This window comes from Cydia pomonella, chromosome 7, assembly GCF_033807575.1.
Source record: "Cydia pomonella isolate Wapato2018A chromosome 7, ilCydPomo1, whole genome shotgun sequence".
In the NCBI taxonomy this organism is placed as follows: Eukaryota; Metazoa; Arthropoda; class Insecta; order Lepidoptera; family Tortricidae; genus Cydia; species Cydia pomonella.
Window position 1 is genome coordinate 21,572,513 of NC_084709.1, and position 144,179 is coordinate 21,716,691.

Consider the following 144,179-nt stretch of genomic DNA (forward strand, 5'->3'; position numbering starts at 1 on the left):
AAATCACCATGCTACGTGCAGTCGGTCTTGTCATCATTTTACTATGGAATTTGACAATAACACTGACGTATTCAGGCCGCTGCAGTAATGTCGGAGCAGTAGTGCAGCTGCGGTCGGAAATACGTTAAAATTACCATATTACGTGCAGTCGGTACCGTCATTGATTTTACTATGGAAATTGACAATAACACCGACACGATCAGGCCGCTGCAGTAATGTCGGAGCAGTAGTGCAGCTGCGGTCAGAAATGGACTGTCACCTTAAGGGGGTAAGTATAGATAAATTATTTAAAATGTACTCTCCCGGCTATAGATCGTGTTATTCACGAAGACGCATGGCTTGACTCGTATTGTCATGTTATTAAAGGTTAGATTTGACAAATCTGCACGTCATCGTGGATGACACGAACTAGTTAAAAGGTCACCTCAGGCAAACTCCATCAAGCGGTGAGGGCTACGGCAGATCGGGACCGTTGGAGATAAATGATAGGAGCTGCTAGACCGAGTTGTCACGATCCTCTGAAATGAGGAACCGACGATGAAGAAGATTAAGGGGCTCCCTGTGGTTTTCATCGATTTTGACAAGTTTTGAGTCGTTACTCCTTCATTTGCACTACAGATAGAATTATAAGACAAACGGCTATCGGATTTTTAATCTCTTATGTCCATTCTGGTCTGCCGGAATTTGAAAGAAATTAATACTTATTTTTTAAACGCTTTTTTTTAACATTGTCTAAAAACACACTTATTTCGTTACTCGATTGCTGTGAAGGATCTTACATATATGAAATCTATAGGTACCTATATAATTGGGCTCGTCTTTGATGTCTGTAAAAACTGGTCAGAGATTTTAATTTTTAACTAGTTAACACAAAAGTTATGGCCGGAAAACCAGGTTTTTGGCCTAAAATTGTTCAATTTTGATGCCAATTAAGATCGAAGGTTATTGGGGCCAGCCGCTTAAAATTTTGAACAGTTGAATGTTATGATAATAAATAAGGTACCTCCTATTCGGTAAGGTAAATTTTTCAATGATGTCCTAAAAAAAATATTGAAATATCGCTTTTACGATATACCTTCTTATTACCTTACTTTAATCACGGAAGATATGTTCAAGCGAAACTTGGTATCTTAACAAATAAGATTCAGCTAGGGACAGATTATCCACGGCGATAAACGCTACTATCATCTACTATAAAGGCTACCGTATTTGGGGAGAGGGTTTTATTTTTCCAAAGGCAACACTAGTCGGGAAAAGGGGTTTATATTTCAAAAGCATTCCCTTTCTATTACACAAAGTGAATTTGTCCAACCAGTCCGTATTCAGGTATCTAATGTAACCGAGTCGCTTTAGCAAATGTCCCGTGACGGGAGTCCGCATTCGGCGGCTATTATGGAGGGATTAATGACGTCATCATGTCTGCTGGGATAGTTTTATTATAGCTTTTAAAACGTATCTGGCAAACTAATTTAAACTATTGTAATAATTATCATTGAGGTCGTACTGTTTCTGTAACTCTCGCAAGGACAATTTGCTATAAAAAAATTCGTCGGTAGATAAGTTAGTCGTAATTAAATAAATTCAAAACCCTGGTATTAGGTCATGCAAACCAACGTTGGCCCTAGTGCTAAGCTTTGGTGTACGCACATTCCGATTTCAAAATGACTTATTGCGTACGGGTCAGAAAACAAGTTTTTTTAGTGACAGACTCCTCAGACTATAGTACCTCATATCTAATCTTTTTCTTACATTATACGCTTAACGACCATCATTTTGACACCGTAGGTAGGGACAGACAAAATGAAAATTCTAGACAATTTAAGTATGTTAAAACATAGTGGCAAATCTGACCAAGTACTCCTACCCCTTTTGTTGGATAACGAATAAAACCAGACTTACTGGAATATTTTGTGTACAAGTAACAGTAGTACAAGCACATTCTTTGACAAATTCTTCACCTGTAACCTCCGAAGACAGGCAAAGAATAAAGGTACGAAAATTTATATTTTATTGTTTTCCGCACAAACTCAGCAAGTTTACGGCGGCGGTACGGAGTCGTTTCGCGACGTACATAGAATAAATTCCAACGTCTGTAACACAGGGAAACAAACGACAGCAACAGAAACTCAAAAGGCGCGAAGTCGTTGCGAAGTGAAGTGAAGTGAAAAATGATGTGCATTCTCCAGAATGGAAGGCTTTTCTGAATCAAGTTATTGGGAAAATTAAATCAAATTCATATTTGTGGGACAAATATTGTTAACCATTGACACGTAAATGGGGCTGTTATATTAATGAGGGTAGGTGTGTTTTTGCCTTTGTCTGTAGGTTTGATCGGTCCTACACGGTCAAATATATTTTATTAATGACGACGCAAAAAGAGGGGTGTTGTAAGTTTGACGCCAATATCTGTATGTTTGTCTGTCTGTTTGTGGCATCGTAGTTCTCCAACAGATTGACAGATTTCTATGACTAACATGCGAGATTTGTCAAAATGGTGTGCAATTTACATTTCATGTCGAACGAAAAGGAATCTCGACTGATATTAGAATACAGGTCAAATCGAATTGCTTTTTTTTCAGAGATGTTCGAAATTTGAATGTCATTACCAAATCGATTTTGATGTGGTAATGAACCAATTAAAACATTTTCACATATAAGAAATTTGTTGTAACAAAACAATTTATCTTAATGTAATTATTTACGGATTTTGAAGGCATAAAATTTAATGTGATATAACATCGTGTAAGAGGGAAAACATGATAGAATAGTATTGTCACACAATGTTATATAATATTTTATAACATCCTTTATGGAAGTACCATATATACAGAAAAAATCCATAATAATGTATTAATACATGGTATTATATTGTTAATACATTAGTGTATTAGGTATTGTTTTATTACTTATATAAGTAGTATGTAGTATGTGTGTTTGTGTTTAATGTGGTTTAATAGACTCCATTTTTAGCTCTTTGCGCTTCCTGTTGACTTTTGTATGAGTTCTGCATTTCCTGCTACCTAGCGGTTATCTGGAAGAGATCGCTTTTTAGCGATAAGACCGCCTGTCCTTTAAAATTTATTTGTAGTTTTACATGTATGTGAAATGTATAATTGTTGGTGCAATGAAGAATGTTTACTTACTTACTTACTTATTTACTTTAGCTTGGCACCGCCGACTAGAGCAAATATAAATAAAACTTTTTAACAAAAAATAAAACTGACTTCAAATATTACCAAAAGCGCCATACATGTACCTATAACATTTGAAGAGTTCCCTCGATTTCTCCAAGATCCCATCATCAGACCCCGACTTGGTGCCAACGGGACCATCTCGGGGTTATACCGGGTTTCGATAAAAAAAAATTTGATAATCGGTTCACGATTCTCGGAGATATCGAGTAACATACATACAAAAAAAATCCTCCTTTTTTGAAGTCGGTTAAAAAGGGCCAATATTTTTATTTTATTATTTTTGTTGGGTTCTTTCTGTCTCATCAAATCGCGCCAGAGTCAGCATTCGGGTTAACATTGTGTTGGCTACTGTTTTGTTACCAAGTTTATGTTTGTGTGTTTTAAGAACTGTCTTGTTATCAACTTCAAACATATCCATCGTCATCTTCGCGTTGTCCCGGCATACATTTTCGCTATTGCTCATGGGAGTCTCGGGTCCACTTGGCAACTAATCCCATGAAGGCGTAGGCACTAGTTTTTACGAATGCGACTGTCAGCTGACCCAGAGGGTAAACTAGGCCTTGTTGGGATTAGTCCGTTTTCCTCACGATGTTTTCCTTCAGCGAAAAGCGACTAGTCAATATCAAATAATATTTCATACATAATAAGTTTCTAGAAACTCATTGATACTAGTCGGCGTTTGGATCCGCGACCTCCGGATTGAAAGTCGCAGCCTCTTACCGCTAGGTCACCAGCTCTAATAAAATGGATAATATTTACTTATTATTTTTATGAAGTTGGTTTCCTTTTTAGGGTATTTTATGATTTTTTAGTACCTAATAGAAATACCAGGTTGATAATCTACGCACCTTGTGAGCAGTAAATTGGACGTACGCAGGTGTTCACTCGTATCGGATATCATTTCCGTGTTACAACAACGCTAAGAACTATTTTTATGACAGTTAAACAAATATATAATAAATACCAACTTTGCCATTCAGTTTCCATAAAGCACTTAGCCATACCCCCGAGTGAACGGAGTTAAAAAAAAAACCAAGTATAATAATAAAACTTTTATTATTCTGACTAGTCGATTCGTTTCACGGAAATCCGACTAAAATCGGAAGTCAAAAGTCAGTCCCGTTTACTCGCAGATTCTAATAGTTTTGTGTCCTCTACATTTTATTAAACTTCCAGGAATTTCGCATTTAAACTCTTTTATTTTAAACTTCAACACAATCCAGTCCCGTGCTACAGAAACTCATTTTTGAAGCCGTTTCAGTCACATTGGTATGTTCCTCAGATTGCACTAACGTCCAACTCCAGAACAATACCAGCTTCTACTCTCAAAAGGTCCCAAGAGGTTATAATTTTCAAGCGATTTAAGCCCTAATATGAAGGAAATACAATAGATATAACTGTTGTAGTGAGCCGAAGCTATCAAACTTTATAACTTTATCTAATACAGTGCTACATGCAAACGTCGGCGAAGTTCGTGCAGTGAGCAGAGGGAACTTGGCACAACGGATGGTGTGCAGAATACATTTGGAGACCTTACGTATAAATTGTCTTCCTTTATGGAACTAGAGAATACAGCTCAGCGAATAGTCAAAAATAATATTTCAGACCATTACTTTTCCTAAGTGTAGTTTGAAAGATGTGTGGAAAACAGTTGAAGCCCGACCAGAAATATATGATCATTGTCAAGAGGGCGCTGTTATTCTCATATAGGTATAGGGTGACAGTTCAGTTTAGTATGAACATTTTAGTTCCAATGAAATTCCGCAATATGGCGCGTGATCATAATTATATTACTGGTCAGGCTTTACATAATCATTTATCTATAATATAACAATAGTTTTGTTTTATCTCCACTATTTGATATAAAAACACATCGAAAACAACTTAAAATTACAAATAATGTTAATACAGATACAAAAACAAAACTACACACTGTTTTAACAAAAAAAACGGGCAAGTGCGAGTCGGACTCGCCCACCGACGGTTCCGTACTATTTAGTATTTGTTTTTACAGTGGCAACAAAAATACATCATCTGTGAAAATTTCAACTAGCTATCACGGTTCATGAGATACAGCCGGGTGACAGACGGATAGACAGACAGACAGACGTACGGACAGCAGTTTTAGTAATACCCATTTTACCCTTTGGGTACGGAACCGTAAAAAGGCCTCACTGGCAAGGTTTCGAAGATGCTGGCTGCATCACCCCGCTGACTGCGAGACTGATGCGTTAAGCGAGCTAACTGCTAGCTCTCCGGTTCCCAGTTGCATCCCTGAGTGTTTTTGAAAGGTCTCCGAAAAGACTCAAACCGCCAGGGCCCCATGGACCCAGGGTCTCACGTCTCTCGACGAACGGAAAAACACTGTATTCGGCACCGAGACCACATTTACCTTTGCATTTTCGCCCGCTTCCACCCCAGCTGCCGCCCTCACAGAAATTCGGTGGATTTGTGATGGATCCAGCGTATATAATATATTCGCGTTATCATTTTAATTGTCTTTTTATGATTGACACAGTAATTTTATACTTTTTTTATATAATATTGTAAGTTCAATTTAATTCTGATCATTAGTATAATTCTTGTCAAACTTGGCACAATTACTATCAATAGGGGAATGAAAATAGTTAAATTTATATAATAACATATCATATAAGACGTTTCAACACCAGTGAAAATATAGGTTAATTTTACAATAATTACACATGAAGTTTCTACTCTCACCGAAATAGTCACCAAAGGAATTCTCACTTACTCAAAATACGAAACTTGAAACATTTAGCCTTTCAAGATGCTCACGTTACTTTGCCAAGTGTAATTAATGCTAAATAATAATAAATTAGCTTATGTAAGTATTATTTACCGCGGCGTTGCGTGATCTCCGGAATGACGATATGAATTGGATCATAGTGACGTTTTTGTTTTGCACTTTTGACACTGATATATCCGATCCATATCGTATTTAGACCTAACATTTGACGTATCTTAAAGTTCGAATCGGGCCGTATGATGAATGTTTAAAGAGCATTCCAGTTAAGATATTAAATACTATACTCTTTATAAATGAAATTGTGATGGTGTTATGTATAGACAATGTGTAGCTATGAAAAAGCAGTCTGTCAAAGCGAACCTGGACCAGTGTGTTTGGATCCCTAAAATGTGAGTTATATTAGTGTCGACGAGAAAAACTAGGACAACTAGCCTGCAATTACAGTGTAAAGTGTGTGATTTGAGTGGAAAACGCATCTATGTAGGAATCACTGTGCAAAATGGGCATAAAGTTTGGGGAGTTTGATGTGGCACATGGCTGCTGGAAAAATTACATAGGGCGGCTTACTTTCTGTCTGGAAGCAGGTGAGATTGAAGATGACAGTAAAAAGAAAGCTAATGTATTAGCTATGTGTGGTCCCGACTTGTATGATTTGATTATATCACTGATAGCACCAACTCAAATAAGGTTACTTTTACAACAATTGTTAGTAAGTTGAACAATCATTTCCACCCAAAGCCAAATGAAATTATTCAGTCTTATAAATTTCATACCAAATCTCAAGACGAGGGGGAAAAGATTAGGGATTTCATAGCACAATTGAGAGTTTCCTCAAGCGAGCATTGACTGTAACTTTAAAGATTTGGATCGACCATTGCGGAATCGCTTAGTGTGCGGTATAAGGGACAAAGAAGTACAGAAAAAATAGTTACAACAGAGTACATTGATATTTGATCAAGCTTGTGAGATTGCTTTGTCTCATGAGGCGGCAGGAATTGGTTCAAGTATTATTGTTCCGGCTTCTTCTAGTGAAATTTCTGGTGATTTAGAATTACCAATAGAAATAAATAAATTGACTAACAAGAGGAATGAAAGGCAGACAAACGATGTCGTGTGTGCGTTGTGGTAGACCTCCTAGAGGCCCCTGCAGGTTTAGATGGTCCAAATGTCATGACTGTGGCAAGACGGGCCATATTGAGGCGGTTTGTGGCTTGAAGTTAAATGAGAACAATAGCCAAAGTCAGATTTCAATGGATTATATGAAGAAATTGCAGTTAATAATATGAGGCAAGATAGTGCGGTACCAGCATATATGATGGAATTAAAGCTGAATGGAGTTAGGATAGATATGGAAGTAGACACTGGGTGTTTGTGCTTTCAGTCTCATAAGTGAGCAGACCGCTAATATAGCAGGCTCACTCCCAGTATTTGATGACGTTGGGATTTTTTTAAAGACATGGACAGAGAGCAAACTATGTATAATGGGTAAAGTAACAGTTTTGGTTCAGAATAAGGGTATAAAGAAAAACTTATCCATAGTTGTGGCTAAAGGCAACGGGCCAAGCTTGATTGGTCGGAATTGGTTCCGGGATCTAGGGATACACGTCGAAGAAGTATATAGTTTAGAGGTTGACAGTGATGAATTGTCCACAACATTGAAAGAGATCCATAAACGATGTGCAGGAGTATTTCAGGAAGGATTAGGAAAATATACGGGGCCTGTAGTGTGTATTAGACCAAAAGAAGGGGCAAAGCCAGTATTTTTTAAGAGCAGACTAGTGCCGTTCGCAATGAAAGGCCGAATTTACGAAAGCGTTTTAGAGGCGACGTCACATTCCGAATGGGCTACACCTATAGTTCCAGTACTTAAACAAGATGGCAAGGTATGTTTGTGTGGGGATTATAGGGTGACAGTGAATGCCGTGACGGATAAGACACTTACCCCTTACCTACCTTCAGTGAAACTTTTGCGGAGTTACAAGGGGGAGTTTTATTTACGAAGATAGATTTGGAACGGGCCCCCAGGTTATGGTTGATGAGGAGACGGCGAATTTGCTAACTATGAATACCGCTAAGGGGTTATATAAAATGAAGAGACTTCCTTTTGGGGTAAAGGCTTGTCCTGGAATATTTCAACGCTATTGGCTGGAATCCCTGGGGTTGCCGTTCTGTTAGACGATATTGTGGTGTCTGGCAATGGAGTGCAAGAACACAATAGAAGGCTCGAGGCAGTGCTTCAGAAGTTACAGGAAGCTGGATTGCGAATGAATAAAAATAAATGTAAATTTGCTGCCAGAAGTGTGCAATTTTTAGGTTTTATTATTGACGAATTTGGTATTCATCCTTGCGAGGAGAAGATTCGTGAGATTGAAAAGACACCAGCATCCCGTAACGTGAAGGAACTTCAAGCATTCTTGGGGCTGATTAATTTTTATGATAGATTTCTGACCCATTGTACAGATTACTAGATAAAGACGCGAAATGGAAATGGGGGAAATCACATCAAAATTCATTCGAAAAGCTAAGGAAAATGCTTTCCAGTAAAGATACTCTTGAGAATTACGACGTAAAAAAAAAACTTATTTTATCTTGTGACACGTCACAGTACGGACTGGGTGCAGTTTTAGAACACGAGATGACTGATGGAAGTATCAAACCCGTAATATTTGCTTCGAGAACAATGAACATATATTATGAGCGTAATTGTGCACAAATAGACAAGGAAGCTGCTACTATATTAGGCTTAATTTCATCAGTTTATAAGTGGTCGAAGAGTGATCATGAAGACTTGTTGGGGATATTTGATTCAAAGAGACCTATACCCAACATTATTTCACCTAGGATGTTAAGGTGGGCACTACTTTTGAACTCTTACGACTATGAGGTACAATATGTTGAGGGTAAAAAAATTGGAAATGCAGAAGGGCGCAGTCGATGGCCTGGTCCAGCAGGTACACTAACGCCGGAAGATGATTTTTAGGAGTTCTACTAATAGAAGAGACACCCATTGAATTGGTCTTTTCTGCCATAGAAGTGGCTAACTTGACAAAACGATTAGGAATTATTAAGCCTTGAAGTGGGGTTAGCAAAAACGCGAAAGTAGTCAAGTGCCACCGCGAATTTGCACAAAAGCAGGCAAGCGGCGGGGCTTCGATGGGTGGTCAGCGCAGATTAAGAACATTTTACAAAATTATCGTTTTTAACTTACCTATTTATGTATGAAAGTATATCTTAAATTATCAAAGTAAGACTTTTAAGCGTATATGATTAGAAATAACCTTACATGTACCGTAAACCGTAACAGACGATTACAGTTCACGGTTCAATTTATAATGGTTAATTGTCAATTGCATTAACGTTTCGGCCAACACTGAGGGTAACTATACTTAAAAGCGTCCAATTTCACCTCTAAACACGGCAAGACTTTCATTAACCACTTGGTGGCCGACAGTTTACTAGTATTCGCATCGACTCGTGAGCGATGGGCTGCCAGTTTACTGCTTTTCGATCCGACCACTCACGGGTCGAGCGCCACTTGAAGATTTAAGAGAGATATACACTTTGCCCAAAGAAGGTATTAACAAAAAACGAACAAGACGAATACAGAACGAGTGACGAAAACAGAATTATACGAAATAAGAAATCAACTAAAAATTTTTGAGACGAGTGATGCTGATAACCAAACATAACGATAAAGATAATTGACATGGTTTATCTTAATAGCTAACGAAATTATAATGACAAAAAAATAGGACTACAAACAAACATTTTAGTTTACGTAACCTAGTTACCGGTTGATATGCAAGATAGACGGTTGTTTATGTACTGTGTGATTGTGTGTTACAAAGTTAGGTCAAGGAGAAAATTTTCTGACAATAACAAGTAACTGTTGATAAATGTGCTCAATTTTTACAAGCTTGTATTTAGTTTCATCCGTCCCGTTGTATGTCGGTCTGTGATCTAATCTTGCAAGTTAAATTTGACCAACTTCCCAGTTTCCGATGAAGCTGAAAGTTTGCATACATATATAAATCGGGTGACAATGCAATATTATGGTACCATCGAGCTGATCTGATGACGGAGACAGGAGGTGGTCATAGGAACTATGTGATAAAACAACGTAACCTTATTGTGTTTGGGGTTTTTAAATTTGGCTCGATGAGTATTAGTAGCCTGTGGCAAGAAAAGTACAGTCGGCGATAAAAGCTTGTACCAAAAATTAAATTATTGCCAACAACTTATTTAAACAATTCTTGTTATGTTTATGTTACTATATTTTAGATTTTTTAGATTTTTAATTTTATTAACAGGTGTAGTTTTGAGTATAATATATGAGATGCTTATCAAAATCAGTTATTCAAATATAAATACATAAAAATAAAATAAAACTCATTTATTGTGACACAATATATATTATGTTTATCTACTAATCTTGATGAGCATATTATTTTGATAAAATGTCAATTGTTTTCAATCACTGCCAAATTTGAAAATTATGGGCCGAATTTAAGACAAGTGCAGTCTTAAGTATAGCCAATTAAGTATAAAACTTTAAAAAATAATTTGAATTGTATGATAATAACCTTTAAGTGCCTGCCTAAGCATAGTTGATCAAATGTTCTTTTTGTTTGTTGGGTATCTCACGGTAAATTAGGTAAATCGGGACTTATATGTTGAAGTTGGTAAGTACTTAGTTTTTTCGGTTCGGCGGTTACGACAATATTACATACATAAAAAAATGTAATAATAGGATATGGGATTTTGATCCGAGTTCAAATTATGTTACCTATTGAAAAACCGGTCATGTGCGAGTCCGTTTAACTGGCGCACCGAGGGTTCCGTACAAACTTTCAATTCTTTATTATGTGAAGCAATTTCATCCTGTTTTGTTTTATTTGAAAACAGGTTTTGTTATTTAATCGTTTCAAGTCTAATAAATATCCGCAAAGAAGTAAACAGCAAATAAATAATGTTATATAAAAAATATATGGGGGGTAAGGGGAAGTGGATGGTATTTTTTTCACATTTTAAACATTCTGACATTCATTTCTAGTATTTCTACCTATGTGCACCTAAGTGGCGTCGCTGCAGAGTATGCTCCCCAGCGGCGCCACTTTCAATGCCCATTATTTCGCTCCCTAGCACAGGTACAGCAATAAACATTCTAGGTACGTGATGTACGTTTTAGGTACATCATTTCATCATATAATTCATTAATTTTCATTATGGTGGCGCCGCTGCAGAGTAGCACACAAAATTTCTGAGAAAATGTAGGCACCTACTGAAAGCAAAACCTGTCACGCTAACGAATGAAGTAGCCTTCGAGATCTCTTGTGCATTCGCGCTCCAAGAAAATAATACGTCACGCACCAAATCATAAATTATTGTCACTCAAGCAAGCCCCGGGGCAGTCGCATACCTAAGTGCTTCGTCTAACCCCAAATTTGAATATATGCAGCAATAGTGAGGCGGGTCCTCCCATGGGCGCCGCGATCTTGCAGAACTTGCCTCATAAATCCACGCCTTACATCATGCTCGTTTGCATAATACAAGACTTAGTCGGCTTTGTTCGTCGAGTTTGATAGGGCAACATGCGTTAGCTACTTGATGTTACTTTGGCGTGCAGAGGAAAGTGTAATAGTTTTCTAAGAGGAAATTTTAGAATTTTGCTATGTTCAACTTGAGAGATGAGTTTTTGAACTCAGTTTATAAGTTGTAGACTTATGCTATGTACTGGGAACAATAGCTACTTATGATGGGAAAGGAAAATCCGGCAAGTTTCATGATTTCCTTCTTTACAACAAACCTTAAGCCAATAAGCCGTGCCATTGCCACTTAAGCGTGTAACCAAAAAAGTACTTCAGAGGTTATAATGAATGTGTGGGAAGGTATATTGGATTATTTCGGAGCATTCCATGAAATTGTCTACCGATTTCCCGTACAAATGCAAATTTTCTGAAGATTTGCAGGTATAAATAAATGATAAATACTTAAAATGATTTTTTTTTTTAGTTTTGTGAAAAAAGCCGCTTCAAACAAAAACGACCTAATATTTGACGTATCTGAAAGTTTGAATCGGGACGTTATTATACTTGTCATAAGTGACCATAGCTAAAACAAATGATGGTTGTCATGTGTTTTGCGGCGGCTTGTCGCATTCCGAAATTACATTCTAAAACAGTATAACTGCATGGAAGTTACTAAACTACCCATACCTCAAATAATCTTAATTTTTATGAATATGCACGCTATTTTTGTGCATAAGGGTAACAAATAAAGATTATAATTCTGACACATACCAATCCACTTAATACACTCTGGTTTGGAAACTTGGCAATGTCACGAGGACCCTCGTCATCCCGCAATTCTAAGATATGACTTAAAAGCATTGGGAAATTTAGTAACATCTGCCATGGAGCCAAACAATCGTTTTGATACGGGAAACAATCCCAACAGACTAAAGGATTATTGTCTTTTGCTGATTTAAGTGCTTAACCACTAATTAATCTCAGTATGCATCACCATCACTTACTTACGTTCTACTGTGGCGCAGCGACCTGAAGTGGATCTTGACTTCCGATAACAAAGTCTACCATGTTTCTCTGGCCTAAGCCGTTTCTGTCGACGGCGATGACTTCGCTAGGGACCTTTCGCACTCTCCAGCGGTATCTAGAGCGTCTATTTAGGACTCCAAAGTACGCTGTCCAGACTGCACGATCTTCACCCATCCGGAATACGTGTCCAAGTAGACACGTAGTCCGGACCACTGTCACTACACCTTATAAAACAAAATCCCCCGCCGCGTCTGCCTTAAATTAAAATACCAATAATGACCCAACTCTCATCTCTGTTGGTTTTAGGACCATGTTTCAAAGTTGATAGTCGAAAATCGAATGAAAAAAATAGGCTTAAATACTATGTTTTACTACCCATCCAGCAGCAGCAGTAAAGTTACAATCTAAATGGAACCTTAATAGCCTATTTTTAGTCGCTGTAACATTTTTGTTTTTTCACCATTTTTAGACTAAAAATAAATCCACTTATGTTACACTAAAATGTACTAGCAACTCTGTGAAAACGTTCTCTGGTGGGTCACAAATCAGTTTGTTCGATTGAAAGAGAGAAGAAAGAAACAAAATACATTTAATTAACGCCACAAACATCGTACATAAAAAAAGAAGGCTTGCTTGAAGACATAAATAAAAACTTTTGGACGCTAAAATAGGATCCCGACTCAGCATAATGCCGCGGCAATCCGTGGAGCTGGTTTTCTGTGGGGACCTGATTGATTGTACACCTATTATTTTTGAAACGCCATCAGTGTTTATTTTGATCTCATAGAGAAACTCCAAGTGTAGCTGCCTCCACTGCCCACGCCAGATACTAACATGCCAATTCGAACGTACTTTGGAATCAGACTAACACTTGGATCATAATATTTATTTATCGTGACTCTCGCTCGCGGCAATATATGTACGGATACGTATGAAGAAATGCACGATAGCTAAATGTCATTAGTTAATGTCATATTGATATTAGTAGACGTTCGAATTGGCCTTTCTCATAACCAATAACCATTAAGTACTGATATTAATAAACCCGCCGATGCTTCATTTGCCGACAACAAAGGAGGAAATGACTGGAGGGAGATTTCAAAGGCTTCCTTTACGAATCATTTCGTTAATAGGGATGATATTTAATGAGATTTCGTTTGATTGATTAGAAATGTAGGTTGAAATAATTCTGGAAATGAGTATTTATGTATTTTATTATTAACGCGCGCCGCGCGCCACATCGTTCGAGTAGAAGTCATCAAATGCCGTCTAAGTGTGCCTGCATTGAATATATCGAAAACTGGTTATATGTATACTACTAATATTACTAGTATTCTACAACACTTAGACTCTAAGAATGTTGTAGATTACTAGTAATATTAGTATTATATAAGCACTTATCGATATAGTCAAGGTAGGCGCACTTAAACGGCATGGCGCACTTTTCCTACCTCACCTTACTTCGGGACTGAATTAAAATAAATTCTTTCATAGCGAAAATACAACATTTGAAAAACATGATTATGGGTAATTCAGGTTAAATTTCAAGACTATGTTAGCTTCGTAGCCGGTGTATAAATGAATCTGTTTTTAGGGTTTCGTAGTCACCTAGACACCCTTATAGTTTCGCCATGTCCATCTGTCCGTCCGTCCGTGGCTTTGTGTAGTTGTAAGTGCTAGAAAGCTGCATTTGGCAGGGATACGTGAATCATGCATGGCGATAGAATGGTAAATACAGTAGATTTTTTTTGGATACGTCCATTACTAAATATTGCTTTAATACAATGGTTGTTAGGTATCCTTGGATAGGTATTTTAAAATGAATAAGGGTCTCTAAAAATATTTTTGATAAATGTTAATATTTTTAAATAAAACGGCTCCGAAAGAAAAATAAAATGTGTCCCCCTTATACCTTTAGAACTATATCTTTAAATAAAAATCGTAAAATAAAAACTCAATAATAACTTTCATTGAAAACTATCGCGAACATGATCAATCGGTCTAGCCGTTTTCGAGTTATTGCAAAAAATCTTCTCATCTTAGTAAAAAGACGTACAATATGCTTGTAATATATATGATACTTAATAAATAGTAACTACGAAATCTTCCACTGAGTATGGTCCTACAATGCTCTTGACTGATTTTTTTTTTGACATTTAGATTTATGAATAAAATTGACTAGGTATTCATTTCAAAATAATGCACGAATAAAAACTGTTCTTTTTCGGTTAATGCTCAATGCCTTTAGGTATTTCAGTCAACATACCGTTTTATTACAATCAAATAAGGTGCATAAATCTGGACATAATTCAATGGCATAATAATAATAATTTAATGGCATAGTTCCGCCAAAAAGTTATCTGGCGTAGTGACTGGCTTACCGCATTATATATAAAACCGCCGCTTGCAAAATGTATGCCCCCACGCAAAGCGACTCATTTCTATTTCGTTTTCTCTTTTTATTCCGATTCTGCCGTTATATCTATTTTTGTAATTTGCCATTGAACCCCAACAACCAAAAATGTGCTCTCTCTCATTCGTTTAAGGTTTAAATTAATTTAACCGAAGCCGAATATTGAAGCATTGTCTTTTGGGACATATATTTCAATAACTCGACTGTGGTATTGCGTATAAATCGTTCTTTCAGACATTTGACAATAATTCACTGGGATAATTTTGCATCCGTATACAAATTATCCAACTTTATTAACGCAGTGGAAATTTTATTCAATGAAATATGAATCTCGGTGCTGATAATTACTTTTGTTAATATGTTTTACTACGCCGAACAGTATTATGTTTTCGAGGGCATAATTATTGCACATTGCTTTTAATTATTAACACGATTATTATCGGTATTGGCTATATAATTTGACTTCATTTTGCAAATAATATAAATAATGAATCCATAAGTACCTTAAGAGGAAAGAATAGGTTTGCGATGGGTGTGTCATGAAACGTATACGCACTTTTGGTATAATTTTACTTTAAAAACCTTCATAGCGTATAATAACGTTAAGTATAATGGACGAATTGTCGAGAAAACGTTTTCTAATAACTAAATCTTAACAATTTTGATGTCGATCTCTTTAATATAATATATCACAGGTTTATAGGTTTCGCTTGAAAACAAAATTGTTATGCAAATTTTGAAGAAAAAATGAAACTTCAGTGTCTCAATAACATACTAAAATTAATGAAAAATGGAAAATATTTAGAAGTGGAAAAACGTTTTCTCTTTTTGTATGTCGTGGTATACTTCCCTCTTAAGGTGCAGTAGGTTCCGAGAGTGGAGTTTTTGGAAAGTCGTGCTTTTTTAAATCACAATATGGCTGCCAAATGGCAATCTTTATTGGCGGTTGCATATGTATATGCTGGCATACTCTAAATGTATCATGACACATACGTGTCAGTTCTTAAGGCTCGTCCAGACTGGATGATCTAATTGTACTCCGGTAACATACAGCCAAAGATAAGGTTAATTAAGAACTAGGTAACATAAGTAAGAGAAAAGTATGTCTAATGTGTAATCTAATAATGAAAGAATACACAAAAAAGTTTGTCATAGGGTGTGCGCGCGCGTGTGTGTGTGTGTGTGTGTGTGTGTGTGTGCGTGTGCGTGTGCGTGCGTGCGTGTGCGTGTGCGTGTGCGTGTGCGTGTGCGTGTGCGTGTGCGTGTGCGTGTGCGTGTGTGTGTGTTTGTAATATCATAAATGTCGCCAAAATTGTCATGTCACTCATGTCACGGGCTTTCATAAAAACAAATCAAGCTTGTCCAGTAACATAAGCTAATTCTTAATTATTCTGAAATCAGAGAGAACATTTATTTACCGAGTGGGTCACGGTCGGTGAATAATAAATGGCTGTGGCACACGTAAAATGTCACTTTTCAACCCGAAATAGGACTATTTTAATAAATGACGCGTCGAGCTGCGAAGAATAGACCTACATCACGTCGACAATTTGGTTTTTAATAGGAAAGAGGCCGATAATTCTCCATACAGACGTAGTCCCCATTTTCCTCTCTGGATATTGACATATTTTTTTGCATATTAACCATAGCTATGCCCCTACGTTTAACGTTTTTCGATTTTTATATTATTATAAAAATTGGGAGCGTAAAAACAAATTTCATACGAAATTTTAAATGCTTAAATAATAATTAATAAAATATAAAAAAGTCAAACGTAGGATAGCTGTGGTTGATATACAATAAATCATGTCAAAATCCTCCTCCTCCTCCTCCTCCTCCTCCATTTTCGTCTTAATACAAGCTTTTATCTCCGACTGTAATTTTCCTTTAAAAGTCATGAAGATGATTGTTACAAACAAAAACTCAATTAGTTTGCATCGTTTAATACAAGCTTTTATTTATCTATGTGTTATTTTGTTAATGGCAAATCTTGGAAGCTAAATTTGACCTACTTCCCGATTTAGCTGAAAAATGTTCATACATGTGTAAGTCGGGTGACAAGGCAATATTATAGTATAAGGAACACACATTGAATTGCACCAAATAAAAAGAGAGTATAGTCGTGGAACGTATCGTCGGGTACGGATGACTTTTATTACAAGTGCGGAAAATAGGAAATTCGCAACGAGTGGCGACAAATTAAAACACGATCGAAGAGAGTGTTTTAAATCGAAACGATTTGCGAATTACCCATTTGCACGTGTATCGTAATAGTACAGTCAAGGTATTAAATACCGACACGGACAAAGTGCCAAAAATATTTTCACACTACTGTAATGTGGCAATAAGGTCGTGTTTACATATTTTTGGCACTTTGTCCTTGTCGATATTTAATATCTTGACTGTACAACGTTTAACAGGACAATAGTTCTTTAAACTTCCCGACAAACAGTCGGGTTTATTTTTATGAATTTAGTATATTAATCTGACATAGCCGTCTTCTCGTCAGCTCTAATCATCCATGAACCAAAGGACTGTCACGGCTACACATGGGGCGACAGCTAAATCAATCAATCTCTCCATCCGACTAATAGACTATTAACGTTAATCGGTTTCGCAATCGATTGACGAATCTTAAATATATCGAGGTTTGGCATGCATGTCGGCTTAGATATTTTATTAATAACATAAATAAACAATAAATAAAAATAAATATTTGAGGACAATCTTACACAGATTCACACCAACAAATACCCTTGCCGGGATACAACCCCTGGAGCATCGGCTTCATAAGCAGGGTCACTACCCACTAGGCCAGACCGGTCGTCAGTAACCATAAACCATAATAAATACCTGATTCAAAATTTTAAACTAGTAACCCTACTCGCAGTGTTGGCCGAAACGTTAATGCAATTAAAAAGTATTGGCCATTAACCATTATAAATTGAACCGTAAACTGTAACTGTCCGTTCCATTCTCTCCATGACCGCTGTGAAAAGATCCACTTAAAATTGTTGCACCTGAAACCAATGCTCGTCTCCCGCTAGTCCAGTAAATGGTGGCATACTGACAGGGTGGGCGTGAGTCGGTAATAGATGACTGTCTCTGAGACCGTTGTCACAGCGCAGCTGCGCGCTGTTAACAGTGTATATACTGAAACAATTTCAACGATGTCCTAATTTACTTAATACGGGCATTGGTATAGAAGAAACCGAATGTTTTGAAGAAGACTTAAGATTCCATTCGGATATCAACTACAGCTACATTACTGTTGCGGCAGCAGTAGTAAAGTTGTTAGCAGTGCAAATATTATAATATTTTGTTCTTTTTGAAGTCGATTTTTGTTATGGATCGCTCAGCATTCTCCAGAACCCCTTCCTGTCTGGTTCTCACTAAAAACTTTCGCGCTTCCGATACGCGTCAAGCTCCCTCAATTCCTAATAGAACATCATCATGAGAACTGGACCTTGACAAAAATGTTCCTTAAGAACTTACTTGCTTAACAAACTTAAATGTGAAAATAAATTGTTGAAGACTTCCGTTCTGGTCTGGACGCGCGTTCAGTGTGGTGGTTAAAATGGAAGAGGTCCATGATTGCGCCGTGCTTCCTGGCGATGTGTCGCATGTGAGAAATTATGGCGCTAGCATCGCGCTTTCTGGTTAGCCGCCGTTCCCTCCATGTTGTCACATTGAAGCTGCAGGGCTGCATCTCCATACATCATTGGTCGTGGCAAACCTAGCGGTAGTCCCACAGCGCTAACAATAGCACATTGTGGAACTAGGGGGGTAAGTAAAATTTTGGCCACGAGGGTTTGACCCGAGTTTGCAATATTCTTACCCCCGGAGTTAAACATGTTATTTATCACGATTGTGAAAAAAAACTAAATTTTAAGCGAAACAATTCTTATATACGGTGACATATCAAACATTCGTCCGCCATTTTGTAATTTCTTAGGTTAGACATCGAAGGCACAGACCTATTTGGCGTTCAGCCACGATTAAAACTTATGTAAAAATATTTTAAACGGCTGTTTATCATTATCAATATATATCATTAATCAAGTTAAATTATTTTAAACATAAATTAAAATATTAAATTATAAACCTCAGTATTTTAAAAGTAAAACTCATTTATGCTACATACTTGGTTAGTATGAATAAGTAACATTTAAAAAAAAGCTATAACTCCCTAGGGAACAATATAGGCCTTTGTCTATAATATCTTTTTCGAGCAAGTGTGATGAAAAAGGAATTTTCGGTTCAGAAATGACGGAGTTCTAGGTTAACAAACATACATAACACGGCCAAATTGGTAACCTTCTCCCTTTTTTAAGTTAGTTAAACACACATTCAAAACATTCTCGTAAATCAACCATGACCTAAAAGCAAATATTTTCATCCAAACGTCGGATACATCAAACAAATGAACGTACGACGATAAGTTATTATGATTAATGCGAGGGGCGTGCATAAATTTGTACAGTAAAAACAGGACATGTGCATGGCCGTTAATAAAATTCCAGAACGTACAACAAGATACAATAAATGTACTATACGAATGAGAGTAATTTTGTTTTAGTGATAATTATAAACATATTGGCATTTTTCGAAATTGATTGATTCAGCGTAGCATTTTTATTTCTCTTGCATTAGTTCTCACACAAACTGAATTATCATTAACCAAAATAGATCTCGTTAGTCGCTTGCACGGTAATGGTAAGGTTAACCGAGGCACGCTGAGACCAGTATGCACAGTCAGATTGTATTGTAGCAGCATCAAATTGTATTAAATTGTATTGTAATAATATTAAATTTTAATTGAATAATTAAATTTCACATTTTATCAGATGATCACTATACGATAAGTAATTGCTTATGTATCCTTTTACATTAAGGGCTCATTTACACGGTGCGAGAACTGCATGCGAGTTTCATTATATTGCGGTATTTGATCGGTTGCCGAATTAGTTGTAACCTCAATAGTCCGCAATGTAACTAAAATCGCATGCGAGTTCGCGTGCCGTCTAAATCGGCCCTAACTATGAACATTTTATTGAGAGATAAATAAACTTAACTAAACTAATAGTCGCAGCATTCCTAAGGCGACAAAGGTGTGGTGTGTTGCTATAGATTTGCCTTACTTACTATCACTACCTATCTATATAATGCCGAGTGTACCTATGTAATTTTTTAGTTCCATTCTCTATCGTGTAATAATTGTAAATATTGTAATGGGACAATGGTCTACACACTGCTAAACTAGGTACATGGGGTCCCACCGCGGCCAAGTTTTTTGCAGATTTCGCGAAGCGTCTGATCTGGTTGACGTAATTGGTGGCCGAAGAGCTGGCGGCTTCCTCGCTTAAGATATCAGTATTGCGATACAACGAGGAAATGCCTCAAGGGCTTATTTTAGATTTAAGCTAGTTATTACTTTAGTTTAGTATTTGTACAGTGACTGTAATACCTAATAAATAAATAAATATTATAGGACATTATTACACAAATTGACTAAGTCCCACAGTAAGTTCAATAAGGCTTGTGTTGAGGGTACTTAGACAACGATATATATAATATATAAATAAAAATATTTATAAATACTTAAATACCTATATGTATTAAGTAAAAAAAAAGAACTTTATTTATTACTAAACAGTTCGAAACTTATACTATTAAGTGACATTGCATATTACGTATAGGCACAATCATCTGCTGAAACCCAACTAATTATGAGCTAAGCTACTGACTGCACACTGCAAGGAATAAAAAACACTACTTATAAATCGCGGTCGAACTCGACGGAGACAGACTAAATAAAACCATCAGCTTTAAAAAAATATGACAACGGTTACAATTTTAAACGAATTCAAAATGCATTAATAAAAAGAAAACTTCATGTAAGAGTATAATGTCAAAGAAAAATAAATGTAGTAACGATTCATAAAATCTCATCTATAAGACGAACGCGGACACAATGCAAATATATCAGTAAATGGTACCAGGCCGCCACCGGTACAGATTTTAAAAATCAATCATTCAAGTAGCTGGTACTGATTGAACGGATAAACAAGAGCTTATTATGTTGAAACTGATCGATGGTCGCGGTTTTCGCTTGTTCATGGGCGTTTTCAATTAACTGTTAACCGTTAACGGCCGGTTAGCAATCCTCAAAAACTGACGGTCAATGCCAAAACTCATAATTTTGACAAAAATGTGACAGTTACACATGGAATTATTAACGAAAACACAAAAAACGATTAAACGAAAATGCCCGCACACTGCAGTGTTTTTTTAAATTGGTCATTACAGTTAAATGTTGTTATAAGAAAATGTAAACATGTTATATAGGTATACATGTTTATTCTCTACTGGGATACATAAGGCTCGTAGCTAACAAATTCCGAGAATCAAAGATTCTGTGCGCTTCATTTTTGGCTTTGACTTACTTACCAGTGTTGGCCGAAACGTTAATGCAATTAACCAAAAACGATTATAAATTGAACCGTAAACCGTAACGGACGGTTACAGTTTACGGTTCAATTTATAATGGATATTAGCCCAATAATGGTTAACGCATTAACGTTCGGCCATCATTGTTGCAATACGGGCATTAAATCAAACCAGACATAGAATTTACCCATGTAATCATGAATTAAGAAGTTTTTCTAAGTTACACTTGATAATGACCCAGTAATTATTATTATTTTTTAATTTATCGAGCAACAAGTATAAAAATTTAAAAACTTCTCTGGTCTTACTCTCCCTTGTCTCGTCTCACGCTTCTCCGATTGGATCGGAGCGGTGCCGAGACTCACAGCGAGAGGCTCTCAACGAGTGTGTACAGCCGGCATTACATTTCACGCCGAATTATTTTGTATCGTTAATATTTTTAATGTATTTTTAAGCAAAAGTTATCTCAATATACTTCTTAGGTCCTATGAAAACCGCCGTTTAAAAGTTGCTTCTTCATAAATTAACAGTCTAATTTTTACAGATACGTGGGACCAAAGGTTTACAGTGAAACAATATGTGTAGTAATGGTACAAAAGTTTATATAATTGTAAAAATAGGCACATGTTCAAGTAAAATTGAAATTAGTATTTGTTTTATGATTGTATATGATTATTAGTATAATACCTCTTAAGACATTTTACTAACAACAGTTAATAATCAGAAATAAATAGCAGTTAAACATTGAAACGGTAAATAATTAAAAGGGAATATAACCTTAACCAAACTAAACAAAAAAGTACCATATACGAATTTTATTTATTTTCTTGCAGATCTTTTTGATGCGTTATTGCAGTTTACTGACACTTCTCTAAAACAAGGGGTTGAGTATATCCCTGCGTACGTAGCGATTGGATGACTTGTTTATTTAATTCCAGATCCGGCTTATAATGGTGAGAGCAGGCAACTATCTTCTTAATAACCCCATACTCGACCACAATTTCTCCAGCCGCTGACACCGGGCCGCCGGCGAGGAAGCTTGACGTGTGTATTCCTCCCTCATGTTTCGACAGGTATATTTTACCATCAGGCGCCATAACAAAAATAGCAGCTGGACCCTCATCTTCATCGGCGTTTTGGGTGTTCACCAAAGAATAGTTTGAATTACGTAGCTTTCCGCGTTCAACATAAACTTCAAACGCACCTCTCTCTTGTTCATTGTAATAAATAACACGTTGACACACATCACTTTGTTGCGTGCATTTATGCTCGTTTTCAAACTGGTTTTGCAAATTATACGTGCTGTAAGTGATAGCCATACTCCATGCAGATGATGTGTCGATGAAGCTCTCACAGATATCCTCGTTCACCCATTTGCAAATTCCTATGTCATCTCCGTATACATACAAAGACTCGTTGAATGCTTGTATATCCCATAAATTACCATTTTTAATTTTTGAATCAACGGTTAGACATTTAGTTCCAGGGCCTTCTATACTTGAGCATTTCAACAGTTCTCCTTCGTTTGTTAAAAGAAACGTACTATCTCCGAAGCTTGCGATACCCGAAATGCCAGCGTTCGCCTCATACACTTCTCTGCAGTTGTTGGCTAAAGAACAGCGTATCACATCTCCAGAAGCCAAACCAGCGTATATAAAGTCTCCAATCTGAATTAAAGAATTAACCGAGTACGTTAGGTTATGCAGCGGCTGGCAACTAGGTTGTTGTAGTTCACAGCGCAGGATGGTGCCATCCACAAGACCCGCATAGAGATGTCCCCTCGCATTAACTAAAGACCACACTTCCTTGTTCCCGGAATAGAAGGTCTCGCACGAATCTTTGATATTTAAATGACACCTTAAAATTGCGCCAGAATCTAAACCTGCATAAATATACTCTCCACTAATAAGCAAAGAGTAAATTGGACTATTGGCTTGATGAAAAATCTCGCAGTTAGAATTTTCTCGATTGCATCTCTCTAGATCTCCGTTGTGTTTACCGACAAATGTAATAGCAGGATTGGCGTGTACAGTTGTTGGATTGACATCGTTGTGTTCTTGGGCCCCGACGTCGCTGGGCGCGGCTACAGCCGATGCCACCAGCATGCACACAAACAGGAAAATCTTCATGCTTGAGCGTACGGTTCGAAAGAAATTCGTAAACTGAATGCTGATCTTAATGCTGGCGGTATAGGTATATAAGGAGATAAAGGCGCTGATCAGTCGTAGGGGCCAGAAGGCCAAGGAGAATCGTTTCCATGCTAGATAAGTATACCTGTTATCTTTGTAGGGGTCCGAACCGCAAATGGTAAATACGGAACCTTTAAAGAATCATTCTTGTTTCTGTCTACCGTTATTCCATCCGTCACTTCTAATTTTCTTCGAAACTATTAGACGAACAGAATTTAATCATTAAATTAAATTTGGTTGACTATTTGTACGCAGCAGTGCTCAGGTAAAAGTTTTGCGGACTATACCAACAAAAGTGTAGGGAACAGTTCAATAAAACAACAAGATCGAGCAATTGCGGACGAAATTTAAAAAATAAAGAGCCTTTAAACTAAATAAAGAAATATTCCTAACTTTGTGGCAATATATCTTTATTGCCTTTGAAAATCAAGCTTTAATCAATATTGTTCAAAGAGAAGTTTAGTTATATCGATCTCCTGGAAAATCATGCCCATTGTGGTAATGTTTGTAAACATCCTTTCAATTATACTTTACATAATAAGGCCGGTATGTTGTTATATAAGGCATGACGTAATTAACATCGCATACCTTTTTCCCCTATTTAAATAACCACCTACTTATATCAAATAATTAACTATTATTTTTTGTGCCAACCATTGCATAATTTTGTTGTAATTTGTGGATAGTGTGGTTGGCTATGCATTATGTTAATTTTAATTGTACTACTAAATGTAACATTATATTGTATAGTTGTTTGTTATCCCTAAAATGAATTAAAAAAATTAAAAACCTACACTACCGATATGCTCTTGGCTGATTTTTTTAGTCTTGAAGTAGGACTAGGACAGGCTGTGAATGTTTGTGATATTTAATAAAAATATAAGTACCTTACCTTAAATGTCTTATTTAAATAGTTGTCTCATTAAGAGCCCTCGCTATATTAATAAATGTATAATTGTAAATTATATGTGCCGTAAGTGATACTGATAGCCATACTCCACGCTGATGTGTTAATATAGCTCTCACAGATATCCTCGTTCACCCATTTGCAAATTCCTACGTCATATCCATATAAATCTAAACAAGACTCTTAAATCATGGTACTATATGCAAGTAAAATACTTTATTAATAAGACAATAATATAAGAGTCCTTTTTATAAGGGCCAGCGTTTCCTGAGCGTCAGCATCTAGGAACTTCGCAGCGACGCCATTTTGCATAGCGTTGACTAGACAGCGATACTCAACAAGCGTTAGTGTGGGGTGACGGGTGACTCTAAATGACATCTTAATATTACGCTGTAACTCTCCACTAATAAGCAAAGAGTAAATTAAACTACTGGCCCGATGGAGAATTTCGCATTTGTTAGGATTTTCTCGATCGCATCTCTGTAGATCGCTATTATTTTCACCGACAAATGTAACTGCAGGATTGGCGTGTAAGGTTGTCCGATTGACATTGATGTGTTACTGGAGCGTATGGTTCGAAATAAAATCGGAAACTAAATACTGATCTACAATGCTGGCGATATACATATATGATATGGTGATACATACGCTGAGCAGATTGTAGGGGTCAGAGGGTCAAGGAGAGACGTTGGCATGTTAAATAATTGTAGATTGGATTTTTTTTATTTAAATTTAGCCACGTGGGTGTACGCACTATTATTATACTTAAATCATAGGTTATGTTACCATAAAAGGGTAGTAAAGTGTATTTTATTAAATAAATAAAAGAGTGAGTGCTATTGTATGTATTTTCAGCTATAAATTACATTTACCATGAAAATTAAAACTAACTTTCATCCCATACAAAAACTACACTCCGTCATATTTTTTGGGGACAAAAAACAAGACAACGAAAAGAATTTCGACTTAAAACCCCATTTTTTGGTAAAATAGTTTTTAGTATAGCCTCAGTGAAAACGCGTTTTCATTAGTTAAAACTAGTTTTCACAGTGCAGTGCTAAACAACCTTAAAATTATTTTTTATCGTGGTTGTATGTTGGTATTCTCCACATAGTAATTATGTCAATGGTGAATATATTTTTCTTCAGTCTACCGTTGACCACGAACGCTGCAAAAGGTTGGAAACGTCAAATGTATTTTAAACTCAGTGTACACTGCACATACTTTTATTTCATTACTACCTATATGTTTACAGAACTTGACTGTTATAACTCGATATAGATAAGCAATAGAAGACGTTTAATATCTCTATACGAATAGGCGCAACGTAAATAAAAATAAAAGCAGACCGCACAGTCGTATGTTGAGACGCGTAACTGATAAAAACCTTGTTTAAAAAAACTTTAAGCAATTATGATGATAACATCCGGCTCAGTAATATAATAGCTGTCGAAACGATTATTTGGACTCTATTTTTTACCCTTAAAATATTAAATTAATTACAACTTACGTAAAGCTAATCAAGAAATTAGTCACACAAAAAGAGCTAATTATAATCCAGCGGGTTCCATGATAAGTACATAATTATAGGAATCACTTAAAGGTAAACACTTTATCTCCTCCTTCAAATCAAACCTTAAGGAATACTATCTTTCCCTTCCATAGTTTTTTATTTATTTATTTATTATTAATGACACTGTTGTTTTTTAATTTAATTAATATTTGTTATGTATGTATGTCTATGTATGTTTATGGTTAGACGTATTACGAGTATTTAAGTATTTTGGTTGTTTGGTTGTATTCTATCAGACGTTTTTTTTTTTTTTTATACCACGACGGTGGCAAACAAGCATACGGCCCGCCTGATGGTAAGCAGTCACCGCAGCCTATGGACGCCTGCAACTCCAGAGGTGTTACATGCACGTTGCCGACCCTTTAAAAACCTGTACACTCCTTTTTTGAAGAACCCCATACTGTAGACCCTCGGGAAAACCTCGGAAGGGAGCTCATTCCACAGCCGGAGCGTCCGCGGGAGGAAATTCCTCTTGAACCGCACAGTACGCTTTAATTAGTGTTATTATTTTGTTGTTTTTCTGTGTGCCACCTACCGTATATTCTAATATTATTGTCTCCGATACCCAAAGGTCGTATGGAAGAGATGGCTCTTAAGTGATAAAACCGCCTGTTGTTACCTCTATCAAATAGTCTTTGTTTGTTTCTGTACATTTATTGTCAACTATGTGAGGTGTTTAATAAAGAGTTGTATTGTATTTATCCACTAGCAGCTCTGTAAGCTGACGACCTCGCGATAAGGTTAAAAATGCAAAAATATAAAATAATCCGTCGAGAGGTGAAATACTTCATTATCAGAGCGAACCCACAATTGTCTTAACTGTCATATGCATTACTGGCGCTTAAGTTCTCTAGGCCTATTTCAGACATTTAAGAGATTTAAAAAAATAAACGAAACGACAAATAAATATATGTATATGGAACTATCAACCTGCTAACAAAAACTCCACGAGAATCGATGAAGAATTGCGACCCAGAGAGAAGAACATCCGGACACACATACACCAAAAGCATCGCACCAGCGAAGTCCTGGAAGTAACCACTCAGGATCGCGACAAGTGGAAAATTCTTCTGCGAGCCCTAATGAAGGATAACAAGATTACATCATAATCATCATGTATAAACTTCTAAAACTCAGTTATAATTAGCGCTATTTTTTTTTTTCATTCATATTTCACAAACTAAGTACCTACCTACTAACTACTTACCTAGACCTACTGGATATAAATATGTGTAGGTACCCTAGGAATATTTTCCTGTACCATTATCTCAAAAAAGAAGTACAAATATATTGGGTAGGCTACCAAATTTAAACAAGGGACCCGTATTTTTTTATATACGTATTTTTTTCCTCTAATTCACTCACCTTTGACCGTTTTCCTATAATCAACGGGTAATTTACTATTTTGATTTTGATTATGAGACAAGTGGGAAAGTGGTTAATTTTTGCCTAAACATTAAATGTATCTAACTCTACGTTTGTCACTATATAAATTGCTAAGCATTTATTTTTCTGACTAACATAAAAATTTGTTTATTTGCGTTACTTGTTCGTCGTTGGGTCACCGACTTATGCACATATGTCAACCAAATTTAAACTCTGCCGGTTTAGACCAGAAACTATTCGTATCTATGTGACAAATGGAATAACGGTAGACAAAAATACGAGCGATTCTTTAAAGGTTCCGTATTTACCATTTGAGATTCGGACCCCTAAAAAGATAATAGGTATACTTATCTAGCATAGAAACGATTCTCCTTGGCCTTTTGGCACCTACTACTAATCAGCGTCTTTATCTCCATATATACCGCCAGCATTAAGATCAGCATTCAGTTTACGAATTTGTTTCGAACCGTACGCTCAAGCATGAAGATTTTCCTGTTTATGTGCATGCTGGTGGCATCAGCCGCAGCCGCACCCAGCGACGTTGGGGTCCAAGAACACAACGATGTCAATCCAACAACTGTACACGCCAATCCTGTTTTTACATTTGTCGGTAAACACAACGGGGAACTAGAGAGATGCAATCGAGAAAAATCTAACTGCGAGATTTTCCATCAAACCAGTAGTCCGATTTACTCTTTGCTTATTAGTGGAGAGTATATTTATGCAGGTTTAAATTCCGGCGCAATTTTAAGATGTCATTTAAATAACAAAGATTCGTGCGAGGCCTTCTATTCCGGGAACAAGGAAGTGTGGTCTTTAGTTAATGCGAGGGGACATCTCTATGCGGGTCTTGTGGATGGCACCATCCTGCGCTGTGAACTACAACAACCTAGTTGCCAGCCGCTGCATAACCTAACGTACTCAGTTAATTCTTTAATTCAGATGGGAGACAGTATATACGCTGGATTGGCCTCTGGAGATGTGATACGCTGTTCTTTAATAGCCAACAACTGCAGAGAAGTGTATGAGGCGAACGCTGGCATTTCGGGTATTGCAAGCTTCGGAGATAGTGCGTATCTTTTAACAAACGAAGGAGAACTGTTGAAATGCTCGAGTTTACGAGGCCCTGGAACTAAATGTCTTACCGTTGATTCGAAGATTAAAAATGGTAGTTTATGGGATATACAAGCATTCAACGAGTCTTTGTATGTATATGGAGATGACATAGGAATTTGCAAATGGGTGAACGAGGATATCTGTGAGAGCTTCATCGACACATCATCTGCATGGAGTATGGCTATCACTTACGGCACGTATAATTTGCAAAACCAGTTTGAAAACGAGCATAAATGCACGCAACAAAGTGATGTGTGTCAACGTGTTACTTATTACAATGAACAAGAGAGAGCCGCATTTGAAATTGATGTTGAACGCGGAAAGCTACGTCATTCAAACTATTCTTTTGTGAACACCCAAAACGCAGATGAAGACGAGGGTCCAGCTGCTATTTTTGTTATGGCGCCTGATGGTAAAATATACCTGTCGAAACATGAGGGAGGAATACACACGTCAAGCTTCCTCGCCGGTGGCCCGGTGTCAGCGGCTGGAGAAATTGTGGTCGAGTATGGGGTTATTAAGAAGATAGTTGCCTGCTCTCACCATTATAAGCCGGATCTGGAATTAAACAAACAAGTCATCCAATCGCTACGTACTCAGGGATATACTCAACCCATTGTTTTGGAGAAGTGTCAGTAAATAGCAATACCGCATCAAAAAGATCTGCAAGAAAAAAAATAAAATTTGTATATGGTAATTTTTGTTTACTTTACTTAATGTTAAACTTTTTGTTATAATTTATCTTTCAATGTTTAGCTGTTATTTATTTCTGATTATTAAATGTTAGTAAATTCTCTTAATAGGTATTATACTCATAATAATATAATCATAAAACAAATACTAATTTCAATTTTACTTGAACATGTGCCTATTTTTACAATTTTATAAACTTTTGTACCATTACTACACATTTTGTTTCACTGTAAACCTTTGCTCTCATGTATTAGATACAAGTAGGAAATAAGACTGTTAATCTATGAAGAAGCAACTTTTAAACGATGGTTAGCATAGGCCCTAAGACGTATATTGAGATAACTTCTGCTTAGAAATATATTGAAAATATTAACCATACAAAATAATTCGGCCGTCGAATTCCTCTCGCCGAGAGTCTCAGCTCTGCTCTGATCCAATCGGAGAAGCGCGAGACGAGACGAGGAAGAGCAAGACCAGATGAATTTTTATACTTAGTAACGCCAAAGAGAATTAAAAAGACCAACTATTATTACCAGAGTAAGCGTAGGAGTTGAAAATAGAGTACCGGTTACTCTGGCTGTAATATTAGCAGAAAATCGTTGAGCATTAGACTTTTTGTTTGCCGCGACATCTTTTGTCAAGTAGCAGTACTGAGAGTTCCGCTACTTGACGCTAAATGTTGACTACGAAAATAGATATTTTAATACAAAATAAGTATTCTAAAAGTTAGTTTGCCAAGTTATTTTAGACGGACTCTAATATGCTGTTACATTTCTGGCACTTCACCTTGACAATAAACAAAATCATTTGTCAACGATTTGACATAATCAAATCAGAATTATGTAAGTATACAATTTTCAGGCCTAAAATTGGTTTTACCTGTTTTCTCATTTCCTGCAAATCATTTATAAACTGCCTCATTATTACGAAATGTCGTAACTTTTACTGAAAGTGATATAGACTTAGGGCTTTTTGATTTGGGGGAGTAATGTAATGGGTAAAATGATGTTGTAGGGTGTTTTGAAAGGAATGTAAGGGACGCCCCTTTGGTTGAAAGGTTCCCTGACACGCAACGGATACGCGACGGATAAGATTTAGCAAATTAGAAAGTGGGGACAAGGCTACATGTTAAAATTATAATGTAGTGTATTTAAAACTAACTTATAGGAGATCCAAATGATCAGAGTAATTTTCCTTGTAAAGTACAGCAGAAGGTAATAATTTTTAATTTAAGTAATTAATTACCTAAACCCAATTTAAAATTAATTTACGCTTCCGCCAGTTTTCGTGAATTTTATCTCGCAAAACGACATTTGGTGAAATAGTACTGCTGATTAAGTCCATCAAATGCTGTCCTTTTTTGAAGTCGGTTCTGTTTTGTTACTTTTTCCAATTTTTTGTTGTCGATTGGCAAGATGATAAAGTCAGTCATAGTTAATTTAAGGCTAGTTCTAAGTTTTCCCTAGTTGCCCTGAAAATCAGCGTCGAAGCATGCCGACATGATACATGCTTAGTGGTAACCATAGTTGAGGATATTAAATAACTTCCTGTTCTATGTGTTAATTATTGTATATTGTTCACATCTTCTTCTTCCTCCTAGCCTTATCCCATTTACTTGGGGTCGGCTCTCCTGATGCGGCGTCGCCAGGAGTGTCTGTCCTGGGTCATTCTCTGGTGGTATTCTTCCTTCTTCATGGTTCCCTTTTACAAGACCTATCCACGTTATCTTGGGCCTTTCGCAACCCCTAGGCTTCTCACTCATCTTTATCACCTTTCTTCTCATGTGGTCTGATGGGCGCCTCATGACGTGGCCATACCATCGGAGTCGATTTTTGGTGAGTTTATCTTCGATTGGCCTTACTCTGAAACTGCCTCTAACGTGGATATTTTTAATATAATCCATCAGCGTTACTCCGTCAGCCCATCTCAGCATCCTCATATCCGCAGCATGAAGTTTTGTTCACATCAAACAAATAAATCATATTTATATTTTCATTACACCCACGTCGTGACATGTAAACGGGCCCCAAGTTCATTTGGTCGTATCTGATTTAAGCACGCGCTTTTTGAATCAAGCATTCAAGCATGCTGTTACTAGTGCCTCGTTATACCACGAGTGCTCGCATTTTATTTGTTCCATTAAGGGCACGTTCACATGACCGATAGCGTTAAAACTAATGACTGTGAAGGAAAGAAAGTACCTTGCCACTTTAACTAATGTTACCTACCTGAGGGTAATATGATTACGGTCATGTTAAGCCAATAAAGCTCAAAGCTGTTTCCAGCCCGCACACTTTTTAAAATAAATTAAGGTCATTTTTGTTAGCTAAATGTTACTTATTATTCATTTTATGAGTTTTTCCAGTACAATAATGAATGTATTTAATCTGACATGTGTTTTGTAAATTATTTAAAAGCATGAATCATGTTATTTTTATTAGCTACATGATTCTATATATGGACGGATGTATATTTTATCAAATATTTTATTAATCGTAATTATTGTAAATTATGAATTTTAAGTCGTTTTGTTTTTTACTTTTTATTTCCTTTTTTTTGGTTGGTTGTGGGTACTCAGACAACGATATATATAATAAACAAAAACTTAAATACATAGAAAACATCCATGACTCTGTAGATCTCGTAAACCTTCATCGCTCTGCCATGTTGAAAAAATTCAATGAAGATCTTGCTTTCAACAATTCACGAGAAGCTGTTGGGAAATGCGACCTGCAGTGGCAGCATGGTTCCATTTTTATCGTCTGTCACTATGCCCGTCACTTTCGCACTTACTTACTTGTTAGAACGTGACAAGCTTAATGACAAATTTAATGATAAAGAGCCGACCATCTTAGCCTTACTGTAGCGGTGAACATCCAAGAAGCATAATAAAGTATTTTTGCCCTAGTTGAAAACGCTTTGCTTGCGTTCCACGCTCGCTCGGATAATTACATTCCAATATAGAAAAAACTTTTACAGTACATATGGGGCTACTTTACAGCACTAGTGCGAGAAGTAGCATATTATGTTACTGTGTCGAACATTTAAAGGGCCATATGTACTGTAAAACGTTGTACGATACATGTGCGAATAGGTAATTCGCAACTCGTGTCGATTTAAAACACTCCCTTCGGTCGTGTTTTAATTTATCGCCACTCGTTTCGAATTTACTATTTTTCGCACTTGTATCGTAATGTACTATTACGCTGATGTTTTGCTACAGGCATACATCTTATTTAAAAGCGAGTTAACGTAAAAAAGAGGTTTAATATTTCACGCTTTAATTAAAAACAAATGGTAAGAAAAATCTAACATGGAAACTAGACTTTTGCAAGCGCAGATTCCAACCGAAACCTAAAAACGTTAAATTAAAAAAATCTAAATTCAAAAAAATATTCTACAAGTAGGCCTCAAGGGCTCCTTTACAAGTTAATACAACATTTATAGTAACATCTTACATCATATGGTGACATGAAAAATACATAACAACATTTATAAATACAACAGCCAATACCTGGGTAAACATTACTTTATAATAATCTTTAAATAAATAATTACTGAAGAACAGAGATGTAGAGCCTCTATGGTTAATAAAACATTAAATCTGAAGATGTAAAAGGTGTTGGAGTTTACAACAATGATGATGGCATGTGCTTTTGTATGTAAAGCACAAGCATGGAGTTTGTTTATGTACCAGTATAAACTCTGGTTGTATAGAATTTAAGTTTTCTAGACAGATGTCACATTTGTAAATAAGTCACTCTCTCGTAATCGTTTGCCTGTGCGGATGCACAATACATTTTGGAATTCTTTAATATGGTATTTTATTGAGTAGCCCACGGATTTCCATCATGGTAGCAGAGCGAAGAGTAAATTTGCTACTCTGATTACCATTTTCCAAAAGTGTGCGCGTGTGTTTCGTCAAATTATTTTCAAATTTATTCGCAAGGGAACAAAAGATGGCAACTGCCAATCAGAATGTTTTTATTGAAAAATTATCCGGAATTCAGAATTATTCTTCTTGGAAATTCATGATGCGAATGGTGCTCATCCACGACGATCTTTGGGATTGTGTGGGCACAACTGAAAATAAAAACGAAGACGCGAAGAAGCAGGAGAAGGCGCTCGCGAAAATCGCCTTGAACGTGCAGCCTTGTGTATTTCCACAAATTAGAAATGCCAATACGGCTCGCGAAGCGTGGAACAACCTGCAGAAGGCATACGAGGACCGAGGCTTGTCACGACGACTCGGATTGCTTCGCACATTGTTCGCCACCAAATTAAGCGAATGTGCGAGTATGGAGGCATACGTGAATAAGATCATGGATACATCGCAACAACTGAGCGACATCGGAGCGGCTTTGGAAGATGACTTCGTGGCCGTGATTTTACTCAGCGGTTTGACCAGCGATTACGACCCGTTAATTATGGCTCTAGAAAATTCGAACATGTCACTGTCAAGCGAAAATGTCAAAGCGAAGTTGCTTCTAGAAAACTCGAGACGCAACGAGAAAAGCGAAGATGTTACGGCTTTAGCAGCTCGAAAAGCACGTAAACCAATTAAGTGCTTCAGATGCAAAAAGAGTGGGCATATCAAGGCGGATTGTCTTGAGAACTCTGACGGCAAGAAGAGTGGCCGGAAAAGCCAGGCGCATCTCACAGCGTTGGCCGCAGGAGTCAAGCGTGACGTTTGGTACGTCGACAGCGGTGCGGCGCAACACTTTTGCAATGATCGGAGTTTTTTATCAGATTTTACAACTGAAAAACCAAAGAAGGTCTATATTGCCAATGGTGAAGCATTACCGACAGCTGGGAAAGGAACTGCTCAAGCTGTGTTAAAGGACAATAGTGTGAGATCTATAAGTAATGTGTACTTAGTTCCTAAATTGTCTGTTAATTTATTATCTGTTAGTGCTATGGATAGGAAAGGTTACGAAATTGTGTTTCGTTCTGGCGTGTGTACAGTCTTTGACAATGGGGAGGTTTTGGCTACAGGTACACTAAGGGATGGTATTTATGAACTTGATGCCATTGAAACTGTTTCTGCCTTGTGTAGCGAGCCATCCTCGCAAGCCATGTCTTTGTCTGTAGGTACAGGTGACATCAGTGAAGCGATGCCGGCACGTCAACTGAAGGATGACAATCGTCCTGTTGCCGTGAACGTCAAGCAAGCGCCCCAGTCCCCTGCAACTGGAAGCCAGCCAACGCAACAAATTTGGCACCATCGTCTAGCACATCTGAACACCCGCAGCATGGAGTTACTAAGAAAAGGTATGGTCACAGGTATTTCTTATGACAACAATAATTTTCAGTCGTGTGTTTCCTGTATCTTAGGTAAACAGACTAAGTTGCCTTTTCCGAAGAAATCTGAGACCAGGGCTAAAGAAATCCTTGGGGTAGTTCATAGTGACGTCATGGGACCACTTCCATGCCCGTCCCTAGGTGGAAAAAGATATTTTCTGTTGTTTGTTGACGACCTGTCACGAAAAACATTCGTTTATTTTCTTAGGAGGAAGGATGAGGTTTTCGAGATATTTAAAGAATTCAAAGCTCTCGTAGAAAACCAAACCAATAAGAAAATAAAAGTTCTTCGTAGTGACAATGGTGGTGAATATGTCAATTCTAATTTTCAGAAGTTCCTGAAAAAGCATGGGATTCGACATCAGACCACGGTTCCAAGGTCATCAGCACAGAACGGAGTCGCAGAACGCGCGATCAGAAGCGTTACGGAGAAAGCCAGGTGCATGCTACAGGAAGCAGGCTTGAAAAAGGAGTTCTGGGCAGAAGCGGTCAACACCGCCGTCTACCTGAAGAATCGTTCTCCAACTAAGGCTGTGATGGGCAGCACACCGGAAGAAAAATGGACAGGTAAAAAGCAGAATCTGAGTTACCTGCGCATTTTTGGTTGTCAAGCCTATGCCCTTCAGCACAAACGGGACAAACTGGATCCTAAAAGTAAGAAATATATTTTTGTCGGATACTGTGACGAGTCAAAAGGTTATAGATTGATAGATCCGGCGAGCCCGAAGAATGTCATAAAAGCTAGAAATGTCACTTTTCTAGAACATGCTTTTTGGAATGACACTTCATCGGATGAGGATGACAGTTCACGTTACACTCAGATTGGTTTGTTTCCGAATAATGTAACTGTCACTGATAATGTTCAAGTGCAACCCGCCTTACCCGATTTACCCCAAGAGCCCGCAGAAATATCTAACGAAAACTGTCAAGATAGCAGCGTCATTACGATAGATGATTCTGAGAGCAGTAGTGAGACCCCAGATGACCCTGCGGATGAGACGTATGTCCCAGGAGATTCCACACTCGAAGACTACGAGAACTCAACGGATGAAACTAGTGAGTTTGAGTCGGCCAGTGTAGCACGCACTGTATGCAGTGACACGGGGGACCCTCAGTCTGTTCGCGAGGCACTGAATGGCCCGGAAGCAAGTAAGTGGAAAGCCGCGATGGCGGAAGAGTATAAATCTTTCATCGATAATAAGTGTTGGACTCTGACTGATCGCGATACGAAGCAACGGCCTGTCAAATGCAAGTGGATCTTTAAAAGAAAGCTTGGCCTCGACGGGGAAATACTGAGGTACAAAGCGCGCCTTGTTGCAAAAGGTTATACCCAAAAATACGGTATTGATTACGAAGAAACGTTCTCTCCTGTAGTAAGATATTCTACTATACGTACGTTACTAGCCTTAGCAACGGAACATAACATGAATATCGAGCATTTGGATGTAAAAACGGCGTTTTTAAATGGAGATTTAAAAGAAACCGTTTTTATGGAGCAGCCAGAGGGCTACAAGATCAAAGGCCAAGAAGATAAAGTATACAAGTTGAATAAGGCCATATACGGACTGAAGCAAGCTTCGAAGTCTTGGTATGAAAAAATAAATGGCGTTTTGACGAGCAAAATGAAATTCAAACGTTTATCTTCCGAACCTTGCGTTTATGTCAAGTCAAGCGGGAAATCTATGATTATAATTGCGCTCTATGTTGATGACATAATGCTATTTTCTTCAGCTGATTGCCGAGATACGGCAGGAATCAAAGAAGAATTGAAGAAGGCCTTCGAAATCAAGGATTTAGGGCCAGCACACCACATTCTTGGAATGAGGCTTTGCAGACAGAACAATGAAATAACTCTAGACCAGTCAAGCTATATTAAGAAGGTGCTAGAACGATTTCACATGTCAGATTGCAAACCTGCGCGAACACCTATGGAAACAGGTCTGAAGCTCGTGAAATCGACAAAAAAGGATTGTACGCACGACTACAGAGGCCTGATAGGATGTCTGATGTACATAGCGGTATGTACGCGACCGGATATTGCGCACGCTGTCAGCTCGCTCAGCCAGTTTAACGACGCGTATGACGAGACTCACTGGAAGGCGGCGAAACGCGTTCTTCGCTATCTGAAAGGTACGCTTAATAATTATTTAACTTTTCAGAAGTCAGGGTTGGATATCGTCGCATATGCTGACGCCGATTTTGCGTCAAATGAGGTCGATCGCCGATCTTATACCGGTTACGTCTTTAAGATTGGAAATTCTACCATCTCTTGGGAGAGTAGAAAACAAAAGACAGTCGCTCTTTCAAGCACAGAGGCCGAATATATGTGTCTGTCAGATGCTTGTAAAGAGGCTCTTTTTCTAAGCAAGTTTCTGTTCGAAATTTACGGGGTACAGTATAGGATTACTTTGTTTAATGACAATCAGTCTGCGCTGAAGTTGTGCACCAATTCTATGTACCACGCCAGAACGAAACACATTGACGTAAGACATCATTTCATCAGGGATATCGTTGAGGACGGTACAGTAGTTTTAAAATACTTGTCTACTGATGAAATGGTGGCCGATGTTTTAACGAAACCATTGGCAAAGGAAAAACACGATAAGTTAGTATGTCACTTATTTTTATCTTTGAATAAATGATATGATGGTTCTAAGCAGTAGGTATACTTGCGGAAGTATAGTTTGTTTTAGATCCGTTACATGTATGTATTGACTATTTACAGTTTATATGCGACGGATACTTTGATAAATTTATACTTTTGCTATGTTTTTGCTGTTGTAATGTTTTATTGTTTTTAGACAGCAGATGTGTCTTGCTTAGATTATTTATTATGTTTAATGTGTGTAATGTGATTTACATGAGTTTATATTGGTTCAAGGGCCAGTGTTGGAGTTTACAACAATGATGATGGCATGTGCTTTTGTATGTAAAGCACAAGCATGGAGTTTGTTTATGTACCAGTATAAACTCTGGTTGTATAGAATTTAAGTTTTCTAGACAGATGTCACATTTGTAAATAAGTCACTCTCTCGTAATCGTTTGCCTGTGCGGATGCACAATACATTTTGGAATTCTTTAATATGGTATTTTATTGAGTAGCCCACGGATTTCCATCAAAAGGTCCCCAATGTCAGAGTACCTAATACTAATAAGATTTGGAGGTGTAAAGTCTCTCCTAGTGGCTGAACCTAACATCATGGGAGAAAGTAAAGCCCACAGACTCCGTTGGTTGGGCCACCTTGAGAGAATGGACGAAGATCGGAACGTAAAAAGAGCGTACCTGGGTCGTCTAGCAGGAGGACGTCCTATCGGACGCCCTAGGTATCGCTGGAGCGACATGGTGGAGGCGGATCTGCGCGAGCTTCGAGTCGACAATTGGCGAGAGGTCGCACAGGACCGAGAAAAGTGGCGCTGTCTTGTGTCGGAGGCCAAGTCTCATTTTGGGTTGCTGAGCCAACGGAGTAAGTAAGTAAGTAAAGTCTCTCCAAGTGTCAAAATGAAACACTAAATAAATAAATCGCGTCTAGACTGTTAAACTAACAGTCTCGTAAACTAATGCTACAGAATACGTAACCTAAAGTTGGTTGATAGACAAAAATATGTCTAAATTTAATTTATATTTAGTTATATCATTATCATATCATAGCAGTATAATTTTAGTATAAATTACTTAGTCGAGGGATTTAACGGGTAGTAATTGGTTAAAAGGTAAAAGCCCGCGCGACATCCAGATCTTCCGTCGCATGTTTGGGTTTACGTCCCTTTTCATACAAGATTTGAACTGCTTGGATAATGTCAGTGTTATTTACTGTCTTGTATAACAATACCAGTAATACGTGTTTTTCAATAATAAGCTGCACTTGAATAAACAAAATTATTTTTTATCACTGATGAAAAACATGCACTAGGTAATTGTTGTTTGTTATTATAGCGACACTTAATTTTCCAGGCATATGTACGTTAATTTTTTTGTTTGTTTAAACGTGTAATTATCATTGCAGTAAAGGGAATTAGTATCCCTAATTAGATTTCCATAAATCTAAATTCAAATTCAGAACTAGGATACCTATTCTTTAATTTGCTATAACTATGTTGAGATGTTAAATGTGACAACGAAGAGTACAGCATACAATCTGTATTATAGATAAGAAACATATTTTTCATCACACTTGCTCGAAAAAGATCTTAATTCATGCAGGTGTACTGAAGAAGAAAGGGCAAGTTATGGATTGTGAAAAAAAAGCTATAACACCCTTTTCTTTTAACTAATGTCACTTATTCATACAAACCAAGTAGCATGAATGAGTTTACTTTTAAAATACTGACATTTATAATTTAATATTTCTGTTTATATTTAAAATTATTTAATTTGATTAATTATTATAGATAAGAATCATATTTTTCATCACACTTGCTCGAAAAAGATCTTATTTCATGCAGATGTACTGAAGGACAAAGGCCTATTTTGTTCCCGCGGGAATTATGGACTGTGAAAAAAACCTATAACTCCCTAGGGAGTTATAGCTTTTTAAATGTATATGGTAGTTATTCATACAAACCAAGTAGCATAAATGAGTTTTACTTTTAAAATACTGACGTTTATTATTTAATATTTTTGTTTGTCTTTAAAATTATTTAATTTGAATAATTTATCAGCCGTTTAAAATATTTTTACATAATTTTCAATCGTGACTGAATGCCGAATAAATCTGTGCCTTCCATGCCTAACCTGTCAAGAAATTACAAAATGGCGGACGAATGCTCGATATATCACCGTATTTAAGAATTATTTCGCTTGAAATTTAGTTTTTGCTACGCAAGTGTGATGAAAAACATTGTGTGTTCTCTGGGGGTAAGAATATTGCAAACTCTGGTCTTTAATTCCCTCCGGCCGACGGCTGTCGGGAATTACCACCCTCGCATCCAAAATATCACTTACCCCCCTCGTTGCACAATGTAATTAACGTAATTAATTTCAAAAATGTATAATACCGATGATATAAAAAAATTAATTAATGGCTACTTATAATTAAATAGGCGACAACATGGATTTACCGGTATGTAGCGAAAATGCTTCGTAGACGCAATACGACAACGTGGCGTGATTAGCGCTGAATGGGTTTACTTACCTATTACGGCTATCCCATATCAAAACCTAGTAAGGGACCAAGTTCTCAAAATTCGTTTTATTATATTATTTGGATGGATCCAAGGGCTTTTGGCCGAATTTTAACACACAATTAAAAGAGCCTAAAATGCTATAATTTATAGTATGATACTCATACAGATAAAAATAATTCCCAGTAGTCACCACCATCTCACCCACAAGGTATTTAGTTAGTCCTTCTGGGCATTTTCCGCAAATCGACAACCGTGCCTATTTTGCGTGTTGTTGGTAAATACCATCAAAGTTTGTTGTTAAATACCTAGTGGGATTTTTTATAGTTGTTACTAGTGGTAAAAGTGAGAAAAAAATCCAGCTGTTACCCCCGGCTATAACTTGGTGATAACTAGTGGGAAAAGTCTTGAATGTTGATAACTGATATACCAAGTTCACACCTAAAAAGAGCATTTACTTGGTATTGGAGTGGGAATATGTAAAACACTAACATCGGTGCTTACATTTTCAAAGTTGGTAAGGGGCATAAAACGTGTATTAATACAATATTATTATGTAATTAGTAATCAACCCATAAGTTAGTAATAAAAGTTAGTAATCAACCTATTCATGTACATTTGTTATAAATAATAAAAACATTTTTTGAGGCAGACACATTTTATGTTTTTATAATCTCCTGTAAAATTTGGTCGTAGCACTTACTGGGTTTTGATATGGGATAGCCGATTACCTACGAACGAAAACTGATCGTGTTATTCACGACATATTATTACATTAATTACGTGCGTTTAAATGAATTATCTGTAAACTGCAAACAACGGTTAATCTTTTTATTGAAACAAGTGCATTAATGGTTATAAAAGAGCGGAGCGCCCTTTCTTCAATTGCTGTTTGTGGCATCATGTGGAAAGCGCTTATTCTGCTCTGCGCCGTTGGCTCTGTGCTAGCGGTCGTTGGTAAGTACTGGTTTCCTAATAAATTAAAGTGCAGTGTGTTCAATAGGATTTTGAATTGTACTGAATGGCAGAATAAGTTGTGCCTTTAACTTTTAAAGAGTTTTTAATAATTAAAGAGTGAAATTGTTTTTGACGTTTTTGATGTGAAGGTTGAGATGGTATTGGGGTTGATTAAATATACCATACTTTAAATTTTGGATATTAAAGGTCTGTGATTGGATGTAATCACTGTTGTATAGAAGAGGTCTGAACTACTTTGGGGGTGTCGATAGAGAAAGGCGCATGGCGATTTATATAATTGATATTTATTATCGCAATTTTATTAGGTATGGTGCGTTCCTATGAAAATAAATCTATAAGGCATCAATTACGTTAAGCCAATTATATGGATATGAATGCGAACTCGTAAATTTTACACCGCGGGAATACATATATGCAATACAAACTATGCCTTTATTATTTGAAACATAATCAGTATTTGATGAAATCTTTATACAATATAAATTAACGCCCATACCTATCTGGGAGAATTACATTTGTCGTCGGCTCGTCAAATCAAGTAAAAACCCAGAAAAACCAAGATTTGACCCTTAATCATCTAAATTGGTACATATAATTACATCTGTGCTTATGCACTTTAATACGGTAACGATACAATAACTCGTAACATTATCAACCGAAATTTCCAAGACAGTATACACAGTTTAGGTGAGTACCTAGTTAAGATGCACATGTTAAATTCAATCTACATGAGATGAATGATACAATATCAGGAATTTCCATCGGCAATTTACTTATATCAAAATATCTGTAGAGACCTTTGTGTTGAGCAATAATCATAATATATAATAATATTGAGAATCGAACTCATTTAGGCATTTATTTGACATTAATTGTCTCATCATACATAAGATGTTATAAGCTCAAAATAGATCATACAAAATAAGTGAGCTCACTAGAGCATCTTAACTAAGATAATTCACTGATTAATCTGCTACTAATTCTCTAGGATCGCCGCAACAATGAATTCAGATTATCAAGCAAGAATTGAACTTGCAAGGGTTAAATATGCTGTCATTTGATAAAATGCAACTTGGGCGGTTATTTGTGTAAACCTCATGAAAAGGAACTTATACATATTAGCTTCAAGAACAACACCCTAGGTACTTAACTGGATTATGTCGCCAAGAACGGGAACCACTTTTACAAGTACTGCCAATAATATATTATTTGTGTACAATAAAGTATTTTACTACTGTTACTAATATTGTCGAGACAATTTAAACTCCGTCGGAAACACTTCTTCTTGCCGGGTCTAAGATCAGAGTGTCCCATCATTAACTCACTTGGCCAACTTAAACAACTACAACTTTATTATCTACATATTATCTTAACCTTATTTGGGACAACCGACTGGTCGCCGTCCAGTGGGTCGGCCCAGATACCGCTGGAGCGACAGTGTACAGGCGGATCTGTGCCAACTCAAAGCCGGCAACTGGCAGGAAGTGGCACAGGATCGGGACAGGTGGCATTCTCTCGTTTTGGAGGCCAAGACCCTCTTTGGATCACTGCGCCACAATAGTTAGTTAGTTAGTTAGTTAGTTAGTTAGTTAGTTAGGTATAATGTAACAAGAGTCATTTCCACTCGACACCCCTCCGGGAGTTTTCGACGTCTCCTTGCAAGTGCGCCGTCTCGCTCCTTCTTACTGTGACTCGCACTGTATCGCTCGCACAGGACGCGTTCGCGCCATCTCCTTCCAACGCATGGCGCCATCAGGAAGCTGGTACTGCCTCGCTCCTCTCGCTCTCGAAAGGAATTTTAAGCGCCATGCACCAACGCCCGTAGCAGACGCAGAGTGTCGTGCACATGTTGTTTGCCTGAAATCATTTGAAAGAACCACGGTAGATATCGATACGTATTGCGTTATGAGCCGTAAGGTCATGTGCCGAGATACTAGATTAGTTTGATCCTGTGTACAGTAACGTGATATTTGCTAGCATTTTATTGCCTTTAAATAAATATTGGGAAGGCAGATCATAAATTAGACCTTTCTAATTGTTGGTCTCCGTTTTGTTGTTTATTTTAACAGAGCAGATCTTTGTTTGACTACTCATCCATTTCTTAGAAAGGATACCTTTTAAACTGGTTGCAATTGCGTATCAATATTTCTAAATTATTAACACCTACTATGTACGTCAAGCTATGTTGCCATCTCAAGGTTCGATTTGAGTGCTGGTTGATGTTTATTTTAACTTATTTTTTTTATTAAATTCCGTTAACTCCGGGTAAGTGCGGTTAAGGAAACTAAATAGCATAGATAATAGAAAAAATAAAAAAAATTAAGCTTGCATATAGCGTTGTTGTAATATGAGCATTACATTTAATTCAACTAAACAATTGAAAAATGTGACATATCAATATCAATGTCATTTCGAACATCGATCGTCCGAGATAGTACTTACTTTTAATAGCAAATGTATACACTCGTACTAAACACTAATTAATATGTAAACAGGCCCTAAGGCAAGTGCATACGCCCGTAAGGACCATTTAAGATAAAAATAAATTATTGATTATCTCCGAAATGGAGTTACTTAGAATACCGGTGTCTTAGAGAAAGTTACTTAATTTAAGCTCAGAAATGCACCCTTGAAATTAAAGAAAAAAAAAAACTCATCCACGAATTGCTCTTTCCCGGCCTCTGCAATAATGTACTAATCTTTATTCTTCAATTTATTATGCGCTTATAATAGATGCGCTTATAAAGGCTGAAGGACCACTACTGTACAATGCACACATTCGTAGTCATGGTGCGCCGTTAGGCCTGATTTACATTAGAGATGACCAAGGCTTATAGGCCGGTTTATAAAATACCGCTTTATTCCGATTTTCCTCCGAACTTTTATTAGACCGGTTTATTAGACAAGCGACGTAAACATAGACACCGATATAGGAAGAACGCGGTTCTTATCGCTCTAACTCGAACTGTTTTCATAAAAACCGGTTTAAAAATAAGGGTTTTTCGAGCGAAACCGAAATTTACAAGTTTTACGCCAAGTACATGATAACGGTGTGGAAATTTAACCGGTTTCCGAGACTTAGAGATGACACGAATAGTGGTTTTGGCCGAATACCGACATACATAGGCTACGGAGACTGCTTACCATTAGGCGGGTCGTATGCTTGTTTGCCACCGACGTATTATTAAAAAAAAACGGTATTTTTCTATGAAATTCCAGTTCGAGAGAAAATGGTTTTCACTAACTAAATCTTAACAAATCACTTTGGTTTTGATGTCGATCGCTTCAGCATAATATATTCTAGTTTTATAGGTGTCGCTTTTTTGATAACAAAAAAAAAATTGTTTAGCAAATTTTGAAAAAAAAAAGGAAAACCTACAAACCTAGTTTTTCATTGAGTCAATAACATACTAAAAAATCATGGAGAATGGAAAATATTTAGAAGTAGAAAAACGTTTTCTCTTTCTGTATACACGATCATGTGGTAGGTATACTTTCCTCTTAACAACTTTGCAAGAATATATTTGAAATGACGGAGATGGCGGGACGACTTACACGCCTTCATCAGTAACTGGCTAGAAACAGCACAACAACGGGAGCTGTGGAGATCATGGGGCGAGGCCTTCGCCCAGCAGTGGGACACGACGCACTGAGTGGGCACTTAACGTGCTAACTAAAGAAAAAAAAACATTAATATTTATTTTTTAATTAATTGGTCCTCCACAGATAGTCCTCCACAGAGTCCTCCACCAAAGTGTCCCAAGAACGAGGTATACTTCAACTGCACGGGCGGTTGCATACCACGAAAATGCTCGGAACTCGGCTTCCCATTACATTGTGACAAGAATTGCAAGCCTGGCTGCGTCTGCAAGGACAACTACATGCGGAACGATTTTGGCGTTTGCATCCCAACTGATGATTGCCCATGTAAGTATTTTTTTTTACCTAGAGAACATTTTCAGCAATTTATTTTTTATTTTTTGATTTTATTATTCAATAAATAAACATCGAAATGCGCGGCCACCACTAGCTGCACGAGGTCTACTGCACCGCTGCACCTACACATTCAGCAAGAGGCCAGTCTCTCAGCGGTAAGGTTGCGAACCCTTAAGATATGGTCTAACATCACAGGAACTACCCGTACACAACATGCCTGGAAAAGGTGTATGACGAATTTCCAGTGCTAAGGTCAGGCACGGATCGGATTCACAAACAAGCTATTTTCGACAAAAGGTACAAAATACAGTTATATGAGGACGATAATTACGAAGGACTCAATCCCGGGAGCTGAGAATCTTCACTGATGGGTCCAAAACAGACAGCGTATCGGGCTCTGGAACCTTCTCAGAAGACCTGAATATATCAATCACTACTTCGCTAGGAGCCCATAACTCGGTATTCCAAGCTGAGAGCATGGGCATTATAAACGCGGCGGCTGCCATCACTGCAAGGAAGGTAGTACGACCTTCATCCGCATACTCTCCGACAGTAGAGCAGTCTTAATGACTCTAAATAGCCATATAGTTACATCCAAACTTATACACGAATGCCACGAACGACTAATGGAGGTATGTCATAATAGCAAGATCACCCTACAATGGATCAAGGGACACAGTGGATCCCGGGGTAACCATGCTGCTTGCCAGGCAAGGATCGAGTGCGGGGGCGATTGGTCCGGAACCGATTCTTCCGATACCGATTAGCAAGGTACGCTCAATGCTGCTGGCACATACAGGGAAACTACACACAGCTATTTTCTTATTTTGTATCATTCTGTAATTTGTCACTCGTTCCGTATTCGTCATGTTTGTTTTTTGTCATAACTATCTTCTTTGGTCAAATCAAAACCCGTAGCTTGTCACACACTTAATATGTCTTATTCCTTTTTCGACGAATAAAGTACGAGTGACGAATACAGAATTATACAATATATGAAATAAACGAAAAACGAATGAGACGTCCGATGCCGATACCTCTTTACCTGATATTTCGAGTACAGTCAGCATCAAAAGTAGCGGATCAAACAATGCGTTTGAACAAAGATATACCTTTGAACGTGAATTTTAGAGATTTATCTATATTTGCAAAAGTTATCCGGAATAGCAGATACTTTTGGCGCGTTTTTGCATCCGCGCATATTGATGCTAACTGTACTTATACAAAATCATCCGAAATTCTACTAGTATCTTCTTTTTACTACAAGATCAATGAATTATATTTTATCTAACAGCATGTGGAGGCGATGAAAACGCCGAGCTAGGATGCGGCAACCATTGCGGTAAAAGCTGCTCCGATATCGGCAAACCACCACGGCCCTGCCCACTGTTCTGCATGGTCAATGGATGCGACTGTAGGCCCGGATATTACTATGACCCTAATACAAAGAAATGCGTCAAACCCAAAGACTGCAGTAAGTATATCCAAACGTTCATAATTAATTTTTGTTAATCCTGTATTTTTAAACTTTAATTAAAAGTTTACACAGTCCATGAAATAAAACAGTGTCAGTTATTAAATGTGTTTGTGTATTTAAAATTTAAATGTTGCGACGTTTAATTATTACACAAGAACTCCTAAACTCTGATGTTGAACTAGTTTTGAATTTTAACTTACGTAATTTTAGTCACTAGCACGACACGTTTCAGGGTTGTCTGATTTCGGGTACAGTATAACGGTATGGTAGCGGTATAAAATTACGATACCGATACATTATACTGGTAGGCCGCGCGGCTCGGATATAAAGGTATCGCTACTGTTTTAAAATAAAGATACCGGTATTTTTTCCGTTATGTACCTGTACCTAACCGATATTATTTCTAAACCGAAAAAATTGGCTCTCAAGCGGGTTGACCTCGCCCCTCGCCCGTCGCGTTCGCCGATTCTTTACGTTGCGAAGTTGCGTCTGCGACTCTGCGACATAGGTATTATAGTCACGGTAATAACGTGATAAACGCCAAAATTAAGTGTCCATCACTTTCGATCACGCTGTACGATCAGCGTGATCAAGTGAGCAAATCCTCCACTCCAAATATACTGTACTAAGTACCGTATTAGGTCAAGCAATTTTATATAAATTGAGTTCAACCAAATATACTTTAGCGAATAATTGCTTGCGTTGCGGTCTTTGCGCTAAGTAGGACGACGTTAAAATAATACATACTATTATATAATAAGGCGCGGGCGGCTTGGCAAAGACTTCTAACCTGATAGGGTACCTTCATGAAATGGTTTAGGTACCCGAACAAATAACGGTACCGTTATTTTTCGGTAGCGAAATAAATTTATTCGGCTACCTGATTACGGCTAAATGATTCGGATTAAATCAGTCTGACGTCATACCGTTATATAAAGGTATCGTATTTTTCGGTTATGCAGTCCCTTGCATGGTGACGTTCAGGTGTATTACTGCTGCGACGTTGAAGCGGGCGCTGTCTCTGTCAATTCTTTGGAAAAAAAAAACGTCACTACGTTTGTAGCCGAACGCTCAATCCTTCACTCATTGTATCGGAGAAATTGACAGTGGGGTCAAAATTATTTTCGCTCTCTTGTTTTTTGTCCCCAAAAAATATGACGGAGTGTAGCTTTTTGTATCAGATAAAATAATAATGAAAAATAATTCAGCCTATATACGTCCCACTGCTGGGCACAGGCCTCCTTCCATGCGTGAGAGGGCTTGGGCTATAGTCCCCACGCTAGCCCAATGTGGATTGGGGACTTCACATACACCTTAGAATTTGTTCGCAGATGTATGCATGAGATATAATTATTTTTTTAATTTTTCTTATGTAAATTATAATCTACAGACAGAAATACATGCTATTGCATGTGCAGCGCTATTGCACTCGACTGTTTTTATTTATTTGATAGAAGACACAAATACAAGCGTAACAGAGTGGTCAGAAACAAGACAAAGAAAGAAATAATCTTAATGTCACCTTCAGAGTGCGCTTTACTCGATATTAGTATGACTCACAACAGGCTAAATTATATTACAAAAATATTGATCGGCATTAAAGCTCTTGTTATTTGTTTATTTTAGCACCCACATGCCCTGCCAACGAAGAATATAGCACTTGCACCAATGGCGGCTGCGTTGCACGAAACTGCAGTCAACTTGGCAAACCGGTGCCCTGCATAAAAATTGACCCCAAATATTGCATCAAGGGATGCGTTTGCGTAAAGGGCTACTTGAGAGCCAAAAACGGAACTTGTGTGCCAGAGTATCAATGCAATAGTAAGTTACATTTTCTGTTGTACATAAGACTAGCCTTTACCCTCGATTTCCTCCACGTAGAAGTCCTTGAACACTTTCATCCAAAAAAAATATTAGCTTTAAGGTGCAGTCGGGTAACTTCGAAAGAGGGGTAGTTTTGGAAATAGCCAATATCAACTAAACCAAAAGCACTTCATACTTAGTAAGGCATCTTGCTTACCGCTGATACAGTAAAAAGAGCTTTTAAATCAGTAGATATGTGCAATTTTCAAAATTACCCTACATTAAGCGTTTAAGTTTGAGGTCATATCTTCACCGGTAAAGGGTTGTGTGTTATCTGTCTTTTTACATACCTACTTAACGGAGCTTATACGTAGGTTAGCCTCCATAATTATGTCAAACCAAAGAAAACACTATTTCTACTGAGTTGCTTCGTTTTAAAACACTTGACTCGTTTGGAAGCAAATGACTTACTTTCCTAATGTGTATCTATTTTGCACAGACTACCCGCACCCCCCAAGATGCCCAGAAAACGAAGAATACTCTAACTGCAGCAGTTGCTTGTTGACACGATGTTCTGAACTGGGTTTCCCATTGAAGTGTGATAATTGCAAGCCAGGATGCATTTGTAAGGGCGGCTTGTTACGAGCCGATGATGGCACCTGCATCACATCTGACCAGTGTCCATGTAAGTACCGATAAATAAAAAAGTAAAAAATTTGCACACTCTTTTGTTGAGATCTATAACTATAGTTGCTGATTTGCCTATAATGTAATGTTTTTAAAACAAGAAACAGATATTGTGATTATTATTGTAATTATGATCTTTCAACTGATATCACAAAATGACCTTTATTATTTGATTCTAGAAAGTAGTTCTTTTTATATTAATGCAACTACAGAGATTTAGGTGTTTTATAGTTACTCGTAGAATTGCTTTTGAAACTAACTCGGTTCGTTTGCTATGAAAGATTATTTATGTATCGTTTTACATACAGCATGCGGCGGCGATGATAACGCCATACGAGGATGTGGCACTTATTGCAACCAAAGGTGTTCTGACGTGGGTAAACCACCAAAAATTTGCCCCCCAGGTTGCATATACAATGGTTGCAAATGCAAGGATGGTTACTTTTATGATTCTAATATCAAAAAATGCGTTAAGAAAGAGGACTGCAGTGAGTATTGATTATTTTATAAAAATAGAAGTTTTTCTATAAGGATAGAAATGTTGAAGGTACCTGATGAAAAGTGTTCGAAGCATACCGTTTGTGACGAATAACGCAAAGAATTTAACTTCAATAAAGGACTTCATATTTTTTGCTTATGTAGTACATAATTTGCTGAGAAAACAGAAACAGGTATTTGTTTTTTAATAACATTTACTTTCAGACCTTATTTTGCTGTTTACTAATGTAAAAACGAATGATTGGCACTATTTTTTTATTCAAATTTTACAAAATTACAAATAACAATTATTTGATAATATTAAATGTTTTGATAAATAAATTACATAAAATTTTACTTTGAATAACATTTTATCGTCAAAATTGTCAAATGTTGATGTATACTGGATCGAGTGCTTGTTGGCTCTGCTAAAATATGCGTATACTGGAGTATCTTATATCATAAGCTGCGATAAATTTTAGGATTCCATTAATGCACACATATGTAATCGAAGAGATTTCGCTAGAATAAATCTGAAATTTTATGGAACTAATTAACAAATAAGAAAGTTATGTTCAACTGTACCTTTTAATCGTTCTCCTGCAAAATCCTAATTTTGCACTTGCCTCATTATACTTAATAGGTATTGATTTGGCAATATCTCAATATACCTAATATTTTTCTCAGAGATCGTTTATTTCGTATTACGTATCAACGTCGCCTCCCCCTTGTACTCGGAGCGGGGAGAGGGGAGCGGGCGGGGAGTTACCCCAAGTATCAGTATTAGTATCAGATTTCATTACCTTAATTTTAGCACCTATTTGCGGTCTTCATGAACAATTCAGCTCTTGCATCAATGGAGGATGCGATCCACGAAACTGCAGTCAACTTGGCAAACCGGTGCCCTGCATAAAAATTGACCCCAAATATTGCATCAAGGGATGCGTTTGCGTAAAGGGCTACTTGAGAGCCAAAAACGGAACTTGTGTGCCAGAGAATCAATGCAATGGTAAGTTACATTTTTTCTTGTTCATAGATAAAATTAAGGTGTATTTAGGTAAGTAAATACGAATACATTCAGATTGTCGTCAACTCCAGATCTCTAATTTTATTTAAAGAATTATTGTGTGATTTCTGGAGATACTTTACCTTCTCAAAGTAAAGTATTGCAAAATTTATCTGAATTCACTTTATATTAGAAGTCAGACAAACCACACTATTTTTATTTACACACCAGTACCCCTAGTGTAAATTTGATCGACATCATAACGTGACGAACGCGTTTGCGTTAAGTCTTATTTTGTATAGGATTTTGAGTTTCCAAAACGTCCCGCTTGGCGCGCTCTTTCTAAATCCAATACAAAATGAGACTAAACGCAAACGCGTACGTCACGTTTCGAAATCGAATTTATTTCCACTAGGGGTACTGGTCCAGTCGTTGTATAAAACTCACATTGGCTGGTGTTTTAGAATATCAACATCTGTTTGAAATTACTAACATGTCATATTTGTTTTACAAATAACTATGTATTATCCACAGTGAACCCCCCAATATGCCCTAAAAACGAAGAATACTCCAATTGCAGCAGTTGTATGGTGAGACGATGCTCTGAATTGGGTTACCCATTAAACTGTGATAAGTGCAAGCCAGGATGCATCTGCAAAGGCGGCTTACTACGAGCTGATGATGGTACCTGCATCCCATCAGGCGATTGTCCATGTAAGTAGCTATAAATATTTAGAAGCAAAAAAGAGATCTCCAACTCTTTCTATGAGACCTATAATGCACAAGTTGCTCATTTGTCTGACATTGAGCAGGCCGATATAAATTGAGTTGAATTGAATTGAATTGAGTGTATTTAGCTGTTTCGTACATATTTAGTGCCATTATTATAGTTGTTGTTTAGTCTCATCGTCCTATGATGGGATCTTGAAGGAATCGAGGAAATTCTACAAATATTATATGTACATACCTACTTATACCAAATCACAAAATGAATACAAGACTTTAACGACCGTTTTTTGATTAAATGAATACTTTAGAAAATAATCACTCCGGAAAAAAATGGGTCCATGAATCCAAAAACATGACAAAATTCGTGAAAGTAGCGCTTAATAAAGACAGTCACTTAAAACTATACCGGATATAATCAGTTAAGCCGATTTTGAATTGTCGCAAAAAACCTTAACGTCTTAGTAAAAACCGTAGGTCGTAAAAAGAGCTATGAATGTCCCTTTTGCTTGTTATAATACTTACATAGCTAGGCGGATATTGTGACGGACGGGTAATGGAACCCTACACTGAACATGACCCGAAATGCTCTTGGCTGTTTTTTTGTTTTTAATTATTTTCTTTTCATTTTACAGCATGTGGTGGCGATGACAACGCCGAACAAGGTTGTGGTAGTTATTGCAACCAAAAGTGTTCTGACGTTGGTAAACCACCAGGACTTTGCCCTATTGGATGCATATACAATGGCTGTAAATGCAAGGATGGTTACTTTTATGATTCGAATATCAAAAAATGCGTCAGGCCAAAGGATTGCAGTAAGTACTAATATTTTTTTAAATTAATATCAGAAGTTCTTCGTTATCTTAAACTGTCGAGGTCCTGAATTTATCAATTTTCTTTCGCATAATTGGATCATACTCCGATCCATACTTTTTGTACTTAATGGGAGATTCCAGCTTTTTGTATTATTTTTTTTGTATTTCTTGTCTAATTATAATTATTTAATGTCTAATAACGATACTTTTACCTAAATTGTTAATTGAAAGTACCCTCAAAAAGTAACTTAATATTTAGTCTTTTTTTAATACACAGTATGTATTTTACTTTCCTCGTATTCGAAATGAAAAGCACAGTGTCTAACTCACTACGTTCGAGCGCCAAACTACCTCGACAGAAATGAATGGCTTTCCTCCCTTGGTTAACAATCTACTAGATATTATTATACCACTACAAATTTTATCCGATGATGATTGCCGTTAAATATACATTTATCAAATGAATGTACTTGTATTAAAGATTTTTGCAATAATATAGTAGTTATAAGACAAGTGTGTTGTTTATTAGTTGTATGGAACTGTTAAGCTGCTGTTTCATTTTGGCATTATTTATTCAGGCGTTAAGCGTCACGTTTGTAATGAAGTTATTTAACTAGTGATACATTTATTTTCTTTAAATACCTCGAAACAAAATATAATCTGCATGTCGCTAGGCCCGTCGGATAACATAAAACGGCTGACAACATGAACTTTTTACTTTTTATCTTCGGATATTCCGTTAATATAAACCCGGGAAAAGGCTGTCTGTCCTATTACGCTTCACTAGATAATAGTAATGAGTCTGCAATCTTTCAATATAACAAATTTCTCAGAGATCCAAGAAAAAGGACTCTTTACATTAACTAGGAAAAACTGACCGAAAACTGAATGACGCTCAAGACGTGCCACTCATTTGCTTTATTTTGGATAAAGTTTTACCCAGCGAAGCGACGAGCAGATGGATGTAATGAAATGTCTACCAAATGGTCATACCGACAAGATAAGGCACAAACCAGATTTTACACGAAATAAATATTTATTTTATCTTTTAGCACCCACATGTGGAATTAACGAGGTACTGAGCTCTTGCATCAACGGATATTGCGGCCACAGAAATTGTAGCGAACTCGGCGGACCAATATTATGTGTGGACCCACCTCCTGGCGGGTGTATCAAGGGCTGCGTCTGCGCCGATGGATATCTGCGAGCTGATAATGGAACTTGTGTCCCTAAGGACCAGTGTGGTAAGTATTTGGTTTAGTTAAAAAAAAAAAAATTCTTGAGTGTATTCTAGTATAATAACCACATGGATGAGTCATTCAGCATAAATCCATAGATATAGTTACCAAGTACATGGTTCTTTAGTTTACTTTTGAATATTATATAGCTATTAAATTGTATACTTAATTCCATGATTATCCTATTATTTCATTTTTTTAAAGTCAATAAATTAAGGTATAGTTTTAACGATTTCCCGACCAATTGCACGCAAGCAAAGACGGGCAGAAACGAATAATGCATTTCATACACACTTACCCCCTTAATATTCATAAACGTCTACTAAAAATGACAAGCCGCTAATAATCGTTTGTCCCTTTTCGACGAATCGGTATGATGGAAAGGGACAAACGATTATTATCGGCTTGTCAACTTTAGTAGACGTTTATGAATAAGGGAGTAAAAAAAGAAAATAAAGTACTAAACATAATTTTGGATACAGGTTGTGGCGGCGATCCTAACGCAGAGAAAGGATGTGGATATCATTGTGGAAATACTTGTACTACTTATTCGGTTATACGTCCCATTTGCCCACGCATACCTTGCAAACCTAATGGTTGCGAGTGTAAAAAGGGCTTCGTGTATGACATAAATCTAAAGCAATGCGTCTTACCAAAGGATTGCAGTGAGTAACAATAACAATGTTTCGTAATTTTAGAGATTAAAGAACATTCTATGATATTGATAGTTTAGCTTCTAATATCCTAAACTTTTGAAAATATTTAAGAGAGAAATATAGCACGTAGTCGGCATACAAAAAGAGAAAATGTTTTTCAACTCCTAAATATTTTCCGTTAAAATGAATTTCCATCTAAATAATTTGCAAAAAAAAAAAATTAAGCGAAACTTATAAACCTAAAATATATTATGCTGAAGCGATCGACATACAAATCAAAGTGATTTATTAAAATTTAGTTAGTGGAAACCGTTTTCTCCCTAATTGAAATTTCATAGAAAAAGTACTGTTTTTTCGTTAGGATCGCAAAGCTATTCTACCACTACCTACCGAATCTTGTTTGGCCTACAGTCCAATAGCATTTTTATAATGCCTTATATGTTTATATGATATTGACTTGATGCCCTTATCTTAATTTTAGCACCTATGTGTGGTCTTCACGAACAATTCAGCTCTTGCATAAACGGAGGATGTGGTCACAGAAACTGCAGTCAGATTGGACAACCAGTAATATGTATAGACCCGATCCCAAGCGCTTGTATCAAGGGGTGCATCTGCGTTAAAGGTTATCTGCGGGATGGCAAAGGAAAATGTGTTCCTGAAAAAGAATGCCCCTGTGAGTGCTTAATGATGTATTTAACGAGTACCTATGAATTTATTAAATATATATTAGAACGGGTCTCTCACGTATTTTAAGTCGAAATTGCTCGGCATGTAACTAAAGAAAAGTACGGGAGGCTATCGAAATTAGTCGTAACTAATAGTATTGTGGTTATTTAGTGCCTGGAAAAGTATTTTGGGTGGTCATTGTGTACGAATCTTTAGCGAAATACGTATTAAAATGTATACTCATTTAAATACACGGTGCTCACGAGGAACCCGAAAGATTTTAACCACGTACTTCTGAGGCCAAACAAAGGAAAAAATGTTATATGAGTCACTAAATTTTTTTTTTGTTTTTTTTTTCTTATTTTAAACGTATTTGTACATAAAAAGTTAATGTTATGGTAAAACTGGCACTGAAAATATTTTTTACGATTTTTTTTTTGTAAAAACTAGTACTTGCAAAGGTTACTTGTCACTTTTTGTCATCTATCAATAAGGATATTTAGACTACGCCCCATAATGACATCATCGCGATCAAAAAGACGTTTTGCACTAAGTTACGATAAGAAGATGTTTTTTTTACATTGGTATTAACTCTGAAACTAGGCGAAATCCAGAAAAGTTTATATGACATTTTAGTCTCTAAATGTGATTAGTAATACACTGTCAAAATCTTTTGGGTTCCTCGTGAGCACCGTGTATAAATAATAAGTATTTTTTATTGTTATACATATATACCAGCACTTACAGATAAACCTTACGTGCTAATAGTGTTGTTATTAATATGTAATTGTATTTTCACGTGATTATACACTCTAATATTATATTTTATCAAATATTTAATTACATATTATATTATTATTTCATTATGAAATACCATTAAATTGTCATCATTATGTATGTCACATTAAATAATGACTATTTTTTATATTAACAAATATTACAGTACAAATAATCCAAACGAAATTTACACCAATCATCATTATTTCACAGTAAAAATTAAATTCACACCAACAAAATAAATAATACATCATAATATAAACTGACCATAATAACAAACGATTATTAACATTATGTCACAGATTTTACAACAGAGCTAGGGGTTAAAATACTTTCCAAGTAACGCGATGACGCACTTAAAAATTGAGTGTCTGAGAAGAAAATGTCAAGCTGCTTGTCTGTCCAGTATGTCATTTATCAATTTCAACGCGTGGTGCAGCGGAGAGGAGGCGAGCGCGTGCGTGCTCGTAGGAGGGATGGCGAACAGTACCCCTAGTGTAAATATTTTCGACAGCGAAACGTGACGTACGCGTTTGCGTTAAGTGTCATTTTGTATGAGATTTTTGACTTTCCAAAACGTCCCGCTTGGCGCGCTGTTCAAAAACCCATACAAAATGAGACTTAACGCAAACGCGTACGTCACGTTTCGCTATCGACTAAAATTACACTAGGGGTACAGATCGCGACGCCGAGTACGCAGTTGTTTCGTTGATAGACGGGGAACGCGCAACGATATTTGTGCTAACAGCTGGGAATTTGTTAATTGTCCACGTTTTATATTTAATTAAGTATATGTTTCTTCGGGCTTCAAGGGATTTATAGTTTATCATACCATATATGAAGAGCGTTGGGTATAGGAAAGGGTATACGCCGTATATTTTCTTATATAGAAATCGCACAAACGATGCACTCTTTTCAATAGAAGCAGGTATTGCTGCTCATGGGGGCTCCAAATGATGGCATTCGTCTCCAGCTTGCTACGCACGTAAGCGTTATACAAGATGGAAATGGCGTGCTGATTGGAAAATGGTTTAGCTTGCCGAATGATGAATCCCAGACATCTTCTAGGCTCGTTACTAACGTTGACTATGTATTGTGTGGGTTAAATGTTAGTTGAGAATCAAACGAGACACCAAGGTCTTTTATTTAATTGGTTCGTTTCATACGTTTGCTCTGAAGAGTGTATTGATAGATTATAGGCTTGCGAACACGGGCGTATGTCATTACCGAGCATTTGTCTTTGTTAAGGGTAAGGCTATTTTTTGATGCCCAACTACAAGTTGCTTCTATATCAAGCTGAAGTAACGTGGGATCATTCATATCGTTAACCCTTTCTGTACGGGGACTTGGAACGCCTAGCACCGCCTCAATACGGGCATGTCTTTGCGAGAGTCGGCGGTTAGACATATTTTCACTTACGTGTATTTTCTGAAATATAACAGCTGTGCGGTTGAAATTTTGTACACACATTAAAAACATTATGCACTTTTGATAACTACTCACTTATTGCACTTATAATCACTAGTACTTTATATTTCACGCGTAATATCTCTCACTAAAAAAAGTATAAATGTAAGTTACTACAAGCGATTTTAACTATTGTTAGTTTTGTAAATATTAGTTTATGATATTTTGAATAGAACAAGGCCTTGAAAAGATAATAATTATTAACAAAATGCAAAAATATCAACCGTTTTAGCGCAACATAAAAACACGACTGCCATTTGAATAAAATAGTGAAGTGCACCTATCGATACAGATGTCGATATTTATCTGTACTGCTCAAGGGTAAAAATAAGAAAGTGTAGCAGAGATCATTACTATTTTAATCTTAAGAACATATTATTATTATTTATTACCATACACTATAATATAATCCAATTTTATAACTTTTTTTTATAATTATTCTATAAATCACGAAATTTACAACTATAACACTTGCAACTAGCTTAACTACTAAAACTCGATGAAATATAAAACAACACTATTTGCCGCCATATTGAGTTACTTTTTCTGCACTCGTGGAGTACGGGTGTCAACCCCAGTTGACAGAAAAAATGCGGGATTTTTAAATAAATATTTGTTTTAACGCCATCTACCAGAATGTTTTGCCATTTTTTTCTTTGAATCTATACTAATGCTACTACTAAATATCATCGTTATTACCAACATATAAGGTCTAAGTTAGTTGAAAAAAAATTTCAAACCTCGTCCTTGTTTCGATCAACTATAGTTGACACCCGTACTACAGTGATGATGCCTAATTGGCAACTCTGGTTGTCACCCGTACAGAAAGGGTTAATCGGAAGAGCTAATCTGAAATCATCAGCAAATAACAGACAGGTCGAGAACTTAATTTCTGTTGGCATGTCATTTATGAGAATTAGGAACATTAACGGGCCTATATTACTTCCCTGCCCAATACCAGAAGTGACTACGAATGGAGTAGATCTGCAGCCATTAAAATGTATGTACTGGTGCCTATCTGAGAGGTGCCTACCAGAGAGCCTAACTGGCTACAAACTGAAGAAGATGTGCAGTAAATCCGGCCATAGACAGTTTTTAAGTAAAATATCGCAATCCACTCTGTCGAACACTTTTTGGAAGTCAAAGTAGGCAACATCTACTTGCCTTCTTTGATCCAAGTTATTGGATATTAACATGACAGTATTAATCAGATTTGATGTGGTTGACCGCTTTTGCAAAAACCCGTGTTGTTGGTCACAAAACCAACCATCCAGCTGCTTTCTCGCCTGGGCATATATAATGTACTCAAATACTTTTCAGAATATCGATAATATTGCAATCGGTCTGTAACTATGTATATCATATTTGGATCTGGATTTGTGTATTACTTAGCAAGAGCACGCAATATTTATAACAATGAATATTTTCATCTCTAGATATTTTCATTTGAATTACCTTTAAGACGCTAATGAAACATATTTTAAATATAAAATAGAGAACTTTATTTCCACTCTTCCAACTACTACATTACACATGTATATTTTAATCTTAAATTCATATACAGTTATTGTTTGTGCTTAGATAAGAAGTGATTTCTGTACTGACATTAAATTATGACCTTTTGACAGATGTCATTTACTCGTACCGTCTCGTACATTATCTTCAGTTTGTTTTTGTAATGAAAGTAAATGATCGCTTTCAACTAGGTCATCATCATAAATTTAAGAGCTGCGCTCTTGTCTGTGAAGCAATCTCCAGGCATGCCTTTCTTTGGCCTCTTCCTTGACGGCCTGATACGACACGACGTTCACTATCTCCTTCACTTGATCCATGTATTCCCTTCTTGGCTTTCCTCTATTTCTCCTTTCTTCTACTTTCTCTTCTATGATGGGCTTGACGAATTCGTTGTGTCGTAACAGGTGTCCCAACATGTTTCCTCTTCTACTTTCGATGGTTCTCAATAGGCACCGCTTTTCTCGAACTCTATTTAAGACCTCCTCGTTGGTTACTTTTTCTGTCCAGCTTATTTTCTCCATACGCCGCTAGCACCACATTTCAAAAGCTTCAAGGCGTTTTCTGTCTCTTGAAGCATCGTCCACGTTTCGCTACCGTATAATGCTATGCTCCAGATATAGACTTTTATTAACTTTTTCCTGGTGTTAGCAGATATTCTGGCTTTAAATAGGTACTTCTTTTCATTAAACGCCTTCTTTGCCATGGCTATTCTTGCAGTGATATCTTGTGTACATCTGGAGTTGTTGGTGATTATGCTACCCAGGTACTTAAATTTAGGATTTTTTTCTATGGTTTTATCGTTTACTACTATTTAGGGAAAGCTTTTTTTTTCAACTAGGTACAGTCAGCATCAAAAGTAGCGGATCAAATAATGTTTCATAAGTATATACCATTCTGTAACAGCTTAACAAAAAGTGATGTATTTAATATAGAACAACTAAGACTGTAAAATATATACTTTTGAGCCCGAATTTTAGAAATTTGTCTATACATGGAAAAGTTATCCGGAATATCAGACACTTTTGGCACGTTGTTTCATCCACTACTTTTAATGCTGACTGTACTACACTGATAATGCTTAGTACTTGTATCCTAGTCGCATTGTTTTAAAGTCACCATTTTAAATACATTTTTAGCAAAATGCGGGCTAAACGAGGTATACGACGAATGCCCCGCGCCCTGCCCACCCAAGAAGTGCAACGTCAACGAAGCGCTTATCAGATGCAAGGCACCGCCGAAGCCGGGCGACCCTGAGTGCAAACCGGGATGCCGGTGTGCTGACAACTATTACAGAAACGCTACAGGAACTTGTGTGCTGAAGAAAAATTGCGAAAAACGTAATGTTGCCTTGCCTTTTCTACCTATGAAGTAGGGTGGTACAAAAAACCTTTTTTTGTTACAGACGTGGCGCCCTCTTATTTTGTTACACTTATTATGCTGATAAAATACACCAAATTTTTGTAACTTTTACCTCAACTACAAGGGGGTGCTCAACCGCTTTGCATTTTTTATGTTTTATGAAATCCTAGGAAGTCCTAGGAAGCTGAAATTTGGTACATAGGATAGTATTAGAACAGAAACAACAACAAAATTCAAAATCCTGAAACATTTAGTCCCTGAAGGAGTGAAAAGGGGGATGGAATTTTGTATGGGGAATCAAACTCTACACCTTAGTCAAAATACCGGGTGTGGCCTGTAACACGAGCAAAAAATTAAACCGTAGGCTGTACTCCTCAAACTGATCAACATTTGTTCAGCAACTTTTAAAAATGACTTGTATTTTGATTTTTAGCATACTTTAAAGTTTATTCTAAGACGCAATGTATGAAAAATAGGAAGTCTAAATAGATTCTTCATAGTTTTTAAAAGTCGCTGAACTAATGTTGGTCAGTTTGAGAAGTACAGTCTACAGTTTAATTTTTTGCTCCTGTTACAGGCCACACCCGATATGTGGCTTGGCTGTTTCGTTACTACAAGAAGTATTGTATAATAAAAACTAATCGAATACATTTTTCAGCTTAAGCTCATGTGACGGTAGCGAAACAGCCAAGCCATATATTTTGACTAAAGAGTTTGTGAAGTTAGGGCTTGTAGATTAAGAAGCTTGGCTTTACAAGAGATCTGATAACTTTTTGACAGTACGAGTTTCGTCTTGGCAATATTTTACATGAAAATGTTTTTGACGGGATTATACCTTATTTTTGATTTACAGCACTGTCGTGTCCATACAACGAACAGTATGATCCTTGTCCTGCAATCTGCCCTCCTCAAGAATGTGGCATTGACCCCGCTGTGATTCTCTGCATGCGAAACCCAGAATATGGTGATCCTAGATGTAAGCCAGGCTGTGTGTGCAAGGACGGAGAGGTACGGAATGATGCCAAACAATGTGTCCCCAAGGATAAATGCCGTAAGACCCTATTTATTATACCACTTTTCCTGGAATTATCCTAGCTCGGGATCAGTTTGATTTCATATAGGTACCAAGAACTTTAGTAAAAAGTTACTAATATCTAATAATACTGGTCTTTTTTGGGATACTAAAATTTATCGGATTATGTATTGTTTGGTTACTAGGAAACTAGACTTTTACAAAAAGTTTGCGCCAAGGGCGAAGCTGTAAAGCTCTTTCTTAGCGGAAATAACTCTTTAACGTGACACAGTATCAAAAAATACTCATACTAATTTACAAAAAAATATCTACAAAAAATATTATTTGATGTATACTTTTTATAATCATTATTATCTGTATCGGATAAAACGATGGAGTTGGTACACATTCATATACGTCTGTCCGTCTATGTATATATAATAGCTAATGAAGCTGGTTACTTATTCATATACGTCTATCAAATCAATCAGTTTATAATCGTTACTTTCCTATGCGTCAATATAATATTTCCGTTTATTAGAAAGAGAGAAAACATAACAGAAGTTTTTAAGAGGTTGCTAAGTTTTATGAATATGAGGGCAAATGTTTTATGGTAATCCGCAGCAAAAAAATGCGGTAAAAACGAGCACTATGAGCAATGCTACTATAACTGCGGCGGCAACCAGACTTGCGACGACATCGGCAAAAAATGGAATTGCCCCGCGAAACCGAAGTGCTTGAGCGGTTGCAGGTGCGACGACGGATACTGGAGGGACAAGAACGGCAGGTGCATACCGGAAGATCAGTGTCGTAAGTATCGTTTTTGGTTCTTGGAGAAAACGTCGCGCAGCAAGGATGTACCGAGAATTTAATTTAGTAATAACCTGCCGACTATTTTAACGACGGCTGGCTGTTGAACGATGCAAACTTGGCGCAACTTTGCAGTGACGCCATTTTCCATATCGCTGACTAGACACCGATGCTCAAAAGACGCTAATGTGGGAGGTCATAATCATAATTATCTTAATCGTTTATTGCACCATGAATAACCATTACATTCAAAGTTTATTTCAAGGATGGTCTATAAGCTGTTGAAACCCATGGATGCAACGGTTTACTCCAAGTATTGGTTAATAGCATTGCTCGGATAGAATCGATGGAGCTGGTACAAATTTTGAAATAAGTTTAAAAGTAGATTCAAAACTAATAGCGTTATTCATATACGTCTATCTAATCAATCAAACAGTTGATAATCGTTTGTCCCTATCCGTAAATATAATATTTCCGTTTGTTAGAAAGAGACAAAACATAACGAGTTTTTATGAGGTTAGTTTTATAAATATTGAGGTAAATATTTTATGGTAATCCGCAGCAAAAAAATGCGGTAAAAACGAGCACTATGAGCAATGCTACTATAACTGCGTTGGCAACCAGACTTGCGACGACATCGGCAAGAAATGGAGTTGCCCCGCGAAACCGAAGTGCCTGAGCGGTTGCAGGTGCGACAAGGGATACTGGAGGGACAAGTACGGCAGGTGCATACCGGAAAATCAGTGTCGTAAGTATCGTTTTTGGTTCTTGGAGAAAACACATGTCGCGCAGCAAGGATGTACCTAGAAATTAATTTAGTAATAACCTGCCTACTGTTTTAACCAATTCCTTTGCTGCCGAAAAGATACCTCGGCGTCTAGTCGATTCTATGGCTGCTGAACGACGTGACGTTGGCGTAACTACGCAGTGACGCTATTTTCCATAGCGCTGACTAGACGCCGACGCTCAAAAGACGATAAAAATGCTAATATTCAAGCATAATAGGGATAATGACCAGGGATGGTCTAAGTATGATATGTTGATATCCATTGGTGTGATGGTTTACTCCAAGTACTAGTAACCTAAATAGCCATTATACAAGACGCTCGGCGCAAGGATGCTCCAATCTGTGCTGCATATGTGTAAAACGACATAATGTATCTCAAAAATAGTTCCACGCGTGAATAGTCGTTGAGCATGCTGAACAATATTAAGTGTTAGTGATGGTAGTGCTAGTGTTGACGTCGTGTAATTTGCAGTAAGCTAAATAATATTTTATATTGCATGCTATTTTATGTTTAACGACCTCCTAACTAAGTCTATAGTGACTCTGTTTACGAAGTAGGAGGTACCGGGTTCGAAACCTGGTAAGGCCATTTATTTGTGTGTTCATCACATATGTTTGTTCCTGAGTTATTGGTGTTTTCTATGTAAGTATATATTTCTATGAATCTATCTTTTATATAATATATACCTGCGCTGTGTAAGATTTTATTACAATATTTATTTATTTATTATTTAATTGCATTCAGCAAAACAATGTGGTAAAAACGAGCACTGGGACACATGCTACCTCAACTGCGGCGTCGGTCAGAGTTGTGAGGATATCGGGAAGAACTGGACCTGCCCCGATCAGCCGCAATGCCAGGTCGGCTGCAGGTGCGACGTAGGATACTGGAGGAATAAGAAAGGGATATGCATTCCGGAAAAGGAATGCCGTAAGTACCTATTTTTTTCCATTCTGTTACCCTCTGTTGGGGTATAGGTCTCAAATCATAATCTTCCACTGACTCCGGTCCTGGTCAGTTTGCTTAGACTGACTCCATGCTCAACCCACACATGCTCCAGGGAACGGTGCCAAATAAATTTAGGGCGACCATGGTTCCATTTGCTGAACATATTACAGGTCAGGGCCATTTTGAATAGGAGGGTGCTAGTTTTCCTATTACCTATTATTACTAGTGCTCAAATAAATCAGAAAAACGTGTATCCTCGTGGATCCCCGAGCCTTCATTAAGGACAAATACCCAGAATTTATTAAACTTTTATGAAATACGATAAAGGTTAAAAACATGAAACCAAAACTTCGTCATAATAGTTTTAATCGCAACTTCGCAACCTCTTTTTCTGTAAAACAGAACTGATATGGCAGAAAGAAACAGACATATTGGGGCTGCAAAACGTTTGTACCTACGGAGCAAATGGCTAACTAAAATATTGGAAAATAATCGACTTAATTCGTATTTTAGTTTCAAGTCCCAGCCAATTCTAATATTTATTTTCGATGGTAACTTCAGTTTAAACTTATTATTAAACATATTATTAAGCAGATTTATGATAGAGGCAGACCAAGCTAAGTTGGCAGCGATGTTGATAGCCCAGCCTGCGCAAGTGTTAAGTAAACGTCATAATTTCATAGAAATTTGACGTTTAAAGTAACACTTGCACTATATGGGCTTTAAAAATCGCTGCCAACTTATCTTCGTATGATTCTATTACAATACTAATAATTCATGTTTTTTTTGTCTTTAGCAGAAGTAAGTAATGTCTAAAAGACTACTAGAAATTAGCAGTAAACTTTTATGATATTCTAAGGTATACCTTGTTTAACAGCAATACAACGCTGCGGCAAGAACGAATATTGGGAGCCTTGTATTCCAGACTGCCGCAACCAGTCATGCAACTTGTTGGGTAAACCGCCAGGGAGCTGCCCTGGTCGGAGAGTAGGGCAGTGCAACAGTGGTTGCAGGTGCTTGCCCAAACATTACAGGGATTGGACTGGCACTTGTATTCCAGAGAGCGAATGTCGTAAGTAAAATTATCTTGGTCTTGTCTACTGATTGCTGAAAAATATACACACCAGAATCTAAATGGTTGTGGAACGAGCTCCCAGTGGATGTTTTCTCGAGGGACTACTGTTTGGAGTTTCTTAAAAAAAGGAGTGTAGAGGTTAGGCATCACCAACGCGCATTTAACACCCCTGGTGTTGCAGGCGTCCATAGGCCACGGTAACTGCTTACCATCAGCCGCATGCTTGTTTGCCACAAACGTGGAGTAAAAAAAAATGCAGTATGTAACAGCATAATAAAGACCAGACCGAGACATGCACTCTGTACTCTGGTTGAGCACTTGAGTACTCTAGACTTACACTTGAGTGCTCTTGAGTCACGTTCTATAGAATGTATAAATGTGGTAAAGAAGTAATCGACACCTATTTTGCAAGATGTCTAGTTCTGCCTGGTCTGTGGTAGACCGTTCTATTAAGCCAGCAAAAGCGGTGTCTCTCCGGTGTTACACCATAAATCTGCAATAGATCAAAAGGCCAATGATACTCGTAGTAACCCTTTCTTTGCTATGATACGGTATAGGACACTATAAAATATAGTGCAAGAAAGAAGTTTCTGCTTGCTTGTAAATCCTTGAATTGGCTCCGACAATTTGAACATATTTTCAAAAATAAAGATGATTACAAAAATCGAGCCAGCCTTTTGGAATTTGACTAATCAAATTCAAAAATTGGAACGTGACTTTTCGCTGGCGTTTAACATACATACAATTTAAAAGTTTAATAGACAACCTCCCGTCTATTTTGCAAGCTGTGTTTCTGCCTGGCCTGTGGTAGACCGGTCTATTAAGCCAGCAAAAACGGTGTCTCTCCGGTGTTACACCATAAATCTTCTGCAATAGATCAAAAGGCCAATGATACTCGTAGTAACCCTTTCTTTGCTACGATACGGTATAGGACACTATAAGCACTAAAGTAGGTACATAAACATCTGCATTGTATGAAATATAGTGCAAGAAAAAAGTTTCTGCTTGTTTGTAAATCCTTGAACTGGCTCCGACAATCTGAACATATTTTCAATAATTTTTAAGAACAAGAAAAAACAAGAGCATGTCGGCCCACGCTCAGTGTAGGGTTCCGTAGTTACTCTTCCGTCACAATAAGCTAAACTGGAGCTTAAAGTATAGTAAATTGTTAACCAAGGGATGAAACGGTACCTTTCACGTGAGTTAAACAAATAGGCAAATTTGCATAATCAGTACCTAATTAAAGTAAGTCTTTTTACTATGAAGGGGAAACTTTTTGCGATTACTCAAAAACAGCTAAACTGATCATGTCCGCTGTAGTTTTCATTATATATATCTTTCTTAAGCTCTACTTCCACGATTTTTTTCATATTTTTTGTACCTATGGTTCAAAAGTTAGAGGGGGGGAGACACTTTTTTTTTCGGAACGATTATCTTCGAATATATTCACTTTATCAAAAAAATTTTGTTGAAGACCCCTATTAGTTTTGAAAGACCTTTCCAACGATACCCCACACTGTAAGGTTGAAGAAAAACAAATTTTTCCCACTTTACGTGTAGGCGAGGTACCCTTAAAAAAATAATTTTTTTTAGATTTTATTGTACGATTTTGTCGGCTTTATTGATTTATATATCCATGCCGAATTTCAGCTTTCTAGCACTAACGACCACGGAGCAAAGCCTCGGACAGACAGACAGACGGAATGGCGAAACTATAAGGGTTCCTTGTTGACTACGGAATCCTAAAAAAGAACCGACTTCAATGAGAAAGACCGGTGAAAGAACGATTATTGTTGATTTTGGATTTCATACAATTAAATTTAAAAAGCAGCGTCCAATGCCCAATTATGTAGAAAAAGTGGTAACATGTTTTTTTTTTGTCACTGCACCCACCTTGACACATTTTAGATTTGCCCTATGGTTGACTGGTAAGATACCCGCAATAGGGTATTCGACTGTATTTAAAATAAATTATTTCACACCATGCATAAAATAATGCAACAGATATTTTTTTTTTTTTAAATAGGATAGAAATATAAAAATGTGCCCTGAAAACGTAACTGCTTGACAAACATGCAAAGAGAACAAATTTCCAAACGTGAACTATGCATCGTTGAAGAGTTCCGTTTTGTTCATCATCAGCAGTTCCACTTCATCAAATGTCACTTCTAAAAATGTAAATACTTGATTTGTTGATGAAAATACGTAGATCACTATATATATGCCTTTAACATTTGAGGAGTTCCCTCGATTCCTCATGGACCCCATCGTCAGAACTCGATCTTGACAAAAATTTGTCTTTAAAATCTAATTTTCTTAACAAACACAGCAAAGAGGACAAATCGCCAAACGTGTACTATGCGTAGTTGTAGAGTTCCATTCTGAACATCATCAGCAGTTCCACTTCATCAAATGTCACTTTTTAAATGTAATGCTTGATTTCTTAAAGAAAATACAAAAATCACTATAATTATGTATGCCTTTCACATTTGAAGAGTTCTCTCGATTTCTCATGGATCCCATCATCAGAACCGAGGTTTGACAAAAACGAAACCAATCTCTATATAATATAAATTCAAACAAAAAAAAAATCTAAATCGGTTCCGAAATGACGGAGTTACTTGATAACCTCCTTTATTTGAAATCTTGAAGTCGGTTAAAAATAAAGCTGATTACAAATATCTATCCAGCCTTTTGGAATTTGACTAATCAGATTCAAAAATTGGAACGGGACTTTTCGCTGGCGTTTAACATACATAAATTTTAAAAGTTTAATAGACAACCTGTTGTCGATTTGTGGATTTTTCAATTGACCTCATTTAACAGCCACATGTGAACAATGGAACGAAGACTGGGTGCACTGCATTCAAGACTGTGCGAAGCAAACTTGCGAAGAACTAATCACGGGAAAAGTGAACCAGTGCCCCGAGAAACCAGGAGGCATATGCCCCGGCGGTTCTGGGTGCCGATGCAGGCAGGGTGCATACAGGAATGCATCTAATATTTGCGTGCCGAGAGAAGAATGCCGTATGTAAACCTTTTTTTTTATTACTTTCTTATTATTCAAGCAACTTGTTCTTAATTTTTTGGCAAGTACCTACACATACTAGGACAACGTTGGCGAAGGGACGCAGTTATGCGTTAGAGAGAGTAAAAATTAATGCTATCTCGTTCCACCGCATGGTGGCAATGTTTTAAGAATTACCTTACGATTTGTTTTCTTTATTCAATAAATCGATTTATGGAGTTGCCTACAACATTTTACTGAGACGTTCTGAAAGTTATTTTTTGTAGGATCCGAGTGGCAAAACACTTTATGGCTAGTATTTAAGTACAAACACTCATTTATAAAATTTTCATAAATCGACGATCTAAAATGCACTATTTAGGTACATATTGTGTATATTTCAACCCCATAAGTTTATAAATAATAGGTGTTTCAAAGACCGAAATGTTTTAAACTTTAAATGTGTTTTCTCAAAACTACGTTTTTTGACTTGCAGCGTCCTACCATTTGTGTCAGTCCAAATTAAAAGGGACCTTATGGCGGTTGACGCTTACGACGTGTAGTGCCGCATTAGTATTGGTGCGCCGCGCCGCTAACAACGGCGTAAGCGCCGACCACCATACGGTCCCTTTTGATGTGGACTGTCACATTTGACGGCAGCAATAATATTTACTCGCCATTAAATTAAATCATAGTTCAAAATTGTAAAAAATTTTACAATCAAACCAAATAAATTCCAGTTTGCAATTTGTTGTTTACTACATTTACCATAATTATTAAATCATTAGTGTGAAATAAGAAATTTATTCATTATAATGTAAATAAATGCCGATATTATGCGACTTGAACAAAAGTACCGACACCTGTTATAACACAGTAGATTTTTTGTTTGCCATATTTGTTTTCATTACACTTTTCAATTATTACATTTTTAACTGTATACTTATCCCTGCAATCGGCAACATAAATCTACATTACAGAACAATTTTTTTACTACTTTAGTGAGATCTACATTATTTTTTTAATAAGAAACTAATTTATAATCAAAAGTAAAATATTAAAATTACTTAGTTGAAAATCTTATTTTAAAAAGGAATGGAGATTGATCGCGTGCACTTACCTTTATAATGCCTGATGTTTCGAACGCGGGTTGACTTGATTAAATCCCGTTTCTGTTTAAATTATAAGAGAAAATGATAGATAGTTTCCTCAATTTAATTTATTTAATCATTATTATACCAGAGATAATCTAATCGTTTGAGTACAAGAGTAGGATATAGAGTACAGCTCGGTATTTAGGAAGTCAATATTCGGAACTAAACATCTTCGAGTTTTTAACTGTATACCTGCTCAAAGTCAACATTTTTTTATTAACCAAGCCGTATCCTTTTATTAGAAATATCTTCTATTACTTCAGAATCAGAATCAGAATGCTTTATTTGTAAAACATAGGTATAAATAGGTCTTAGGTATACATTTTGAACACTATGTTTCGCCGGTCGGCATACAAATGTCAGAAGAAACGAAAATCTAATTAAAAATTGCACAATGCTGTAGCTTATAAAATAAAACAATTAAAATGAGTATTACATTACAATTAAATTAAAATACAATTAAAATACAGTTCAAAATTCAAATACAATTAAAATACAGTTCAAAATTCAATAAAATTAAAATATATCATTAGTCATGGTTATAATTACTATTTATGTCATAATCATCTAGATATTCTTTTATGGAGTAATATGCTTTATTTACTAGGAATTTGAAAACTTCTTTTTTGAATATATGGATGTCCTGTAGTTTCCGTATGCTTTCGGGTAAATTATTATAAATTCGGGGTTCCATTCCAAATATACTTTTAGAGAGAAGAGCTGTTTTATATAGTTTATTTTTTATGTTGTCAATTTTACGTGCACTGTTAAATTTTGTATATTGACTTATATTGCTTTTCACATACAATGCTGTTTCATATATATAAAGCGATGGAAGAGTTAATATTCTGAATTCAGTAAATAAAGCTTTACATGAGTCAGTTATGTTTAAACCACATACGGATCGTATACATTTTTTTTTGGCTTTTAAATACTAAATCTCTGTCTGTTGAGTTTCCCCAGAAAATTAGCCCGTATCTTAAAGTTGACTTCCTGCATTTCTTTCTTTATAAACTTTTTTAATAATTACTATGGGACTAGTAGAGCCCCAGATTGACAGAGGAACAGATTTCCATGACCAATCGCCTCCCAGGCGATAACTCGTATACGTCAGCTGCCGCTCCGTTGGTGGGTTGGCAGCCACCGACACACAAAAAAAATAGTCATTCGTTAATAGCATTGGTAGGATAGAATTGATGGAGCTGGTACAAATTTTGAAATAAGTTTAAAAGTAGATTCGAAACTAATGGCGTTATTCATATACGTCTATCAAATCAATCAAACCGTTAATAATCGTTTGTCCCTATCCGTCATTAGGATATTTCCGTTTGTTAGAAAGAGATAAAATATAACAGAAGTTTTTAATAGGTTGCCAAGTGTTATGAATATGGGGGTGAATGTTTTATGGTAATCCGCAGCAAAACAATGCGGTACAAACGAGCACTATGAGCAATGCTACTATAACTGCGGCGGCAACCAGACTTGCGACGACATCGGCAAGAAATGGAGTTGCCCCGCGAAACCGAAGTGCCTGAGCGGTTGCAGGTGCGACAAGGGATACTGGAGGGACAAGTACCACAGGTGCATACCGGAAAATCAGTGTCGTAAGTATCGTTTTTGGTTCTTGGAGAAAACACATGTCGCGCAGCAAGGATGTGCCTAGAAATTAATTTAGTAATAACCTGCCTACTGTTTTAACCAATTACTTTGCTGCCGAAAAGATACCTAGGCGTCTAGTCGATTCTATGGCTGCTGAACGACGTGACGTTGGCGTAACTACGCAGTGATGCTATTTTCCATAGCGCTGACTAGACGCCGACGCTCAAAAGACGCTAAAAATGCTAATAATCAAGCATAATAGGGATCATGAGTAGGGATGGTCTAAGTTTGATATGTTGATATCCATTGGTGTGATTGTTTACTACAAGTACTAGTAACCTAAATAGCCATTATACAAGACACTCGGCGCAAGGATGCTCCAATCTGTGCTGCATATGTGTAAAACGACATAATGTATCTCAAAAATAGTTCTACGCGTGAATAGTCGTTGAGCATGCTGAACAATATTAAGTGTTAGTGATGGTAGTGCTAGTGTTGACGTCGTGTAATTTTCAGTAAGCTAAATAATATTTTATATCGCATGCTATTTTATATTTAACGACCTCCTAACTAAGTCTATAGTGACTCTGTTTACGAAGTAGGAGGTACCGGGTTCGAAACCTGGTAAGGCCATTTATTTGTGTGTTCATCACATATGTTTGTTCCTGAGTTATTGGTGTTTTCTATGTAAGTATATTTCTGTAAATCTATCATTTATATAATATATATATATATACCTGCCCTGTGTAAGATTTTATTTATTTATTATTTCATTGCATTCAGCAAAACAATGTGGTAAAAACGAGCACTGGGTCACATGCTACCGCAACTGCGGCGTCGGTCAGAGTTGTGAGGATGTCGGGAAGAACTGGACCTGCTCCGATCAGCCGCAATGCCAGTTCGGCTGCAGGTGCGACATAGGATACTGGAGGAATAAGAAAGGGATATGCATTCCGGAAAAGGAATGCCGTAAGTACCTACTTTTTTCCATTCTGTTACCCTCTGTTGGGGTATAGGGTTCAAATCATAATCTTCCACTGACTCCGGTCCTGGTCAGTTTGCTTAGACTGACTCCATGCTCAACCCACACATGCTCCAGGGAACGGTGCCACATAAATTTAGGGCGACCATGTTTCCATTTGTTGGACATATTACAGGTCAGGGCCATTTTGAATAGGAGGGTGTTCGTTTTCCTATTACCTATTATTACTAGTGCTCAAAAAAAGCTGAAAAACGTGTATTCTCGTGGATCCCCTAGACTTCATTAACGACAAATAGCCAGAATTAATTACACTTTTATGAAATACGATAAAGGTTAAAAACATGAAACAAAAACTTTGTCTTAATAGTTTTATTCGCCATCTCTTTTTCTGTAAAACAGAACTGATGTGGCAGAAAGAAACAGACATTTTTTTTACAGTTTAAACATAATTCGAGGGCTTCATGCTAAAGGGGCGTATAAGCAAGAACCCTACTTTTCAGGAGACACAAAAAACTGAATAACTTTTGTTACAATGTACCGATTGTTCTACAATTTTGCATAGAGTATTTAAATTACTATCTTTTTCATGTGTCATGCCTAGTTTCGTTCTACGTATTCTAAAAAGCAGTAATTATGTAGTTACGCCTCTTTACCACGACAGTAATTTCCGACATTTAGGTTGATTTTTTTTGAAAAATACTTAAGATTTATGGTCGTATAATTCATTTTTTTTTCTATTCGATAATTTAATCATGAAAGGTGGAAATACTGTTAATAATTCGAAATACTTTAATTTTACAGTAATTTAGTCATCATTGTGTAGTTTCTTCTATTTTTTCTGATTTTTATACGCCCGTCTGGGCTGACGAATCTATCGTGTAAGTATCCTTTATTTGTGGTCGTATAATAGGGCGCCAAATTATATTTTGAGTAAATATTCATAAGTTCATCTAGATTTTACCATTGAAATGATTCCTGATGGTTTTGATAGTGTCACAACTGTCCACGAGATTAAGCAATGTCGACTCGAGCTGGTTACCGATTGGGTAAGTAACTGTTTTGAATTGCCACTTTGAGCATTTCAGTGTTTTAATGAGTCCGCGCCAAAATATACCAGGACACAAATATCCACGCTTCAAAGAAATGTTATTGCGTATTTAAATAACATTATACGATAAAGAGTTTTAGTCCTGTACGTCAATGGCCTAATCGCTTGCGGTTTACCCCGAATTATAGCATCGTTACCAATTTAATTCGATTTTATAATTAAATCGCACTTGTTTTTCCTCCCGGTATTGAGGAATGGCATGTATAAATTCATGGGCGATAACTTAAGTGAAACATTCATAATAATAATAATAGTAATACTGGCAGGGCAGCTTGTGGCGAGCTGTTGGGGAGTAACGACCCCACGGACCCGAGTACTCCCGAGAGTCGGTCAGGGTCTCCGTCTCCGGCGTGTCTTCGTTGGTCGGAGTGGACCCCAACGGGACCCGCAGGACTCTCAGCTCTGGCTTGCCTTCATTGGCCGTCCAGAGAGGAGTCGTTAGAGCTAAATGCTCCAGGGGTGGAAGTGAAAACTTGCATAAGACGCGAGTTAGCACAGTGGCTGTTATCAGCCACTGGGTAGAAAGCGGCGTACACCTCTCGACACCCCTGAGCCGCTCACACCGGTGTTGCTCCTGGTCGTCTTCACGACGGCATTTTCAGGGGCCCATCTAGTGGGCGGCGAGTCACCGCCTGCCTCGATAACTAGTGAAAACATTGTTATGGCAGGTGTCCGGACGTCTTTACAATAACCCAGTCTCATTGTCCTCCCAAACTTCAATCCATAGACCGTTATACTGTTCACTTTACTACAATAGTCCCAATGCCTGTTGCGACCGGTTCATTGGTGTCTATTGTTGCGCCCGTGAACGGGTTCCAGCAGGCGTTCTACATGACATTAAAGCTCTCCAAGAGGCCTCTACGTGTTGGATCTATATCCCCATGCAAGCCTATCAAAAGACCGGGATTTATAGGCCCGTGAAATCCAAGGAGATACAATAATAATAATAATTATTATTATTATTATCAAGTATTAGAGAGTAGTAGTATAGTGTTCACCTGGCTACGGACTTTGGGTCTCCAAACCCCGGAACACCTTGGAACATATGGAACATGAACGTTTTGACCCCCTTAAAATGATACGATAATGAAAATTGATATGTCCACGTGTAGCCTGGATCATTAGGAGCCCAAATTAGGCGAGAAATTTTGATTATTCAGATGCCTTTATTTCGAAAAATAATATCTTCAAACTCATTACCTCGGCACATGACGTGGAACGCTTGTCAAGAGTATGAAACAATTCGTCAAGTAGGTTTTACTCTTTTTCCAATTACATCATGCTTATAATATTATTTGCCGTATATGGTATTGTGTGGTACGTTTAATATCAACGTATACAGTTATCGAGTTAATAGTGTCATTTTCCTATAATCGATTTACATGGATGTGGTTTAATTAAAATTAATATATTTTTCCTGAATTACGCAAACGGGTTTTTTCCCAGTTGCCGGGTGCCCAAGCCCGTAGGTTATTTTTACCTAATCTAATTTAATTAACGATCGACAGAAGACATTTACCTTCGAAACAGCTGACACGAAGATTAGAAAATGAATATTTTGGAATATTCAAAGTGACTTTTAAGACCGTCTTTTTTGTCATGGGACATATGTGTGTGGGATTTTTTTGATGGGATTTTTAGTGATGGGATATATTGGCGTGCTACCGTTTTAATAGCCTCCGTGGTCTAGTGGTTAGAGCGGTTGTCTTTCGATGCGGAGGTTCCGGGTTCGAATCCCGGTTTGGACACTGTCAAGCAAAAGTCGCTTTGTGACTTTGTGAGACTATTCCCGGTTTGGCTAGGACATTGCAGGCTGAATCACCTGATTGTCCGAAAAGTAAGATGATCATGTGCTTCGGAAGGCACGGTGTAAAGTCGATGGTCCCGGCTGCTATCTATCCGGTGGTGCTCGTCATGAGAGTCAGAGGCCTTTGGCGGCTCAATAACTCTAATACCAGGGTTTTTAAGGTACATCAATCTTACAACCCACACGATAAGAAGAAGTGTTTCAAAAGACAATCACGCCGCTTATTCTGAATTTTGCCTATAATAGCAGTCGTTTAGCTCTTCGGTGGTAGTTAGAGTTAAGACGTGTGGGCTTACTTAAGAAAACTGACTTAACTGAATTCCGATAAGATCATTTTTACTATTTGTGGTAGTAGGTAAATGGTAGTCACTCAAAAGTTGAGTAGTATAAAACGATTTTATAGAAAAGAATTGAAATCGGTAGTGAAGGATACATGGAAATTGCTAAGACAACACAATGACAGCTTTACTAAAAAAGCAGTCAAGAAACAATCAAACGATTAAATTTAGAGTGCATAACCTAAAACAAAAGGTTAAAACGTATCAAAACTTGTATTCGGACAATAAACATTACTCCTTCTTTAATGGTACCATTGGTAACAAAATTATAACTATCTTAAACAATAAAATATTAATCAAAACTTCTAAACAAATAAATACGACATCATTTATCGTCATTTCATAAAAAGAAACAATATTAAATCTTCTGTACTAATAAACCTAAAAGTAGTTTAGCTAACATCTTAACCCACTTACGTCTCCATCAAATTATAACAGAGGAATATTACACTTAAGAATTACAACCACCCCGACGGAGGACGAGTGGCTACAAACATATGAGGTGATCAGCCCGCAGCGCACGCAGTGGGCCTTAAATAGCTTTGACTCCTTCAAATCTCCAGGAATGGATGGGATCTTCCCTGCGCTTCTTAAATGGGGCGGGAAGCATCTCGCTCTGAAGCTGACCATCGTTCTGCGCGCCTGTCTGGCTCACAGGTACGTGCCGAAGCAATGGAGGGTTATCTTCATACCGAAACCAGGTAAAAGCGACTATTCGGACCCCAAATCCTTCAGGCCCATCAGCCTGACCTCTTTCATGTTAAAAGAGAGGGTGCTAATTCATGTGCCCTTGCATCCAAACCAACATGCCTACAGCCCTGGCAAATCTACAGAATCGGCACTTTATGCAGTAGTAAGTAAAATTGAGGCGGCGATCAAAGACAGATCCATGTGCTTAGGAATCTTCATAGGTATGGAAGGGGCTTTCGACAGGACCAGGTTCAGCAGCACTTACGTGCATTACGGCAGCACTGGTAAGACATGGCGCGAATGCAGTTATGACAGAATGGATAAACAACATGTTGAGCCAACGAACCATCAAACTCGGGACGGGCGAAACACAGCAGGTATTAGTGGCAAAAGGATGCCCCCAAGGAGGAGTCCTATCGCCACTACTATGGAACCTTGTGGTGAAAGACCTGATCACCACACTAAACAATAATCACTATTACACAATCGGCTAGGCTGACGACATAGTGATACTCACGAGCGGCAATCATGCAGGTACGGTATGCGATGTTACCCGCTCTGCACTAGTCATCGTGGAGCGCTGGTGTTTTAACAACGAACTCGCAGTCAATCCCAACGAAACTGAGCTGGTTATGTTCACCAACAAACGCAACTTGGGAAACTTCCGCCTTCCCAAACTGTTCGACACTGAACTCCAACTATCTGCGGAGGTAAAGTTTTTAGGGGTAATAGAACGGGCAACGGGCGGAAAGCAATATTTCAAATTGAATTGGACTAATCACCTAAACGGCAAAATTGACAAAGCCACAGTCGCATTCTGGCAATGTCGTAGAATGGTGGGTAGAACCTGGGGGCTAACCCCAAAGATAACTCTATGGGTTTATCAGGCAGTCATACGACCAATAATAAGCTACGGTGCGATAGTTTGGTGGCCACGCACCAAACTATTCCTAGTTGAAGCTAAACTACAACAACTCCAGAGGTTGGCCTGTATGGCGACCAAGGGCTGCATGAGGACAATACCAACCGCGGCCCTGGAAGCTTTACTGGGCCTACCGCCGCTGCACCTCTTTATACAACAGGGAGTTAGAGCTACGGCGGTACGTCTCAAAAAATCTAATCTCTGGAGACCACCTAGGGTACCACACACCGAGATCCTCTACGAGGCGATAGGTAAGGAACCGCTAATAGAAGCGGTGACTGACAGGATACCCAGACAATTCGTCTTCGACAAGAAATACAAGATACAGTAACACGAAGAACCTCGTGAAGGACTCGACCCAAGAGAGCTGAGAATCTTCACGGATGGATCAAAGACAAGGTCAGGCACTGGCGCTGGAGTATTCGCAGAGACCTAAACATACATATCTCAACACCACTAGGTGCCCACAACACAGTCTTCCAGGCAGAATGTATGGGCATCATAATGGCAGCACACGCAATCGCCTCAAGGAAAGTATTGGACTACCCCATCCGCATACTCTCTGATAGTCGGTCAGTACTACAAGCTCTGCAAAGTTATACTTTGACCTCAGGGCTAATCTACGAATGCCACAAAGCTCTGTCAGAGGTAAGCACCACCACCAGCGTAACTCTGCAGTGGATCAAGGGACACAGCAACTCGCGAGGGAACGATGCGGCCGACATATTGGCGAGAGGAGGCTCGGATCTGAGGGTGGCAGGACCGGAGCCAATTATACCTCTGCCTTATGCCTGGCTCCGAAACATGCTGCGACACAACACCAAGGTAAAACACCAACAGTACTGGTCTAACCTAGGCACGTGCAGGCAGGCGAAGGAATCCCTCCCGACAATCGATCTCGGTTTGTCGAGGAGGCTGATACAGCTGAAGAGGCCACAGCTCCGGCTTTTGACTGGGGCCATAACCGGCCACGCCCCACTAAACATACACCTACTAACCCTACGTGTTACAGATATCCCCCTCTGCAGAGCGTACATGAAGGCAGAGGAGACAGTCGCCCACGTCATTCTTGAATGCCCATGGCAGAGCCATCAGTATCAGAGCGCTCCACTTCATTGTTATTATTCGCACGAGATGCACACTATACTGTAACGCACTAGACACTGACTGAGAGACAGGCGGCCCTAGTGTGCTTACCTGCTTGACAGAAAGGGATAGCAATATGCGGCAATCAAGGACGCTGTCTCCGCGCCCCTTTGGCCCGGCATTATTTGAAGACCAACGTAATTTTTGTACGGTCGTATGTTCATACGCCTCTTTGCCGCGACGCACTTTGAGGATAGTTGGTAAAAGTTTATGGACGTATGTATGTACGCCTATATAGCGTGACACTATTTCGTGGTTCGCACTGTCACGTGAGAGAAGTATGAACGTACGCCTTTATATTCCGATGAATATTGGGGACTGGATGAAAATATCGCTTATACGCCTTCAGTACGGCTTTTTGGAACGTCATTAAAATGATGACTGTCAGTTATACGCCAAATGATTTTATATTATTTAATTAACTAATTGTTATGATAAAATTATGAAAAAAATTGTGCTTACGTATTGTTACAAGACGAATACGATGCCGTTAAAAACGAAAAATGGCATTTTTGCGTATACGCCCCTTTGGCCTGAAGCCCTCGATATTATTAAGCAGATTTATGATAGAGGCAGACCAAGCTAAGTTGGCAGCGATGTTGATAGCCCAGCCTGCGCAAGTGTTAAGTAAACGTCATAATTTCATAGAATATTACAATACTAATAATTCATGTTTTTTTTGTTGTCTTTAGCAGAAGTAAGTAATGTCTAAAAGACTAGTAGAAGTTATGAGTAAACTTTTATGATATTCTAAGGTATACCTTGTTTAACAGCAATACAACGCTGCGGCAAGAACGAATATTGGGAGCCTTGTATTCAAGACTGCCGCAACCAGTCATGCAACTTGTTGGGTAAACCGGCGGGGAGCTGCCCTGCTCGGAGAGTAGGGCAGTGCAACAGTGGTTGCAGGTGCTTGCCCAAACATTACAGGGATTGGACTGGCACTTGTATTCCAGAGAGCGAATGTCGTAAGTAAAATTATCTTGGTCTTGTCTACTGATTGGTGAAAAATACACACACTAGAATCTTAATGGTTGTGGAATGAGCCCCCAGTGGATGCTTTCTCGACGGACTACTGTTTGGAGTTTCTTCAAAAAAGGAACTTCAAGAAAGGAACTCAAAAAAGGAGTGTAGAGGTTAGTAAAGCATCACCAACGCGCATTTAACACCCCTGGTGTTGCAGGCGTCCACAGGCCACGGTAACTGCTTACCATCAAGCGAGCCGCATGCTTGTTTGCCACAAATGTGGAGTAAAAATTTAAAAAAATGCAGTATGTAACAGCATAATAAGGACCAGACCGAGACATGCACTCTGTACTCTGGTTGAGCACTTGAGTACTCTAGACTTACACTTGAGTGCTCTTGAGTCACGTTCTATAGAATGTATAAACGTGGTAAAGAAGTAATCGACACCTATTTTGCAAACTGTAGTTCTGCCTGGTCTGTGGTAGACCGGTCTATTAAGCCAGCAAAAACGGTGTCTCTCCAGTGTTACACCATAAATCTTCTGCAATAGATCAAGAGGCCAATGATACTCGTAGTCACCCTTTCTTAGCTACGATACGGTATAGGACACTATAAGCACTAAGGTATGGTAATAAATATCTGTATTGTATGAAATATAGTGCAAGAAAAAAGTTTCTGCTTGCTTGTAAATCCTTGAACTGGCTCCGACAATTTGAACATATTTTCAAAAATAAAGATGATTACAAATATCGAGACAGCCTTTTGGAATTTGACTAATCAGATTCAAAAACTGGAACGTGACTTTTCGCTGGCGTTTACATACATAAATTTTAAAAGTCTAATAGACACCCTGTTGTCGATTTGTGGATTTTTCAATTGACTTTATTTAACAGCCAGATGTGAACAATGGAACGAAGACTGGGTGCACTGCATTCAAGACTGTGCGAAGCAAACTTGCGAAGAACTAATCACGGGAAAAGTGAACCAGTGCCCCAAGAAACCAGGAGGCATATGCCCCGGCGGTTCTGGGTGCCGATGCAGGCAGGGTGCATACAGGAATGCATCTAATATTTGCGTGACGAAAGAAAATTGCCGTATGTTAACTTTTTTATTACTAGTTTTTACCCTTCAAAATAATTTTACGGTTTACACACACGTGTTTTTAGTCACTCGCGCGACATGTTTCTGAAAGCCTAGGTCTCCTTTCTCAAGCACTAACAGCGCGAGCAGTGTTCACGACGGCCGTGCTTCGCGTACTGCTCCGTGCCGCTACAAGCGTTTGTCGCTACAAGTGTTGGGTGACCCAAACCCAAACACCACACCACTATGCCTGCCTACTACGACAGCGCAAAACCTCTCCCAACCGGTTCTCAGCGTGTGCGCAGCGTGGGACGTGGCGCGGAGCAGTACGCGAAGCACGGCCATCGTGAACGCTGCTCGCACTGTTAGTGCTTGAGAAAGAAGACCTAGGTCCTCCGAAACATGTCGCGCGAGTGACTAAAAACATGTCGCACGAGCGACTTAAAACATGTGAGTCTAAACCGCATAATTAATTTAATCTTAGTATGTCTCACGACAGTTTGAATTCGATTAGCTTTTACCCTGCCTCTGTATTCGTTGAAACCGCGCATGTTGCTCATTATTCAAGCGATGTTATCTTAATTTTATGGCGAGTACTCATACACAATCACACTGGGGCAACGTATCTAAGGGACGCAGATATGCGTTGGAGAGAGCAAAAGATAATGCTATCTCGTTACACCACATGGTGACATTGGTCTACGTCTGCAGTTAAATGGTAAAACGCTGCAACTCAAGTTACAGCGTTTTCAGTTTCCTTCGATGAAATGATTGCTTTCATAATCTTCTACCATCCCCTTATTTAAGAATTTTGATATCCCTTATAATAAAGTCTGTAGAAAACTATCAAAACGTGGTAACTGTAGTCTGAGCATACAAAAACATTTAAACAACAGTTAACACGGTTTTATTTCTAATCTATGATAGAATTGGGTAAAGTAGAAAGCTGTAATTGTTACTCGCAGCGTAATATTTTTATATTAAGAGCATAGAATAAGTCGCTCTGTAGCGATAAGGCCGCCTGTTGTTTACCTCTATCTTCATACGTGTTTCTAAGTACATTTATTCTGAGGTTGTGCAATAAAGAGGATTTGTATTGTATTGTAAGTCATAACGCGGAATGTTACTGAAAAAAATGTTTGCAATATCGTTTATAACAATTTAAAATAAATAAATAATGGACCCAGGCCACTCTACTTATTCGGCACGGTGGTCTGGGTATCCGCAAATTTCCAGTGTGTCGCTGCCTGCTTTCTTGTCCTCGGTGCATAGCGCTCAAAACCTGATTGGGGGGGTATTTTAACTCGATCTCTCGGGGTCATTGCGGCAGCACATTGCACCGAGGGCAAGAATGTTTGGACAGTCGGTCTGGAACGATGGCAAGAGGCCCGACGGTATGACGTTGGTGCCTTGGAAGATGGGACGGCCGCTAGTCTGGGATTCCGCATCCAAGGCAGAAGACCTCAAACGCCGCAAATATGCCACCCTCGGCAATAGTTATATTTTTGAGTCGTTTGTGGTCGAAACGCTGGGGCCGTGGGGGCGAAGCGCGCGCCGGCTGTGTAAAGACTTAGCGGCGCGCCTTATATTATTGTTTATTATTTAAATTAAAATTTTATAGCTTTTAAGATTCACAAACTAACAAATGTGGACCACTGAATGTCTGAATATAGAAATTATTTATTATTATTATAGACGCCACAGGTGACCAGAAGGCTGGCCAGTATTTTGCTTAACGCATTAGCATTGCCATTCAACTTGGCAATGCGGCCAGCCTTCTGGGCACACTGCCCATCGGCAGGACGTGTTTTATTTATAGGACCTTTATTTTAATTTTATTTATAGTTAGTTTTATTGTTTTTAAGCTTATGTATAATTTATTGTTCCATATTTTGTTGTAATTATATCGAATAAATCTTTGATACCTACGTTCCATAAAATAAATTAATTAGGTATTTAATTTTATAAGGGTTCCGTGTTTTCCTTTTGAGGTACGGAACCCTTACAGGATCACATGGTTGTCCGTCCGTCCCTCGGTCTGCCAAGACCATTTATCTCGGGAACGCGTAGAGGTATTGAGTTGAAATTAAAAGCATATGCTCAGGTCTACAGTCCCTTGAAGCTGTGAAAATATCAAACTTCTAAGTTAATGTAAAAAAAGATACGGCCGTTTATGTCCCAAAAAACATATATTTCGACACTCTCAAGGGAATCAAAATTTATAGGATACTTCCTGTTGGCCTAGAACCATGAAAATAAGTAATATTTTTTTTCATTACAGTACAGAGAAAAATCTGAAAAATATAAAGTTGTTAAAAAAAGTAAGTTAAAAATAAGAAATAAGTTAATTTTGTACGGAACCCTTGGTGGGCGAGTCCGACTCGCACTTTTCCGGTTTTATAAATTTCAAGAATTAAACTTACGATGTTTTCTTTTTTCAATAAATCTGTTAATGAGTTATAACCTAACCAGTACATGCACTAATTTATAATATTTTTATAAGTCCGCGATCTAAAATGCACTATTAGGTATATATTGTGTAAATAGCAACCCTATAATTTTATAAATAATAGGTATAACCTTTAAACGCGTTTTTCTCAAAACTAAATTTTTTGACTTGCACCGTTCTACCTTTTGAAGGTAGCAATAATTATGTACTCGCCATTAAATTAAATAAGGTAATTCTTTGTTAAAAAGTTATAAAACAAAGAAAATAAATTCTAGTGACAATTTGTTGTTTATTGCATTTACCATGATTAATAAATCTTTAGTGAAAAATAAGAAATTAATTCATTATAATGTAAATAATGCCGACAAAATGCGACTTTAACAAAAGTAAGGACAATTGTCACAACACAGGTGATTTTTTTGTTTGCCATGATTGTTTCCACTATATTTTTTAATTATCATTTTGTACTTAACCCTGCAAATGGCAACATAAATCTACATTGCAGAATATTTTTTTTACTACTTTAAATCAAAAGTTTTATCATTAGAAACTTTTAAAATCAATAGTAAAATATTAAATTAATAACATATTTATTTATTTAATCTTTATTGCACAATACATGAAGGTACAAATGGCAGACTTAATGCCTTAAGGCATTCTCTACCAGTCAACCAAAATAGGAGAAATAAATAGGTATAATATACCTAGTAACCTCCAGGCACTCGGAAACATAAAAAATTTCACCCTTCCAAGGAGTATTAACATACATGAACACAGTTTATAACCTACTCGTTTTGGCTAATAATCTAAAATAAATATAGATTAAGCTAAGAATTTAAAACATGTTCTGATAAAATAAAAAAAACAGTTGAAATAAAATAAAAAATAAGTAATTGAAAATCTTAATTTAAACAGAAATGGGGATTGATCGCGTGCACTTAATTTTATTATTTGGCCTGACGTTTTGAACGTGGTTAGACGTGATAAAACCCGTTTCTATTTAAATTCTAAGAGAAAATGATAGATCTCCACGAGACGGATAAAGAGTACAGCCAGCGCGGTATTTAGAACTCAATCTTCGGAACTTAAACATTTTCGAGTTCATACCTACTCAAAGTCAACTGTTCTTTGCTAACGCAAGCGTATCTTTTTATTACTCTCCACATTACTTTGGATTGAATATATTTAGAAATGTCTTCTATTTCTTCCTCTTTAAACTTTTTAAATATTTACCCTGCGACTAGGTTGATCTGTGTCAAATTGTCCTACGATATTTATTAGTTTTATGAAACTTCCAGCCCCAGGAAAGTGTCCACCTGGCGAAGTATGGAACTGGTGTCCAGCCGTCAAATGCGAAGCGGACTACTGTGCAAAGAGTAAAGACTCGCCGACAAGATGCCCGATTGGGATAGTCTGTGATCCGCCCAGATGCGAGTGCGAGAAAAATAAAAAGAGAGACAGGAAGACAGGAAAATGTATACGGATTGCTGATTGTCGTAAGTTTTTTTTTTGTGAAAAAGAAGGCAGGAAGGTGATAATTATTATTTTTCTGTGTAGACACATAGGTCCTAAAAACTATAATTTAAAAAATATGATATGATTACCATATTTGTAACCTTTAACGCACGTTCACGTGTATATATTTGTATGTATATTTATTTATTGCGGTATTGATAAGGTATAGTTTAGTATTAAATATATATGTTATTCTTGTGTGCCCATATTATTTTTACTTAATTGTAAGTTCTACATTTCTAAAAGCTTCTCAATGCATTTCTCTGTTTGGGTTGGGCCTATAAAATTTACGGGTAGAGAATGCCATGAGGTAGAGGAAGTTTAAAATAAATAAATAAAAACAATATTTTCCGTGATTTTTTTGCAAAACATAACTGATTTCAAAATGTTTCAATGAGCTTCAAATATTTTCAGCACCATTCCCATGTCCTCACAATGAAGAGTACAAAGTATGTCCGCCGCCGTGCCCCGGAGAGACCTGTTCTGAGTACATCACAGGGCCCCCAGGGGGACACTGCCCGCAGAACAAGCCTGGGTACATATGCACACCACAGTGCAGATGTTTGAAAGGATATTCTAGAAACGACAAAGGCACTTGCATACCGAGTAAAAACTGTGAGTGTGAACTGCTTCAACTTCAAACATAAATTAGTATTCTATGTATTTAAGTATTTATAAATATTTATATATTATATATATCGTTGTCTAAGTACCCTCAACACAAGCCTTATTGAGCTTACTGTGGGACTTAGTCAATTTGTGTAATAATGTCCTATAATATTTATTATTATTATTATTTATGTAGTCTCAGACGAAGTTACATACTTATCATGTGGTAAAATCCACACTACCGCCACCTCGCCTGGTAAAGGTACCGGTCGGATTCAGACAGCACCAGCAGTACCGTTGCAATATTGCGGCATGACGTTAAATTATTGCCGCCGCAAGTGACAAAAATCCGGGCGGCAACATTGATTTTGACATTTGCAAAAGGCAATTTTATGGAGACATCTAGGTATATTAAATCTTAGGTTCCTATATGCAATGCAATCGATAGCAATGTCGCGCTGATGCACTCTTCTTCTTCTTCGTTACACTCTTGACCAAGTGGTTGTGGCCATTATGTACATTTTTGAGCGACTTGCTTAATGACACGCCGCCATTTCTCCCGTAGAAGCTGCTTTCTGTAAGCATTCTTTTCTGAGCGCGCGCGCTGCACTACTGCAGCAGTACTTTTAAAGTAATCTGACTTTGAAAATAATCTTAATAGGATATTACCCTCTCTTACATACAGTTCGATAATGAGAGCAAGCTACCTATGTACAGTGAAGAAATTATGAATGAATTCAATGATAAAGTCGCCATGCACTTTTACGTCTTATGGTACATAGGTACCTCATTAGATTTTGATATTGGTACATAAGTACATCATACGCCGATGGTTGACAGTTTAAAAACTATCATGATTTTTCAGGCCCTAATACTTCAATAACTACTACGGCACCTCCTACGAATACTTCTGGAACTAGGACTGGTGACAGAGGCTCTGGATTGTCAGGCGTGCTTGATGGCATCACAGCTTTTACTGGAAAATGTCTATATGTAAGTCAAAAAAAGTTTATAAATTATGTAACTCTATCTATCAAAGATCACAGGATATAGTTTGTGATAAAACATAGCCAGACATCGTATTTATGTTAAACTTAATTTTTATGCTATTCCCATATAAAAGTGATCACTCCCAACTTTGTTTGGAAGTGTTGTTTTATTTGAAAGTATTATTTTGGAGACAACGATAAAGTAAGTTACACAAATCATACTTTAGATTTACTCGTATCGCTAGGTTATGAGTATAATGAAATAGTTAGTTTAGGTTTTTTTATAATATAAATGTAAAATATAAAAACACTTACAAAACAATACAAGATACATATAAACATATTATAAAAAATCTAACCTCCTAATGTGCCGCCAGCAGCGGGGCAGGACCCAAGCTGTCGGTGGTCAGGGCCGCATAGAGAGGAACCGACGTACTATACGCGCCGTGTCCAAGACTACCGCTTTCTTAATTTAAACCTTGATCCAGCCACCCAGCAAGAGTCTCTCTAGGTAGTGGTCGAGACTCTTCGCTATGAGACCGTTCGCTGACACGACCACACGACTATCGGAACTATGATCGTTGTGTCAATACCCACATGGCGGTTATCTTTTGAGCCAATTCTAGGTAGGTACTTGCTGGACTTGTACTTCTCGGCTTTCACGATAGTTATTTTTATCTTTATATAATTTAATAGCGTAGCAAAAAAGAAATAGCGTAATTGGATGATTATTTACCAAGACTCATTTGAAAATCCTTTTAAGATAAAATTTCGCAGTTTTAATATTTTACGTATTTTGATTCCAGGATCGCATGCAATCGTCACCTAGCGAGAACATCATAATGTCAGCAATGTCGGTGTTCACTCCGATAGCCGAGCTTTGTCTGTACACGGAGGACGGTCCCGCCTTTGATCAGTGCATTAAAATACTTAACTTGAAGGACAAAAAAGATGTAAATATATGATTTTTTTTAATTTTATTGTTTATCATAATGTTTATGCTTTTAACTAGGATTTGGCACAATACTATTTTCTTCCACATCTGACTCTATCTAGGTTTTTCGTATATTTGTAACAAAGGTGCAAAATTTTCCCTATTTTTGTCCCTAATAAAACAACTTCAAATTTCAGATCCGAGATACCTTTGCCAATTTCTCCTCCTTATACGAAGGTGTGACCAGTGTTAACTTTTCCACTGCCGCCAAAGTGTATTCCAATGAGAAATACGAGCTGAGCGCTGGTTTCATAAAAGATGCCATTGAAGTCTTCCACGCCGCAGCACAAAATCTTGATTTTAGCAAAAACGTTGAAGCAGCAGCTATAATGAATGCCTGGGTAATGAAAACAGTCTATAAAGAAAAACTTGCACTACCGACTACATTTATATATCAGCTATTTATTTGGATTAAGCTTAAAGTGTTAAAAAATATTCAGCCAATTTATTTTTATTCACATTTTTTTTTTTTCATTTTAGTCATCCACTTGAAATGTATCATAGTATATAACATCAACCAAAATTAAATTCGACTACATATTTTTCTCGGAAAGATTCGTAGAGTTATGTTTCAATATTTGATCGTATTTTTCAGGTTGAGAGTCAAACTAACAATCGTATTAAGAATTTAGTTACACCAGATATGATAAGTGCATTAACAAGACTTGTACTCATCAATGCTATTTACTTCAAGGTAACAGTATTTTAATACTTTGTAATAAAAATAATACAAACTTTTTCAATATGTGATTATATAATGTGCTTGTTCCTTTTTAGGGTAATTGGCTTTACAGATTTAACGAAACTAATACGAAAGAAGAAGATTTCTATCTAAGTGATGGTTCAACTGCGAAAGTAAAGTTGATGTATCAAGAGATTAATGATCTTGAGTATGGAGAAGTTCCTTCCTTAGACTGCAAGGTAATAGAAAATACAAACCGTGTAGTCGACTTAGGAGTAAAAGTAAAATACCACGTGTAGTAATGGTGAACTAATTTTCTTACAGCTTATTGCTCGTTGAATTATATATATAAAATATCTTTGAGATGACCAAAATAAAGATTATAAATGCATGTGTATGTTCCTTAAATATTATCAGGTTTCGGTTTATATAAACATATACAACGTGTATTTTTGATAAGAGTTAGTTTAGGCTGTAATCAACACACTTTTATAGGTTTTATAAAAAATGGATTAGTTTATTTTTCCATATAAAACAATTCAGCAGGAAATGTATCACCACTTTGTGTTAACTCAAAACTATGGGAGGTAGAAGCAAGGAATAGAATCTCCTTAGGCATAACTGTTGCAAAAGTGTCCAGCTGTCAGCTATAAATAAAAGTTCCAAATCTCTCCAGAGTAGCGCTCGAGTAGCTAAGAACCTAGGCGTTATTGACGGAGTGAAGTGCGCTGTCTATGATTAGATTTTTTTACTCAAGTATTCTAGGTATTGTAGCGCCACCTATTTATGGTTTATTGTCGGACACTTTTTGGTATATGGAGATTCTATTAATTAACTCTACCTTCCATACTCAAAACACAGCATTTAATGACACGACGTCACAGCTGTCACAAGTGGCCATTATGTACGAAATACATTGCCGCTCGAAATATTTTCAAATTATGCTCGGTTAGTGAAGACTAAACAAAATAAAAAATCACTGAGAATTGTTTTATAGCACTTAAACCTACATGTAATTTAAGTTTGCGGGTATATAAAAAATACACACTGTTTATGTTGTCATTTGCTTCAAAATGTACTTTACCAAAAGAATTACGAGTTACTTAAATTTAGTCGGTGTTATTATTACAACAAGAATTACTTATTTCAGGTGGTTCGAATCCTGTACACAGGCAAAGAAAGCTCCGCGATCATTATTTTGCCAAACAGCATTAACGGCACAATGCAATTGGCGAAAGACCTGCAAAATACAGCAAATTGGAAAAAAGTCATAGATAGCCTTTATCCTCAAAAAGTGAAACTGTATTTACCAAAGTTTGTCATGAGTACAACTACAGACTTAAAGGTTTTGTTACAGAAGGTAATAAGAATTCTTTTGTTTTTTAACAGTCTGCAGTTAAGTTAATGTTTTATGTGTGTAGTAACTCTGGACACGGATAGTTAGGTAAGTTTTAGTCTTAAGTAATTGGAACTAAACTGAGGTCACATGAACCTTTTAAAAATGGTTTAAAGTTGCGCTCTCATTTTAAGACAATATTCTTAAGAGCCCAGTAACTATTTTAAAGCAAAAATGTAAAATTGATAAATTTATTTGTTCAAAATTTACACCTTTTGTTACGTAATATCTTAATATATGACGAGAAGGGGCAGTTTTTAAAAATCCAAAACAAATTATACAAAATGATGTATAAGAACAGTTTCAGCCAATGTTGTAGATTGTTTAAGTATCAAAATTACATTGAAATTAAGTCAATTTTCAGCGAAATTGTCACTCGTTTTAAAGTAATTTGTGGAGAAAATTGATTTCGTCTAAGTTTCATTTACACTACTTCACATTTATAATAACAAAAATGTAGTTTATTAAAGTTGAAGTACAGGATACGTGTAATATTTAATTACAATTTTTAGCAGTCCAAACTACGAAATTTACAAATAATAGCTTTAAAATCAGTGCTTTACGCGTGTTTACCTAAACGTCCATCAACAAAAAAAGATTACTAATTAACTGAGTCTGTTTTCAAAAAAATGATACATTGAAATGAAAGATAACAAGACGTACTAATAGAAACCAGTACTTGTTATTTCTAATAGTTAGCAAAAGGTGTACAATTGCATCGACTAAATCTATCAATTTGACATTTTTGCGACTAAAATCGACAACATTCAAGTAACATATATCTATGTCTGGTACAGTCAGCATCAATAGTGACGGATGAAACAACGCGCTAAAAGTATCTGACATTCCGGATAACTTTTCCAAATATATATAAATTTCTAAAATTCACATTCAAAAGTATATCTTGTACAGCCTTAGTTGTTCTATATTAAAGACATCACTTTTTCTTAAGCTTTTACAGAATGTTAGTTACTTATGAAGCGTTATTTGAACAGTTAATTCTGATGCTGACTGTACTAGTGTTCATTGATAGAAATTGAAATACAGAGAAATTAGAGCGAGTTGAAGCTTTGCATGTACTTGCTCTACTCTGTTGGTATAACAATTTTTTGCAATGAAATTTTGAAAGAGGCATAGATATATTTACATTGCGTAAATTAATATTGCATTAAATTTAAGCATGCAATTTCAAAATGAGAGCGTAATTTTTAATTGTATGGGAGCTTTTTGTCGGAGGGTTCGTATGACTCTTAAAGCCTCGAAATTCATGTCTGTGGCCAGAGCTAATACACATATAAAATATTAAATAATGGGAGTAGTTTCAGGTAACATTCGCAGGGTTGAATGCGGGTAGTGAGAAATATACAAATGTATTCTGTAAAACTAAGAATCTTATTTTTCAGGCTAATATTACCCATTGGTTTGATTGTGCAAACTCTGGGCTATCGGGAATTTTGGCCAAACCAGAAGATATCTGCATTTCTGCAGCCAGGCAAAAAGCGTGGTGCGAATTTAGTGAAGTAGGAACAGAGGCTGCGGCAGCTAATGGTAAATATATGATACTAAATAATTATCAACAAATACAGATATTCTTAAAAACAAAATATACTTGAAAACAATGAAAACACAGCGATGGCAGGAATGCTCAACTTTATTTTCATCGTCATGGTACAGCATTTACAATATTATCTAATCTTGAAAATGTTGATTAAACGTATCATCTTTAGGTACCCTAAAGTCAAATGTTGTTACGTCTAAGTGTTCTAGTCAATTTAGTTCAGTATCTTTTTAAATAGAAGAAGTTGGGCTAACGCTTAAATACTTCGTGATTGACTTTATAACATTAAGGTTTTATTTTGGCCGCTTCCTTTTAACAATTTTATTTAACAGGGTTCAACAATCCATATTCTTTTGTTTTTCAGTTATATTAGGTCCTGGTAGTCCACCAAGTCCAATAGCTCAACCGGTCTTTAAAGCTAACCGTAGCTTCCTGTTTTATATTGTACTAAAGAGTGCCAACGATATGCCTATTTTCTGTGGAAAATACGGAAATCCTAATTGAGTAAGAACAAATAAATAAATACATAGCCAAAATCAATCATATTACCTACTGTGATAATGTGACTAAAGTTTAAAGCTTAACCATTTCATTTTTTACCTATTTAAAATTGATCTAAGTGTCCAACCTAGTTACAATTTAAGTTGTCGGCCTGAACAAATTTGAAGGCCAATCCTTTATAATCCTTTATAATCTTACCCGTCAAGCGAGCTTAGTATTTGAAGATGTTATCATTTCTTTTTGAATAGTTTTTATTACATAATTATTAATTACAACACAATTAAGTCGGTGGCACAATAAAAAACAATAAATATAAATCTATAAATAAAACAAAACTTAAGCAATTTTTATTTAAATATTATGTTCTCAACCCAATTAACTATATATGATTGATAGCTAGAACCTTTCGTAAAGCGAGGAAGCTGCCTTTCCTTCAGTACATAACAATAGTTTCTTTGTCAATTTTCCTTAGTTTGGATATTTTCACATACTAAGTCCAAATATGTATATATATATATATATGTATATTGTATATAGAAATATATCAGAAAATAAGTAAAAAAGACGACCTAGTAGTTATTGTGGTAATTGAACATTTTCAGCTGGCGGTGGAAGGCCACCACCCCCAGCTCCGCCAGCCCTACCAAAGGAGTTCAGAGCAGATCACTCTTTCCTTTACTACATCTATATTCGTTCTGTACCTGTGTTCAGTGGAGCACTTCGTCGTTAAGGTCAAATATAAAAGCTTTATACGTGAGCTTCATAACTGCTGGTTATAGACATCAATATTGCAGTATTTTGTAACTATATGTTTTAATTATTTGAGCATAAAATATAAATCAATTCCATAACTGTTTTCCTTAGTGACAATGTGGTTGCATTTTGCCATTTCCTCAGGCAATAATTGAAATTATCTTTTTTTTAATTGGTACTTTTTTAACTAGCCTGTTATGGTGTCCCACTGCTGGGCAAAGGCCTCTCCCCAAGTCTTCCACAACCCCGACTTTAGTGCCTCTTCCGGCCAGTCGTTGAGAAACATATCCAGGTCGTCCCGCAATCTCCGTCTGGGCCTGCCGCGTCCGCGCCCTTCTGGTGGTATCCACTTGGTAGCTACACTCCATTGGTACTATTATCCATTTATAATAAATAAAACAAAATTAAATTAATACTTGTAGTAGAAATAAGTATACCGAAACCTAATACAAATATTAATTTAGCGAGGAAATTCATCGACATTTCTCCGCTGAGCTGTTACTTTGACCTTAGTCTCATTTGAAATACTAAAATATTTATTACCTGAGGTGTACAACAAATCAATTTGATACCAAAATATTAATTGCTTATCGTAAAAAAAAGAGAAAAAACCGGGCAAGTGCGAGTCGGACTCGCGCACGAAGGGTTCCGTACCATTTATGACGTATTAAAAAAACTACTTACTAGATCTCGTTCAAACCAATTTTCGGTGGAAGTTTGCATGGTAATATATATCTTATTTTTTTTTAGATTTTTCATTCTGTTATTTTAGAAGTTACAGGGGGGGGGACACACTTTTTTTTCACTTTGGAAATGTCTCTCGCGCAAACTATTCAGTTTAGAAAAAAATGATATTAGAAACCTACATATCATTTTTGAAGACCTATCCATAGATACCCCACGCGTATGGGTTTGATGAAAAAAAAATTATTTTTTTATTTTATGACGTGTTAAAAAAACTACTTACTAGATCTCGTTCAAACCAATTTTCGGTGGAAGTTTGCATGGCAATGTATATCATATATTTTTTTTTGGATTTTTCATTCTGTTATTTTAGAAGTTACGGGGGGGGGGGACACATTTTACCACTTTGGAAGTGTCTCTCGCGCAAACTATTCAGTTTAAAAAAAAAATGATATTAGAAACCTCAATATCATTTTTAAAGACCTATCCATAGATACCCCACACGTATGGGTTTGATGAAAAAAGATTTTTCGATTTTCAGTTCTAAGTATGGAGAACCCCCAAAATTTATTGTTTTTTTTTTCTATGTTTGTGTAAAAATCCAAATGCGGTTCATAGAATACAATTACTTACCAAGTTTGAACAGTATAGCTCTTATAGTTTCGGAAAAAAGTGGCGGTGACATAATCGGACAGACAGACGGACATGACGAATCTATAAGGGTTCCGTTTTTTGCCATTTGGCTACGGAACCCTAAAAATGCTCTAGAGCAGATTCGTATCATCTTCTGCACAATTTTAGAACAGCAACGAACCACTTTCAGAGCACTGCATGAGAAATGAAAAAATGTAACTTCTTTTATTTTGTATATTATAAATTTATAACTAAAATTCACATCAAGCAAATACATGTGAAGTTTTACCGTTTAATAAATCGTATTGGGTTTTCGTATTTTAACTTGACTTTATTCCAAAACAGGAGTTATAATATGGGTAATCGTCTTTATTTCAATCCCATCTCTTCGACAGTTGGTTCTTAGCTTGTTAGCATGTGTATTGGTCCATTATGTCTTGGAAAATAAATTAAAACTTTTTTCAGTGATTGTCGTTGGTACTGCTTCGGTCGGACTACCTCCTCCGCCGACAAAGATATTTAGAGCGGATCACGATTTCCTCTACTATATTTTAGTAAAGGATATAGTTGCGTTTGAAGGCTGTCTTGTCAAACCATCAACTGAATAAGAGTGCCCGTTCAAATTATATCTAAGAATTGGTAATTTGGGAAATTATTAAATGTGTTGTTTGAGAATGCTTTATTTGTGCCAATATCATGTATGTGTTTCATGTACATTTGTTACTTTTTTTTAGTTTATTTAGGAAACAAACAGCCAGTTACAAATAAGCATTACAAAAATGATCTCATAGTTAAATAGGAAACTCAAGCCCCACATAATGGAATGAAAGATTTTGCCTTGTTTTTGCCATACCTCCACGACTAGTGTATTGATAGGTACTCACATATAATTTTTAAATAGGTACTAAAATCCATTTATAATAATATAAAACAAAATTAAATTATAAATTATAGTAGAAAGAAATTTAAACTAAAAAAAACTCAAGTTAGCAATGAAATGCATCGATTTTTCTCCGCTGAACTGCTACTTTCTCCTTAGTCTAATTCGAAATACCGAAAATATTACCTACTTGACTAATGGTTCCTCGAGCAAAATTTTAGTCTGGTTTATTTTATTAACTAAAACCAACATCGAGCAAAACATATGAATTTTTATCTTTTAATAAATCGTATTGGGTTTTCGTATTGAACTTAATGAATTCATATTTAACACCTTTATAGGAGTTATAATAGAAATAGGTCATCGTCTTTGCAATCCCATCTCTTCGACAATCGGTCCTTTATGTCTTACGAAACAAAATTAAACTTTTTCAGTGATTGGCATAGGCAGAACAACTTCGGTCGGACCACCTCCTCCACCGACAAAGATATTTAGAGCGGATCACGATTTTCTCTACTATGTTTTAGTAAAGGATATGGTTACGTTTCAAGGCCGTTTTGTTAAACCATCAACTGAATAGGATGGAACCGAGAACCGTTCAAATTATACCTAAGATGGTAATTTGGAAAAGTATTAAATGTGTTGTTTGAGAAGGTTTTACTTGTGCCAATATCATGTGTATGTTTCATGTGTTACTATTTATTGTATTATACCGCTTTACTTTCGCGCTTACATATTTGTTAGAACGTGACAGGTATGGTGACAAATGATAAAGAGCCGACCATCTTAGCCCTACTGACATAGCACAACTAATTAAAACTGATAAGTTAGAACTGCCTCTATATAACAATCGTGAGACGAAAATATTTCGGTAGTGTAGGGAATTATTAGTGAGGGTAAAACTTAGATACGTGATAAAAATAAATTAAAACAAATTTATCGGAAGCTCAAGCCATATACAGTAATGAATGATTTTGCCTTGTTTTTTTGCCATAACCTTCACGGCGAGTGTATAAAACGGACGAAAGTTTTTTTTTTTCAAATTTCAGTGAAAATTTGGTTTAGTTTTTAGGACTTCTACGTGGACCAAGTGACGACCGGTCTGGCCTAGTAGGTGGTGACCCTGCCTATGAAGCCGATGATCCTGGGTTCGAATCCCGGTAAGGGCATTTATTTGTGTGATGAACACAGATATTTGTTTCTGAGTCATGGGTGTTTTCTATGTATATAAGTATGTATATATCGTCACCTAGTTCCCATAGTACAAGCTTTGCTTAGTTTGGGGCTATTTTGATCTGTGTAAGATGTTCCCTAAAAATAAAAAAATAAAAAAGGTAAAGGGCAGAGGCTAGTAGTATAACATATTGACTTTTTCAGTTTTCACGGGCCGAGCTACAGCATCAATAGACCGAATAGAACCCAAAACACATATATTTAGATGTGATCATAGCTTCTTATACTATATTCAGATGAAAGGCACCGTAGTTTTCGCGGGAATATTTGTTAAACCTTAAAGGTGATTTCCTATAATAAGGCCTAATATAATCCATATATGCAAAAATAAACAAACCTTGACTGTGATAACGTGGTAATGACAAAACAAAATGGAACGTCAAAAATTTGGACAACTATTTGTCCTAATTTAAAATACGAGTAATTATCATTTAACAGCTACAACTTTCTGCTTGCTGCAAACATTGAATTCTAAATTAGTTGTAAAGTCTATATAGGACTTTCCAATTGTTCGTTAGGTGCACCTGCTCTGAAATTATTAAAATTTTATCAGTTACATCTTAAAAAAAGGCAGAAAACATTATTTACATTTTTCACTGTGACTCTGACATTAGGCTGAGCATGACCTTCCGGGATGCTCATATGATTCACAATCACAACAAGTAATACGCATGCGAGAAAAAAACATTCAATTATTTATAGGTAAATAATCTTATTGAAAATGTAAAAAAAAAAAGCCACAACCGAATACAGAACCTCCTCCTTCTATGAAATTGAAGTCGGTTAAAAAATAACTCGTTTTGTCCCTGTACTTGTATAAATGTATTTTTCCGATGTTATCTGTTTTTATTGCTTGAGGCCAATAATTCAAACTAATATTGTCACATTAAAACAATATCTAAATTTTGTCAGTCGCGCGTGCATTTCGCTCGTACATGTCCGTACATGTATTGGCGCGAGATATATAATGAGTAAATTCAATACGGGCAAATCTTTAAACGGTGGTTAGTATAGGACCTAAGAAGTATATTTACTTAGATAACTTTTTCTTAGAAATATAATGAAAATATTTCGGTCCGCAATGCAAAACAACACACGAGATACGGGCTTTTCTTAAAGTAACTGTCAACGCTTGTTGACGGTTACTATAAAAAGCTCGTATCTCGTAATGTCATTGTCATGACATTGATGCCATAATTTTTGAAGTACATTAAACTGCTCAGTAAATTTTCAAAAATGAATTACGGGGTCATAATTAAGTGTTACTTTTTTGGCACGTTTGGAATTGGATCCGTACCCCTAGTGTAAATATTTTCGACAGCGAAACGTGACGTACGCGTTTGCGTTAAGTGTCATTTTGTATGAGATTTTTGACTTTCCAAAACGTCCCGCTTGGCGCGCTGTTCAAAAACCCATACAAAATGAGACTTAACGCAAACGCGTACGTCACGTTTCGAAATCGAAATTAATTACACTAGGGGTACAGGTAACAGTCGGAACGGGACATAGGGCTTTTGATATACAGTTAGTTTGTTACAATTAATCTAATTTTTAGGTTTATTTCTAGTTTTAATTTTTTATCAGAATGTCTTTTTATATTTTCTCTTAACATGACGTATTTTTATAGATAATAGAGTACATTTTTATTTTATTTATTCTGACTAAAGTATTAATACACAATTAATAATACAGCGAAAAAAAAGGGTTACTTAAAAAAAAAACTTCTTTATTCATGATTACACGGTTAAATTCTATTGGATGCCCGTATTGGATTTACACACTGTATCCAGAGGTATTACAGTAACTGTACAAATACTTGTAAAATACATTACCAATAAAAATCTGAAACTGACAAGAAAAATAAATAAACAGTAACAGAACACACGTGAATACATAATTATATTTTATATTTTCAGTTGTCGTAATAGAAACTAGATCAACAAAACCGGAAAATATATTTAGATGTAACCATGGTTTCTTATACTACATTCAAATAAAAACTACCACAGTATTTGCTGGAAGAGTAGTTAAGCCCTAAAGGTGATTTAATTAATAAAATTATATAAGTAATATTTTTTTAAATGTATAATATGAAGAAAAAAAAACTTTGACTGTGACAATTTGGTAGGTATTATAAACCAAACACATTAAAAAATACGGCATAAGAATATAAAGTGCCCTTACCTGTCCTATCATGTAAACAAATACTTCTCGAAGACATTATCACACTTTTCTCTGGAATTACACAATACTCATCACTTGAAATGTTGTTGTATACTTAAACGAACTCACAAAGTATTGAGATCAACTAAATATCCACTGAAGAATACATTAACTAATAAGTAACTAATAAGATTTACATCAATAATAGCATTAACGAACGGATCATCTGACATTACGATGTCTACATTGTTTATGAATCGTATTGTTGGAACGTCATGTTTATTTACATGATAAGACACGGTATTTTATAATAGTTTTGAATGATTCACAGTTAGTTTCACTAGACTGAAATCGACCGGGATATGAACCATGATTAGCTTTGCTAATGTTTTCGAGATATTAAATATGTTAAAACGGGTCACTCACGTATTTTAATTTGAAAACGCTCGACATGTTTCACTCCGTTCCGAGGAGTGTCTGGTGGAGCTTGCATTGACGGACCGGCGCAGACTGCGGGCCGCAGCCCTCCGCGCCCGATGACTTGGCGCGGGCGCCGGTGGTGGCAGTGACCCGTTTAAACATATTTGATATGTCTGTCTCACAGAAGTTTTGTTATTAAAAATGTTTTCGAGCTAAATCGAATCCCAATATCGAAATTCAAGTTATTTTATAATCATCCTCTGCGAACAATGTCTTTGAGAAAAGTCAACGTCTTCCGTTGTCAATCATGCCATACCTAAATATGTTATCTGTTCATTTTACATAAGGTACCTGCATATTATATTTACTTTCTCAAAGGTCAGATATTCTAAAAGCTTTGGGTCATATTCTACAATATTCGACTTCTGTGCTGTGACTAGGTAAGCTATATCTGTAAAAATGAGCCGGGATGCTTGAGAACTTTCTTCTTACTAGAATAAACTATTTTACTAATAAATTATGTACGCTCTCTTCACGGCACGATCCTCTCCCATTATCTCTAAGTGTCCGAGATACCAACCTAGCCGCTTTGGTCTCTCCAATAATGTTGGGTTCGGACACTAGGTTCAATCGGTATTTGGGACAACCAAATGGGAGATGCCCGATTGGTCGTCCTAGGTACAGCTGGCAAGACGTAGTAGCTCGAGGCCTGCTCAACCTCGGCCATGCAACTGGCGAGTGCTATCGCAAGACCGAGAGGCATGGCGTGATCTGGGGGCCTACCGCGAAAACCAAAATGTGCAACTTGTGGGGATTTTTATCTTTTACTCACACTAAGAAGTAATTAGAGTGACAGAGAAAAATGCCAGCAATTGACGAACTTCGATTTTCGCGGTTAGAGCCCTAGTGTCGGAGGCCAGAACTCATTTTGGGTCATTGCGTCACCGTAGTAAGAATAAACTGCCAAAAAACAAATGATTATTCTAAGTATCGTTATAACTAATCTTTTTGTATAAAATTAAGATGTCAGTACGCAACCACATTGTCACAGTCAAAGTTTAACCTTTCGTATGTATTTTTTAAATCACCTTTTTTTATTTACGAAACAATTTTTCACTCTATACGACCAATGATTTATTATAACTCAAGATACTTCGCGCTTACCTTGTAGTACGGTCGCCAAGCCGCTCCGAGGCCAGATTTAATTGACTCAGCTCGGCCTTACCCACAACCGGTATCAATGTGTTCGGACAGTTCTCCTGATCACCGTACATGCGGTAGTAAAGCGGAAAAATGGTGGAGGGGATAGTAATGACGTCACAAAGATGGCGGCCGGACCTATTCTTTTTGGCGGTGTATCTCGAAAACCACTTAACCGATTTTAATCATCGAGGTGTCAAATAATAGCTTATATTATGGAGATTATTTCCTTTTCTACAAACATTTACGTGAAACCTATAGGAAAAGAAATAATCACAAAAAACAGTTTTTTTATAAAATTATTATTTTTTATTTTGTAAAAATCTCCGTAAATATTAGCATTTCGCAAATTTTGTTTAATATAAAACATATTGCTTCATTATCAAGGAATATAATGAGCCTTAAAACATACAGATCGAGTAATAAACAATGAAGCTACACTCATTTATTTGCGCATGGGTAACGATAACTGGCTTTTACCGGTCGAAACTGTGGTGACTGTTACGATACGTATTGAATGGAATTTATAGAGTATCGGTTTTAATTACTGAAATTATAATTAAAATTATAAAAACCAGACACAATAATGTTACCTTACTTCGACGTTTAGTCTCTTTTTTCGTCTTAATCATAGGTAGGTACATATTTCTTTTTACTTAAAAATTTTATACAGGGTGAACTTTTAACCACCAGTCATACTCTGCGCAGCGACTTTATAGGTCATACTTAACAACTTTTACTATGGGACCAATTCCGAAATCGCGAAAAAAATTTTGACTGTCCCATATAAAGGTGCGACCAACTTTACCAGACCAACACTTTTCCAAACTGAGCTACAGCTGTCCGATGAAGTTAAGTACTTAGGACTAACTCTCGACAATAAACTCAATTGGAACAACCACATCAACAAACGGATAGACAAGGCGGGAGTTGTCTTCTGGCAGTGCAGAAGGATGATTGGTAAGAGGTGGGGACTCAACCCGAAAATTACCCTCTGGCTCTATAAGACGATAATCCGCCCCTTACTCTGTTACGGTGCTCTGGTTTGGTGGCCAAGAACAAACCTAGGCAACGTACGAGACAAACTACAAAGACTTCAAAGGCTCGCATGCGCGGCCACCACTGGCTGCACGAGGTCTAAGTACCCCGACTGCAGCCATGGAGGTCATGCTAAACCTTCCACCGCTGCACCTATACATACAGCAAGAGGCCAGTCTCTCAGCGGTAAGGTTGCGAACCCTCAAGATATGGTCTAACATCACAGGAGCTCTTCACACAAAATGCCTGGAAAAGGTGTATGACGAATTTCCAGTGCTTAGGTCAGGCACGGACCGGATTCACAAACAAGCTATCTTCGATAAAAGGTACAAAATACAGTTATATGAGGACGACAATCATGAAGGACTCAATCCCCGGGAGCTGAGAATCTTCACTGATGGGTCCAAAACAGACAGCGGATCGGGCTCTGGAACCTTCTCAGAAGACCTGAACATGTCGATCACCACTCCGCTAGGAGCCCATAACTCGGTATTCCAAGCTGAGTGCATGGGCATCATAAACGCGGCGGCTGCCATCACTGCAAGGAAGGTAGTAGGATCCTCCATCCGCATACTCTCCGACAGTAGAGCAGTCTTAATATGGCTCTAAATAGCCATATAGTTACATCCAAACTTATACACGAATGCCACGAACGACTAATGGAGGTATGTCATAATAACAAGATCACCCTACAATGGATCAAGGGACACAGTGGATCCCGAGGTAACGATGCTGCGGACGAGCTTGCCAGGCAAGGATCGAATGCGGGGGCGATTGGTCCGGAACCGATTCTTCCGATACCATTTAGCAAGGTACGCTCAATGCCGCTGGCACGTACAGGGAAACTACACACAGAACACTGGCTGAACCAGACTGGATGCAGACAGGCAAAAGAAGCCATGCCTGGCATCAACGGAAAACTCACAAGGGCGCTCCTGCAACTAGGGAAGGTCCGACTGAGTATGGTAACCAGTGTCATAACAGGTCATGGACTATTTAACAAACATCTTTTCACAACAGGTGTCACAGACAGTCCCCTGTGCCGAGGTTGCATGGAGACAGAAGAAACAGCCTCTCACGTGGTGCTGGAATGCAGCGGAGTGACTCCATACAGGGCTAAACATCTCGGATCTCCGAGAGACCTCCCCGAGGTCCTACTCAACATCAAAGGTTTGATAGGATTCCTCGAGGAGCTGGGCTGGCAGGACTAGCCCACCCCCAACATATCACGCAAAATAGGCGCAAGTCGTCGAGTTGCGGAAAAATCGCCCGAATACAATACAATACAATACAAGGTGCGACCAGACCGCAGCTTAAAAAACGGTCACGATACGGAATCGCAGTGACGCGTCGTATGTGTACCGTTTTTGACGCATGCTCCCCACACCGCTGTTTAAAAAACGGTGACTGTACGGAATCGTAGTGACGTGCTTCACGCGAATCTTTTTTGTTCGCAAAACAGTTGCGTCTTTTACGCCACCGGTACGGTGTCTGCCATAAGATCTCCGTGTAATATTTTTTGCGATTTTTGCGCAGTTCAATTTACGGTGCGTCAGCTTATTTTAAGCAGCGGTGTGGCGAGCATGCGTCATGGACCCGGGTACGTCCTTAAACTACGTCCAAAAGAGAGGTATGGGCATTGTGAATGTCATCTCGCTTTGTGTGGTAGGGCACAGCCAGTGGGTGTCATTCCAGATCCAAATTTTCTTGCGTGATTCGGCATTGGTCCCATAATAAAAGTTGTTCAGTATGACCTGTAAAGTCACTGCGCAGAGTATGGCTGGTGGTTAAAATTTCATCTTATACTATATTCGACACAAGTAGTAAGTACTTACAGACAAAACAAACTATGATACACATTTTGCCTGTATAGTGATACATAGTGAATAAATTAATACCTGATTTAAAAAATAAAACAAAAATAACAAATAGCATGTTATTTAATTCAGTAATCACTAATCAGTCTTAAACAATGAACATCATACTTTTAGATTAGACAACAAAATGTATATTTATACTGTGTTTCGACTTGAAAGATTTTACTGCTTTAAAACATAAGACAAACCTACCAACCAAATGTATAAAAAAAAATGTTTTTTGTGATTATTATTTTCCTATAGGTTTCACGTAAATGTTTGTAAAAAGGAAATAATCTCCATAATATAAGCTATTAGTTGACACCTCGATGAATACAATCGGTTAAGTGGTTTTCGAGATACACCGCCAAAAAGAATAGGTCCGGACGCCATCTTTGTGACGTCATTACTATCCCCTTCCACCATTTTTCCGCTTTACTACCGCATGTACGGTGATCAGGAGAAACGCCCGAACACATTGATACCGGTTGTGGGTAAGGCCGAGCTGAGTCAATTAAATCTGGCCTCGGAGCGGCTTGGGGACTACTAATAGTAAAAGTTGTTAAGTATAACCTATAAAGTCGCTGCGCAGAGTATGACTGGTGGTTAAAAGTTCACCCTGTATAAAATTTTTAAGTAAAAAGAAATATGTACCTACCTATGATTAAGACGAAAAAAGAGACTAAACGTCGAAGTAAGGTAACATTATTGTGTCTGGTTTTTATAATTTTAATTATAATTTCAGTAAGTAATTAAAACCGATACTCTATAAATTCCATTCAATACGTATCGTAACAGTCACCACAGTTTCGACCGGTAAAAGCCAGTTATCGTTACCCATGCGCAAATAAATGAGTGTAGCTTCATTGTTTATTACTCGATCTGTATGTTTTAAGGCTCATTATATTCCTTGATAATGAAGCAATATGTTTTATATTAAACAAAATTTGCGAAATGCTAATATTTACGGAGATTTTTACAAAATAAAAAATAATAATTTTATAAAAAAACTGTTTTTTGTGATTATTTTTTTTCCTATAGGTTTCACGTAAATGTTTGTAGAAAAGGAAATAATCTCCATAATATAAGCTATTATTTGACACCTCGATGATTAAAATCGGTTAAGTGGTTTTCGAGATACACCGCCAAAAAGAATAGGTCCGGCCGCCATCTTTGTGACGTCATTACTATCCCCTCCACCATTTTTCCGCTTTACTACCGCATGTACGGTGATCAGGAGAACTGTCCGAACACATTGATACCGGTTGTGGGTAAGGCCGAGCCGAGTCAATTAAATCGTGTTTCTAGAGGGCTTTTGAGATTTGGCGACCGTACTATTGTGACACATTGTACAGGTTGCCTTTAGTCGCACCTGGGCAAGCGAGAAATGTGCACGTGTTAACCAGCTCCCGCTCACCGAAAGAGAAAGGGACAAGCTCATGTTTAACAATGAGTATGACAAAGATCAGTGGAATGCGAAAAATAAATTGAAAATAACAGATTTCTTCGTAGGTTTATAAATAAATATAATTATAAGTATGTTTTGTGCTTCTTATGTATGAGTAAAACATATCTTTAGTCAAGATCTGAACTCTCGATTCTAGTTACCCACACACACGCCCATACGAAAGGTTAATTTTATAAGTTTTTTTGTCCGCATTAAATTTTCGCTGTTTTTTAGAAGTATTATTTAACTTTTAAGCTTTGTGTGTCAATTGTTCATCTAATAAATTGTAACTAATTTTCACGCTTAGTAAACTAATTCTATTTAACATTATCAAACAAATGTTTTACTTAATATTGACAACTTTTTTTCTTTTTTCACTTCACAGGTCGCCAGACGACGAAGAAATACGTCAGATTTAAAATATTTCGGTTTCAAAATTTGTCAAATAAAATTATGTCATTTATATTGCATTTTCTTTTTTCATCCTTGCTGCTACATCTTCAAGCCAAAAAATAACATCGTTTTACCTTATAATAAAACCGAAAGCGAAATACCTTATTTGACGCCTATTTAAAGTTTGAGTGAGCGATGCTGTTTGACAGATGTCACAGATGACGACTGACGTTGCTTAATTGAACATAACATTCTGCATCCAACGTTGGCAATCGCAATAGAAACGCCACTGATCGAATAGCAGGTTTTTGATAAAGGTTTGTTACTCGTAGTTGCTTACTTGTCGCCCCTCAGAGGAGAAATAGAAGCCCCCCACCCCGAAAGACCGAGTCGACCCCACGAAAGACTTTAAAGCGGACAAGTCCCCAATTTGTAAGCTAACACGATAATAGAGCAACTGTTTAATGGTGCCCAAGCCAATGCCAGTTATTAATTTCAATGTCATGTGTTACATCTGCGCAAGGGGGTGCTACGGGAGCGCACGACCATCAAACAAGCGAGCTAGTTTACCACTGGTTTATTATAATGCATTCCAGAACAGGTTACAAACACAGCAGCGCGCACTCACACATGCATAAATATCTAACATCCCTCCCTCTTATAGCTAGAAATATCTGTCAGTCCACTAGACCCATACCTGGCCCAGACCGGGGGACCAACTGTCGACTACGTCGCTAGGCGTCGTCGTCGTCGTCGTCGCAAGTGTATGACTCTAATTATGATACTGAGTAAATTAGTTTTAGGTTAAGGTCATTGTACTAGTACTAAGGTTTAACCTCATCATAATTAGTATCATAATTAGAGTCATACACTTGCGACGACGACGACGACGACGCCTAGCGACGTAGTCGACAGTTGGTCCCCCGGTCTGGGCCAGGTATGGGTCTAGTGGACTGGCAGTTACATCCAGTCTCTCTCCCTCTTCGGGCTGTGATGGTGGCTGCTTGCCAGCAGCTGGTGTTGCAGCGCAAGGGCTCGTAGTCGCGGGCGCGGCCGTAGCGGCCAGCGCGACGGCTTCAGACTACGACGACGGTATGTCCGGCACGACGTCGGGATCCCACTGCGACTTGTGGCTTTGTATGGGGAATGGATGAGCCCTTAGTTGATCAATGTGTCTGGTTACCTCGCAGTCCAGTTGTGGTATATAAATTTGGTACATAACTTTCCCAATCTGTTTTTTTTACGATACCTTCGATCCAAGTGTATTTTTTATTATTATTATTTTTGTATTTAGTTAACCACACGTTATAATTAATTTTAAAATTGGGTCGCTGAACACCTTTATAATATTTAGCCTGTAAGGACTGATGTCGTTCCACATTTTCAATGAGGTCTGTGGACGAAGGAGACGGTGCGAACGGATAAATCAATTCTAGCCTCGATCGTATACTAACTCCGCGGGTGATTCATCTGTGGTACTGTTTTTGGAGTGCCTGTAATCAAATAAAAATTTGCATATTTTTCCCTTTGTAAGTTTATTATTTTGACTGCTTATATAATACCTTTAAGACCCTTTTTTATTTAATATTTTAACAAAAGATTCCGCTTGCCCATTGCTCGATGCATGATAAACAGGTGATAGCACATGTTTTATACCATTAACGGCTCAAAACAAATTAAAGTCTTGCGAAGTAAAAGAAGTGCCATTGTCGCTCACTAAGGTGTGAGGTATGCCAAATCGTGACATGAAATTTAATCACATAGCAGCTCAATAACCGCTTTCGACCCGTATGACGAAGACATATTGTAACATTCAATCCATTTGCTATACGCGTCAACAACACCTAGGTAAACGTGACTATTGAACGGGCCCAAAAAATCAATATGAAGTCGATAAAATGGGTGCGGGGGCACCGGAGATACCTACCTCGTACCCTCCTACAATTTAGGAGGGATTTAAATCTTCTCGGGTCTGAGGTGTAAGGTTAGAGCCGGCGTAGCTTTGGTTAACGTATAAGCGCAATATAATATGCCTAGGTACCTGAAAAATAAAACATCTTTATCTTTAAAAGGGAAACGTTATTTTTTCTGTCGGTCTTTCTTATTTATATACCTGTTTCTGCTGCCACTATCACATTCGAATTTCACTAATAGCAAGTGAGTAAATTTAACAATGCCGGGTACGATTCGGCTGTTGTTTTCATCTAGGATAGTAATGTATCACGATCTCTAACCACCGACTTGCTAGACTTTTATACTGATGAATCAATTAACATCAGCTTCGCGTGTAGTGATGTCATTCTTGGGAATATTCCTGAATTCTCCTGGATATTTTTTATCATGGTGGATGAAGCATAATACTTTAAACAAAGTGATATTCGTTGTAAAAGAAGTCTAAGATAAAAAACTTGCCCGCTAGTTTGACAGCTGCAACAGATGGCGCTGTACAGCACCATAATATGTTTTCAGGACACTGAATTATATTTTGACGACCGGTCTGGGCTAGTGAGCAATGACCCTGCCTATGAAGCCGAAGGTCCTGGGTTCGAATCCCATTTGTGTTATGAGCACAGATTTGTTCCTGAGTCATGGGTGTTTTCTATGTATTTAAGTATTTGGATATTATATTTATCGTTGTCTGAGTACCCACAACACAAGCCTTCTTGGCTTACCGAGGGACTTAGTTAATTTATGTAAGAATGCCCCTATAAAATAAATATTATATTAAATATTAGACGTCTTATTTTGACAACCAAAGTTCCCGCTTAATGTACGGAGCAGTACAGCGCCATCTCGTTTAGCTGTCGAATTCGAAGGACAAAATTGTCTTAGACTTCGGGATCATATTACACAGTTAAATCTTTGCCTTAAAATACCGGAGACTTAAGGTTTTGTTATAAAAATTGTAGGGTCAATCTGTAGGCTTTACATTATCAAATCTGGCGTCTTATTAGATTGAACTGAAAATGGCAAGATGGCAGATGGCACTTGTGCTTAAGCCCCGACGCAAAAGAGAGGTGTTATATGTTAAAGGTCAATGTCTGTCTGTCTGTGTGTATCAGTGGCGGATCGTCCAAAGAACTCGATTCCCACCGGCTTGTCTAATTTCAGCCCGTTGAGTACTTTTACGATTGGTTTATAGAGAAAAGGAAAGCAAAATTAGCTCCGGGTTGCCTACGAATATTTGTGACGCGCCGCCACTGGTGTGTATGTCTATCTGTGGCATCGCAGCTCTCCAAGAGATGGGCCTTTTTCAATGCAGTTTTTTTTAAAGTGATAGCGAGTTTTCTTGCGGTACGTCTTAGCTATGTTTCATAAAAATAGATGTATTAGTTTGAAGAATGTCAGCTCTTATCAAAATGATGTAAGGAATTTTTGGCACAAAAATGCATTTTGTTGGCATTTATAGCGTAGGTATTTAATTTTTTAAGCCCTTTACCGCATATACAACCATATATGGCAGTTATAATATTCAACTCTAGTGACAGTTAATAAAGGTCAAATTTAAACAAAATATTTTTTACGGCATGCGTTAAGGAGTTAATTTAGTCAATAGTTATAAATTGGTTAAAAACTGGCCAAGATTGAGATGTGTGGACCTTTAATGGAGAGAGTTACAGTTGAATATTGCTGGTGATATTCTCTTAAAAATTATCCGATCAGGTACCGCTGGTGTGATATCGTGGAGGCGGACCTGCGTCGGCTGAATGCCAATTCATGGCAGGAAACCGCGCTGGATCGGGACAGGTGGCGTTCTCTCGTTTCGGAGGCCAAGATTCTTTTTGGATCGCTGAGCCAAAGCAGTTAGTTAGTTAGTTTGATAGATGAAAAACTTAAGATTTTTTTTAGAAAAGAGACTATAAAATTCATTGCAAAAATATTGTTGTTGGTGTATTGTTCGTCTTGGGTAGCACGTCGTATAAATATTGTTATAAAATAAATAATTCATAAAATATCTATGAAAACCAATCCAAGAAAAACAAAGAATATATTTTACATTGTTATCGTATATTTAATATTCCCATGCCTTAGAATAATCTCTGAAGTCATCCCATCACTAATCCGGAGCGCTTAGATTTCGCGGTCGCGTCTCGTATACGTCCGGAATTTGTAATTAAGAAACAACGTCTAACGAAATCTGTTTACGAACTGAAGTATTCGTCTTGTTTGGTTTTCCGGCTTGCGAAGATATGGGGCTGGGAAGATATGGAGATAGTTGAAATTCCGTAGTTTAATGTCTACGGATTACAATTATGCGCTGAGTTTTATTTTATTGTGTTTTTTGGTCGGTATTCGATACAATTTTGTGGGTTTGTGTTTATAGACCGCGAGCCAGGAACACATTTCCATGACCAATCGCCTCCCGGCCGAAAACTCGTATAGTGGTTAACGGCTAGGTATGATGAACCCTTGTGGACGTCAGCTGCCGCTCCGTTGGTGGCTCCCGTCTGATACTTTGTCAGATAGTTCAGATGTTATTGTTAATTCGAAAAATCGTCAGCCGGTTATATCGCGGTGGTAAAACATCAGCTGGTCGCATGAACATGTAAAAAATAAGCGTTAAAAAGGTATCTTTTTATGATAGCAATAACAAATCATGAGTTTTCTGTTCTATAGAATATAAGCACAATTTTATGTCCCACAAAATTTTCCTTTGAGTTACGAAAATTAGGTACATGATTTTTTTGTCCAGAATTTAGATTTCATATTTATGCCACCCAGAATGCTTACCAAATTTTGTCAAAGTCTGATGAATAAAAATCTATAATAAAATAAAAATTACGTCCATGATCACTTAAAATAGCTACGAACTATGTAAATTGAAGCGAAAACAAATTTATCCCCACTTTTCGTATAGGGGAGCCTACCCCTAAAAAATATTTCTCTAGTTTTTATTTTACAATTTTGTCGGCGTAACTGATTTATATATTTGTGCCAAATTTCAGCTTTATAGCACTAACGATCACGGAGCACAGCCGCGAACGGACAGACAGACAGACATGGTGAAACTACAAAGGTTTCTAATTGCCTACGGAACTCTAAAAAAGGACATAATATATAAACTAATTTTAATCCCAAACCTCAGTTACCTTCTTCTAGAAACTTACCGCGCAATTTATTTACCAACCTGAGATATCTAATTTGTTGATTTATAGAATAAGAGGTATAGCTGCATAAATCGAGATCCAACTCCGTGAGTTGCAGACTCGAGCAAATTGCCCTTATCGGCTCAATGTTCATAGTTAGTGCTCTATAGTCCGTAGTAAATTTAGCAAGTATTCCTAGCCGATGTATGCCTAGCGATAGAGAGCGGTGGACTAAGGAAACCCAGAGTATCTGAGAGCTAGACCGGTACAATACAGACAAGATAATTATCCAGTCCGGGAATACCCTTTCAAAAATAAGAATAGTTGAACAAAAAATAAATAATATGTGACTGCTACATAATGAAAGGCGTTAAAATACGAGTATGGGTTTATGAAACGAATGAAATGAGTTTTATAAAAAGGTCACATGAGTATTTTAATGCCTAATTATGTACAGTTACATACAGTTTTCCATACATCCATATCATATTATAGGGAAGTTATGATATGGAAGTAAATAAAATAATAATAAGGTAGGTTATTATATAACTCAGTATTTACTCCATACTAGCCTAGTTCATTTTAGACACTTACTTATTTACTTACTCTGTTGGCTCAGCGATCCAAAATGAGACTTGGTCTCCGACACAAGACAACGGCACTTTCGGTCCTGTGCGACCTCTCGCCAATTGTCGACTCGAAGCTCGCGCAGATCCGCCTCCAGCATGTCGCTCCAGCGATACCTAGGGCGTCCGATAGACCACCGTTGGTTGGGCCACCTTGAGAGAATGGACGAAGATCGGAACGTAAAAAGAGCGTACCTGGGTCGCCTAGCAGGAGGACGTCATTTTAGATACCATTATATATTTATACTATCTCAATAGTCTTTACATCCCAGCGCGGATGCTCGCTGTGCGAGCATCCACTCGGTGTACCTCTTACATTTCATTTAAGTGACAAAAGGGCCTCTACGTGTTGCGCAACAGCGCTTTGGCTGCGCGCACGCCTCCCAAATAATCGGAATTGATGAGAAAGACGTAAAGACACAAAGGTAGGTAGGATAATACGCTGAAGTGTCAAACGCGACAAAGAAAATCTGAATGAATCAGATATATCATTCATCTGAAATTTATTTAAGGATAGCTCTGATTGTCAATTAACCTATTTAATCTCGTGAAAAAAAAACAACGAAGGAAGTTTTTTATTCGATTAAGACCACAGGAAATATTGAGAAGGCAAACTTAGATAATATATTTAATTCGCGGTCAAAATGAGCAAATCAAAAATATCTCAGCACCTTGTTGATGATGGTCAGACGTTCGGCTAAAAAAAAGATGGTTTACCAGAGGCGATCGTTCGCCTAAAGTCGTTGCGCGATGGAAACAGCCCGCAAGTCGGACGGTCAACTAATTTACCGAGCGACCAATCTTTACCTTAAAAGCTACGGCAAGTTTCTCTGCAAACTTTGCGAAAATTTCAGCCCGTTCATTATTTCACTCGACCTTTTTAAACTTTGAGGTTTCTATTGTAAGTTGAATATAATAGATGGAACGGGATAGACGTACCTAATTAACAGATATTTAGAAACTACTGGGGAATCGTGTAAAGATTGAAATAGACATACTTAGGGAATATTACGCAAAACTGCCTAGAGGGCGCCACGACTACAATTCATCACGATTTGAGGGTCTACCGAACAACAAGAACCTCTCTATCACTCTTGCATATTTGAGCGATAAAGAGGCTGATAATGCTATCCCCTACTCGGGTCACTAGTGACTAGGCCAGGAGGCCGAATAGATTATGCTACCATGTTGAGATTCGTAATTCGTAGTCACCGCGGTCACGTTTTTGACACACTTTCGTATTTCCGGTCTCAAACTTGCATCTAAATTTATATTTTCGCGTCTCCCGGTAGGCCCTTTGTAAACAAACCGCCTTGATGCATCAATGTCACATTTTATTATCTATGAAAACTTGTTAAAATACTGTTTAAGGCAATAGTATACATTGTGCAACGAGGGGGGTAAGTGAAATATTGCACGAGAGTCTATAATTATATTCACGCCGGCTACAGGCGGGAGTGAATTAAAGACTCGAGTTATACACTCGGTTTGACGACCAGTCTGGCCTAGTGGGTAGTGACCCTGCCTATGAAGCCGATGGTCCTGGGTTCAAATCCTGGTAAGGGCATTTATTCGTGTGATGAGCATGGATATTTGTTCCTGAGTCATGGCTGTTTTCTATGTATTTAAGTATTTATATATATTATATATATCGTTGTCTAAGTACCCTCAATACAAGCCTTATTGAGCTTACTGTGGGACTTAGTCAATTTGTGTAATAATGTCCTATAATATTTATACACCCCGGAGTTATACAGTTGCGAAGAAAAAATAATTTTAAGCAAAATAATTATTAAATACACTGACTTTTCACACATTCGTCCGCCATATTGTCATTCTGTGACAGGTTTGGCATCGCAGGCACAGACCTATCCGACGTTCAGCCACAATTGAAAATTGTGTAAAAATATTTCAAACTGCTATTAAATTAATCAAATTAAATATTTTTAAATATGCGCAAAAATACTACATTAAAACTCATTTATATCTCTCATCAAAAAAAAAAAGAAAAAAAGTCCTTTGTCCTTCAGTACACCTGCATGAAACAAGATCTTTTTCGAGCAAGTGTGATGAAAAAATATTTTTTTCTTAAGCAGAAACGTCCACAAACGCGATGGCAGAGCGATGGACAAGTGATCCAGCGTCGTAAGTTCAAGCCTCGCGCGAGACAGTGAATCTTTCCACTTTTTATTATTTCTAAGCTTTATACTTATTATCATCAATCATCATCATCTCCTAGCCGTTTTTGACCACAGCGACTGCGTTCTACCGCTGAGAGCGTCGCTGGTGCGCTCTCAGGTGACTGATATAGCCAATTTTTGCAGCAAATGTACGACCACACTCGTTGTAAGTCAGCACACCTCCGATATAATTGTAAAGTATGGCCGCAGGTGGTCTGGCTTTCAGCTCGTCGCGCTTAGCGTCGAGTTCTGTGAGCCGCCTGGCTTCGAACTGACGCACCTGAGTCTGCACAATATGTCTCCAACGTGGACGGTCACTGACTAGACTCTCCCACTTCGTTGGCTACTACGCCAACTTCGCTTCGTTGGCTACTACGCCAACTTCGCTTCGTTGGCTTCGTTGGTTATACTTATTATGCTGCTGCAGTTACCATCCGAATCTTATAACATTAAGTAATAATTATTAGATTCTAGCACAGATCAGATAGTTAACGTCGTCTATATTCCAGAGATCGCGGTTTAAAACCCCGTATCGTATCAATGAGTTTTCGGAACTTATGTGCGGAATATCATTTGATATTTACCAGTCGCTTTTAGATGAAGGAAAACATCGCGAAGAAACCGGATGACGACCGGTTGGCCTAGTGGGTAGTGACCCTGCCTACGAAGCTGATGGTCCCGGGTTCAAATCCTGGTAAGGGCATTTATTCGTGTGATGAGCATGGATATTTGTTCCTGAGTCATGGGTGTTTTCTATGTATTTAAGTATTTATAAATATTTATATATTATATATATCGTTGTCTAAGTACCCTCAACACAAGCCTTATTGAGCTTACTGTGGGACTTAGTCAATTTGTGTAATAATGTCCTATAATATATATAATAATATAAAAACCGGGTTAATCCCAATAAGGCCTAGTTTACCCTTTGGGTTGGAAGATCAGATGGAAGTCAGTTTCGTAAAAACTAGTGCCTACGGAGGATTAATTGTCAAGCGGACCCCAGGCTCCGCCGAGCCGTTGCAAAAATCCGGGATAACGCGAGGAAGATTATGGGTTAACTTAGTTTATATTATGAAATAAGCCACTGGAGATGTTAGTATGGTCACGTCTGAAAATATCGATACGAAAAAAGTGACAAAAATATGTATACACGACTTTTTTGCCCATATATTATTTATTTATTTATTTAATCTTTATTGCACAATACATGAAGGTACAAATGGCGGACTTAATGCCTTAAGGCATTCTCTACCAGTCAACCAATGGGTTAAACCAGAAAGATTAAGTAGGTGCAATGTCTTTTAAAGTAAATAAATTAAAGTAAGTAAGTAAATGAATTTGTTTGTTTGTAATTTGTTGTAAGGGTATTAAGGTAGTGTACTTGTACATGTTTTTGGCACATTTTTCGTGCCGATATTTTCAGACGTGACTGTACCTGTACAAATAACTTATAATTTGTTACAGTGAAATAACTTTAAGATCACATCTTATCTAGCCTGAGTTTATTCGAGCTTGTCCAAAACTCCAAGATGATTCTCAAGAAAATAGTTCAATCACGATGAAAACTTCTTGTAAATTCAACGATAACGTAAAATTACGATTTAGGTATATCTTATATTGATAAGTCCTCAATACACTTTTTTTTTAATACTACGTCGGTGGCAAACAAGCATACGGCCCGCCTGATGGTAAGCAGTTATCGTAGCCTATGAATGCCTGCAACTCCAGAGGTTTTACTTGCCGACCCTTACAATTCGCACCTCGTTTTATGTTTAAAATAGGAAAAATTTCCAATTATTTTGTTAAATTGAAATAAGGACAAGCTCAAAACATGCCAGTGTTATGACCATCTCATGTGTGTGTCAGTGTGGCGGCGGATCTGAGGGCATACCGCGAACCACGTTCGGCGTGTTGCCTCTCTCTCGCACTTGTAAATTCGTATGTAAGTGTGACAGAGAGGCAACACGTCGAACGTGGTTCGCGGTAGGCCCTCTGCTTTAGCTTCCCGTCAGTAACTGGCAGGTTGTTGCGCAGGATCGAGACAGATGGCGCTCTCTCGTTTCGGAAGACAAGATTGTTTTTGGAGCCAAAATAGTTAGTCAAAACATGAGCTAATTTTAAATTTATTTAAGTGTTTACCCTATAGATCGAATGCGAATTTCTCTTTACTAGTGGGTTGCATGCCTTTAAAATGGGAGTAGGTACGCTTATTTCGTTTATTAAATACATTCGCTTCTGCCTGCGACTTCGTCTAAATAAATAATTTCTGTGATAAAAACTATCCTATATTTAACATTTTTCCTTGTTATTCCAATTATCTCCATAGCCAATCGCATCTAAATAATTTCAGCTGTTTAAGCGTGAAGAGGTAATAGACTGACAGACGGAGAAGAACGTCTATAAGGGAGTACCGTCTACAAGATAAGTTATTCGCTTTTAACTCTTGCGTTTGTATTAATGCTCCAGTTAGGGCCACTTGCATCAATCCTGGGTTAGCCACTAACTCGTAGTTAACCGTTAACCCAGCGTTAACTAGTAACCGGTTGACACCGACTTAGTGGCTAGCCCTGGATGGCGCAAGTGGCCCTTACAAAAGTTCAGTAGAGGAGAAGGAACGCAACTCTTTCTTTCTAACCGTGTCCGAGTGAAATATAGTATATAAATACAAGACTTCTTTCCCCTACGATGGTCTCCATAGCAATAAATTTTATATGCCGATCTTTCCCACATTGATTTTATCCAACGCTCTCCCTCGACGTCATCACCTGCCCCAGCTGCCTTCCAATATTGGCTTTAGGCTGCTGATTATGAATGACTATGCCTTTCCCATTCCAAGAGCGTGTCACTCTCCATAAAATAACGTCCTCCGGTATGCCGGCTAGACCGGTCCATGTCCCTGGCCGGGAATGGCGTCTCTTGTCTTGCCTCTTATCTATCTTACCCACATTGATTTTAGTAGAAATAGTAGGTATTAAGGATCGGAGGGCTGAATACTGCTATAAGTAATAGAGTATTTCAAATAACTTCTAAGTAAGTACAACAAATTTCCTCTAAACTCATCCGAAGCTTTAGCGTGATAAATTGAAACCGTGCACGGACGAACTATTCCAAAGTTTAGGGTTCTACGTGTTTATATATATTTGAAATTGGGAAGCTCTTACAGAATAGGCTAGATGAAAACTTTGTATTAATGGTATCCGTCGTTTCGGTTTGATGTAACAAGGATCAAATGTCTATATGGGACCTATTGTAAGATAAGATAAAGATAGTTATTTTTTCAAGTAGCCGTATTATCAATACGCTTATGAACGTCAAATCAAGCTGCACTGGCTGCACCGCCTCTACAGTAATATATAAGATACGAGATAATTTATTTGTAAAACATGAGTGAGTGTACATACACGTAGTGAATTTAGAATTACAATATGTCCGTCATGTTTTGCCTCTCGGCAATATCATTATATAATGTATCAAAGCAATAGTGATAGGTACACGCATTAGGTATAATTTTATAGAAAGTCAACTGACTGCCCTAACTATCCGTAGCGTAATATTTCAAATTATACAAATAAACTACAATTAACTAAAACTACTATGAAAATAAAATCTATATCTAAAATGGGCCCCGTACATATACAAAACCAATAGTATGTCCCTATTAAACTCTATAAAATAGCTGTGGATAGTGCATTGGGCGTCATCCATTTATTACGTAAGACGATTTATGCTAGTTTTTGGGCCCCTCCACCCCTGGACTATGCGATCGATTACATCGCAAACGAAATTCTTTCCATTCTTTATTCCCATACAATATGGATTCCACACAGCTGCAGTTTAAGAAAAATAGAAGAAAAAAGAAAAAAATTGAATAGGACCCCTTCCCCCTATATTAACTAAGTAAGAATCTAAAGAAAAAAAATACACCATACCATACACCAACACATCATTAGGTAGACCAACTCAAATTCCAAACTAAAACTGGTGTATGGATGTGCATTTGGTTTGTTTTAGTAAAATTTTAAATTAATATTAACATATTTAAAATAATCTTTTTTTAACGTTTATTTGTCCTTACAAAGTAATTGGAACCCTTCTAAGGTAACTGCACCGAGTTTATTTTAAACGTCATAATTTCATAGAAATTGTAGAAATCGCATGTTTGTGATCTTATGTAAGAACTATGAAAATCGCCTCCCACCCCCTTGTAAGAAAAAATAAGACATGTTTGACCACTTCCCCCTCCGACCCTAAATCATCTTACGTAATAAATGAATGGCGCCTTGTGCAACGGGAAGGGTAAGTGATATATAGTAAATGAGGGAAGTAAAGGCCCGAGTTTGCAATATTGTTACCCCCGGAGTTCCACAAAAAGTTTTTCATCAGTATCACACTTGCGAAGACAAAAAAAAATTGTATGCAAAATAATTTTTAAAATACGGTGACATTTCAAGCATTCGTCCGCCATATTGTAATTTTTAACAGGTTAGGCATCGAAAGCACAGGCCCATCCAGGAATCAGAGGGCCTACCGCGAACCACGTTCGACGTGTTGCCTCCCTGTCACACTTACGTACGAATTTACAAGTGCGACAGAGAGGCAACACGTGGAACGTGGTTCGCGGTAGGCCCTCTGCCCTGATTGAAAATCGCGTAAAAATATTTTAAACGGCTATTATTAAAGGTAATAAAATTGAATAATTATAATATACACAAACAAAAAATATAAACGTCAATCAACAAAAATTATGCCAACATGACCATGGGCATAATGACATAAAATAAAACTGTTACGCCCGTGGCCATAATATAGCTCATTAGATCTCAGTATACTGGCATATTATATTATAACAGCGTTTACGAGCAAATGTGATGAATTAGTACACTGCGATACAAGTGCGAATTGCCTTTTCGCACGTGTATTGTACAACGTTTTACAGTACAAATGGCCCTTTAAATTTTTGACATACGCACGTATAGTGCGGTGGTGCTAGTTACCGCACTAGGGCGGTAAATTAGCACCATATGTCAGGGATCGGAAACCGGTATTTTTTGTATGGGAACGAAAACGGTATTTTTTCGTTCTTTGTTAATTACTTCATTTCTAATTAGGCAATCTAATAATACGAAGTCGTTATCTAAAAACACAACTGAGTCCTACATTTAGAGTATAAAATAAACCAAAATATATGGTGTAGTATACGTGCGAAAGAGAAGCGTATATCTGTCGTCTCCTGCGCACGAACACGGACTCTAGGCGCGCGCATGCGCGCAGTCTCATGTTGGATGCCGAAGCGGGGTTACGTGTTACGTTGTGGCAAGGCAAGGAGCCGATATTCGTTGTTGTGTCGTGAAACTTGTTAGTGCATCAATACAGTGTAAATCAGGGGCGAATACTACATATGGTTATTTCGATGTTTTTGCAAAAAACCGGTTCCGATCCCTGCCATATGTACTGTAAAATATATTTCTAACAGACAGTACAATTTAAAGTTGTAAACAAAGAAAACATGCACACGAAACCACATAAACCGCGATGTTCGGGGTTAGTCACTAAAGTCACGTACAGACGTGCTGTAATCTACTGCCTTGCAACGGCACTTTTATTGTTCTTATTATTTTTACCACACAGCTCGTAGAAGCTCTCTTTATTCTTCAAAAACTGATAAGAAAGTTGCATTTTAGTCACAAGAGTGACAAAGTGATTTGATTGACCGTAGCGTTAGCAAAGGCCTCCGTTTTTCGGGCATTTTGCTTTCGTACATCCGGATGTTCTCCTCTACAGGTCGCAATGAAATCTTGTGAACAGATTATATAATTTTATTAAAAATATTTCTTTTCCTGGTCCAGATTTTGGAAATTATGCAAAATGCGGAAATTGGCATAAAGGACCATTTACATTCTCAGCATTATTGTCAAATAATGGGTTGCACACAACACTCATTACGTCATTCGCTAATGGTTCGTCCACACTGATTTAAAATACGACTGAGCGTTTTCGGCTTAAAATACGTGAGTGACCCGTTTTAACATATTTAATATTATTAAGTCTGATGTGTCTCACGGAAGTTTTGTTATTAAAATATATCTAATTTGTTAGCTTAGCTTATATAGTCGTAAAATGTTTTAATAATAAGTAGGTGGTTATTGTGTATGCAACAAACGTAAGCTATCTGAGTGAACTGTACTTCTAAGCATTGAGTTGTTAAAAAGTTTATAATGAACGCACACAGCTCACTAAACTGTATTAATGTATTCCTAATTACTATTTAGGATGAAAATTAACACTATAAATAATGACATTGTACTAAATTATGTTAAATAAAGAACTCATAAAAAAAAGCGATAGGTACTGCGGCGTGTCATTTCTGCGGACATTGCTTTTGCAAATGTCAACATTAATATTGATGCCTGGAATTCTCAGACATTACTACAGCAGTAGGGCTAAGATGGTCGGCTCTTTATCATTTGTCACCATGCCTGTCACGTTCTAACAAGTATGTAAGCGCGAAAGTGACGGCCATAGTGACAAATGATGAAAATGGAACCATGATACCGCCGCAGTATTGCAGGGCGACACTACTGCCGACTGCATTGACCGCTAATGTCAGAATGCCAAACAACAGCATCGATTTTGACATTTGCGACAGTAATGCAGTCAGCAGGAAATGTCAAATTTCATATAAATTTCTCGATAAATTGACATTTTCACGTTTCCTATAGTAATTAAGTGGACTTCTGCGTATGCGTGACATTTAAAAAAATCTCATATTCACCTCAGGTCCCAAAACTAAGTTAATGACAAATCATACTACCTATGGGGTCTGGGTGACTAACTATTATATTATCAAAAATACAGCAGTCAGGAACTACTGCCTACTTACTGCAAGAGGCCAATTCATTTGAATTGCTTGCTAATGAAAGTTTTTACATTGTGACATCAAAATTATATCTAAATGTCAGTCGCCCGTGCATCTCGCTCACGCCAATACATGTACGTGCAAGTACAAGCGAAATGAACGCGCGACCAGACATTTAGATATCACATCATGATATCATCATGAGTTCACAATATAAGTGAAGTTAGAATTAGCCTCGAAGCCAAGAAACGATTTGCCAGCTTTGTATATCCCGATAGTCATTAAGTCACGGGAATCAAACGATAGCGCCATCTAAAATACAGGCAGAGACATCTATCGGTGTACAACATTATCACTGGTACTGATGTGTTGCGCGAGAATAGGACAATACTACTAGCTCCATCTGTTGGCGAGTAGCGGTGTTACAATTTACTTTTTTCTATAAACAAGTTTTGATTAATCAACTAAATAGAACTAGTGAAAGCGCACTGTAGTCCTGAACTACCAATTCACCAAGACCTCAAGGGCTTCGGAAGAAAACGTCTTAAATCCCGAAACCCGCCTACATTACGGATGGAAAACTCCCTGACCACCCGTATCCTGGAGGAGGCATGGACCGCAGAATGGGAAGCCCTCAGGGACCAAGCAAACCCCTTCTCTGCTCTACCCCTGCGAGTATCCCCAGTGGGATTCAAGGAACCGCGCCGGGTGTGGTCTGCTCTTAACCGCTTAAGAACAGGAGTTGGCAACTGCGGCCACCACTGGTACAAATGGGGCTGGAGCTCCTCTCCTGCCTGTAACTGCGGGCACCCAGACCAGACCATCAACCACATCATTCTGGAGTGCCCCCTTACTAGATACACGGGCCATGTAGATGATTTTAAGATCCTATCAGAAGAAGCAGTCGCGTACTTAGGAAGGGCGAAATTCTAATTATAAGTTTATCTATGTAATCCAGTGACATACATATGCCATACGATAAATAAATATCAACTACGTTACCACAATATATTTTATTTTGAGATTAACAGGCATACTTTGCCCTTTCGTATTATTACCATTACAATAAATGTTCAACGCCAAAATGAAATCACGCAAACAGAAAATTAATTATTTCTGTTTTGTCGCATTTGTGTTAAAGTATTTTCTGATGATAAATTACTGAAGTATAAAAACGGATGCTTGAGCACTGGCGTAAATTAAATTATTCATAAAACATTAACGATCAGATTCTGATAACGAATTAATGTGCGTGACAAAAAAATTGTGAGTTGTTTTTAATGAATTTCCCTACACAGGTGTACAGTCGCCATCAGATATATCGAGTCGGCAAAGGTGTTCAGAAATATCTGAACGCTCTATTATCAAGAGGCCCTTAAAAGCGCAAATAGTGCTCAATAATTGTACTTAGTTGATGTTCATAAGCGCATTATAATATGCCTACTTGAATAATAAACTACCTCATCTTACTATTGATTCTGTTTGGAAATAAATAGACGGCCAAGTGTATTCGCGTTTCAAGGGTTTCGTACATCACACAAGTTTAAAGAATGTTTTTTTTGTAAGTACCTGCATAAAACGTGAATGAAACTTCTTGAAAAACCCGAATGATTCGGATCAAAAGCCAAATGTAACCGAAAGTGTTAAGGCGCGGTTCCTCACCTTTACAGTAAGAGTGATGACTTGTTCTGATGGGTACCATCACTTGATCAAATTAAAAGTATTAAAACCCACACGATTCCGCTAAAAAGCCGCTTCGATACAAATAGAAGTTGAGCTCTCATTTTGGCATGAACATTAAAAGGGAAGAATCGCTTTTTTTTTATACCATGGCGGTGGCAAACAAGCATACGGCCCGCCTGATGGTAAGCAGTCATCGCAGCCTATGGACGCCTGCAACACCAGAGGTATTACATGCGCGTTGCCGACCCTTTAAAAACCTGTACACTCTTTTTTTGTTACAAATGTAACGGAATAACGGTAATTTTACTATGAAATTCCATTTCGGGAGAACGGTTTTCACTAACCAAATCTGAACAAATTACTTTGATTTTGAAGTCGATCGCTTCAGCATAATATATTATCGCATTTTTAGAAAAAAAGTTTTCTAGGTTTGCATGAAAAAAAACCTACAGGCCTAGTTTTTCATTGTGTCAATAGCATACTAAAAATCATGGAGAATGAAAAATATTTAGAAGTGGAAAAAGTTTTTCTCTTTTTGTCAGGACGATCACGTGGTATACTGTCATCTTAAGAGGAAACACCAGCTGAGCTCGTTCTTAGAATTGAGAATTTAAGGTAAATATCTCAGTTGCCCCGGACCCGGGTACGTCCTTAAACTACGTCCACAAGAGAGGTATAGGCATTGTGAATGTCATCTCGCCTTGTATGGTAGGCCACTGCACAGCGGCTGTCATTCCAGATCTAGAGCAGAGCCCAACAATACTCAATGGGCATATCTATAACAAGTAATAGGTAACTGTGAGTTAATCAAATCCTTGGCTCTAGCTCCTAGGTCTTTTAATATTCATCGCTAAACAAGGTCTTTAGAAAAAAGGGGACGGCCGCTTCTCCATACAAACGTAGTCCCCATTTTCCTCTCTGGATACTGTCACATTGAAATTTTTTTACAGTTTTTATTTTTCGATTTCTCGATTATTGTATAATTTAGGAGCGAAAAACAGATTTCATAAAAAAAATTAAATGCGCACAATATCTCTTATAATAATTATAAATTCGAAAAAAATCTAACTTAGGGGCAAAACTGTTGTTGATGTACAGTCAGCATCAAAAGTAGCGGATCAAACAAGGTTTCAAAAGTATCTACCATTCTGTAACAGCTTAACAAAATGTGATGGTTCTATATGTAGAACAATTAAGACGGTAAAAAATATACTTTTGAATGTAAATTTTAGAGATTAATCTATATTTGATGCTGACTGTACAACAGTGTCAAAATATTATCAATAATGTTAATATCGAGAAAGGAAAATGAGGACTAAGTTTCTATGAAACTGCGATTTCACCCACTCGTCTGCTCCACTTTCGTCCTAATAAAGTGGTGTGAGCTGCGGCTTATACTGGAAACTATGCAACTTTCATTAAAATAGATTAAGCTGTTAGCGAGGCGGGAAGAAGTCTTAAACTGCATTATACAACTACCAGATGAGTCTTTGGTGCTATAAGTCAGTAGAATGTAGCCAATGACACGGTATTGTATTGAAAGTGTATTGAAATTGGACGAATGATAAGATAATAAATGATAAAAATAAATAATAAAAATTGGGGGACATCTTACACAGTGATCTGTGTAACCTAGACCCAAAACTTCTACTATGGGTACTAGGCGACATTATATACATACTTATTAAGATATATACATAATTAGATACATAGAAAATACCCAGGACTGGAACAAAAAACTGTGTTCATCACACAAATATAATGCTATTACCGGAGTTACTGGGATTCGAGACCAGGACCATCGGCTTCATATGCAGAGACACTACCCACTAGGCCAGACCGGTCGTCGGTCGGATAGTTTTCATTGGTCATTAATCTGAACGGTCAACAATCGCAGAATCAACTAAACGGATGAGGTCGTCAAAATTAATATGCTCTTATTTTCAAATCCTAATCCTAAAGAATCTTAAAAAGCAGTTATGGCTGAGATGATATGATGTCCGACATTTAATACGTAGGACCCGGGTTCAAATTCTGGCTACTACCAATCAGAGAACTTATGTACGGAATAACATTAGATTTCACCAGCTTTTCGGTGCAGGAAATCATAGTGAAAGAACCTGCTTACCTACATAAACATAAGCTTTGCCGCTGTGCGAAGAAATTCAAAGGTGTATGTAAGTCATCAACCTGCATTGGGCCAGCGTCGGGACATAGTCCATTCGCATGCGAGGAGGTCTGTGTCCAGCCAATGGGAAGTATAGTAGGTAGGCTAAATATAGGTATATATATATATATATATATATATTATTTGGAAAGCTAACAGAAATAAGTGAGCAGGAGATAATAATAATAATTCAGCTTATATATGTCCCACTGCTGGGCACAGGTCTCCTCTCATGTGCGAGAGGGCTCGGGCTATAGTCCCCACGCTAGCCCAATGCGGATTGGGGACTTCACATACACCTTTGAATTTTTTCGCAGATGTATGCAGGTTTCCTCACGATGTTTTCCTTCACCGAAAAGCTAGTGGTAAATATCAAATGATATTTCGTACATAAGTTCCGAAAAACTCATTGGTACGCATGGGTTTGAACCCCCGACCTCCGGATTGAAAGTCGGACGTCATATCCACTCGGCCACCACCACATCAAATCCATCATCGGAGATAAGGTTTCAAAATACACACAAAGGACATTCACTTATTTCCTTGACAGCTCTCACTAAAACATGTATAACAGAAATATTACTACACTTAACTACTCTTAAGGTACTAAATACAAAGATTCAATCGCGTATAGTCATGTTATCAAAGGTTAGATTTGACAAATCTGCGCGTCAACGTGGATGACATGAACTATGAACTATTTATTCATTTGTCGCATATTTGGTTCAACTTAACGTTAATGAATTTTAACAAATATGAGTGCTGCCTAATTTAATTAGGTCTGTCCGTTTTCAATCAGAACGCACGCAAAACCAATAAAAAGTAAAATGGCATTTCCATTACAAATCTCAAAATAGATATATTTCTGCTCTTATAGATATATTTTTCCGTGGGGCAAAGGTGCGCGTGGGCTCCACAGGGAGCTTGGAAAGCGATTGAGGGAGGCAACGGGAGACCCTCGCGCAGGCAGTTTTCTCGCGCAAAGGTTTGCCGTCGCGATACAGCGCGGGAATGCTGCCTGCGTGATGGGCACCCTGCCAAGAGGCCAGGGTCTGTTTTAGGTATCTTTATTTTTTCTAGGTAGGTTTATTTTATTAGTAGTCATAGTTTAATTTTATTCAAAATGTATCCTTTTTTCATCATAAAATAAAGTAAAATTTCTGCTCTTGTCTTGTATTCTAAAACTGTCAGTCAATGTCAAACCCCATATATTTTTCAGGAAAGTGACAGCTAGACGTGACTTAAACATAGCTTCAGCCGCGATTTAAAGTACAAGTTAAGAATCCGCAGAAAGCTCGGTTCTCCATGCAAACGTAGTTATGCTCTCAATTTAAAACGACCGACTAGCTAGATTGCTTTGAAACTTTGTACCTACTTACAATTGGATAAGGCATATCTAGGCATGTAATTAGAATATGGGGCTTCAGAATACAGCGAATTTAAGGTTTTTATACAAAACTTGTTTTTGTTCTATTTTTTTCGTTTTATAAGCTAGAGCTATATAAACTAGTTACAGGGATAGATATACCTCATGTCATTGTATATGCAAAGTTTCATTACAATCCAACACGTAGTTTTAAAATGAAAACGAAACTCCGTATGTATGGGAAGGTGAGATTCGCCCGAGCTTGCTGCGGACTCGGAAATGGACAATTCAATTGACATCACTAATCATTTTCACTAATGTCTGCCATAAAACAAGTCAAATTTGCCTGAACCCAAAATTTGCACGGGTTAATCGGGGATGACCATAAACGTCAAAAGATTCAATCCCACCAAACTCATGTAAGTCGAACGCACTGGCAAACCAGAGGACCTACTAAAACGTAGTGATTATATGCTCTTTGGACCCTACCGCGAAAAAAGGAATTGGAAATACCTTTATCGCTATCGCTCTAACATATTCGAGCAATTTTAGATTTTTCGATGTTGGAGATAGGTGGGTCAAAATTATTTTCCTTGTCTTGTTTCTGACCACTCTGTTAAGCTTCTATTATTGTCTTATATCAAATTAAAAAAAGTTGAGGGCAACTGGATGTTTTCCTAGCTGCAGATTATATTCTCTTAAAAAAATAAAAAACTAAATGACACCGCATACAAAAAGCTTCACTCCGTCAATTTTTTTAGGGCATTGCAATATATGGTGCTAGTTTAGTGGTATTACTCACGAATTCGAGCCAATCGTGCAGTCTAACGCAACTAGTTGCGACCAATCACGCGCGTGATGCGTACCCTTCAACCAATCGCCTTGTGGCGTTAGACTGCACGATTGGCTCGAATTCGTGTGCGTGACACCACTGTACTGGCTCCATTCTTATTTCCAGTGAGTCCTTAGATATATTTCAATGTTTTGGGGAAAAAACAAGAAACGAAAATAATTTTGACCCAGTTACATGATTTCATTAGGTTTGACTGAGCGCTCGACTCGCCTCCATTTAGGTAAACTTACACACACTATCATTACAGACTTAATCAAACAATTTGCAGGCTCGTAAAAACTTATCCAATCTCGTCAAGCACCCAACTATAAGATTTATTAGCCGTGATGTGTTTAGTGTTGCTACGAGTCATAGAACTTGGGCGAGTTTATGATAGGATTAGTCCATATTTTAGTGCGTTATATGTAACAAGTTTATCAACTTTTCTATTTTACGAATTAACGAGGAATAACTAACAAACCCCAACTTCTATTTTGGACGAGATTTTTCCCGCGACTTCGTCTGCGTGGCGTTCGTAATTTGGATAAAATAAAATTCTTCGTTTCTTTAGAATTATAAAGCGTGCCGTCCACTACTATTGGGTATTAAATGCAAGCACAGACTACATTTATGATGCAAGGCTATTTATCTATCTATCTATCTATCTTTAAAGTACCCAAGTTATCGATTACATAACATGACGCTGTGTTGTTGTATCTGCTAAATATTAAAGCAATTCGGGGTGCCTTTCGTTGAAATGGAAACTATGTAAGTGGTTATCAACACAATGTAATATTGATAGTCTACGGCCATTATATAGCTATTAATAGTTTTTCAGTAACGTTAATTACATTCAATTACTGTCCATTTTCTTCCATGAACCCGTTTAAATGTATCGAGTTTTGATCGAAGTCTAATGATAAAAAGTGATTTCTAGGTCACTATCAGGCCAATTCGAACGTGCGCTTGACATCAGAAGGGTGTGTAGGTACTGTTTAATATAATTATAAAAAACTATCATACACTTGCCATAATACCATTTATAATGTAATTATTAGTATACGGTGATATTCTTATATTATGATTTAATCTAATTGATATAATGCCTGTTTTGTATTATTTTTTGTTAGTATAGTGGCTTATGTTACCTATATTATATTTTAATATAACAACATACTTCATACAAACAAAAAAAAAATGTTTTTTTATGCGGTGTCGCAGTTCTAACCTAATCTAACCCACTTTTTGATAGATATTAGCCTATAAGGTAGTAGTAGCAGTATTTTTGTTATACTCTGTATGTAGTGATAGTACGGTCAAATTAACTCAAAGTTCACTAAAGTCAGGAACTAATTCTAAGGACTAATAAAATCACTACGGATTGTTTTGTATGGGCTAAAAATCGAACTTTATACAATCGTTACTAAATTCACCCCCCCGGAAAGGGTTGAAATCGGCTGAAAATAATGTAATGGTTATAACTAAGAAGAGAAAAAAGGTGTACTCGGTGTAATTTGGCGTACGTTTTACAACACTTATATCTAAATTCGCACGTGTTATTTATGTTAATTTAAGCTACGGAACAGGTAAAAAAAAAACAACATTAAAAAAAAAACTATTTTGGCCATTGCGGGTCTGGGGAAAGTAATGTACTCGGTGCAAATTGAGTAAATAATTAGAAAAAATATCTAAATCCAATGTCAAATTCGCACCATGGTGCGACACCCGGAAAGTAGTTTTTCATGTTTAAGTGTCGTTGTACTTCGGGGGAAATTTTAATACTATTGGAAATTGATGCAATCATATTCATTTGATTTTGTTTACATTCGCACCCCATAAAAAATTGGCATTTTTATACGGAACATGCAGTTTTGTAATCAAGTACCAAAAACGTAGAGCAATAAATACACAGAAGCGACAAGCGCGTGATTAGTGGCAAGAGAAGGAACGCGCGTAGATGCACCGACGAAGCACGGCTCTTGAGGCACGAGTAGTGGCATGTACTGCAAAAATAGTAGGGTTTCTGAGTATGCAGACAGAAAAGTCAACAAATTAAATACAGGTACGCTCAATGTTTGTTAAATTCGAAAAATCGCGTTTTTCCATATACTTACGAAAACGTTACACTACTTAGTTCACTCAATGATTGTTTAAAACAATAGTTCCGTTTTAATGCCAGAAGAAAGATTTGTGCTCGTTGCCCGTCAAAAGTGTCAAACAAACTGTCTCGGAACAATCGCTGCGCGTAGGGTTTGAGATCCGGATATCCGAAATATCCGGATATCGGGTCATAAGATCCGGATATTACGGATCCGTTAAATATGGTTATTGACCTATAACCGGAACAATTTTCTAATGAAATTTATGAATAATTTCATACCATTTTGTCATTGAAATATAGTATTTTCATATATTTAATCAATTCAAATACTAACAGCACATCAATTTTGATAGGTACATCATGTCACACAGTAACTTTATACAATGAATGAGAATGTTGCTTAATGCAAACATTAGATCATTGGATATCTTGATGACTTGGGGCTATAGGCTCAAAACAAAAGCAACCTGAAGGCCAAGGCTAGGATAGTAGAGTAGGAAGGAGAGAAAATTGGTCTGATAATCAACCACTAGAATATCTCCAAATGAATAGGGCTAAGATGGTCGGCTCTTTATCATTTGTCATGAAGGGCATAGTGACAAGTGATAAAAATAGAACCATGCTGCCATCGCAGATCGAAAAGAAAAGACCTACCTAAAGTAATCGGGAAGAGGAGATAGATGTTCGAATCCAAAATGCCCTAAGATGCTCAGCAGCGCTTCGCCGAGTTCTAGTGTCCAAGCTGATCAGTAGACTGTCCAAATACAAATAAATACAAATATCTTTATTTCGCTTTAAAATGTGGTACAAAAGATGTTTAAAATATATAGTAGTCACACACATTCCACCAGAAACTGGCATGCAAAATTATTATAAAAGTACCTAAATATTATATAAAAAAAACATGCAACTTACTTAGTACTAGTACTTAATAGAGTACGTAAATCACATATATAATTACTTATTAGAGAACTTAAATCTAATATTCTAATGCACTTAAATGTAACGTATTCCTAAAATGTCAAAATTATCAAAATTACAATTATATTATATTACTAATATGTCATAACTACAATACAGATTCAATAACTAATTATACCATTAAGTGTCAAGTATGATGTCTAACTAAAGTAATCGAAATATTCTTCAACAGAGTAAAAACATTCTTGAATGAGCCAGTTCTTAAGTCTACGCTTAAATAAATTAATAGGCAAATCTTTAATGTCATCATGTAGGCGATTAAAAATGTCAATAGACTTACAGTAAGCGTTATTGCTGTACAATTGTGTCTTACGGCCAGGACCAGCAAGGCGATTTGGGTACCTTGTAGGAAAGTTGCATATGTCTTTGAATTTTTTGAAGAGTTCTGGGTGATTCTTGACGAATAAGCAAACTTCATATATATAAATACATGGCACAGTCAATAAATTCAGGTCCCTAAATAGCGGCCTACAAGATGTTAAGACGTCTACGTTACAGATCGCCCTGACGCACTGTTTTTGTGCTAAAAGAGCGCGTCTTGCATGGCTTGAATTTCCCCAGAGGAGAACGCCGTATCTGAGCAGTGAGCAAACATAGCCATGATAAGCCTGTATTGCGGTCTGCTTAGTGCTAATCTTACCCAATTTCCAAAGTGCATAAGCAAACGAGTTAATTCTACTGCATAATTTATTAATATGCTCACCCCAAGAACATTTGTCATCTAAGCAAATACCTAGAAACATTGTTTGACTTGATTCCGCTATCATCTGATCGGCGAAAGTTACAGTTAGTTGTTGTTTTTTGCCATTTCTGTTTATAAACTGAACAAATGTGGTTTTCGATATATTTACTTGAAGATTGTTCCTATGCAACCAGTTTATTACATCAGCGATTGTTTTATTTATGTCACTATTGTAGATTTTATCATCAATACATGGTATGACGACCGATAGGTCGTCCGCAAAGAGTATGCATTCAAAATTTATCGCATTCGGTAGGTCGTTGATGTACAGTAAAAAGAGCAGAGGACCCAGGATACTCCCCTGCGGTACGCCGACCTTGTTTACTCTCGTGGAAGACCTGAAAGCCTCAATGGTGTTGACAGAGTTAATTTGAGATATTTCCACAAATTGAGTCCTCGAGCGTAAATAATCTCGGAGCCATTCACTAACTACACCTCTGATACCGTAGAGCTCGCATTTAGCCAGGAGTGTCTTGTGGCACACAAAATCAAAAGCTCGAGTCATGTCGAAGAAAATTGTTGTTACTGGCAAGCTCTGGTTCAAGTAACCTAAAATCTTGTTTGTCAGTGTAAAGGCAGCTAGTGAGGTTGATTTGCCTTTTTGGAATCCAAATTGTTCCGATTTCAATACATTAAACTTATTTAAAAATGTCAATAGACGTTCGTGAAACGCCTTCTCAAATATTTTCGAGATAATAGGTACTAGCGAAATGGGTCGGTAGTTTTCTACGCATTCTATGCTACCTTTTTTGTGAAGCGGTTTAACAAGAGAAAGTTTTAAAGGCTCCGGGAATACTCCACTAGTGAATGACAAATTTACTAGGTAGCTTATGACTGTAGCAATACTTTGTTTACACCATTTTAATATTTTAGTTTGAATTTCATCATAGCCTACTGAGTTAGTAGGGTTTAGAGTGTCAATAAATTTGCGGATTTCATATTCATCTGTCGGTGATAAGAACATATTAGCATTATTACAATTGATTAGTGAGATGTCAGGCTTTGGTTCAGGATTATTATTTACATTAGTCAGATTTATATAAAAGTCATTAAAGGTATTTGCAATGTCAGTTGGATTTGAGATAGAATCACCTTCGACGACCAGTTTCTCAATGTTTGTCCCACCTACGTTGTTAGTGGTTATGTTTTTAATTACATCCCATGTTGCCTTACAGATGTTCTTGGATCTATGTATATGTTTCATATTCGCAAGTTTTTGAGCTTGGTTTATGCAACGCTTGAGAAGTTTAGAGTAATTATTAAATTTAATTTTACTTGGCAAAACGCTTGCATGGTTTTTTGGTGTTCTGTAATAGCTGAAGCGCAGTCTTCTTTTTGTTTTAACAGAATTTTTAATACCTCTTGTAAACCACGCACTATTTTTAGGTTTTACTATAAATTTTACTTTGTTAACTGGGAAACATAATTTATAAAATAGTATAATCGTATCATAAAACCTATTGAATGCCACTGTCACATCACCTTCAGCGTACACGTCTGACCATGACAAACTACTAAGGCATTCGTTGAATTTTGCAATATTATCCAAACTGTAGTCTCTTTTATAGTGATACAAATTCAAGCGTGGTTTTTGTATATTATGGACACTGAACGTTAGGGTCTGGGCAGTTTCATGATCCGACAAGCCTAAGTCAAGGACTTCACCTCGAGCCTCCGAAATGTTTGATAATATTTGATCCAAGCATGAGTCTTTACGAGTGGGGCGTAGTATATGTAATACAAAATTATTGTTGTGAGCAATTCTCTTAAGTTCGGTTGAATTCTCTGTGGTCTTTAGTAGGTCTATGTTAAAGTCCCCAGCAATAATTATTTTATACTTTAATTTATGTTTTAACTTACTCATCAGAATTTCCAATTTATGTAGAAAAGATGATGAGGAAGCAGTTGGTGTTTTGTAAATACAAATCACTATAGACTTTATTGACGGTATTTCTATGCCACAGACTTCAAATACGTAGTTTTCAGAAAGCTCTTTTACAAGTGACAGCTCTCGCGATTGAATATGACTCGCGCAAAGTATGCAAACGCCACCCCTCTTTTGGTGTGACCTAGAGTAAGACGCTGCCAGCCGGTAGCCAGGCAGGCGCAAATTCCCTTCATTACCCTGTCGAATGAATGTTTCAGTGAGGCATAACACGTCAAACTTCTTATTATTTTCATCCAATTCGTCTAGTGTCAATTCTAGTAATTCTATTTTGCTCATAAAGCCTGCTATATTTTGGTGAAGAATTGAAAATAAACTACTTTGAGGGACGAAAAAATGAGTTGTTTTTTTGTTGTGGTGTATTAGCTCGCTCACAGGTTTTCGGAAAGTGATCAGTAATGTATTTTTGTGTTAATCTTGTACTTTTTTGTTGTGTTAGTTGTGGTGTACTAGCTCGTTTACAGCTTTTTGGGAAGTAATCACTAATATACCTTTGTGTTAACCTTGTCCCATTGCTGTCGCTAACATTATGCGACGAGTATTTAAAATAATAAGGAATAGTACCTTTGTTGCACCGCTCCTCCGCACATGATGCATGAGCCTGTGTATTCGGGTTACAGTTCCTAGTTTGCTTTAAATTGTTGTAACTCAAATATTTATTCGAATAATCCCGAAAGTCAATGAGAAAGTTAATTTTTGAACATAACTTATACTTAAAGTTTATATTATAGGTTAGGTCTGAGACGTCCAAAAACGTACAGTTTTGAAAATGTTTGCAAAGCGATTTCACTGTGTTATTCAGTGTGCATTCATTTAAATGTATACTCTTTTTCACACCGGTAACAATAATAAAGGCTTTAGGGCGCATTTTATGAACCCGCTGAGCTCTGCAAGTAATGCTAATGGGTTACAATCACATTCACCTATATTTATAATTATAACATCATTACAGTTAGCACTTAAAGTTTCTGGTGATTTCAATATCTCTTCACAATGCGCGTCAGGTTTAATAGTGGACGTTACCTCGTATTTTTGGTACGGTGTGTTCTGCCTTGACTTCAATAGTGTGATCGCAAGTCCTTTGCTTTGTCCTCCACCAAGGATATATATTTTACAAGGCAAGTTTTCGGAGCTTTCCGTTATTTTTTGCCCGTTATCAGCGCTAGATGTAGCAGTGAGAGGTATAATTGGTGGACTTTGTGATGCTTGAAGAGACTTTTCTACTACAAGTTCTATTTTTTCACAGTTGAAACTCGTTTGCGAAGATTGCTGTGATTCAAGTGATTCAAGTGTATTCCATGATTCAAGTCTATAAGACAATAATTAGATTTTGATGAATGACATCGGTAAGTATTACACTTGGACTCTGAATCAGAAAAAAAAAGAACAAGTTCTTAGTGAAGAAGACGAAATTCTGGCGGAATATTCTGGGACCTATCAGAGATGAAGATAGAGAAGATGAAAGCGTAGGAAAAATAGGGAGCTAGAGTAGCCCTAAAACGCCCTCGGAGTATCCAACTAGCGTGGAGTGGTGCAGAATAGAGCAGAGTGACGTTGTTCTTGTGTCAAAGGCCAAGATTCTTTTTGGGTCACTGATCCAGTGAAGTAAGTAAGTATTGCTTTCATAGTTAGTATTTCATGACGAATGAACACGAGGTGAGGCATTGGATGTATTTCCAACTATGCACCAGCTAATCCAGATATAAACCCTCCTTATTAAGTACGGTTTTAGAGATAACATTATGTTAGCTATTATAGTAATCAAGTAATCATTTAAAATTAGTTGGGGTGATATCATTGTATTAAAACATAGTTAAAAACGTTATTTCTTTGTTATCTAAATCAGTTTATTCGGATATTTATTTTGGTGGATATTCGAATAATTAGAATATCACAATATTCTAATTGCAAACCCTACATATAACTTCCCAGTAGGGACACAAATAGGTAATGTCAATACTGCGAGGGGGATCTTGTTTAGGAAAAACCAGAGCGATCGAGTATATTCCTTCAACAAGATGCTCTCCTACAGCATATAAAAAGGGCTTAACAGACCCACATTGGGACCAATTTACCTGAATAGAGACCCACAAATGCTAGATTCTTGCAACTAGGCTTGGCGAAAGAAAAATGATGGACCAGCGTACACCTCTGCAAGGAGCTATTGTCTTGTAAGTGCAAAGAACGCTGTACAGGGTGTGGGGGAGTAAAACACGGATTTAAATACACTATGCTTTGCGCATGCGAAGGTGCATGCTCTGGGACAAAATAATACGTAAAAAAATAAATATTTTTGTTTAATTAGTGTGTAACTTTAACTAGCTAGATCCGGAGTAAATTACAATAAAACGATCTCAGTATTCATAATTTTGATAATAATACTTTTATCGAAAATATTTTAAGTTACCTTTATCTTAAACATCATTTGCCTTGCAAATTGTATTGAAACAGCCATCCGACTCTTGGTGGTGTCATCCGGTATGGAACAAAAATAGTGTAATTTGCTTGTTTATAAACCGATTTTCAATATTTTAATGGAATTTTATAGCTTATTAATGTAGCATTCATATCTTGATACAATGTCTTCCTGTAAAGTTACTAGTAAAGTTGATGAAAACAAAAAACGGATTTTTTTTCGGGAAAATTTAAATAAAACTTAAAATGTCTCGCAAACTATGGTATTTACAAGGTCAAATGTATAAACAATATTGTAGCGCATTTAATTTTGCTTTTTATGACACCCCACACAAGCTTACATGTGATATACTTGGTGTGGTATACGCAATATTCTGAACACGGCACCGGCCATTTTGATGACGTCATAACTGGTGACTTAACCACGTTAGAAACTGTCTCCCGATGGTTTTTTAGTCAGAATAACATGCTTAACAACATACTAAAATATGATGCTGGTTTCATCAAAGGCACCTTTTGGGCCCTATATGACCATAAGGGAAGCGACTTCATACCTACTCGTATATCATTTTTTTATACAATCAAACACATTTGAATAAGTAGTCGATAAAGCAGTCAAACACCGATAGATTATTAATATGTTGTAACATGACATCACTATTTTTGATCTCACATAGACAATTTACGCACAAACTTGCATTTTATTTTTGGTCGCACTTTTGAAGTTTGACAGTCGTTCTTGATATCCTATTTCTATGTATCCGGATCCGAAAAATTGTCGGATATTGCAAACCCTAGCTGCGCGCTGCGCTATCTCCCCGCCTCGCGCGCCCCGCGCCGCGTGCTGCCAACCACCTTCGCTTGCAGTTCGTTGCGATTAATTCTATTTACTTTTTGACAAACTTCCGGTAAAAAAAATCTATTTTTTATTTAGTGCAAATGTAGTGTCTTTAGATAAGTACCGTTTTTAAAAAAATTCACGTCTCTTTTAATTTCCCCCGAAGCACAATGTACAAAATAATTAAAAATACATGTTCCATAATTTGCCCAGGCGTGCAAAGTTAACTGAATGTTTATAATGCTTTAAAAAGCTTAACTTGAGATTGCACCAACCGACTGACTTATCCTCGAGCCGCAATCGAAAAAAAAAAATTTTTTTAGGGTATCATACATTGCACATCTTTTTAATTAAGATATACTATGCACCAAGGTGTTCTCTATACACTACTTAGCTTGAACCTAATAGCTTTTAATTTACTCCAAAATTACGGCACTTTATAGTTTATACCTAAAATTTAACGGTCTTCCGTACATAATAGAAACGGTGCAACTCGGGGGAAACAATCTAGTTGCGCCATCTAACAAATCCAAAAAAAGCACGACTACACGACTTACTTCCATACTTTTTCTTAACTTGACTATACTATGAAGCTAAAATTGAAAAATAGGAAAAAAATACGCGAGGAACGCGTTGTTCAATAGGTAGTAAGAGTCAGACCAAGATTAGTTGTTAGCAAATAAAGCCTAGATGGTGCAGATATTAATTAAACGTCATAATTTCAAAGAACTTCGACGTTTAAATAACCCGTGCATCGTCTAGGTTAACAAAATCGCTGCCAACTTATCAGTTTGTTAATTTTATTGTAGTTATTCTTTATTGTCTATTCCTTTTATAATATGTCGGTGAATCTTGAGATTCATTTGTTAATTAAAATCATAAATTTTGTATTTTTTATGTGTGTTATATGTAAATATTGTAGCTTGAAAGAAATAAGTTTTTATTTCAATTATTTAAAAGCGGTTGTTCTTCTTGAATATTTACTAGTCTACTAGGACATTATTAATTTTAAAAATATGTAATAAACTAACTAATATATAGATATAATTAAGAATAACAAACAACGGTACTATTTGTAACTTTAAATACTTGCGTTGTTCTCAACTCTCAAAGACAGAAACATACACATTCATAAAAGTGATTTATGATATCAAGGCCATACCACGACATCTTTAGGCCGGCGCCCCACTGCTGCGCACGCTACATCCACGGCCCACGTTTTAATACAAACCGTGGGCAAGCCCACGAAATTTTGTATAGGAACGTGGGTCGTGTACATAGCGTGCGCTGCAGTGGGGCGCCGGCCTCTGTCACGAGTTGATATACTATACAGATACAGACTGCTATCTTTGTTTCAATTCATTATGGACTATTTTCGCTATGTATTATTTTTCTTCACAGAAACGATAGGTATTCTTTTCTAAATACCGGGTGTGGATTGTAGCACGAGCAATAAATTTAACTGTAGGCTAAACTCCTCATACTTACCAACAGATGAATTCTTTAGATTTCCTATTTTTCATACAAATTAAATATTGCTTTCAATGTACGTTGTCATTTGTGTAAATGACGTTGATTGTCACGCTTTAAACATAACAAAATTAGCAATACATTGCGGCTTAGAATAAACTTTGAAGTGTTCTAAAAATCAAAATAAAAGCTATTTTTAAGATGCTGAAAAAATGTTGGTCAGTTTGAGGAGTACAGCCTACAATTTAATTTCTTGCTCCTGTTACAAGCCACACCCGGTATATTATATATTTTAAAATGTTATAATATTGTTAGACATTTCAATAAGCTTATTTAACTAGCCTTCCGACAATTAAGGTGCCGTTCGGATTCAGACTACACCAGTAGGGCTAAGATGATCGGCTCTTTATCATTTGTCACCATGCCTGTCACGTTCTAACAAGTGAATAAGTGCGAAAGTGACGGGCATAGTGACAAAGCGATAAAAATGGAACCATGCTGGTCTACACTACATTACACGTACTACCGCCAAAACCGAACTATGCAAATTGCGGCCATCTTTCTTTTTTATTCCCATTAAGGTATAATTAGAGTGGCAGAGAAAAATGCTCGCAATTGACGAACTTCGGTTTTAGCGGTTATAGCCCAGCAATTAGGGATTAGAGCGCGATATTGCTGCCGCAAATGTCAACATTCTGGACATGAACATTTTACAACGTTTTTGACATATGCGACAGCATTCCGGCCAGCAGTAATTTAGCGATGCAATACTGCTTTAGTCATATTGCCGACTGCGTTACAGCAGAAAAAGACAAATTTCATAATTACTATTATTTGAGGTCCCTTCTAAGTCACTTTCTAATGAGATATTATTACACCTATTCGTACTCCATTCGAGTGCCACTAGTTCGTGTCAAAAATGTTGCCTTTCACCTGAGTTAAACAGTCTTTTTACAACACCGTTAATGTTTGCCGTACCTATTCGCAACTACACGGAACTCTAAGCAAATTCGCCTCCAGAACCCGGAACGCGATATGTTTTGAGTCTTGACACGTGTCAAACGTGCCAGTGAAAGCCTAGTGTCGAATCATAATAGAGCATGAATGGGAAGGGCGACACTCCAGCGTAATAGAAAACAAATATTGACTGACGTATGAAAACAACCACACGGCGCACACATACTCCGGAAGATTTTGGAGCGAGGTTTAGATGTGGTCGGCGCAACCTAAGATCAAATATTTCATAGTTATGAATTGACACTTATAATTATAACGTCAACTTTTACTTTTATATCCATATTATAAAAACCTAGCCTAAGATGAAAGATAAAGAGAAAAATAAAGGTAATACTTGTTGGTAATGCACATAGTTAAAGCCTACAATATGTCAAGCCTACAGCGAACAAAGGTGTCCTTTGTACGTCACAGGACATTATGGCAACTCCTTTGTTACACAGGGATAAATGTCAGCGATACGGAGGCCAATTCGAACGTACATATGACATCGAAATTATATCTAAATAGTGTCATTTATCATTTGCACGTACAATTCGCTCTTACGTGTGCGTATATGTATAGGCGCGAGCGTGACGCACGGGCGAATGATGGTAACAAAAAAAAGCGGCCAAGTGCGAGTCGGACTCGCGCATGAAGGGTTCCGTACCATTTAAGACGTATTAAAAAAATCTACTTGCTAGATCTTGTTCAACATTTTACCACTTTGGACACACATTTTACCACTTTGGAACTGTCTCTCGCGCAAACTATTCAGTTTAGAAAAAAATGATGTTAGGAACCTAAATATCATTTTTGAAGACCTATCCATAGATACCCCACACGTATGGGTTTGATGAAAAAAAATTTTTTTTAATATATTGACGTATTAAAAAAAAACTATTCACTAGATCTCGTCCAAACCAATTTTCGGTGGAAGTTTGCATGGTAATGTATATCATATATTTTTTTTAGATTTTTCATTCTGTTATTTTAGAAGTTACAGGGGGGGGGGACACACATTTTTTCACTTTGGAAGTGTCTCTCGCGCAAACTATTCAGTTTAGAAAAAAATTATATTAGAAACCTAAATATCATTTTTGAAGACCTATCCATAGATACCCCACACGTATGGGTTTGATGAAAAAAAATTTTTTTTTAAATTTTTATGACGTATTAAAAAAAAACTACTTACTAGATCTCGTTCGAACCAATTTTCGGTGGAAGTTTGCATGGCAATGTATTTCGTATTCGTATTCGTATTCGCGGGCTGGGTTTCCGCAACTCGACGTCGCAATTCGCGCCTATTTTGCGTGATGGTGGGTTGACGGCACTACTCCTGCCAACCCAACTCTACCAGGAAGCCTAGCAGACCCTTGATGTTGCCGACGACTTCTGGGAGAGACCCCGGGGAACCGAGGTATTGTGCCCGGTATTCTGCCACCCCTGGGCATTCAAGAATGACGTGGGCGGCTGTCTCCTCCTCCTCCATGCACGCTCTGCAGAGGGGGCTATCTGTAACACGTAGGGTTAATAGGTGTTTGTTTAGTGGGGCGTGGCCGGTTATGGCCCCAGTCAAAAGCCGGAGCTGTGGCCTCTTCAGCTGTCTCAGCCTCCTCGACAAACCGGGGTCGATTGTCGGGAGGGCCTCCTTCGCCTGCCTGCACGTGCCTAGGTTAGACCAGTACTGTTGGTGTTTTACCTTGGTGTTGCGTCTCAGCATGTTCCGGAGCCAGGCATAAGGCAGAGGTATGATTGGCTCCGGTCCTGCCACCCTCAGTTCCGAGCCACCTCTCGCCAATATGTCGGCTGCATCGTTCCCTCGCGAGTTGCTGTGTCCCTTAATCCACTGCAGAGTTACGCTGGTGGTGGTGCTTACCTCTGACAGAGCCTTGTGGCATTCGTAGATTAGCCCTGAGGTCAAAGTATAACTTTGCAGAGCTTGCAGTACTGACCGACTGTCGGAGAGTATGCGGATGGGGTAGTCCTCTACTTTCCTTGAGACGATTGCGTGTGCTGCCATTATGATACCCATACATTCCGCCTGGAAGACTGTGTTGTGGGCGCCTAGTGGTGTTGAGATATGTATGTTTAGGTCCTCTGAGAATACTCCCGCGCCAGTGCCTGACCTTGTCTTTGATCCATCCGTGAAGATTCTCAGCTCTCTCGGGTTAAGTCCTTCACGAGGTTCTTCGTGTAACAGTATCTTGTATTTCTTGTCGAAGATGTATTGCCTGGGTATCCTGTCAGTCACCGCTTCTATTAGCGGTTCCTTACCTATCGCCTCGTAGAGGATCTCGGTGTGTGGTACCCTGGGTGGTCTCCAGAGATTCGATTTTTTGAGACGTACCGCCGAAGCTAGCGCTTCCTGTTGTATAAAGAGGTGCAGCGGCGGCAGGCCCAGTAAAGCTTCCAGGGCCGCGGTTGGTGTTGTCCTCATGCAGCCCGTAGTCGCCAAACAGGCCAACCTCTGGAGTCGTTGTAGTTTAGCTTCAACTGTGGATAATTTGGTGCGTGGCCACCAAACTATTGCACCGTAGCTTATTATTGGTCGTATGACTGCCTGGTAAAGCCATAGAGTGATCTTGGGGGTTAGCCCCCAGGTTCTACCCACCATTCTACGACATTGCCAGAATACGACCGTGGCTTTGTCAATTTTGCCGTTTAAGTGATTACTCCAATTCAATTTGCTGTCAAGTATTACCCCTAAATACTTTACCTCTGCAGATAGTTGGAGTTCAGTGTTGAACAGTTTGGGAAGGCAGAAGTTTCCCAAGTTGCGTTTGTTGGTGAACATAACCAGCTCAGTTTTGTTGGGATTGACTGAGAGTTCGTTGTTAATACACCAGCGCTCCACGATGGCTAGTGCAGAGCGGGTAACATCGCATACCGTACCTGAATGATTGCCGCTCGTCAGTATCACTATATCGTCAGCATAGCCGATTGTGTAATAGTGATTGTTGTTTAGTGTGGTGATCAGGTCATTCACCACCAGGTTCCATAGTAGTGGTGATAGGACTCCTCCTTGGGGGCATCCTTTTGCCACTAATGCTTGTTGTGTTTCGCCCGTCCCGAGTTTGATGGTTCGCTGGCTCAACATGTTGTTTATCCATTCTGTCATAACTGCATTCGCGCCATGTCTTACCAGTGCTGCTGTAATGCTGCTGAACCTGGTCCTGTCGAAAGCCCCTTCTATGTCTATGAAGGTTCCTAAGCACATGGATCTGTTCTTGATCGCCACCTCAATCTTACTTACCACTGCATGAAGTGCCGATTCTGTAGATTTGCCAGGGCTATAGGCATGTTGGTTTGGATGCAAGGGCACATTAATTAGCACCCTCTCCCTAAGGTACCTGTCACACAACCTCTCTAATGTTTTCAGCATGAAAGAGGTCAGACTGATGGGCCTGAAGGATTTGGGGTCCGAGTAGTCGCTTTTACCTGGTTTCGGTATGAAGATAACCTTGACCTCCCTCCATTGCTTCGGCACGTATCTGTGTGCCAGACAGGCGCGCAGAACGATGGTCAGCTTCAGAGTGAGATGCTTCCCGCCCCATTTAAGAAGCGCAGGGAAGATCCCATCCATACCTGGAGATTTGAAGGAGTCAAAGCTGTTTAGGGCCCACTGCGTGCGCTGCGGGCTGATTACCTCATATGTCTGTAGCCACTCGCCTTCCGTCGGGGTGGTTGTCTCCATCTCGTTCCAACTTACTGGGTGCGATATCACGCAGTCCGGGAAGTGCGTTTGCACTAGGACCCGTTCCGCCTCCTCCGGTGAGTTTGTGAGAGAGTTGTCTGGCTTACGCAGGGATCCTAAGGTTATGGTCGAGTTGGTAGAGAGGACCTTCCTTACCCTGTTGGCCTGCGTGGTGGTCTCGATGTCTGTACAGAATTTGCGCCAAGAGTTTGTGCTTCTGTACCTGAGACGTTTTTTGTACTTGGCCTTGGTGGACTTATAGTTGTCCCAGTCCTCGTCAGCGCCTGTGTTCATAGCTCTGTTCAGTTGCCTCCTCATCTTGCCCCTGAGTCTCTCCAGCTCAGGTCCCCACCAGTTGTTTTTCCCTCTGCTTCTGGTCGGTGGGGTCGATAAGGGGCATGCTTGATGGTAGCAATCCAGAATGGTGCTCGTGAGAATGCTTACCTGTTCCTCTATGCCCGCTGTGCCTTCTATTCTAGGGGGACCCTCCAGCTGTTTCAATGTTGTAGACAATCGCACCGTGTAAAGGTCACGATTCATCTTGCGTGGGTTCCGCCTGGGCACTGCTGCTCGTGTTTCTACCTGAATGTCAAATCGAATCCACTTGTGGTCTGAGCACGATACCTCCTTCGATACATGCCAGCCCGAGATTAGTCTCGATGCTTTTTCGGTTGCTAGGGTCAGGTCAATGATTGTCCTGCTGCGTCTGTTTACAAATGTCGGTTCTGAACCTGTGTTAAGGAGGTTGAGGTTTGTAGTGAATAGGTACTCGACGAGCTTCTTACCTCTCTCGTTACCTGCTTCCATCCCCCATAGGGGGTGATGCGCGTTCGAGTCGGTGGCCACGATGAGCTCGAGCCCTGCCTCTTCGCAGTAGTTGACCAGCCTTGCCATGTCGTGCGGTGGTGGTTCTTCAGCCTCCGGCATATACACAGAGGCTACTACCACCTCCTGCAGGCTGGAGTCTTGCGCCCCGTGCAGTTTTATAGCGCACAGGTCTCTGGAACAGAAGCTCGTTAGAGGTTGCGCATGTATGTTATTGGTTGTGTAGATGCAAGCCCGGGGGTTGTCCGGGCCCGAGTAGACTGTTAGCTTACCTCCTAAGTTGCGGAGTCCGCAGACAGAGCCCCTTCTGACCCACGGCTCCTGGATCAGAATTACGGCTGTTGTGTTGTCCTCCAACCACTTCCGGATCTGCGCCGTCGCCGTTTCGCTGTGGTGGAGGTTGGCTTGGAGGAATTTACCAATGGGCGAAGGGAGTTCCTTCACAAGGATCACCCTCCTCCGCCGACATCGGCTCCTCCTCCTCCTTGTCGATGGCCAACTTCCCTAGCCCCTGCGCGCATTCCCCCTCACTCTCCGAGGAGTCACGAAGAAGTTCTTCTTCGTTCTCCTCGGAGACGGAGGGAGGTTGCGCTGGAGCTTGCGACTCAGGCACCTGGACTTCGTCCATGGGTTCCTGCGTCGCCCCGGAAGTGTCCATGGGCTCGGACGGTGCAGCGGCTTCGCCACCAGTGGCGACAGTGCTAACAGGGGGCGGCTGCTCCCTGAATTTTCCTCGTGCCCCCTCGAACTTCACGTACACCGACCCCAGCATAAAGCCAAGTCGGCGCCCGCGGTCCACCAAGGGTTGCACCACTGTCTCCGGCACGCTGACGACAGCGAACGTTTCCGTTCCCTGCACCTCGCGCCGGTTGAGTAGCCAGCGGTCTATTTCCGCCCACGGGTTCTGGTACCGAAGGGCTCGGCCTACTTCGCCAAAGTCCTTCCAGACGCCCGGGAACAGGATGCCGCATCGTACTCGCTTTGGCACCTCGCTGAGGCGCCTGACCACCACCTTCTCCCCCTTATCGAGGGTGATGGTGGCCACGCTGCGCTTGAGCCATGCTAGCGTAGCCTGATCCTCGCACCACAATCTCAAGGAGCCATTAGCCCAGGTAGGCTTGCCCCTGAAGATCGGTCCCGCGGGAAGGCTTTCGGTCGGCTGCTTTGCCTCCTGTGAGAGCAGGGCTAGCAGTTGCCTCTGGACCTCCTCCGACTGTTGCGGGCTCAGGTGTCCCGAGGTGGCAGTGGTCACTGCCATCAGTAGGTCCGCCTTTGCAGCCTCCGCATAGTCGGCATGGGGGGTTTCACCTCGCGGTCCAGTCTTCTGCCTCTTAGGCTCGCCCCTGGGGGATATGGTCTCGTCAAGACGAGCCCTCTTGGCAGACGACCGGGCCCCTTGGTTACTCCCACCCTCGGCCCTGGTTCCTTTCGCCCCTTTCCCCTGGAGGGGGGCGCGGTTTGCTGCTGGTGGGCCAGCTGCTGCCCGCTCCCCATCCTTTCCAGGGGCGCCTTGTTGGGGCTCCGGGGCGGTGTTGTTCAGGGCCGCTTGGGCCCTTCTGTATCTCTGCCGTTGCTTCCTGTTACGCTTGTGCGGCTTAGCCGCGGCTGTAACAGGTGGAGGCGGGGGCACAGGAAGTTCAGCCCGTTTACCGGGCTTTCGCTTCCGCGCCTTCCTGGACTCGTGTACGGTCCAGCCAGCCTCCAGCTGGGCAGAGATAGGGTCCAACACCACCTGCACCGGTTCAATCACCGGGTCCTGCTCCGTAACAGGGGGTTTTCCCCCTGTTGGAACAGCACCCCTGGATGTCCCCGGTGCTGGAGGTAGGGGCCGGGTACGCTTTTCCGATACGGGGGGTTTCCCTCCCGTTGGAATGGTACCCGTGGATGTCCCCGGTGTTGGTAGTAGGGGCTGGGTGCGCTTTACCTTGGCGGGGGGTTTCCCTCCCTTCGGTATGGCACCCTTGGATGTCCCCGGTGTCGGTAGTGGAGGCGCAGTACTCTGGAGCACCGGGCCTGCTGCTTTGGGCGTCAACGCATCAGGTTTACGTGCCTTCGGTTTCCCGGCGGCTCTCCCACCTGGTGCGGACTGTCCCTTGCATGGCGGTACTGTCGAGACTGCGCCGCCACGGTGTGTGTGTGTTTTGTGTGGTGTGGTGTGTGGCGGAACTGTCGGAACAGCTCCACCATCGTGTGTGTTGTTGCCTGCCAGGGTTGCTTGTGCCTCCCTGTAGGCACGTGTTAAGGAGGGAGGAACTGTCGAAACAGCTCCTTGACCCTGTGGTGTGGTGTGTTGGGTGGAGGTTCCCGGTACAGCCGAAGCTGCTCCGTCTCCCTCCGGTGTTGGGGTTTGGGATCTTGGTTTATCCATTGTTCCTTTTGCTTGTTTTCACCTCTCGAGCTTCCCACCCTCCATGGAGCCCGCACCTTTGGGGATGTCACTTTGGACACCAGGAATACCCAAGAGGTATAGGTGTGTTGAGTTGGTTCTCCTGCGCGACATCGGGAGCTGCAGACACGTGGCTGGAAGAGACGATCCCATCTCCTCCAGTGGTTCCACGCGCCCTTGCCCCGTCAGCATGGCCGAGCCCCAGGCATCCTCCCAGAGGACACCCCTCCCCACACCTCGCCTGCGGACCGTACCACCTCGACCGTACGGGACGCGTGTCCATTACCCTGCAGTGGCTAGTTGCAGGGCCACCGTTTCGCCGGAAATTCGGACCAAAAAGGGCATATTGGCCCACAGGGGATAACTAACCCCGACCCCCTGCGGGCCTCGGCCCCTAGGACTCCTGCATCCCCGCTGACGGCGCTCTACTGCGCAGGACAAACGCAGGTAGGTGAGTGTAGTCCGCCTAGGTCACCTACTCCCTAAGCGGAACCGGGAGATCCATAAAACATAGCTGCCAATTAGATCGAAACCAAATTGCCAGCCATGTTCTACAGGAAACTCCAGAGTGTGTCATACCCCCTTCGGGTTTTTAGGTCCTCGTGGGTTATGACGTCGCCTTCATACTCGGCTACTGGTGGTCCGGGGCAGATGGAACGTGCGACGCCCGACCGACCACCAGCATTACCAGGGTGTGCGACCCACCCCACAAGTGGGATGGGTTCGTCCATGGCCTGCGGCGGCAGAGCCATAGACGACGGGGACGCGTATGATAGACTTGAGGGAGTGAGCCCGCTGGCTCAGCGCCGCACACCTGAACCCGCGTGACTACTCCCCCCTACACCCCATGGCAATGTATATCATATATATTTTTTTTTTTTTTTGATTTTTCATTCTGTTATTTTAGAAGTTACAGGGGGGGGGACACACATTTTTTCACTTTGGAAGTGTCTCTCGCGCAAACTATTCAGTTTACAAAAAAATGATATTAGAAACCTAAATATCATTTTTGAAGACCTATCCATAGATACCCCACACGTATGGGTTTGATGAAAAAAATTTTTTTTTTAATTTTTTATGACGTATTAAAAAAAAACTACTTACTAGATCTCGTTCGAACCAATTTTCGGTGGAAGTTTGCATGGCAATGTATATCATATATTTTTTTTAGATTTTTCATTCTGTTATTTTAGAAGTTACGGGGGGGGGGGACACACTTTTTACCACTTTGGAAGTGTCTCTCGCGCAAACTTTTCAGTTTAGAAAAAAATGATATTAGAAACCTCAATATCATTTTTAAAGACCTATCCATAGATACCCCACACGTATGAGTTTGATGAAAAAAGATTTTTTGAGTTTCAGTTCTAAGTATGGGGAACCCCCAAAATTTATTGTTTTTTTTCTATTTTTGTGTGAACATCATAATGCGGTTCATAGAATACATCTACTTACCAAGTTTGAACAGTATAGCTTTTATAGTTTCGGAAAAAAGTGGCTGTGACAGAATCGGACAGACAGACGGACATGACGAATCTATAAGGGTTCCGTTTTTTGCCATTTGGCTACGGAACCCTAAAAAGGCATCATAAAGTCAAAATTTAAGTTTGAATTGGCCTCCTCGCCCAACGCCACAAGGGCAAATATACCTATCTACAAATATTCTAATCAATCAATCAATCAATCAATCAATCAATCATTTATTACTTCGTCATCATAGGTATAAAATACATTTAGTACAGGTGATAGGGTGTTTTTCATGTAGCAACTATGATGTACCTTTCCGGCGTACGACATTTTAAAACATTATTTTACTATAATTACTTATTATCAATTGTTTTACCTTACCTTACCTTACCTTGTTTTGCCAGTATAAAGGAGACAGGTTTAGAAAGAGCCACTTGCATTATTTTGTTAGTTTGAAAAAAAAATATGTATGAGTATGAACTTCATCATAGAGTTTCATATTTGTAGGTGACGGATATTTTGCTAGTTTTTACAAATAAAACCTGTAATGATTTTGTTATTGATATGATAAGATCGTAAGCGATAATAGGTGCACCCAATTTTTTTTTCCACAGAACGATAGTTTACACTAAACTAAAAGCAAATTCATGAGACGGTCAACGTTACTTACTCAGCAGTCAATTATAAAAATACCTTTACAATAAAACGATACAATAAAATTTAATGAAAGTTTTAACTATGACAGGCCTTTTGGATCAACCGGCTCTTATAATTGGCCTCAAGTGCGTGCTAGATTATTCAGAATAAAATCAAATAAATATCGGATTTTTTAAGTTTGTGCGTCGTTGTGTGCGTAAAATGTATATGGCGTCGTCATAAGATCAGGCAGATAGTAATATTCCTGTTTGGACGATAGTCACATGAAATCAATAGATAGGTAGGGTAGGTTCGTTAGAATGCTTGAGATGCCCGAAGGGGGGGGATCCGTCGACTTAGGTAACGAGACAAAGAGTTTCACGTTTCACGATATGCCTAGGAAAATCCCGATCTGCCTGATGTTACGATCGGCCGCCGACACATATAATGTTATATCTTCTTTTCAACATGCACAGCACAACACGAATGCACGAGCGCGCCACAAAGACTTGGCTTATTATAAAGCGTCGCCTATTGTACCTGCAACCGCGTCTGCTGTTATTATAAACATCCTGCCTGCATTAAAATGAGAAATTAGTTTATAGGTTCATCGTAAATAGAGCGTGCTTTCAATTTTATTTTTGGAATTAGTTTTGAAGTGTAGTACAGTTTAACAAAACCAATGTTTGATAACGGAGAGTCATCATAATATTATAAATTCATCATGTAACCAGTCATTTTCTAAAGCGTACCTACGCTACCGTAAAAATAAAAATAAAAAGCCTTTATCTTCCATAACTACTTCGCA

The 144,179-nt window shown here is 38.0% G+C and overlaps 1 protein-coding gene across 6 annotated transcripts; it reads left to right on the top strand.

Annotated features, from left to right (window-relative positions):
- Positions 1 to 39,883: 39,883 nt before the first annotated feature.
- Positions 39,884 to 102,086, top strand: LOC133520141 (zonadhesin-like). Of its 6 annotated transcripts, XM_061854489.1 has the most exons (33): positions 39,884 to 40,624; positions 44,372 to 44,572; positions 45,876 to 46,055; positions 47,685 to 47,879; positions 48,361 to 48,546; positions 48,857 to 49,036; positions 49,840 to 50,034; positions 50,566 to 50,745; positions 51,393 to 51,572; positions 52,625 to 52,816; positions 53,293 to 53,475; positions 53,948 to 54,142; positions 59,031 to 59,231; positions 60,107 to 60,304; positions 60,890 to 61,075; positions 61,638 to 61,823; positions 62,608 to 62,793; positions 63,689 to 63,883; positions 66,713 to 66,913; positions 69,466 to 69,651; positions 70,430 to 70,615; positions 77,413 to 77,607; positions 78,499 to 78,699; positions 82,433 to 82,630; positions 83,064 to 83,264; positions 84,124 to 84,251; positions 85,054 to 85,200; positions 85,379 to 85,582; positions 85,837 to 85,935; positions 86,019 to 86,162; positions 87,074 to 87,283; positions 88,723 to 88,867; positions 92,763 to 93,685. In XM_061854489.1, the coding sequence occupies exons 1-33, from the start codon at positions 40,519 to 40,521 to the stop codon at positions 92,906 to 92,908; spliced, it is 5,916 nt and encodes a 1,971-aa protein (XP_061710473.1). In that variant the 5' UTR covers positions 39,884 to 40,518; the 3' UTR covers positions 92,909 to 93,685. The 6 variants fall into 6 exon arrangements, with proteins under 6 accessions (XP_061710473.1, XP_061710466.1, XP_061710472.1 ...); XM_061854482.1 differs by lacking the exons at positions 39,884 to 40,624; positions 44,372 to 44,572; positions 45,876 to 46,055; positions 47,685 to 47,879; positions 48,361 to 48,546 and adding an exon at positions 102,071 to 102,086 and having other exon boundaries at positions 48,743 to 49,036; positions 92,763 to 92,945; XM_061854488.1 differs by lacking the exons at positions 39,884 to 40,624; positions 44,372 to 44,572; positions 45,876 to 46,055; ... (1 more) ...; positions 48,361 to 48,546; positions 92,763 to 93,685 and adding an exon at positions 95,478 to 97,215 and having other exon boundaries at positions 48,743 to 49,036.
- Positions 102,087 to 144,179: the final 42,093 nt, after the last annotated feature.

Coding starts and splice junctions, on each gene's coding strand:
- LOC133520141 (XM_061854489.1), top strand. CDS start 40,519: ATGGTTATAAAAGAGCGGAGCGCCCTTTCTTCAATTGCTGTTTGTGGC. Junction 63,884..66,712: donor TATTCCAGAGAGCGAATGTC/GTAAGTAAAATT, acceptor CTCATTTAACAG/CCACATGTGAACAATGGAAC. Junction 78,700..82,432: donor CGTGACGAAAGAAAATTGCC/GTATGTTAACTT, acceptor TGAAACTTCCAG/CCCCAGGAAAGTGTCCACCT.